Raw genomic sequence first — 144,179 nt, 5'->3', positions numbered from 1 at the left:
ATGACTGATTCTTGTTGATGTGTGACAGAAAACCACCAACAAAACAAGTGGAGGTGATGGAATTCCAGTTGTACTATTTCAAATCCTAAAAGATGATGCTGTGAAAGTGTTGCACTCAATATGCCAGCAAATTTGGAAAACTCAGCAGTGGCCACAGGACTGGAAAAGGTCAGTTTGCATTCCAATCCCAAAGAAAGGCAATGCCAAAGAATGCTCAAACTACCTCACACTTGCACTCATCTCACATGCTAGCAAAGAAATGCTTAAAATTCTCCAAGCCAGGCTTCAACATTACATGAACCGTGAACTTCCAGATGTTCAAGCTGGATTTAGAAAAGGCAGAGGAACCAGAGCTCAAATTGCCAACATCCATTGGATCATCAAAAAAGCAACAGAATACCAGAAAAACATCTACTTCAGCTTTGTTGACTATGCCAAACCCTTTGACTGTGTGGATCACAACAAACTGTGGAAAATTCTTGAAGTGATGGGAATACCAGACCTCCTGACCTCCTCCAGAGAAATCTGTATGCAGGTCAAGAAGCAACAGTTAGAACCAGACATGGAACAACAGACTGGTTCCAAATTGGGAAAAGAGTACGTCAAAGCTGTATATTGTCACTCTGCTTATTTAACTTATATGCAGAGTACATCATGCGAAATGCCAGGCTGGGTGAAGCACAAGCTGGAATCAAGATGGCCGGGAGAAATATCAATAACCTCAGCTATGCAGATAACACCACCATTATGACAGAAAGCAAAGAAGAACTAAAGAGTCTCTTGATGAAAGTGAAAGAGGAGAGTAAAAAAGCTGGCTTAAAACCCAACATTCAAAAAAGAAAGATCATGGCATCCAGTCCCATGATTTCATGGCAAATAGATGGGCAAACAATGGAAATTGTGAGATACTTTATTTTCTCTCGCTCCAAAATCACCGCAAATGGTGACTGCAGCCATGAAATTAAAAGATGCTTGCTCCTTGGAAGAAAAACTATGACCAACCTACACAACATATTAAAAAACAGAGACATTATTTTGCCAACAAAGTTCTGTCTAGTCAAAGCTATTTTTCCAGTAGTCATGTATGGATGTGAGAGTTGGACTATAAAGAAAGCTGAGCCTGAAGAACTGATCCTTTTGCACTGTGTTGTTGGAGAAAACTCTTGAGAGTCCCTTGGACTGCAAGGAGATCAAACCAGTCAATCCCAAAGGAAATCAGTCCTGAATATTCATTGGAAGGACTGATGCTGAAGCTGAAGTTCCAATAATTTGGCCACCTGATGGGAAGAAGTGACTCATTGGAAAAGACCCTGATGGTGGGCATGATTGAAGGCAGGAGGAGAAGGAGACAACAGAGGATGAGATGGTTGGATGGCATCACTGACTCAATGGACATGAGTTTGAGCAAGCTCCAGGAGTTGGTGATGGACAGGGAAGCCTGGCGTGCTGCAGTCCATGGGGTCACAAAGAGTCAGACACGCCTGAGTGACTGAACTTAACTTAGTTGTCCAACTTAGTGTTCAACTCTTTTCAACCCCATGGACAGTAGCCTGCCACGCTTCTCTGTCCATTGGATGTTCTGGGCAAGAATACAGGAGTGGATTGCCATTTCCTTCTCCAAGAATCCCTGTTTTATATGAAAAGAAAATCCCTCCAGGCTTTAGGGCTTAATTCAGGGTAACTGTAAAACTAGACAGTTGACTATAGTATAGCTCAAATATTATTAGCACCGTTACCAAGTCCAAACTCACTCTGCTCACCACATGACAAGCCAATGAATCCGAGAGACAAGGTGTTAAGGCAAGGAATATGACTTTATTCAGAGAGCAAGCTGACAGAGAAGATAGCAAACACCTCAAAATGACCATCTTGTCAGGACCTGGATATCAGGGTTTTTTTTGTGGATCAGAGAAGGGGCAGGGGGTGGGGGGTGGAGGTGAGAAAAAAAAGTAAAAAGACCATTTAATTCTTGCAATTATCTCCTAGAATGACAAGCCTCAGGCAGGGGGATGTGTTAGAATCTTTTCCTTATAGACAGTCACAGGTGGGCAGGGTCACATTGTGGGCTAAACAAAGGCACTTTAGTTTCAGGGTCAGGCAGAGGGGGCAGGGTTATGTATGGTTATATACATAACCATATGTATATATAATCATACATATGGTATGAGGCAGGCCATTATGTATGGTTATAATAACAAAAGGCAAAATAAAAGTTAAAGTCACAGCAGGGAATCAACTTTAACCCTTCCTGGTTACCATTCCCCACTGTCAACATCCATCCCATAAACTTGTGGGGGTGATGACAATTCTGCTTGTCAAATGGATCTTTCTGGGAGTGTCTGCCATAGGTGCCAGTATTTCAAACGTTAAGATTTGTCTTCTTTTAGTTCCTCTTTGAAAAGTGTCCACTTTACACCTGTAGACTTAGAAATATTTAACTTCAAACCCAAGAGGCAGCTTATCAACTTAAGAAATTTAGTGTTTTTCTACTTATGGGAAGATGCAGGAGTCAGGGCTCATTAAAATGACTTCTTTGGTATGTACTTCAGCTGTCTGAGACCTATAATCCTGTATTTTCAGCGTTTCCTCGGGATTCACTATTAGGAGAATAATGAACAGCAGAACAGCAGAGCTGTTCTCCTGGGTTCCCTTACCCTACTGCTCTCTCCCGGGCTCCCTTTCCCAATAAAATCTCTTGCTTTGTCAGCACATGCGTCTCCTCGGACAATTCATTTCCGAGTGTTAGACAAGAGCCCAGTTTCGGACCCTGGAAGGGGTCCCCCTTCCTGCAACAACTACAGTCTGATTCCCCTTCCTTGGGGCTCACTGGCTCATGTTGAAGTGCTGTAATTGCTGATTCGTTTCTCAGGGCTCCCCTCTTGGTTATGGATTTGACCAATATGTTGGACCAAAATGTTTGGGAGACATTTCATGACCAACTTTTGTCCCATGGTACTGGGAGGTTCATCCCAGACAAGGCAAACATTCTTGATATGTCACTCCAGCTGTTAAGTTTTGGACAAATCCCTATCAATAATTAAAATTCTCTGGATTCTGTCTAACTATTAATATAATCCAGGAGACATTTTCCCTCGTTGCTTCTTCCCATACCAGAATCACACTATTACGATCATTTTCTTAAAACGTTTAGCCACAGAAGTTTTGTTGGAGGCTTGATTTACACATTGGTTACTACAAGAGATAACAATCTTATAAATTAGACAGAATATAAGCAGTGCAGTCAGTAACACTGACAATGACATAGTGCAGCAGGGAGACACAAAGCATGATTTGAAGACAAAGAATAAACATAATCTATGATTGATATAATGGTTTTCATCTAGTCACAATAATTGGGAGTCCAGAGGAGGCAGAACTGCTTGCATGAGCTATTTGCAGTTTCACTGTACTGGTTGTGTGTTTTAGACATGCATGGCTTAATCTTTCAGATAAGCATATGTTACTGGCAAGATCAACCAGGTAGAGAGAAAAAGATAAATATTTTAATTTTGCTTACAAAGGGTACAATTTACCAAGTTATATTGTCATAATTAATTTAAGAAGGTTTTCATTACATTTGGAAAACACAGGTTTAAACCAGTAATCCTTTTATACAGAAACCATAAAAATTACAACCATATTTTTTTTGGTTAACAGCTTTATGAAGTCATCAGATTTCTCATTAGAATTCTTCAATTTCTTACTCAGTTCTGCATGTGGTCTGAAAGTCAGAAACTTTCATTTATCCCAAAGTCCTTTTTATAAATCTTGAAAAGGAGACATTTTTGCAATATTAGAGTGAAACTGTAACTGTCTACAAAAGACTTAAAATTGACAATGATTACAATGCAATTGACAAAGCCATCCTGTTACTGCCGTGACATACAACACTTTCAGAAAATAACTGGAATTATGAGGGATGGTATTCTACCAGGAGTAGAATTCTCTAATCTTAATCATCTTAACTCCAGATTATTAAGGACTCCATATAATCTCTAGATTATCTGTACCATTTATCACATAATATAACTTAAAATTGGTTACTCATTTCACAACACCTCCCTTACAGTTTCATATACCAAGTGAACCTAATTAGCTTAGTATCTCCCTTTGGGGTGACTCAGGGGACTTCTAAAACACCCCAAAGTTAGCTAGAAGTCAAAGGAACTTTATTATAATTTGATTTGGGAAGCTTTGTCAAAGGAACACCAAAAAACATTTTAAAATACAACAGGACCATAGATTCCTGTGAAACTTCCCCAAAGTGACAATAAGAGACTTCAAAGGTAAATACAGAATACTTAAAAGGTAAATAAACTTAAAATCTGTTATCAAAGTCAGTTTAGCAGCTTCAGAAAACTTGTCTTTTACCAGAGAGAAAAGCCAAATTTACCAGCTTAAAGCTTCATTTACTCAATTAAACTTGTTTTAAACTTAGTCAATCCTGACTGATCATATACCAAACCCATTTGGGAGTCCATTTTCCATAAACCTTTCATTACTTAATTTATATTAACTTTTAAATTGTAGAATATCTGGAGAGGTCCTAAAACATATATTTCATAGTAAACAAAGGTTTACTCAAAAACTCCTCTAATCTCATTTGTACTTTCTTTTCTCAAATGTTTCTTTACATTGAGTTACTTTCCTTACTGACAAATTTGCTTATTTAGCTTGTATTAAACCTAGGCATATTAAACTTAAGGCATGGACATGAGAGTTGGACCATAAAGAAGGCTGAGCATCAAAGAATTGATGCTTTTGAACTGTGGTGCTGGAGAAAACTCTTGAGAGTCCCTTGGACTGCAAGGAGATCAAACCAGGCAATCCTAAAGGAAATCAACCCTTAATATTCATTGGAAGGACTGATGCTGAAGCTGAAGCTCCAATACTTTGGCCACCTGATGTTCTAAGAGTTGACTCATTGAAAAAGACCCTGATGCTGGGAAAGATTGAAGACAGGAGGAGAAGGGGACAACAGAGGATGAGATGGTTGGATGGCATCACTGAGACAATGGACATGAGTTTGAGCAAGCTCCGGGAGATGGTGAAGGACAGGGAAGCCTGGTGTGCTGCAGTCCATGGGGTCACAAATAGTCAGACACAACTGAGTGACTGAACAACAACAAAACCTAGGCACAATGAAAGTATTGTACTTAAAATTATATTTAAAGTTGATAACTCAAGACATGCCTATCAGATCAGTTAACTTAAACATTAATACCAGGTACTAATTTAATATTGAATATTTCCCATTTCACATGAACCTGAAATTTATTTACCTTAATTTCTCTTGTATTTAGAATTGTTTGATTTATAAGCGCTAAATTTTGTTTAAGCCAACTAAATAGAGCTCCTTTACAGATCAACTTTGGCAATGGCATCAAAAGATAAAGACATGTACAGACATACACACAGTGAGGACTCAGTTCTTTCAAGATTTCAGTCCTGAATCAGGTACAGCAATATAAAACCCATCAGTTTACAAAAGAGGTTGGATTAAAAATTGGGTTTCTCACAAATGGAACAAATCAAGCTCTCTCGACTAGACAGCTAAATATTTGTAGAAAAAGCATTCATGATGTCTATTTGTTTTGGATAAGACAATTTTTATTTTTCCCATTTTAAAATTTGCATTACAAAAGGTAGCAGAGATAGACCAGATCAGATTTTTGTATCTCAAAGATATAAGCAAGTTCTTCCTAGAATGACTTTGTTTTCCTCCTTTCTCCCCCAAAGAACTGGGTGACCACCCCAATGAAACCTAAGGAGTGACACACCCATCCACCCCTGTTGGAAAGCTTCACCCCTTCTTCTTTAGCCTAGGGGAGAAGGCCTCCTGCTAGGAAGGTAGCAGCCAGGAGGAACCTTACAGAAAGTACTTCTCATTTTAGATGGAGCAGTAAGTACAAGAGGTCTGTCTGTTACCAAAAAAGTAAACAAACCAAACAGAACCACGCTAGCAGGAAGTCACCAGAAAAAGAAGTAAATGGCTCAGAGATGCCCAGAAATCCAAAAACCAAATGGCAAGATTGTCTCAAACGGGACTCTGAATCCCATCTAAGCCTGTGACGTTTCTCCAGGTGGTTGCAGTTTTCCTTCCTTGGGAGAGATTCCCAAACTGAAGCTAAAGTTCTCCACGGTCAAAGTTATCCAGGGCTCCTATAGAGGAAATTATAATTGGATGTCCAAAGTTCAAGGGAGCCCCCAAGGCCTATTCTTTATCAGAGTGTTCCTCTACTTTGCAAAGGGTTTCTAAAAGCAAGATTGTAAAACTGTGAGTTATTCAGGGGCCATTGCTCTTCTGATCTTAACATAATTAATATGGGCCTCAAAAAGCTTTCCTTCAGGATAGATGAAATATTTCCCATTTTTATAAGTTTGATAACACCAAAACACAAAAGACATAGGCAAATTTCAAAAAAAAATGGCACAAACAGATTGCATCAATGCACCAGTGAACTGGCCCCCAACTCAGGTAAATAAATTTACCCTACAAAACAAATGAACTCATTCCAACTAGGTACCTCACCCCACAAGAACTAGTTCCCCAGTGACCTGGTTTCCATTCAGGTAGAGTTCAGCAACTCCTCCCGCTCCAACAAGGAGGCTTGTCTAACAAACTGGCTTGTCCCATAAAGGAAAAGCCCAAATTGTGGGGGAAATATGTTCCTGGTGTGCCACCAGAGCAATTTACCCTACATAATCAAGTCTGTCAACTCGCAACACAACAGGACACACAAAGCTACAAATGAACCAGCTGAACCAGCTATTGAATTGGGTAGGCTTACCCTATGAGCAAAATCGAGTTTGTTGACTCGTAGTTTTTTTGGTTCCTTGTATCAACTGCTAAGCACTGGCAAGCCAGTGTCACTTCAGGGAATCTTGAAGGAAAGATCCTTAGCACAAAAATGGTCCCACCAGCTGCTTAGGGTCTTACCGCAGTACTCCTTGGTCTAAGCCCATTACCCGCAAACAGCAAGGCTCCTGGCTGGCTAAGCCAAATTTGTTAGAGTCAAGCTCACTCTGCTTGCCACATGATAAGCCAATGAATCTGAGAGACAAGGTGTTGAGAAAGGAATATGACTTTATTCAGAGAGCCAGCTGACCAAGAAGATGGCAGACTAAAGTCTCAAAATAACCATCTTGTCAGGACCTGGATGTCAGGTTCTTTTATGGATCAGGATGGGGAGACGTGAGGAAACAAAGTAAAAAGGACTTTTAATTCTTGCAAATATCTGGCGAGCCGCAGGCAGCAGGCTGTGTTAGTTTCTTTTCCTTACTGCCATTCACAGGTGGGCAGGGTCCCGTTGTCTCCCTGTGAGCTAAACAAAGACACTTTAGTTTGAGTCAGACAGAGGTGGCAGAGTTCTCCTATGTATGATTATAATAATGAACAAGAAAAACAAGGGTTAAAGTCATAGCATGGATTCAAAATTACCGCTTCCGGGACACAGAAACACTTAAAAAAAAATTTTTTTTTGTTTTACAGCAACCTTATATTTGTGATTTGCGCTGACAGCTGCTGCTGATTCTGTCTAGTTGCAATCACAAAGATTTCTATTTTTTAAAATAATACTTCTACTTAAAGATTATGAGCGGATTTGAATCTTCTTTCATACTTCCAATTCTCAGCCTGATTCTTATTTTTATCTTAAATATTAAAATCGTCATGACCAAAGCTTCCAAGCAACATTTTCCTCCAGTTCCCAGACCTTTACCAATTATTGGAAATCTACACATCCTTAATTTGAAGAGGCCATATCAAACCATGCTGGAGGTACAGAAATAAATAATTTTTCATTTCATGTTTATAATTTCCTCATTTTACCTTTGTGGGTTTACTAGCTTGTATGTATTTAAAACTGCTTCATATAATATATAATGAGGTAATTAGATTCAAAATTAATAGAGCTGCTTTAGTTTTTAGTTTTTTTTAAAATTTGTATATGTAAAAATATTAGTCAATATATTTCTATTATTTAAGGTGACATTTTTATCCTAAAATATTTATGACACAGAACTTCTATCTCAACTATTTCAATCTACATATTTCATATACTCCCTACTATGAAGGAACTGATCTGTGATCATAGAGACTTTTAGTTAATTACTCAAAACAGTATGCACAAAAGATACAACCAAGAGCTTGCATGGCCCCAGAAACTGAGACTTGGGATTTAGTTTTGAGCTTGCATTAATTAGCTGTGAGAATTTATGTAAGAAGTTGGTCTCTGTTTCCTCATGTTTAAAATTACAGGGCTAGATCAAATGCTTGAACAATTTTCTCCAATTTTCACTTCACAGATTTTATAGTTCTTGACTGTGGGGTAAGATGGAAGGAAAGAAAGAAGGAGGGAGGAAGGGAGGAAATTTATAGTTGGTGTTTGTCTGTCAATTTCAATTTTTAAGTTCTAAAGGGCAGATAATCAAAATTGAATTCTGCTATATTCTATAACTTCCTAGCTTGAAAATCCTCACACAACATATATTGAAGATAAGAACAGTACTTTACCTCAATGGGCAACTTAATAAAAATACCAGTTTGTATTTTAGTTTTTATTTTACAGTGACTGCAAGGATTCCACTCATTTTGTACAATCACTCTAGGAGGAAAATAGGGAGTTATTTTTATCTCAGTTTTACGTATGTGTAACTCAAAACAAAGGTCCTTCTAGTCAAGGCTATGGTTTTTCCAGTAGTCATGTATGGATGTGAGTTGGACTATAAAGATTGAGCACCAAAGAATTGATGCTTTTGCACTGTGGTGTTGGAGAACTCTTGAGAGTCCCTTGGACTGCAAGGAGATCTAACCAGTCCATCCTAAAGGAGGTCAGTCCTGAATGTTCATTGGAAGAATTGATGCTGAAGCTGAAACTCCAATACTTTGGCCACCTGATGCAAAGAACTAAGTCATTTGAAAAGATCCTGATGCTGGGAAAGATTGAAGGTGAGAGGAGAAGGGGATGACAGAGGATGAGGTGGTTGGATGGCATCAGCGACTCAAAGGACATGAGTTTGAGTAAATTCCGGAAGTTGGTGATGGACAGGGAGACCTGGCATGCTGCAGTCCATGGGGTCGCAAAGAGTCAGACATGACTGAGTGACTAAACTGAACTGAACTGAACTCAAAACAATTGACTTTATTTACTAACTAAAGAACTAGGACTTGAGTTTTTTAATCTTATAAAATGACTTTATGGCTTTTTCTCCTACATTCAAAGGTCACATAACACAAAGGTTAATTCCTCAGAACAATTTCTTTCAACAAATTCCTTCATCTAACTCCATATACCCCAATCACAGTTGTTTGCTCAACATCCCTGTCTTTGCTTACGTATTACCCAGCCTAATCTCTGTACTACTTAGTCTTCCATTTTTTTCTCACTCCCACCGCTGTACTATTGCTCTGTGCTCATTTCACCTATGAAATGTCTTCTCCCCACCTCTCCCTCTGCTGTCTACCATTTTTCTTCCTTAAAATTTACCTAAGTTTTGTTCTTTGCTGGAAACATGCCATATCCTCTTTTTTTCTTTTAACTGCTGGAAAATTGTTTTACAATGCTGAGTTGGTTTCTGCCATACAACTATGCTCATCCGTCATCATTATGTATATATCCCTTCCCTACTGAGCCTCCCTCCTCTCCCTGCATCCCACCCATCTAGATCATTAGAGCACCAGGCTGGGCTCCCCATATCCTCTTATCCTCTTAATACACAGTGGTCCTTACCTGAAGGACTCTGTCCTCACAGTCTCAAATTTTCATATTTATTTGAATTTTCACTTCCTTATAAGATTTATCTTAATTTACATTATCTTCCTAAATTGTAGCGCCCTCCTGCAATTCCTGTCACAATCCTAAAGTTGTTTTCTAAAATCAAGTATCTTAAAGAACATTAGCAGTCTCCATCTCATTTCCTACTTGAACCTTAGTCCAGTTAGGACGACAGGTTCTGTCCCAGCAAGTACAAACATATTGTTTGCTGAACTTTGTCCCTTACTAGCTGTGTGACTTCTTGGCCACAATACCTTGCCTATACAGCAAGGATGATGATAAGATCTACTTCTCAGGTTGGTAATATGCATAGAAGTAAATAATGGTGCTGGGAATAAAGTTAAAGAGGAAACAAATATTGGTTCTTACTATTTTTCATTATCAAAGAAAATGGAATTTTTTGAGTAAGAAGTGTTATGTGGAAAACAAAGAATTAATTTGGTTTTCTGTGGTCATAGCATCCCACAAAAGACAGGGCATGAGTATGGTTGTCAGGTAAGTCAGGTCAGTGTGGTAGTCAGGAAATGTTTTGCCTCTCTAGAACCCTGGATGGGCATTTTCTGAGACCCAACAAAATATACCAGGGAGCAGGACTTTCCTGGTGGTCCAGCGGCTAAGTCTTCATGCTCCTAAAGAAGGGGTCCAGGTTGGATCTCAGGTCAGGGAACTAGAGCCTACACGCCCCAATGAAAAGTTTGAATGCTACAAGGAAAGATTCCTCATGCCAAAATGAATATCAAAGATCTCGTGTGCTACATTTAAGACCTTGTGCAGCCAAATAAATTTTAAATATAAAATAATTTTAAAAATAATTTAAACTACCAATTTATATATATTAGGGAGAAGCTATACATCAATTTCACAATATTAGGGCACTGTTACTATGAAAGCTCAAACAAAATGGAGCATAAGGATGGTCCATAGAAGATTGATAATACTGTAAATAAGGCTGAAGCAGGTATAAGTAACCACAGGAGTATCTTTATAAACTAGCACTGTAGTCTGGTTTAATAAGGTCATAAAACTGGTTAGTGTGTTGAAGTTAAATTACCAAATATTGAGAACCAGTTCACTTGTTACTATAGCACAATGCTTTAGTTGCTTTTCTTTTTCTTAAACATCTAAGCTCTCCCAGAAATATGGCTCCATTTATAGCATCCAAATAGGGCCAAGGAAGGTGGCGGTTCTCTGGATATGAAACGGTGAAAGATGTGCTGGTTAATCACACTGATCAATTTGGGGAACGGTTTCATGTGCCTATATCTGAAAGACTTTTTGAAGGAAAAGGTATTAAACTCTAAACTTAAAATATATCCTTGTGGTTAAAACTATTAAGTCAGTTTCCCTGTATTCTCTTGCATAATTTCTTTCATGATGCAATTTTTCCTTCATCAGCATATATACATTACACAAATAGGATTTACTCCAAAGAAAATTTATAATTTATGGTTTTATTCTTATTATATATAATAACTAATTTTAGTAAATGAGTTAATTAGTAGCTAGCTACTTGCTGAAAAATACGATACCAGGGAAATGCAATGATAGAGAACAGAAACCACCCACTTAAAGAGGTCACAATCTAATGACCGCATAGACTCATTAAACAATACACTTGCTGCTGCTGTTACTGCTGCTAATTCGCTTCAGTCATGTCCGACTCTGTGTGACCCCATAGACGGCAGCCCATCAGGCTCTTCTGTCCCTGGGATTCTCCAGGCGAGAACACTGGAGTGGGTTGCCATTTCCTTCTCCAATGCATGAAAGTGAAAAGTGAAAGTGAAAGTGAAGTCGTGTCCGACTCTTACCGACCCCATGAACTGGAGCCTACCAGGCTCCTCCGTCCATGGGATTTTCCAGGCAAAAGTACTGGAGTGGGGTGCCAACACTTAGTGTTGTAAATATACTGAAACGTATTTTTACCTGGATAAAGTTGTTGCATCTTGTTCATGTGAATCTTTCTTAAATGCCTTGATAAAATCCAGATATTCTACTTTTATGGAATTTCATTTATCTAATGACCTTCTTGCTTCCCTGGTGGCTCAGTGGTAAGGAATCCACCTGCCAATGCAGGAGATGCAGATTCCATCCCTGGGTCAGGAAATTCCCTTGGAGAAGAAAATGGCAACCGACTCTAGTATTCTTGCCTGGAAAATCTCATGGACAGACAGGCCTGGCGGGCTACAGTCCATAGGGTCACAAGAGTCAGACATGACTTATCAACTAAACAAGAATAACTCAGTTATTAGATGAGCTGTTTAAGACTAACACTTTAACTTGTTAACACTAACTTAATAACTCTTTAAAAATGGAAATGATGTTACTTTGACCATTATTTTTAATAAACAAATACTGGCTCCGAGTAAATACCACTGAGCCATTTTAATGCAATGATCTTTTTAAAAAGTATTTCCCACATTCTTGTCCTTAAAACACTAATTCCATGAGATGTTAGATATTCTCTGTGAAGAGGCAGCAGCAGGGAATTTGAGAAATCCTACGTGTTAGAGATTGAATCCTCTTCGGACGCATGGGTTTGTCTTTATTAGCAAATTAAAGCTTCTGAGAAAAACACCAAAGCCTGTTTAATTTTATTTAATGACATTTTCCCTCACTTATAAGCCTTTGGGACATTTCTTATGCTTGGAATTGTCATGAATGTCTCATAAAATCAGCATTGGGAAGCATTCGAGATTCTTAGTCTGTAGATTCCAGGATTCACCTTCTCTTTTTCCTTCTAGAAATTTGGAACAGCTTCCTGTCTCTTGCTTCTGGCATCTCTGCTCTTTTCTACAATACCTCAAATAGTGTTGGCTGACTTCATGGTTATATATAAAATTGCTTTGATTTTTATCAATATTAAAGCTAGTAAAGCCACACAAGCGCTCAGGAGAGTTAAAATAGGGTTCCTGAGAAATCACAGAGGGAGCCTGGCCCTGCCAACACCTTGTTTTGGGCTTCTGGCTTCTAGAACTGTGAGAGAACATATTGCTGTTGTTTTAAGTCAAAAAAGAGCTAGTATTCTTTTTCCTCAAACAAATCATTTATTCTAAGAATCAAGCAGAGTTTTTGTTTTTTTTTTAAGTGACCTAACTGGTCATAGAAAACATTATTCAAAGAGGAAAATGACTACTTTTCACCAGTCTAGTAGTCCAAAACTATTGAAATGGGTCTACGCATTCTTATACCAATTTTGACTAAGCAAAAGAAAACTTCAATATTTTTGTTACCATTGAACCATTTTAGAGTGTTTATTTCTTCATCTTAAATATATTTAGGACTTTTGGACTAGTATTTAAAAGAAGTTCAATTACTCGTGGTGCTAAATTAATGTTATTCATATTTTCACCCTGATAAAGCTATACCTTGCTCATGTGGCTCTTTGCTAAATGTCTTATTAAATCCAGATACCTTCCAGTATTAGAGTATTAAAGCACCACAGAAGTCCCTCTATCTTTTAGAGAATAGCAGTAACCTCACGGCCATTCTGTATTCTAAAATGTGAACACTTAAATATACAGGTGAGATAGTTTAAAGAGTCATATTTGATGAGTTTTATGTAGTACAGTATCCATAGACAGATTAACATTTTATTAATATAAGAACTGAATGTGAACAGAATCGAACCTTCACCCAAGGTCTTTCAAAGGAAGGCATACCCTGACATGAGGTAGCAAAGCAACTCTGCAAATATTTATCTTTTTCTTTTAGATTTTGTATTGAGAATAGCAAAGTTGGTTCTACCCCATTGCTAACACATAGGGTGACTTACGGAGACGGCAATGGCACCCCACTCCAGTACTCTTGCCTGGAGAATCCCATGGATGGAAGAGCCTGGTAGGCTGCAGTCCATGGGGTCACTGGGAGTCGGACACTACTGAGCGACTTCACTTTCACTTTTCACTTTCATGCCTTGGAGAAGGAAACGGCAACCCACTCCAGTATTCTTCCCTGGAGAATCCCAGGGACAGAGGAGCCTGGTGGGCTGCCGTCTATAGGGTCGCACAGAGTTGGACACGACTGAAGCAACTTAGCAGTAGCAGGGTGACTTAAGTCTATGCTAATTTCCTAATTTTGGCTATCAGTCAAACTCAGCAATTCCTTCCATATCTCTTAAGCTTCCCTAGAAAAAGAAGAAAAATGCATACAGAAGAAGGTCTGGGGCTGGGATCTGAGCCAAAGGAATAATGCCACCATCCCACAAACTCCACCAAGTAAAGATGCGGTCAACCTTAGCAACCCTCTCTTTCTTTAATTTTCTAAAAGTTATCATATGCTCCAACTCTTGTAAGAAATTTCTCTCGTATGTTTATTATTTCCTTTTGACATGCACAAATTCACATGCCTGTTTAGTCGATAAATATTGACTGCACATCTACTATATGCCACAACATGTGTCTCTAGAAACTACGAATAGGTGCTATATACAGATTAGGTATGCATAGCAGTAATGTGGAAGCTTGCTTACAATCTTTGGTTGTTACTTTTTGTTTGGGTAGTCAGTCTTCTGTCTACTCGTCTGTATGTTTCCCCAGCAAGAGAGACTTTGTTTTTTATTGTTCACCAATCTCTTAATCTGGAGAAGGAGATGGCAGCCCATTCCAGTGTTTTTGCCTGGAGAATTCTAGGGATGGGGGAGCCTGGTGGGCTGCCGTCTATGGGGTCACACAGAGCTGGACACGACTGAAGTGACTTAGCAGTAGCAGCACAGATTAGGTATGTATAGCAGTAATGTGGAAGCTTGCTTACAACCTTTGGTTGTGACTTTTTCTTTGGGTAGTCTTCTGTCTACCCATCTCTATGTTTCCCCAGCAACAGAGACTTTGTTTTTTATTGTTCACCAATCTCTTAATCTGAGAAGGAGATGGCAACCCATTCCAGTGTTCTCTCCTGGAGAATCCCAGGGACGGGGGAGCCTGGTGGGCTGCCATCTATGGGGTTGCACAGAGTCAGACATGACTGAAGTGACTTAGCAGTAGCAGCGATCTCTTAATCACATCTAGCATGATGCAAGCATAGCGTACATACTCAATAACTGCTTATAGAATTATCTGTTGGAGAAATAGAATTTAAAAAAAAAATCTCCAAATCCAGAAATCCTTCTCTCCACATAGGTAATAGAGAAAGAAAACAATTTTATTACTGAACTGCATTAAACCAGAAAGTGGTGTGCATCACATAATCTGCTAAGAAATTGCAAAAACAGAAAGATATCTCATCATTTTATATAACCAAGCAGATACAACCTGTTAAAAAAATGTTATTTAGATAAAAGAGAATTAGTGTTCAAGTAAGAGGATTTGACAGCACTGTTAAAAGGATTAGTCCTCAAGTAAGAGGATTTGACAGTCATTGTTAAAAGATAAACTGAGGCATATTACCATTTGTCACTACTAAAAGATAAACTGAAGCATACTAAACATTTTGAGTTTATTTAAGCAAAAATCAACTTGAATCTGCCAGCATCCATTCTAGAAGCAAGGAAGGAACATCGAGAAGCTGTACAAAGTGAAAGACTTTTATAGTCAGAAGGGAGAAGGAACAAGGAAATTATACTGGGCAAAAAAATAGGGTTATTTTAAAGTTATTTTCCTTTAGGGGATAGTAGGGGTCTATCAGGCAGATGACCTAACTAGCGTGATCAGGTAGTTCCTGATTAACTGGTTTTATGGTTCCACTTACGGGACAACTAAACTATAATTAACTCACCATTTGGTGACTTGAGGCTTAGCATAACTGACTCCATTTTTGGCCTGTTGTCTTGCTCTTAGCAACACGCAGAGTTCATCTTAGATTCACTGGGTAATTGGGGTGACCATCTGTATTAGCTGGCTTTATACACAGGAAAAATAAATTTCTCATATCTTTTTCACAGGAGGTAGTTTTGCAACTTAGAGTCTTGCCAGTCACCAAAGTGAGTTTCCTCTCCTTTCAGAGATACTGATGTTTATGTTCCAAAGAAATGGCTCCCAGGTCACTGAGAAAGACATTCTAGGTCATAAAGCTGACCAAAAGACCTATGTAGTTTTCAAAACGCTGAATATACAATTTAAAGAGAGGAGGAAGTACTTACAAAGTTTCCTACAGTAAATACTCCAAGAGAAAGAGAAACTTCTGCCCTTACTTTCAATAGAGAGAATTTAATTCTTTTTAGTTTTTATTTATCCTTGGAAATTAGATTTTAAAAGCTTTGAGGAAATAAGAACGTTTTCCTTATTACAAGGAATTTTCTTCTCTCATAGTGACACTTCGAAAATTATAAGATTCACCTTGACCACTTCACGGAACTTTGGAATGGGCAAGAAGGCCCTAGAAGACACCATTATAGGGGAAAGCCAGCATCTTATAAGGAACTTTGAGACTGACAAAGGTGTGTAGGATAAAAAAAAAATCTTATTTTTTATGAGAAAGAAGTCAACGAAAGGTATACTTTTAATTATTTATTTTGACACTATTTCAGACTTGTAAAAAAAATTCCAAGAATATACAAATAATTAACAATATCTTTCTAGTCTTCTCCAAAATTCCCTAATGCCGTCCTGTTACCTTTGTTATTTTTTTCTCTCCCTCTTTTTTGAATTGTTTGAGATATTCTGCAGAAATTCTGTCCCTTTATTCTTAAATATATTCATGTATTTTCTCAAAATAAGCAGACATTCCCATCTATTTCCAAAGTCCCATTTTTCAAAATCATAAAATTAACATTAACATGGAATCATTAATTAATCTGAAGAATTTATTCAAATTTCATCACTCATGTTCTCAACAAATCCTGGCTCACACATGGCATTCAGTCATTATGTCTTCTGCCTTCTTTAATCCGGAACAGTCTCTCAATTACAGGTATGTTTCTGATCCCTTTAAACAATGTAGAGATAATTCCAGGTTACTTTTATCAGTATGAGGGGATAAATAATCCAAAAACTCATTTTCATGTCAAGCGTTTTGTCATTTCCTTAAGAAACTGAGCTCATTCCTAATTAAAAATGAGTCCATTTGAATATTATCATCACTGATGCCAAAACGAATACGGAGAGAAGTTATCAAAGGTAGATGACCGTGAGATGAATGCAGAGGAGAATCAGAAGCCTTGGGGACCCACATGCTAAATTAGCAGTCCCTGTCCATTTAGCAGAGGCTCTTGGGAGTTTGGAGAAAGTACATTCAGAAAAACCACTATTCCTTCTCTAGTGCTAGGCTCCTAACAGACATTAATTTCTCAAGGCTATGTATACACAGCAGCCCATAAGCCCTTCTGTTTGTATATGAAGAAGAAAACATATTCTCTATAAGAATTTCCCCTTCGGCTTTACATTTAAGGTAGGTGCTAATGTTAAAAGTGAATCTTAGCCACTAGAATGCGCTTCACTTGAAAATAAATACACATCTGCTGGTACATGTTTAATACTCTGAACAGTTTTCAGTGATATTGACAAAAATAGAACCCAGTAGCAGAAGAGGCTAAAACAAGGAATTGCTCGGGATGAAGTTCTTTAAAATACGATCATTTCAACCATCTAGATATCCTATTTTAAACTTTTAAAATTGAATGCAGCCTAGAAGGTTGAAATATTTCCCCAGAAAATATGCATTAAAACTCCTACACACATGTGTTCACCCACACTGAAATGCCCCTCACCTGGCCCATTCTAACTTGTTTGAGTCAAAGCAGCTTTCCTTTGACATACATTTTTAGTTTCCCTTGTGGCAATCTTTTAACCAAATTCTGGGTATTTTTCAAGGTCCAGTGTAGTCTCACCTCTCCTTGTAGGGCAAGATCACCAATAATCCCTTTTCTCTATGAAATCCTTCCTTTGACAGTCTATCCCAATCAGTCTGGAATTGGTTTAATATCCTGTGCATACAGTTTTCTCCTACCACCCAAAAGTAGACCGTTCCTACTAAGTCTTTCATAAGCTAGAATGGCCTAAAATGAAGAAGCAAATACCTTGAGATTCATCTTAATAAGGGATGCAAAGAACATATCGAGACAAAGCACAGATGCTCACAGACACAGTTCAAAGCTATGGCAGCTTGATGCTGAGTGTAGTTCTTCAGGAAGACGCTTGGTGGCGTCACTCAGTCCATGTTCCAGCTGCCTTTTCAAGGGTTTGCTGCAAAAAACAAAATCAACAAAACAACAGAAACCCCACTTAAGGATTTTTGCTTTTTTTTTTTTTTTTGTAAAAGCAAAAATCAGCTTCGGATTTCTTTTGGTTTACAAAACAAATAATGTAGATCTTTTGTGAAAGTGAAGTGGCCTAAAGCAAACTTTTGAGAATCGGCCGCCTGTATTCCCAATCTGATTAATAAATTCTCTTGCAGGAAAGCCCTTTGAGGTCAAAACACTAACGAACGCTTCTGTGGCTAACATCAACGTGTCTGTGTTGCTTGGGAAAGGGTTTGACTACCAAAATACCCCATTCCTAAGACTCTTAACCTTGATAGATCAAAGTGTGAAACTTATTGTTAGTCCTCCAACTGCAGTACCTGTATCCTTCTTATTCACTTTTACTTCCTCTAAGGTGCCCCTGACTGTTTAAGAGACCATGAAAAAGTACTTATTAGAGAATCACCATTTCAAAAATATACCTTTTCTGAAACATTGAGTATTAACCTGCTTGGTTAAGAGATCTGATCAGTCTCCCATCACAGATTACTGCATCAAGTATCCTATGATGTAGGGATTGTGAATTACACCAATAAACAGTTTATTATATGGCTTTAGTAGATTCTTACCATCTTGACCATCTTCAATCTGTCCTACTAGTTATGCATGGAATGTGGATAAGCCATGAATGAGCAAGGAGCACTCAGTGGAATCCACTCAGGAAAGTGAACTTTAACAGAAGAGGACTGTCAGTTATCACAAAAATTATAAAGCACTAAATAAAACCTTAATATTTATTCTGAGCCATGTCAATGCACAATAGTTCTGCAATCCAATTTTTCACATTTACAGATTCAGTTGCTATCTTATAGAACATATGAAAAAAGAGCCTTGTCCATTAGTTCTCCTTTTTAATAATACCATGGACAATCGACCATATTATTTCACTTTGAAATTTAGACTCAACATAAAAATGCAGATTTGCTCTGAACACAAGTGCTAGAGAACACTGGGTTGGACAACAATGAGGACTAATTTTAACTTTGATCTTTTATCTCTGGTTTTATTAAGTCACTTGCAGGGGTTAGGAACCCCTTTGTGAACCTGACCAAACATATAAAGCGTGTCTCTCAGAAAATGAATACACTGATAAATATTAAATTTAACAAACAGTGAACTTTTTAAGGGTCAGGGAATATTGGACTTAAGTGATATTTCTCTGAGACTTGTGGACAGTCATCCTGGTGCAAATTTTAAAAAGAATTATTCTGATCCTTCAACGGAACGATAGTCATAAATTTGTTGTTGTTCAGTCACTAAGTCGTGTCCGACTCTTTGTGACCCCATGGACTGCACCACCCCTGGCTTCCTTGTCATTCTCTATCCCAGAGCTTGCTCAAACTTGTATCTGTTGAGTCTGTGATGCTACTATCTACCTTATCCTCTGTTGTCCCTTTCTCTTCCTGCCCTCAGTCTTTCCCAGCAACAGGCTCTTTTCCAATGAGTCAGCTCTTAGAATGTTTGGTGGCCAAAGTATTAGAGTTTCCGCTTCAGCATCAGTCTTTCCAATGAATATTGAGGACTGATTTCCTTTTAGGATTGACTGGTTTGATCTCCTTGTAGTCCAAGAGACTCTCAAGAGTCTCCTCCAGCACCACAATTTGAAAGCATCAATTCTTTAGTACTCAGCCTTTTTCATGGTCCAATTCTCACATCTGTACATGACTACCGGAAAAGGCATAGCTTTGACTAGACTGACCTTAGTATACCACATTGAACCAGAATAGTTTGACTTGGAATCACCTGGGATTTTGCAAGCAAAACACTTAGATTTATAACTCTGACCATAAAGCCAATATTGCTTTTATATCTAAACTCTAAGTACATACATCTATGACCAGAAGTGTAACATGCAAAATACTTTGGGTACACAGAATTTATTGTAAGTCATATCAATATTTATTATATGTTAAGTGAATTCTGATAAACGAAATCCTGTTGTCTAGTCCAATCTGCCACTGTTAATTGAGATAAAATCTAAGTCTATAGGAGATGCTATTTCTATAATGCTTGTAGAAATAATGGTGTCATTCCCATTATCCCAAGCATTACATATGTATATTTAATTTACTTTGTTGTTTTTTATTCTCTGAGCTTTTCAATATGTTTCCTGTTTTGAGGTTCCTCCTAAAAACTTATAAGAATATACTCAGGAATAAAGATGAATTATTTTCCTTTATAAGGATGACTTTCCTCCATCACCATCATAAACTTGACAAAAATGATCCAAGAAGCTTAACTGATGCTTTTTTGGTCAGACAGCAGGAGGTAATGGCATTTTCTTCAGGGGTCACTTTAGCATATTATTTATTATTTGATTTAGTTAACAGCATCTTCAGGAAAAATACTTCTTTCAGAGAAGAAAGATAACTGGACTCAATAATAATAGATTTGTACACTACAAAAAACATTACTTATTACATTTTGCATTCTCACATATTTTCCACTTCTTTTCATATCACTCTCTGAAGAAAACAAGATATATGTGGAAGACCTCAGATATGTTATCATGTGGAATTAATATTCTCTTTTCTTTGCAATCTTGAAAAATATGTTTCAATTGACAAACTCGAGAGATCATTTAATCTTGTTTTAAAGAAACAGTGCCAGTAATATTCTAATCACTCAGTTAAAAACTTATTCCCAATCTTCCTAAATGAGAAACAGACTTTCCCAGTTTTTAGAATTACTTATTTTTTATTAGTATCTGGGATGTGCTTTATCCTAAAATTCTGCACCACGGTCTCAAAAAATTTCCATTCAATTAAGGGAAGAATGCAAGGTTTTATTCTTTAAATTCGCGAGGTTGTGATGATTATCCAGATAAAATTATTTCATCATTAATTATTCCTTTTCCTCTTTCAGGAGAGACACATCTACTGATTATTTCAATGATGATACTTTGGTGGTACTTGTTAATAATCTGTTTGCAGCAGGTACAGAGAGCATGGTTTCCACTCTGTGCTGGGGGATTCTGTTCATGTCACGATATCCTGAGATCCAGAGTAAGTCTCCTAAGATTCAGGGCATTGTCTGAAGGAGAGGAAGCAGAAATCTGTTGGATTGGACAATGCAGAATTCTAGAACCATCCTGGATACCTTTAATTTGTACCCTTGAGGAGAGTTTGTACCTTTAGTCTCCTTGTGATAAAAGAAAGCAGATTTGCTCTCTAAACATCCTGAGATGATCTGACGGGTCCCCAGAGGAGTCTAGGAATAGAGGACTGGGGGTGGAAGCAATGTGGGGTAAAGATGAGTCAGAACTCAAGAGTACTTGGGTTTGACTTTCATATTTAAAGAAAGTGGAGAGACTGTTCCAACAACCTCTCCCACCACGGACCCTAACCATTCTCTTTTATCCAGAAAAGGTCCATGATGAGATTGCCAAAGTCATGGGGTCCACCCAGCCTTGAATGGCACACTGAACTCAAATGCCGTACACAGATGCTGTCATTCTCGAAGTGCAGAGATTTGCTGATATCCTGCCCACAGGCTTACCCCGAGCAACCACCACAAATACTATATTTAAAAAGAACTATATTCCAAAGGTAAGGGTTTAAGAAGGGGGATGAGGGGAGAGGGAAAGAACATCAGAATGCTGCTCAAAATCACAGAAGTGCTGAGATGAGCTGTCAGGCAATCTCTGCCCTCCCTCTGGTCCCTCCATCCTTCCTTCTTCTTCCCTCCCTCCCGGTCTCCCCTCACCCCAGCCATTCAACCAGAGGTAACGGAATGTCTACATACACAGTAGGTGATATTTGCTCAGTGTGACTTTATAAAGTATGATTAATTTTTATGTCATAGCTGAGAAAGTTGGGGTGGCTTATTTTTGAGGATTTGTTTTGATGGGCTTATTAAATTTAGTATGTCTGCTGTCACAGTCTCTGGAGATAAAAGATCAAGCCTTTTGGCACCCCCAAACCCACCAGAAAGGCTCACAGTCACCAAATGAGGACTTTTAAACTCCCACCACATGAATTTATCAAAAGTTAAATAACATGCTGTTATCACACCACAGATACATCGTTAAGTCAGAATTTGTTCCTAGTTCTGAATCCAAGGTTTGTGTTTTTCAGCAGGTACCAGATGAAAATTTGTTAGAGTATATGAATACCCTGCTGCTGCTGCTGCTGCTGCTGCTAAGTTGCTTCAGTCGTGTCCGACTCTGTGCGACCCCATAGACAGCCTCCTACAAGGCTCCTCTGTCCCTGGGATTCTCCAGGCAAGAACACTGGAGTGGGTTGCCATTTCCTTCTCCAATGCATGAAAGTGAAAAGTGAAAGTGAAGTTGCTCAGTCGTGTCCGACTCTTAGCGACCCCATGGACTGCAACCTACCTCAATCTCAAATGCCATCTCCCCCTTCTCTACTTCCTGTTCCTTCTAGAATACACTGCTTCTCTAAAATTGCCAACTGAGTCATCGTATGTCTCTAAGAGCCACCTTTTTAGGAAGGAATTTCATCTTTGTCATTAATAACACTTTTATCTCTAGGGCACTGAGGTCATCTTTTTGTTGACCTCTGTACTTTGAGATCAAACACAGTGGGAAAACCCAGCCACCTTTAACCCTGAGCATTTCCTTGACTCTATCGAGAAGTTTATCAAGAAGAAAGCTTTCATATCCTTTTCAGTAGGTAAGGCATCTTACTTTAGAAAGGTGATTCAAAAAATCTGGAGATATTTGGCCCTGGCTCAAGGTCAGGGGCTAAGGTTCTGTAATTTGCCACGTGGCACTAAACTTCAGAAATATGGAAAAGTTCTCCCCCAGCTTTCAGTTGGCTGTAGGACATTGGGCATTGGAATGACATTTTCTTATGGAATCCTAGAAGATTCCTTGTGGCTAAGGCTAGCGCAGAGCCTTGGGAATTTGAAGAGAAAGTTGAGCAGGGCAACCACAGGTAAATCCATTTCATCTATAAAAAGCCTTACTTTAATTGTGCAAATATCAGTGTTTCTTTTAGAATTTCTTCTTTCTTTTTTTGCAGTATAGTTGATTTACAATGTTGTGTTAGTTTTAAGTGTACAGAACTATGATTCAGTTAAATATATACATATATCTATTCTTTTTCAGATACTTTTCCCTTATATGTTAAGCTGAAACTCCAGTACTTTGGCCACCTCATGTGAAGAGTTGACTCATTGGAAGAGACTCTGATGCTGGGAGGGATTTGGGGGAGGAGGAGAAGGGGACGACAGAGGATGAGATGGCTGGATGGCATCACTGACTCGATGGACGTGAGTCTGAGTGAACTCCGGGAGTTGGTGATGGACAGGGAGGCCTGGTGTGCTGCGATTCATGGGGTCGCAAAGAGTCGGACACGACTGAGCGACTGATCTGATCTGATAGGTTATTACAACATTTGAGTATAGTTTGTTGTGCTATAGTGCTATACGAACTTATTCCAGTTTTTAAACATCTTGACATTTCCCCCAATAATCCATATTTTAAAAATAGTACTAGCCAAATACTCTTCTTCAAGTGCCTTAGCATGATCTAGTTTCTAGTCATACATGCAGTCTCAGGTCTGAGACTTGTGACCTCATGCTTGGCGTTCTAGTCAGAGTCCTGTTTCTTCCCACCCTCCAATGCATCACCACACCTGACTCATCTTCCCTGTGTGCCTGGCTCACTTCTCTCCATGTGTACCAGAACTTAGATACAAAGATGTCATACGAAGGTGAGACTTCCTTTAGCTCACTTTCCTATGGGTTCTCATCACATACGTGGTTTTACCTGTTATAACCTGTTTCACATTAAAACCTTAAAATTGTCTCCCTCAGGGGAGCTCTATTAATTTTCTATTTCCAATGCTTCAACTAGCAGACAGAGCCTATAAAACTCACAAGAGGTTGACTGACTCACACATTCTGAAGGAGAAGAAATCACACATGGATGGTTTCCCTCTTTGTCCACACCATTTTTTCAGATTTTTGATCTGTCTTATAACCCTTCACTACCATCCACCTCTCTAGGTCCCCTCTCTAGTGTGCTGGGGAGTCACTGGCCAAGATGGAGCTTTTGCTTTTCTTCATGAGTCTCCTGCAGAAGTTCACCTTCCAGCCACCCCCTGTGGTCTCCCATCTGGACTTGGACCCAACCCGGGATACTGGTGTCGTCATCCAACCAATGCCTCATAAGATATGTGCTCTGCCCCGAGCCAGGGTCTGCATGCCAGCTGCTGTCCCAGTTCTCTGTTATTTTGCGGTCCTTTGCACTGACTGCACTGTTCTGCACCTTGACAGCTGTGTACTCTGCCGAGTCCTTCACTGCTTCAGCAGGCAGTCACATCATCCCAGAGGCCTCTGGTGTTAAGTCAGATTGGGTTCCTCTGTTAATCTCTGCAGCAAAAACCTCCTTACTGCCATTCTCCAAGACAGTACACATCAACACAACATTTGACAAATAGAACCTACTAGTGCCATAAGGTTTTGCCCTTTAGTCCGAGAAACTGTCCTTTTCCTCCAAGGCATATGAGACATCTATGTATTACTAGCTCTAATTGCTTGGGGCAGGGCAGGGGGTGCAGTTTTAATTGGTTGGTGCAGGGGAGGGGGGTGCTGTATAATGCTTTGTCTAGAATGCTCATGAATATCTTTAAAACTGCAGTGAAGAAAATTTAACTCTTAAGCGAGGGTCCCATTAAACATAAGATATTGGCTTCATTCATTGGTTCAGTCAATATAGGATGACTAATAACAGATCATTGCTTGTGAGTATGACCAATTTGCTGAGGTCAGAAAATGAGGCTCCTGCTTCTGACATAACTGGAACTTGAAGACCACCCCTCTTCTCTATGTTCAGTGCTCTGAGTCCCAGTAAAGTCATACCCAAGGGACCTATGAGCAGAATAAAGAAATCATTGTCAGTTCCCGTGAGACACAAAGCGTCTTTAGCCTTTACAAATCAAATGGATGTCCCTAATATCAATATAAATGACTCTCCCCTGCTCTTATCTGATTCCTATCAAAGCCAAAATTGCACTGGAAAGGGTTAAACAGTAAAAGAAGGTTTTATTTAAGGCTATTGCAATAGGAGAGAGAGGCCAGAATTTAGTCTGAGCTCAATTCAACTGAAACAAGGGAGGGAAAGGTTTTTAAGTGCTAACGTGAGCTAGTAGATTCAAGGGATTAGATCTGATAAACAGAGTGCCTGAAGAACTATGGATGGAGGTCCATAACATTGTACAGGAGGCAGTGATCAAAATCATCCCCAAGAAAAAGGAGTGCAAAAAGGCAAATGGTTGTCTGAGAAGGCCTTACAGGTAGCTGAGAAAAGAAGAGAAGCAAAAGGCAAATGAGAAAAGGAAAGATATATCCATCTGAATACAGAGTTCCAAAGAATAGCAAGGAGAGATAACAAAGCCTTCCTAAGTGATCAATGCAAAGAAATAGAGGAAAACAATAGAATGGGAAAGACTAGAGACTTCTTCAAGAAAATTAGAGATAGCAAGGGAATATTTCATGCAAAGATGGGCACAATAAAGGACAAAAACAGTATGGACCTAACAGAAGCAGAAGATATTAAGAAGAGGTAGCAAAAATACACAGAATTATACAAAAAAAGATCTTAATGACCCAGATAACCACAATCATGTGATCACTCACCTAAAGCCAAACATCCTGGAGTGCAAAGTCAAGTGAGCCTTAGAAGGCATCACTATGAACAAAGCTAGTTGAGGTGATAGTATTCCAGCTGAGCTATTTCAAATCCTAAAAGATGATGCTGCTAAAGTGTTGCACTCAATATGCCAGCAAATTTGGAAAAATCTCAGTAGTGGCCATGGGACTGGAAAAGGTCAGTTTGCATTCCAATCCCCAAAAAAGGCAATGCCAAAGAATGTTCAAGCTACTGCACAATTGCACTCATCTCACAAACTGGCCAAGTAATGCTCAAAATTCTCCAAGCTAGGTTTCAACAGTATTTGAACCGTGAACTTCCAGATGTTCAAACTGGATTCAGAAAAGGCAGAGGAACTAGAAATCAAATTGCCAACATCCGTTGGATCTTCAAAAAAGCAAGAAAATTCCAGAAAAACATCTACTTCTACTTCATTGACTATGCTAAAGCCTTTGACTGTGTGAATCACAACAAACCGTGGAAAATTCTTCAAAAGATGGGAATACCAGACCACCTTACCTGCCTCCTGAGAAACCTGTATGCAAATCAAGAACCTACAGTTAGAACTGGACATAGAACAACAGACTGGTTGCAAATTGGAAAAGGAGTATGTCAAAGCTGTATATTGTCGCCCTGCTTATTTAACTTATATGCAGAGTTATGCAAAATGCTGGGCTGGATGAAGCACAAGCTGGAATCAAGACTGCCGGGAGAAATATCAATAACTTCGGATATGGAGATGACACCACCCTTATGGCAGAAAGCGAAGAGGAACTAAAGAACCTCCTGAAAGTTAAAAGGGAGAGTGTAAATGCTGGCTTAAAATTCAACATTCAAAAAATTAAGACCATGGTATCTAGTCCCATCACTTCATGGCAAATAGATGGGGAAACAATGGAAACAGTCACAGACTTTATTTTCTTGGGCTCCAAAATCACCACAGATGGTGACTGCAGCCATGAAATTAAAAGACGCTTGCCCCTTGGAAGAAAAGCTATGACCAACCTAGACAGCATATTAAAAAGCAGAGACATTACTTTGTTGACAAAGGTTCATCTAGTCAAAGCTATGGTTTTTCCAATAGAGTTGGGCCATAAAGAAGGCTAACCACTAAAGAATTGATGCTTTTGAACTGTGGTGTTGGAGAAAACTCTTGAGAGTCCCTTGGACTTGCAAGATCAAACCAATTAATCCTAAAGGAAATCAGTCCTGAATATTCATTGGAAGGACTGATGCTGAAGCTGAAACTCCAATACTTTGGCCACCTGATGCGAAGAGCTGACTCATTGGAAAAGATCCTGATGCTGGGAAAGATTGAAGGCAGGGGGAGAAGGGGACGACAGAAGATGAGATGGTTGGATGGCATCACCAACTCAATGAGCGTGAGTTTGAGCAAGATCCAAGAGTTGGTGATGGACAGGGAAGCCCAACATGCTGCAATCCATGGGGTCTCAAAGAGTCAGATACAACTAAGGGACTGAACTAAACTGTGAGCTAGTAGAAAAGTCCTGGAGTGCGGAGTGTGGTCAATGTGTCCTGCACACTGAATTATTCTTTCATTTGCAAATATTATTCTCTGATTCTAGATCTGTGTTTGCTCATTTTTACCAACAGAAGTTAGGCTCCTACTCACCCTCAGAGCCTGGGAGATAGGGACACTAAGTTCCTTAGAGGTTATATTTCCACGGGATGTCTCCAATGTCCTTGAGACATCCCTGTATTGTAAAACTGGCAAGAGATTTTGAAAAATATTTACATTTTAAAGGGGCTGAGAAATAATTCATAATTAAAAGTGTTCTCAAGTAAATTCTCTAAGGAAAAGGGAGGTTAAGGTCTAGAGTCAGAAACTAGCCTGCTTAAGGTTAATCAAGGAGAGAAAAGTACTAAGGCCTTGGTCACCCCCAATCCAGCATTCTCCACAAACCCTTTTTAGAATGAGTCAGATGGGGGACTTTCCTGGTGGTTCAGTGGTTAAGAATCCACCTGCCTATGCAGGGGACACGGGTTTGATCCCTGGTCTGGGAAGATCCCAGGTGCTGTACAGCAACTAAGCCCTTGTACCACAACTACTGAGCCGTATCCTAGACCCTGTGTTCCAACACGAGAGAAGTCGCCACAGTGAGGGGCCCACGCACTGCAACTGGACAGCAGCCTCCACTCACCACAACTGGAGAAAGCAGCAAAGACCCAGAGCAGCCAAAAATAAATAATAATTTAAAAAGAAAGGATGAGTCAGACTGGGGAATACTCAGGTACCTTGGCTTCCCAGTGGAACTAAATGATTAAAAAAAAAAAAAAAATGGGGCTTGCTAATTTTAATTTGTTTAAGCATATTCAAGAGACAGCTGCATTTTCTGACTTGCCCATAATACATAATTGGTGTTCAATAATATATAGTTAATTCTAAATCTAAAGTCAAAATTAATTCATGGACTGCTTTCTTTTACAGAGATCAACAGAAATAGCTTTGATTCAAAATCAGGAATTTGAGTTCTAATTCCAATCCTTTCAGTTCCCCATTTTTATGACTTTATGACTACATATTGGCAGAGGGATATTTAGTGAATGTGACACCAGAAGCAGATGATTTTTAACATTAATATGAAAAATGATATTCAATAGTAATCATACAGTAAACAATTTTGATCCTTTGGTGAGTCTGATATAATTATTATATATGAAGAACTGTCAAGCAGCTAATACACTTTAATACAACTGTCTAGTTTTTATATTTAGTAGAAATGTCTACAAAAAAACCCAGAAACTACTAAATTATACCACTCATGGAATGTTTTCCTGATTCATTCTTTAAAAAATCAATAAATAATTTCATGTTAATTACCCAAATCCAATAAAACCATTCATGGGTGAACTAAATTTGCACTTATTGAACAAAAAATATTACATTTCACTGTTTCCTTATCTAAAGTTTTATACATAAGTCACAGATAATATCAGAACTGAAGTAACTCGAGTTCTCTTTCTTAGTCACAACTCCTGTGTTACAAACTTATACTGACTCTACTGTTGAAATAAAGGAATATATAGGGGTTGGAGACACAAAGTGCATTCCAAGTGAGTAAGATTCTGAAGTCTTAGGGACTTACTGTCTAAATGAATGCATGTAGCTTATTCTGTGTGTGTGTGTGAGAGAGAGAGGATGTGTGTGTATATGTATACATGTGGTTGAGAGAGAGAGGGAGAAAGAGATTGATCGGGGCACAACACTGAGAGTTCTTATATTATCTTCCACACAGAAAAAAACAGTAAAGGAAAATAAAGATATGCTCATTGGAGGCATACGTCTAAATTGTTCAACTTTAAACAGTAATCACAGGAATTTTTTTACAATTTAGATTAACAATAGGTTTCTTCAGAGACAAGTATTTTATTACTAAGCCTATAGTGATAATAAAAAAGCTGATAGGCTTTTAGTCAGCGTTGTCATTATTTTTAGATCTCTGAAGATGATGTACTGCTTACTTTTCACTCCTGGGATAAACCCCGCTCATTGCCTGAAGATAACTCTGTCACTGAATACAGGTCACAGAACCTCCTTTCTTCTACTCTTACATTTTAAGATTACTTTACTTGTTAAGTTTGTACATTTTCCCATCCAGTTGGGATGTTGGGATGGAAAGATTGTAAAGCCTGAGCCTATATAACCTCTGGAATCTTAGTCAATGTTGAGGCTGGCTTGGGAAGTCCATAGGCTGGCAGATGGCTTCTTTCTGAAATGCGGACATCAGTGGTCAGGGAATCTTTACACAGGGTGTCTGTGTTCACAAGTCTTCCCTTAAAGTCCTTTGGTTTAAAAATCCTCTGGTGCCCTATATACCTCCTTGTCTCCCTCCCAAGTAAGCTGAATTCAGGGTATTCATTTGTACCTACTTTTTCATGGACCCAGCAGGCTTTCAAAATAAACTCAAAGTCACAAGATTTTTTAGAAGTGAGACATATGCCTAAGGATTATCTAACAGGCACGCAAATCAGCTTTAACATTCAGGGTTCTGAGCTTGGGGCAGATTTGTCCAACAAATCAGCCTTAGGATTAGGCTTGTGCACTTAATAGCCTCAGTGATCGATCAATGGATTTGCCCTCTGCCTACACGGACGCTGTGCAGTTCTTATTTTACTCTCTTAAGGTGGCACTAATCCGTTATACAGCATTTTGGGTGTCAACAGTCAGGGCTGAACTATGCCAGAGTATAGTTCACTCCATAAAGAAACTCCTCACGATGCTGCATTCTAAGAATTATAATGTGATTTTCTCCAAAAAAAGAATTCTGTGACTGGACCTTCCAGAATTCTGAAACTGGGTCTTCTAGTTTCTGTCTTCAAGATGAGTGATGAACACTATAAATGGACAATAGTCAGATCACATGTGATAATAAAAAAAAAATAAGACAGAAAAATAGTCTTAGTAAACACCACTGGTTTGAGAAACTGACCTCAAGTCCTCCGAAACAAAAAGTGAGTTTTTAAGCACTGAGGTTAGTTGGTCTCTGAAATTTTGAAGCTGGCTCCTGACTCCCTTGCAGAAACTAGGACTTGGGGCCCTCATCTTTCTAGATTATATTTCAAAGGAATTGCTTCTGGTCCTTGAGACAGACAGTCCTGCTCCTGGGTTGTAAAACTGGCAAGAGGTTAGGAGATTTATATCTCAAAGGGGCAGAGAAAGAAATTTACAATTGCAAGTTTTCTCAAGTAATGCTGAAATGGCTGCAAGATCCTATGGTCTTCCCGCCGACATCCTCCACTTGCCTTTTGTCTGTGGAAAAACTTTAACCAAAGAACGAGTTTAATCAGAGAACTGGGAAAACACAGGAGCAAAGAAAAGCAGGACAAAACAATAATAGTTTAGCTATTAATACTAAGCAAAGTTAAGGACCTTTAGTTGCTTTTTGAGGGTTATAGATAATATTCTGAGCCATATCCTGTGAGCAGTGTTGCAGATACTGAAATCCCCACCAGGCAGAAGCTAACTACATGATGACTAGACTGTAGCCATGACTTAAGCTGCCACAGTTCCAAGTACTGGCCTCAAGGAAACAAAATGACTCTGGAACTGAAGATTAACTGTACTTAATCACGATGACACGAGTCAGACCACCGATGACCAATTTCAAGATGACTGTCAGAGCTGATGGTGCTGTTTCTACACGTAGCCACCACCCTCTGTCTATAAAAGCTCTAGCCCGCTGGAGTTGTCAGTGGGCCAGCATCTAAAATAAGGCAATCTGTCCTTTCCACAAACCTTGCTTTGGAATTGGCATTTGAGTGGCCAGCAGCCTGATCCCACTTTCAGTTAAAATGATCTAAGGAAAAGGCGCTCAGAAGCTATAGTCAGGAAAAAACCTGAAGTTTAGCTTGAGCTGAGAATAAAATTAACATCATCTTGGTCACTATAAAAGTTTCCCTCTACCATGCCTGCCTTCCCTCCCCTGTCCAGTACAGGTGATATTAGCTGACTCCCTTTCTATGACCAAGCTCTGAATGAACAGCCTCTGTTGTATTTTTTAAGGCTGCAGCCTCCTGAAAGTACTCATTGGATCTTAGAAATCTAAGTTTGAATTTAAATTAATTCCCTGCTTTGAAACTAACCAAGTCTTATGTTTTGTTAACTATTAGCTACATTGTGCCTAATAACTGATTATAATTCCCTACTCTTTCCAAAGTAAACTGGATTGTTTCTTTCCTTATCTTCATCTACAGAAACAAAGTTATAAAGGTTCACCCTCCCTAATTAAAGAGCAAAGTACTGACCACAGTTATAAGAATGTCAGGGTGTTCAAGAGTCACAGCCTTTGTTTTCTTATCTGAATCAGTTGATTCAAATTCAGGCTCCACCTTCTCCCCACCCCCTCCCAATCCATTGCTAGTGGCTGGCAAGTCCTGACTCAGCCTGTTAAGTGTTGTAATTGGGCTTTCTTTAAAGACTTCCTGCCCCACTTCCCTTAGGGAGATTTTTAAGTATTGTTTCACATTATTAGACAATAAAAGAATCACATTTCTGAAATAGTTTGACCTTCAATAACCAATCAGTCTTTCATTAGGAAAACTTTAGAATAATAAGGCTTAAAAAAAAAAAAGACAAAACTTTTTAGAGATCTCTTTGCCAATTCACACAGCAATACATATTTCACTCTTTTGTAATCTCTAAATGTTTTCATAATTCTACAGTGTTATTTCCACAACATTGTTAACAATTACTGAGGAATATATAAAAAATAATTTTTTTTTCAGTTTTTGTAAGTGACAAAGTAGGATACAGTAGTAAATATAGCATATATGTCAATACCTGTCAAGCTTTAATGTGAATCACCCAGGGATCTTGACAAAATGAGAAATCTGATTCAACAGACTTAAGAGTTGGGCCTAGAATTCTGGATTTCTTAAAAACCCGTCCTTCAGGATGTCCAAGTTGCTGGTTCACAGACCATACCTTGAATAGGATCCTAGTATGCATTTGTTTTGGAGAAGGAAATGGCAACCCACTCCAGTGTTCTTGCCTGGAGAATCCCAGGGATGGGGGAGCCTGGTGGGCTACTGTCTATGGGGTCGCACAGAGTCGGACACAACTGAATCGACTTAGCAGCAGCAGCAGCATGCATTTGTTTGGAGAAGGCACTGGCAACTCACTCCAGTACTCTTGCCTGGAAAATCCCATGGACGGAAGAGTCTGGTAGGCTGCAGTCCATGGGGTTGCTAAGAGTCACACATGACTGAGCGACTTCATTTTCCCTTTTCCCTTTCGTGCATTGGAGAAGGAAATGGCAACCCACTCCAGTGTTCTTGCCTGGAGAATCCCAGGGACGGGGGAGCCTAGTGGGCTGCCGTCTGTGGGGTTGCACATTGTTGGACATGACTGAAGCGACTTAGCAGCAGCAGCAGCATGCATTTGTTAATATGAAGACAATACTCAGATTTTATATAGTTTATGCTCAGAAAAATTGTATATTTATATGCACATATATACATACATTAAAAAACCAAATACATAAAACCAGACTGGAAACATACCAAATATTAAAAGAGATCTGGGGTCGTGGGTGAGTTTTTGTTTAATTTCATGTTTCTTTTTCCTCACAAACTAACATTTCCTTAAATTTTTTTGCAATGAAAGTAACTTTTTCTGTTGACGGAGAGCTTTTTCTCTTTATCCTTTCTCTTTTTTTTTTTTTTTTTTAAGCAAAAAGGCACATCAAGTGCTAGTGATGACCAACAAGAATAAGATCAGCAAGTGGAATGTAATGACTCTCAAAGTTGACGGAGACTGTGGACAAAGGTTAAAACAGGCTGACACTTGCTTGATCCATGGCAGTTACGTGGCTGTCATATGTCTTTGGCCACTTGAGTGGTCAGCTGGCTTCTGAAGTCGTTGCTGTGATTCATCCACATAAGACAGCTGTAGATGACCCATTTTTGGTGAGGTGGAAGTAAGACCAAAGATCCAAGACCCAGTCATTCTCAGAGACTTGGCTTTAAGTCAAGTTGGCATTGAGGATGCCCAAGCTTCTGTCTGGCTTCACTCCCAGGACACTGTTAACTGGGAGATTCCTCAGCTTCTGTCCACGACAGGGTTCTGCTCAGGGATCAGGAACACCTGTGAAGCAAACCCAACAGGACTTCAACTTATGACTTTCTACATCAGAGAGACAGCTTTTAAAAGAAAATCTATAAGCATATTGTAGGCAGTTGGCAGGGAGGTTGATAAGTGCCTTAAAAATAATTTTGACTTAAAGGAAAGGAAATTAACCTAAACATGTGGATTAAAAGAATTTGGCTGACTAGAATAAATACATTTTTGAAAGAAAGGAGATGAAATGAAAATTCTCTTATTCTGCTTTTCCGAGATGACAAGGGTGCCAGATTTCAAATCCCAGAGGGCAGATAGACTAACCTGACAGGTTCTAAAGAAAGTATTGCAAGCTCGTAGCTGCCACAGAATCAAGCAGTCTGTGAATCCTCTTCAAATGCTGTGAAGCGCAGCGCAACTTAGGCCTCTTAGACTTAGGATCAATCTTATGACAAGCTGGGGAGAAGGGGGGCTATTACTAAGGAATTTAAGGAATGTATTTACTGATCTATTAAACGTTGGGAAAAGCTAGAAATAAACCTCTTCTTCCAAGAATGCAGAAAAAAGTCCATAAAAACCACTCATTTAGGATCTATGTGTTTTTTTGTGTTGTGTGCCTTCTGACGCTTTTTATTAAACAAAAGCCTAAAGTGAACTAAACAATAAGAAAAACAATAATAATCGTTAACCTTGAGCATTTACTATATGCCAAGCACTGTTCAAAATATTTTTCATCTAACTTAATCCTAGGAAAAAATCCTGTAAGGTTGATACTATTTATTATTCTTATTTAACAATTAAGGACCCAGAGGCACAGAGAGGAAAAGCACTTGCCCCAATGCTCACGGTTAGTTAGAGGTGGAGTGATTTCGAACCCAAGTAGTTCAGCTCCTGAGTTTGCTCCATAGAGAAGGCAAGGGAAAGATACTACTGTTTTGGGTCAACTTTAAAGAGGCTTTTCGAGAATTCCCTGGAGATCCAATGGTTAGGACTCAGCATTTTCACTGCTGAGGGCACAGGTTTGATCCCAGATTGGAGAACTAAGATCCTGCATGTCATGCAGACAAAAAAACAAAAAAGCAACTTTTCTTGTCTAGATTCAAAGCTCAACCATGTGGGGCACAAGTTGACTCTCAACAACTTGTTAAGTCAGATCTGAAATTTGCCTGCTAAGTTAAACCTCACATTGGAGCCAGGCAGGGTTGTTAGGTAAAAAGATAATTCATTTCATGGAGTCTGTATTACTTTTTTGACCTACCAAGCAATTTTGAGCACAGATGAGCTCTCAAGATACTTAATTCCACTCAAGTGAGGGTCACACTGGCCTGAGAACTGCTAGTAGTGAGTCTCCGGGCTACAGGCCTGGCCAGACTCAGGAACACCAAGGTGATCTTAGTATTTCTCATAAACATGAGTCAGAAAACCCAGGCTGCCCTCACTCATCTCTGACTCCCTAGAACTAAGTCCTAAAGGCCATCCCCAAACTTTTACAAGAGAGATGACCAGATCATATTATCTACTTAATAAGCATATGCAGTAACTAGCTGTGTGACCACCTGACCTCCAGGTCTAGGTTGGCTCATCTGTGAAACAGGGACGTATCTTACCTGTCTTGTCTGGCAAAAGGTGGATCAGACCACATCTGAGGGTCTGTCAAGCTCTAAATTGAAAATAAGGGGCAAAAGAGGAGGCTGGGAGGGGGCCATGTTCAATAGTTTACTCCTCAAGAGTCAGAGTCCCCATTTGTTTCATTAATTCCTGCAGTAACCAGATACTCCTTCAGTTCATCAGATCATCTCTAGAGGGGGTGCTTTGCTCCTCACACACCTTCAAACCAGGCCCCACTACTAGAGTTAATAAAGATGGTGTTTAACAAAAAATTTAAAAAATAATAATAATAAAAATGACTTGTTTCAATAGCATCAAAAGAAATTTTTTTCCCCAACAGCATCAAGAGAGATGTATTTTTGATTCGGTCTCGACTACAAATCTTAATAAGAAACTCTGAGTAAGATATGGTCATTTTTATGGCAAATTATACATTTCTATCTACCTTTATCTGCAGTATTCCAAACATTAAAATAACTAAATTTTTCATATTAATGGCATTTTTACTGAACTAAATTAGATACTTTGGGGTTAAAAGTGAAGTGAAGTGAAATCGCTCAATCGTGTCCGACTCTTTGTGACCCCATGGGCTGTAGCCTACCAGGCTTCTCTGTCCATGGGCTGTAGCCTACCAGGCTTCTCTGTCCATGGGATTTTCCAGGCAATAGTACTGGAGTGGATTGCCATTTCCTTTCCTTCTCCAGCGGATCTTCCCGACCCAGGAATCAAACCCCGGTCTCCCACATTGTAGACAGACGCTTTACGGTCTGAGCCACCAGGGAAGTTTGGGATTAAGTCTTTTTAAATGGCATTTCACTTTCAAAGTTCTGCCTTCCGTTTTCCCCCCTTCTTTTCCTAGCGCCTCTTTTCTTCTCAACACTTGTGTTAGTCGCTCAGTCGTGTTTGACTCTTTGCGACCCTATGGATTGCAGCCCGCCAGGCTCCTCTGTCCTGGGATTCTCCAGGCAAGAATACTAGAGTGGGTTGCCATTTCCTTCTCCAAGAGATCGTCCCGACCCAGGATCGACCTCTGGTCTCCTGCATAGAGGAAGCCCTAACACTTAAATGTGAAAGAAAGAAAACAAGTAGAAAGATGTGCACATCAGCAGAGTAACAAAAAGAGATTTTGTTTACTAACTGCTTTTCCATTTTATTTTCCCATTTCTTTTTACTTTCTATTTCAGTTTTAAAACAAACCTCTCTCCCCAGATATTCCCACCTCCACCCCTTGGCAGAGAGCCAACCTCAAACTTCCCTTCTGTTTTCAGGTCTCACAGAGAAAGGGGGCGGAGGCAGAAAAGTGACCAATGGAAAGGAATTGCAAAATAAGAATTAACAATAGATTTTCTTATTTTAAAATTCCCGCGTTCTACAAATTTGAAAATATATCTCTTTCCCTCTTCTAAGGTCCGCAGACCGCACAGTAAGGAGGTATTTGTTGCTTACAGTTCAGTCTTCACTGGGTGCCCTGTGCCTTCCTGGAGAGCACCGCCAGACTCTTAAAAGGTTCTTGCTGTTTTGTTAATCACAGGATGGAGTTTCCGGAAGCGCATTTTCTTGATAAGCGCTGCTTCACCGTCCCCGAACATTCCTCGGGCTCCTCTAGCCCACTGAATCTTGTCCGGGCATCAGGTTCGTGAAACGATCCTCTCTGCGTGGACACGGGTGCTTCTCTTTGTGCCGAGAGCGCGGGGTTCTCCAGGGATCCTGACGCCCCGCAACGCGTCTCACTCCCTGTTGGTGCGGAAAGTAACCGCGGTCATGGAGCGCTCCTCTGTCAGCGTGGTCATGCTACCCTTCGCCCATGCGACCTCCAGGACTTCTTGTGTCACCTCATAATCCAAGACCCGCACGAGCAGGGGTTTGGGAACTCGAGAGGGAGCGTCTACACGGCTGCCAGAAATTCGAATTTTCCGTGGAAAGAGAGGAGAAGAGCAGTTGGGTTCCCGGTCTTGTCCTTGCGCTTTGAAAAGGTCCTCCTCATCGGCCACCTCTTCCGGCGCGGCGTCCCCCTTAGTCCCCAACCACCTCTCCGGGTGCAAAAGAAAGAGCACTTTATCTCGGACCCAGGAATCACAGTCCGCATTCTCCCCCACCTCGCGGTCCTCGTGGGCACCGCCCTGCCTGCGGCTCGATTCCGCCGCCGAGAGATTCCGGGCACCTGGGGCCGAGGGAGCCCAGCGCCCCGCCTCGAGCGCAAACTGCTGGCAGCGTTGCTCGCTGCGGGGCGAGTCTGCGAGATCTGGAGCCCCGCGGGGACCCGGGGCCCCCATTCCAGTATGAGGGCCATTCATCCGGTGGTTCTTCCACGGAATTTTGCAGCGAACGCCAGGCCGAGCTCCAGAAAGCGCGGGACAGATGGCCGTGGGCGTGGTCTCGCGCGCCCCGCCTCCCGGGACTCGGACTGGCCACGCCCGCTACGGTATTGCGCACGCTCTCCGTCACTCCGGACCTTTAAAGGCGAAAAGTCTCCCCTCCCAAACACCCCCAGCCCAATCCCGCCCCTTCCACACCCGACACAGCCTCCCCTCCCCCACCTCGGATCGCTCTTCGTCTTCTTAGCCCTGCAGCTGTGGTCTCATTTCCGAGTCTCTCCCCTCTTTCTTCTCTGCTCTATACTAATTTCCAGCCCATCTCCGTTTGTCTCCAGATACGGTAGACACTTGGACTGCACACACACCCCTACTTCCTCCTCGAAATGCCAAGCACAAAGTATGCCTTCTTTCCAAGGACTCTCCTTGGAGTGAAGGAACAAGGAAGTAAAAACAAAAAGCCACTAATTTAATCAAGGTCTTCTGATAAAAGTTTCCTTGACTCCGAACCCACCCCACCAGGTTGCCAAGCTTATCGAACGTAGCTAGAAATGTGGAACCCTTTGAGAAATGGCTTTTGGCCATATTCACAGTGCTCACACTGGTCTTTCGTTTTGGTTATGATCTGGCTTGTTCCAGGAAGGAGCATTAGTGCCTTTGATCAAATGGAAATAAATAAAACCAAACCGCTAAAAGAATTTCAGGATTTAAAATTTTGTGTTCATTTTTAAAGCTTCACATTTCACTACTCCCCTACCTCCTCCTCCCCGCCCCCGGCCGCGCAACACACACATTCTTCTCTTTAACCCCCCAAATTAAAATACATGTATATGAATCTCTGGGTAGACTTTCAGAATCTAATTATTAACAGGCTCTCTGAATTGGAATGCTGGAGAAGACAGTCGCTTGGACAACAAGGAGATCAAACCAGACAATCCTAATGGAAATCGAGCCTGAACATTCATTAGAAGGACTGATGTTGAAGTGCCAATACTTGCCACCTGACGTGAAGAGTGGACTCACAGGAAAAGACCCTGATGCTAGGAAAGATTGAAGGCAGGAGGAGGGGGCGGCAGAGAATGAGATGGTTAGATAGCATCACTGATTCAATGGACATGAATCTGAGCAAACTCTGAGAGACAGTGAAGGACAGGGGAACCTGGCTTGGTGAAGTCCATGGGGTCGCAAAGAGTCTGACATGACAGCCACTGAACAACCACAACAAGATCCTCTGACAGCTTAACTTTGCTAAAGGCTAATGGTGGAGAGCTAGCTAACAGGAAAAAAAAAAAAAACTTAGTTTCTGATTTCCAGTTCTAACTTTGTTTCCAAGTCCTTGCTTTATTAGAAAGTGCTAACTGTTTTCCTGTCTGCTTTAGGTAAATGACTGCAATGGTGGAAATTCCTACCTGTATTTGAAGGACCAAGTAGTATGGTGAAAGAGATATTTTGGAAAGAGAGGACCTTCTGAGATCTGCCAAGTCATTAAAAAAAAAAAATGTACAAGGAGTAAGAAAACCTGAATCATACCTGGCTGATTTGATGCCTGACCTGGGGCCAGTTACTGCTAAATTACAGTTAACTGAAGTTTTTGAGTGTTTTAGACACTCTATATATTTAAACTCATTTATTCTTCACAACGAACTAAGGAAGTCGCACTATTCCCATAGTTTCCTTGAGAACTTTGAAGCACAAAGAGGTTAAAAATCAAGCACCAATAAACAGTAGAGTCAGGATTCTCACAAGTTTAAAGGCTTGATCCCATTTTATTAATAAATTATTTTCCTGTTTTAAACCTGTGACTTCATGTTCTTTTCATTCCGTTCATTTGCTTAACCAGTAATCACTGAGCTTATACTAAATGTCAGCCACTGTTTTAGGTGATGGGGACATGGAGGAAACAACTGCTTGCCCTCTTGGAGTTTTATTCTTTACATGAGTTACATACATTGAATCCTCTGTCCAAAAATAGGAGATATTTATTAAGTTAACTTTAATGTACGTGAAAATCAACTGCAGGTTAATGCCTTCCCTACTCTCAAGGATTCTATTTGGGGAAGGACTTAGAATGTGGATTCTTACCAAGACCCTCAGCAAGCCTCATGCTAGTGGTTCATGAACAACAGTATGAGCTACTGCTGCTACTGCTAAGTCGATTCAGTCGTGTCCGACTCTGTGCGACCCCATAGACGGCGGCCCACCAGGCTCCCCCGTCCCTGGGATTCTCCAGGCAAGAACACTGGAGTGGGTTGCCATTTCCTTCTGCAATGCATGAAAGTGAAAAGTGAAAGTGAAGTTGCTCAGTCGTGTCTGACTCTTCGTGACCCTATGATCTTCAGCCTACCAGGCTCCTCCGTCCATGGGATTTTCCAGGCAAGAGTACTGGAGTGGGGTGCCATTGCCTTCTCCAACATTATGAGAAACCTTACCAAAGATAATACTCTAGACCAGAGAGAAACTCTAGGACTTTTTTTTAATTTTCTGCTTTCAAGTGGCAATAAGAACACTGTGTTTTCCTTCCTTGCAGGAATATTGGGAGAATTCGAAGAAGGTATCTGTATTCTGAGGGAAGTATAATGTAAACCACAAGATTTATAGATGTTAAGTTTTCTTGCGGATGGGGATTGGATGAGGGATTACAGTGGGGATGGGTAACAGGGAAAATCTATTTGCTGAGGAGTGAAGCTGACTCACCCATCACATAATACCTGAATTTCTAGATGTCAAGAAGTTGTGTATTAATGCATAAAAGAATATTAAGAGGAAATGTCAAATAAATTAAACCTCAGTGAGAGAATGTCTAAAAAGAATATAAAACAAAGAAATAGGCTGCTTGCCTTCAGGAGAGTGGTGTCTGCTGGGCTTTAGTATCTTAAAGTACATAAAAGCCTGATAAGGGGTGCTGACAAACTAAACCCATTTACTTCCCTTATGAATGTCCACCAGATGCAAAGAGCCAACTCATTCGAAAAGCCCCTGGTACTGGGAAAGATTGAGGGCCAGGAGAGAAGAGGGCGACATAGGATGAGATGGTCAGATGGCATCATTGACACTATGAACATGAGTTTGAGCAAACTCGTGGAGATAGTGAAAGACTGGGAAGCCTGACATGCCACAGTCCAAGGGGTCATAAAGAGTCAGACATGACTTAGCGACCAAACAACAACGAACTCTAAGGAAAATAGACTTTGTCCTAAAGATATTAGGAGCTGACAGATTCGTTGGGAAAGTGAGAATACTAGACTTTAAAATGGGTAGAGATCAAAATTGTTGCTGGGGGAATAGGGAGTTGATACAATAGGAAAAGATTTCTTTGCTGGATTGTATGAACTTTCCCCTATGGCACTTCCTGAGGAGTCAACTTCTAACCCTAACCCTAACCCTAATTTTGCCCCTATGGTACTTACTGAGGAGTCAACTTCCCGCTCAGAAATATCCACCTGACTGAGTTTATGCAACCTGCCTATCCAATGACAATATGGGACCATAAAAGAAAAGATGCAAAGAAGCCCTTGGCTTCTGTAATGGAAAAGCAAACAACTGGATTTACCACGCAACAAAACTGTACCATAGAGATAGGTCAGCATTCCAGAAAAGAAGACAGGGTGTTGTTAAGAAGTTTATAAAAATTTTGCTAATTATAACTATAATTATCTATTATAAGTATATATTTTTATGTAATTATAACTACATAACATAAATTATAACTATAATTTATAACTAACTGCTATAAACAGAATTTGGATATGGGAATGACAGATAGGGAGGGTATTCTGAATAAAACATTATGAGCAATGGTGCGATGGTGAATATGGAGGCAAATGTAGAGAATAGTTTTGTCTTTGACATTTCTCTTCTCTCAAGTCTAAAATACTTTCCATGATTTCATCCATTCCCATGGCTTCAGTTGCAACCTGTACTCTGATGATTTGCTCGTTTAAATCTCTATTATAGACCATGATGCTTATTTCCAGACTTGAAGTAGTACATTGTATTATTGTCTCAAATTATTTACTTCCTCATCTTGAAAGAGAGTCATACCAGCCAGCTTCTGTAGCATGTGACTTGCAATACTCCTTATGGGAATAGACTCCTCCACCCCACCAATGTTGATGTTACTTTGGCCATGTGACTTGCTTCAGCTTAAACAGTTGTGTCATTGGAGGCATCTGAGCAGAAAGGAAGAGTCACTGTAAGATTGACCCATGGCATTTCCCCATCATAGCTGCCATCTTGGCTGTGATCTGGGAATGAACAAAGTACACGGCACAGATCTAGGTAGTCTCAAACAGAACTGCAGCAGCTGATACATATTCTAAGCAAGAAACAAACTTTTGTTATAGCAAACCAATAAAATTTGGGAGTTGTTTCTTATCACAGCTTAACCTAGTGAAAAATTATTCTGTTCTATTTTTTATTTGACACTTCTTTTCATTGTCACTTGACAACTAAAATATTGCTTGCCATGTCAGTAAACAAAGGATATTGCAAACCATCATATTAGAGCCACCTGGATAGTAAGCCCTAAGGGAATTCAGGATAGATACAGAGGAGCTGCCCATTTCCAAGCTCATCTAGCAGTCAGCAGCTACAGCCGCATCAGACTGTGCACCTGAGAAAATTCAGGATGAGAAAATACAGGATACTGGCCCTAGATAGCTGAGGAGCATATCAAAGGAATGACTGAAGTGAGCCCAGACTCTTACATCTTCCCAAACATAGAAAAGCACTAAATTCCTTAATTTGAGACATTCAGTTTTCTTTTATTAACAGTAATTTTTGATGTTTCAACTACCTGATTATGTTGCAAAAAACTCCTGTATGTCCTGGCTTCCCCCTTCCTCTTTAGGGCAGTCTTTCAATGTATTTGAGATGTTATCTCCCAGACTTGAAGTTCTAAGAACGTCCACTGAATAAAACATGACTCTCATCTTTTAGGTTCTGTGTTTTTTTTTCTTTTTTTTTTTTTTTCAGCCAACTCACTCTAAACCCCAAATGTCTAAACTTGAGCTCATCATTTATTCTTTTAAATCAGTCCCCTCTTTCAAGTGTTCCTTATCTCAAGGGTTAGCATAACTGACAATTCTAATCTTTCCTTTCCCTAAGAGGCTACACCCACTGTACATGTCTAATATTTAACCAAGTCTTGTTATGTGTGTGTGTGTGTCTGTCCCTCCATCTCCAATCCTCACAGCCTCAAAAATAAAGTCAGACTCTTAGACATGACATAAAATATTTTCATAATCCTACTCCAGCCTGTCACTGTTTACGGTTGTATGAATAAATAAAAGAAGAAACAAGCCACCTATATGAACACAGAGTGAGATTTGAGACCAGGGTGAGGTTATCGTGTATAAATAAAACCCAGTCTGATTATGAATGGACCTTGAAAACCACGAGCCTTTTAGAAGAGATTCTAACCATATTTCCTTTGACAACTAATATTCTCATGACTCGGACAACTCAGACTATGCAAAGAAAACCTACACTGGACTGTCAGGAGACTTCGATGGGCCATGTTATCTTGAGCAAGTCTCCCAATGTCACCAAGCCCATGTTCTCATCTGCAAGATGTTAATTACACCTGTCCTGTGTGCTTCTCAGTGTTGTGGTGGAGAACAGATGAGACCATTCTTCTAGGAGCACTTGGAAAACTATGACACTTGCAAAATATTTTAAATTTATTTTTAAAAAGTAATTATTGACTTTTTGAGAACTGGGAACCCAAGGCATGCTTTTGTTTTCATTTGTTTGTTTATTTGTCTGTTTTGCTATTTTTGATCACTCTGTGTGACTTACAGGATCTCATTTCCCTGACCAGGGGTTGAACCCAGCCCCTTGGCAATGAAAGTGTTGAATACTAATCACTGAGCCACCAGGGAACTCTTCAAACTGTTTTTTAATGAAGTCCTAAAGGAAAGATGCAAAAGTCTAGAGCCAGAGAATAAGTACCAGACTTATAATTTTAGAATAAAGGAGCTAATGTTACTAGCTGTAAACTGAAGGGAAAAAGAGGAAGAGGGGGAACATGGCAATTTTGGGGATATCAAGCAGCTTTGCCCAGAGGTCTGAAATAAAATAGAAACTGAAGGCAATTAAAAAAAAAAAAGCAATCTTTGTTTTTTTTTTTTTATTTTGTATTACCAAAAATTGTGTTCCCAGGAGAAAAGAGACTTAGTTTACCTAACATGTGGCCCTGAGACTAATTTGCTATATATGCATGATGTGTTTTGAATGAAACATTTAAACACATTGTCTTTTCACTCCGTAGAGAGGAGAAAGAAAGTGAAAGTCTCTAGGTTGTGTCCAGTTTTTTGCGACCCTGTAGACTATACAGTCCATGGAATTCTCTAGGCCAGGATACTGGAAGTGGGTAGCTGTTCCCTTCTCCCGGGGATCTTCTCAACCCAGGGATCGAACCCAGATCTCTTACATTGCAGGCGGATTCTTTACCAGCTGAGTTGTCAGGGAAGCCCAATAGAGAGGTGGTGACCCTTAAAAGACGTCTGCTTGGCACTTTGAAAAGACAAAGAATGCTAGGTGTACCAGTTAGCTGCAGGAGATGATGCATGTAGCACTCTCAGTAGTAGCTGTTTAAAGGGGATTTTTAAACTATAATTCATTGTCAGCTGTCTACATTATCCAAAGTTTTAAAGTATATTTATCATCGTCTTCTCCTGTCAAAGATTAGGATTTAAGACCAGGCTCTATTATTGAGTGTGAATAAGCAACTTATTAAACAGGAAATTGTGTTATTAGTAATTGAATTGGCATTTTATGATGATATTAAAGAACCAGTGTTCTATATCCTACATTCATCTTGAGCGTAAACAAAATTTGACCTGTTCAACAGTGCATGCATGCTCAGTTGCTAAGCTGTGTCTGACTCTTTGCGATCCCAGGGACTGTAGCCCACCAGGCTCCTCCATCCATGGGATTCTACAGGCAAGAATATTGGAGTAGGTTGCCATTTCCTCCTCCAGGGGATTTTCCCAGCCCCAAGGATCTCTTGTGTCTCTGGCACTGGTAGGTGGATTCTTTACTACCAAGCCACCTATGGCAGCCTGTAGTATTATTCCAGAGATAATTCAATTTTGACTCAATATAAGTGAATCAATATTTATGAAATATTTAAAATAAAATAATTACTTAGATTAGTAAAATAAAGGTGATGATTTAATGTATCCAATCATGATTCATTTATAGTCGAACATTTTTAATGGGGCAATTGTTATTTTATTAACCAATGTGCAAGTAATCAGGTAAGGGATATAACAGTTGTAAAAATCCTCAGTCATATTTTACACCTGGAGAGATTTCATTCCCCAAATATCTATCTGTTATAATGCGCTACGTTATATCAAGAATGGATAGAAAACACTGAGTCTCTCGTTAACCAAGTCTGAAACGAGTTGACCTGGAATGTCCAGGAACTCAAAGAAACTGTTAGTAATAATCCCTCATTATCTCTTATTCATACTTCATAATTCACCCCTCCAGGGCAAGGCTTGGGTAGAATGGTATAGTAAGTTGAGTTGATCAACTCAACTCAATTTTTCACTCAATATGGGTGAATTAATGAGTTTCTTTTCTCTACTACCCCTTCTTTCTCACCTCTTTTATTAAGGCCAATCATGTCATTTTCAATGCCATAAATTCATTAAGAAAAGCATAGGATTTAGCCCTCCTTCAGTTTAAAACTTCTGATATGTACCCTTTCCTGCTTTCTTCTGACTACGCTTTGTGTCTCTTTTACCTCTCCTCTGCCCTTTCTCCTCCTATTGTTTTTTTTTTTTTGTCTTTTAAGCAGTTCCTTCCTTCCTTTCTATTGTGATACAGTGCAGAATTTGGGAGAGACTGATGGAGCTAAACTCCCTGTATATAATTCCTATCCCTGCCATCTACTAGCTGCATAAATTAGTCTTGAGGATATCATTTTTTCTGGCCCAAGGTATTCTTTCTTTTTCTCCTTCCCTTTTTCCTGTTCTTCAGCCTTTTTCTCTAAGAGCTCTAGTCTCCCTGAAAGATATTTACAAAGATCTGACAATCAGGGATTATCATTGAGTATGGTCACTTGTTGCCCTTTCAGTCAACACAATTAAAAGATTGTATCTTTAATCTCAGTTTTATGGGGGTTTCCCTGGTGACTCAGATGGTAAAGAATCTGCCTACAATACAGGAAACCCGGGGTTCAATCCCTGCTTTGGGAAGATCTCCTGGAGAAGGGAATGACAACTTACTCCAGTATTCTTGTCTGGAGAATTCCAGGGACAGAGGAACCTGGTAAGCTGCAGTGCATGAGGTTGAAAAGAGTCAGACATGACTGTGCAACTAACACACACACGTACCCAGTTTCACACATTGTTCAAAAGTCAAAACAATATGAATGGGATATATTCCGGAAGTCTTACTCCCATCCTTAACTCCACTACTTGTGTTCAGTCACGTAGCACTGTTTGACTCTGCAATGCCTTCCTCCACCGTTTACAAGTCATTTAAAAATTAGTTTCTGATTTAATTTTCCTGTATTTTTGTTAGCAAAAGTAAGAAAAATTAGCAGAGATCACACTGATTTTCTCATTCTTTCTTATAGACTTTTGTACACGTAGTTTTCTTTTTCCATTTAAAAACATATCATGGAAAGTACCTCAGGTTATATCACAGAGCACTTCCTCATGATTACAAACACTTCATTGTGTAGATGTCTCATAATTCATTCAAATTGACTTTGAAGGATGGAAATTTAGGTTGTCTCTAAAAGCTTGATATTACAAAGAATAATATGGGAGTGAATAACCCAGTGCAAACACTGGCTTTAGATTTCTGGAGGAATCCTCAGTCTAATTTTCTGGAAGTTGAATTGTAGAAATGCACATGTGTTTTATTAGACGTTACTGAATTCCCCTCAGTGGAGTTACAGCTTTCCTACCCCTACTGTCCGGAGAAGGCAATGGCACCCCACTCCAGTACTCTTGCCTGGAAAATCCTATGGATGGAGGAGCCTGGTAGGCTGCAGTCCATGGGGTCGTGAAGAGTCAGACACAACTGAGTGACTTTACTTTCACTTCTCACTTTCATGCATTGGAGAAGGAAATGGCAACCCACTCCAATGTTCTTGCCTGGAGAATCCCAGGGACAGGAGAGCCTGGTGGGCTGTGGTCTATGGGGTCGCACAGAGTCAGACACGACTGAAGCGACTTAGCAGCAGCAGCAGCACCCCTACTATCAGTTTATGAATATGCCTATTTTTTATAACTTCAAATCTGTGTTCTCAATATTTTTTTTATTTTTGCCAATCTGATAGGTAGGAAAAGATATCACATGATAGTTTAATTGCATTTTTCATTTATGTGAAGTTAAGCATCTTTTTCGTATAGTCAAGGCTATGGTTTTTCCAGTAATAGTGTATGGATATGAGAGCTGGACCATAAAGAAAGCTGAGCACTGATGAATTGATGCTTTTGAACTGTGATGCTGGACAAGACTCTTGAGAGTCCCTTGGACAGCAAGGAGATCAAACCAGTTAATCCTAAAGGAAATCAAGCCTGAATATTCATTGGAAGGACTGGTGCTAAAGCTTAAGCTCCAATCCTTTGGCTGCCTGATGCGAAGAGCCAATTCACTGGAAAAGACCCTATTGCTGGGAAAGATTGGGGGCATGAAGAGAAGGGAGCGACAGAGGATGAGAGGGTTGGATGGTAACATCGACTCAATGGCCATGAGTTAAAGCAAATTCTGGGAGATAGTGAAGGACAGGGAAGCCTGGTGTGCTGCACTTCATGGAGTCACAAAGAGTCGGACATGACTGAGCAACTGAACAAAAAAGCATTAGGACCGTTTTGTTTTTCTGTGAATTAATCATGCCTTTTGCTCATTTATCTATTGGGTTTGAGTACTTTTTCCTCTCACTGTTAAGGGCTCTTTATATTTTACTGAAAATAATTTTCTATTTGTAATATAAATTGCAAATAGTTTCTCCTAGTTTGTAATTTGTATTTTGACATTAGATTTGGTCTTTTGCCATTGAGGAATCACACACACGCACACATACATATGTATTTTATTTATCCAACTTAACAGTTTTATTACTTCTGAATTTGGAAAGATTTTTCTTTTATCTGGATGATAAAGGAACCAACCAATGTTTTCTTCTAGTATTTGTATGACTTATTTATTTATTTATTTGTATCTTGGATCAGTTTGGAATTTACTCTTGTATAGATATGAAGAATGAGTACAACTTTATTTTACTTTTTTTTCAGATTGCTATCTGCCAGGAGCTGGCATATTGCATATTGAGTGCATATTGCATATTGCATATTGAGTGCAGCACTTTCCACAGCATCATCTTTCAGGATCTGGAATAGCTCAACTGGAATTCTATCACTGCCGGGAGCCAGCGTGAGGAACTCCGCCCATGACAAAGGTCATGAGGAAGGAGGCTCGGCATACGCAAAGGCGGGATCGAGCCTCAGGAGTCCCCCATCTACCCCCAAAACCAGAGTCTGCCTACTTTCTGCTTTGTGCTTTCACCTACACCTCTGACTTTACGGGGGGCTGTCCCCCACTACCTCTCTGAAAAAAGAGTTAGCTTACAGCTCCAGTTAATAATTCCTGGGTGTGACAGTGTTTCAACCTACAAACTCCTTTGGAAATCCTCTAGCCTGCCTGAATAGGTTTTTCTGGCCATATGTGATTGTTCAGAGCCTCCCAACTGTGAGAGGCAGGAGATGTTCTAAACTGACTAAACACAGATTCTTTTGAGTAGTTAAAAAATTGATTAGAAATTGTATTGGTGAAGGGATTTTCACTTGTTGGGCCAATGTTTGCTGCTAAGTCTCCATATCCCTTACCTGCTGTGTCCCTGGCAGTGTATTGATTAATATAATTGGTGTAAGTAGTAGCTTTAATGTTTGTAACCTGGGACCCTTGAGTTAATTCTTTTTCTTGTTATAGCCCACCACACCTTTGCTCTGTAGGAATGCAACTTTATCTAATGCTTTTGGAGGGTGGCTCCTGACCAATCACCTTTAGAGAAAAATAAGTTTTCTGAAGAAAGGGTCTTAAAATGTTAACAGGCCTCCGGGCCAGAAGATGATGCAAATCCCCTAAGCTTTTGCATATGATAAGTTTGCAGGAAGAAAGCCTGGCTTGCTGCATGACTCTACCTCTTCCCCCATTATCCTCTATGCATAACTTAAGGTATAAAAACTACTTTGGAAAATAAAGTGCAGGCCTTGTTCACCGAAACTTGGTTTCCCCATGTCGTTCTTTCTCTTACCTTCTGGCTGAATTATTCAGCCTCTTTTCTCCACTGAATTTTCCTACTGAGCTATCCTTATTTCAGCCGCTTTTCTCCACTAAATTTCCTCACTGAGCTATCCTCATTCTATTACTCTTTATATCCTTAATTAACGTTTAATTAAGCAATTGTTTCCTGATCCTCGCCTATGCCGTCTCTCCTTCGAATACCCTGGATCAGCCGGGGCTGGTCCCCGGCAGCTATCCATTTGCCTCAGATCAGATCAGTTGCTCAGTCATGTCCGACTCTTTGCGACCCCATGAATCACAGCATGCCAGGCCTCCCTGTCCATCACCAACTCCCGGAGTTCACTCAGACTCACGTCCATCGAGTCGGTGATGCCATCCAGCCATCTCATCCTCTGTCGTCCCCTTCTCCTCCTGCCCCCAATCCCTCCCAGCATCAGAGTCTTTTCCAATGAGTCAACTCTTCGCATGAGGTGGCCAAAGTACTGGAGTTTCAGCTTTAGCATCATTCCTTCCAAAGAAATCCCAGGGCTGATCTCCTTCAGAATGGACTGGTTGGATCTCCTTGCAGTCCAAGGGACTCTCAAGAGTCTTCTCCAACACCACAGTTCAAAAGCATCAATTCTTCGGCGCTCAGCCTTCTTCACAGTCCAATTCTCACATCCATACATGACCACAGGAAAAACCATAGCCTTGACTAGACAAACCTTTGTTGGCAAAATAATGTCTCTGCTTTTGAATATGCTATCTAGGTTGGTCATAACTTTCCTTCCAAGGAGTAAGCGTCTTTTAATTTCATGGCTGCAGTCACCATCTGTAGTGATTTTGGAGCCCAAAAAATAAAGTCTGACACTGTTTCCACTGTTTCCCTGTCTATTTCCCATGAAGTGATGGGACCGGATGCCATGATCTTAGTTTTCTGAATGTTGAGCTTTAAGCCAACTTTTTCACTCTCCACTTTCACTTTCATCAAGAGGCTTTTTAGTTCCTCTTCAATTTCTGCCATTTGCCTCACTGACACTTATTTAAAATTCCATCTTTATCTGAGTGACTTGAGATGTCACTTTGATCTTATTTTAAGCTTTCTTATGTACTTGTTAATTTCTGAGCATTCCCCTTCCCACCCCAACTCATTGTTGTGCATAATCATGTACCATTACTACACTTTACATGAGTTTTATAGTATGTTTTAATATTAGTGGGGTTAATCTCCCCTTTTAACCTATTTTTTCAAAATTCGTATTGTTATTTTTCAAAAGCAGAGACATTACTTTGCCAACAAAGGTCTGTCTAGTCAAGGCTATGGTTTTTCCTGTGGTCATGTATGGATGTGAGAGTTGGACTGTGAAGAAGGCTGAGCGCTGAAGAATTGATGCTTTTGAACTGTGGTGTTGGAGAAGACTCTTGAGAGTCCCTTGGACTGCAAGGAGATCCAACCAGTCCATTCTGAAGGAGGTCAGCCCTGGGATTTCTTTGGAAGGAATGATGCTAAAGCTGAAACTCCAGTACGTTGGCCACCTCATGCGAAGAGTTGACTCATTGGAAAAGACTCTGATGCTGGGAGGGATTGGAGGCAGGAGGAGAAGGGGACGACAGAGGGTGAGATGGCTAGATGGCATCACTGACTCGATGGACATGAGTCTCAGTGAACTCCGGGAGTTGGTGATGGACAGGGAGGCCTGGCGTGCTGTGATTCATGGGGTCGCAAAGAGTCAGACACGACTGAGCGACTGATCTGATTGTTATTTTTGTATATTTATTTTCCATGTTCCTAGTCCCAGGAATCTGCTGAAAGGAAATAGTCCAAAATGTAAAAAATTTCTAAAGAAATAGAAACGAGTGCTAGCTCTTTGAGAAATAATCTAGAGCTAAAATCTGACACCTAGTGTTCAGTGCAGTAACTGCATGGTACTAACTAACGTCTGACAGTCCTATTGCAATTAACGCCTTATAACAGTTTTCAATGGCACCCCACTCCAGAATTCTTGCCTGGAAAATCCCATGGACGGAGGAGCCTGGTAGGCTGCAGTCCATGAGGTCACTAGGAGTCGGACACGATTGAGCGACTTCACTTTGACTTTTCACTTTCATGCATTGGAGAAGGAAATGGCATCCCACTGCAGTGTTCTTGCCTGGAGAATCCCAGGGATGGGGCAGCCTGGTGGGCTGCCGTCTATGGGGTCGCACAGAGTTGGACATGACTGAAGCGACTTAGCGGCGGCAGCAGCAGCAACAGTTTTCAATTGAGTACTGTATACTCAAGCAGCCTTGTAAATGCATAGATCTGTTAGAGGGAGAGAAAGCTCCACATCAATTAGTAAGAAGGGTAAGTCAATGTTAGCTATTCTTGTTTGTAACTTTTAAAATCACAAGAGCCTGAATAAGGGGGAGTGAGCAAAAGTTCACTCAAGAAGTAAACAAACTTGGAACAGGGTTGGGAACATACATGCCACCAGCACTGCTGAGGCTGGAGGGGCTAAAGGAAAAAAGGAGAGGCTGGGAGTGGCTTCCGTCTCCTTTTCCTCTCATTGCCAGGTACAGTAAGGTCAGAAAAAGCAAAGTGCTGTTAGCAATTGGGTTTTATAGTTGGAGCCAATATTTCTGCCAGAGATTGAAAAACATGGGTGATTAGAAACCTGAGGAAAGGGTACTAGGCTGTTGATGCTAGTTAGACTGTATTTTTTTTTTTTTTTAGGGCTTCCCTGGCAGCTCTGTCCAAAAGAACCCTGCACTGCAGGGTACCTGGGCTCATTCCCTGGGTTGGGAAGATCCCCTGGGGAAGGGAATGGCTACCCATTGCAGTATTCTTGCCTGGAGAACACCATGGTCAGAGGAGCCTGGCAGGCTGCAGTCCATGGGGGCATGAAGAGTTGGACAAGACTAAGCACAGCACAGCACAAAATAATTCCAATGCTAACATCCCAGCTAGAAGGGAGAAATCATCTTTGAAGGTGGTGCGGTGTGATTCCATCAGTTGTGTTTTACTTTCAGTTTTAATTTTTCCCCGCTCCTAGTGAGACCAAACAAAACATGTGGGAGTTTGTAGGAGAGAAAAGCTTACTGCAGGGCCGTGCAAGGTGGTTCATACCTTAAAAAGGTCCCAACTCCCTGAAGTGTTTCAGCAAAACACTTTGAAAAGCAAGGTGAAGTGGGGTGGGTTGCAGGGTCAGCTCGTGCACAATTCTTTGATTGGCTGATGGTGAGGGAACAGGGTGGTGTCACATGGGTTAACATCAATCCTTAGGCTCTAGGAGGCCTGGAGCTGTGTACTCACAGTTGTCTGTAGTTAACATCTTCCATTTGGTAAGGGAGGGGAGTGGTTTCATATCTGCAAAACAACTCAGGAAATGTACAGCAAGTACTATTATCAAGGTACTTCAGAAAGGAGCTAAAGTAGAGGATGTGGGGAAAGGCCTGTTGCCCTCCCCGCAAAGGCCCCATGGGGTCCTGCTCAGTTACATTAGAGTTTAATGCAGTAAGGGAAAACTAGGTATTATCACAGACAACTGAAAGACAGGTAATTTATAGTTCTTTCATGTTTTTGTCAAAATTTAAATCACCAAACAAAAATTTGTGACAGAATTGCAAAGTGAGTAGAAACAAAGCTTGTGTTGTTGGATGAGATTCTGTTCTAGAGGATGTGTAAATGTCTTCTGAACTGCCCTGTCTTATCCTGCTCCCAAAGTTTGAGCAGACTGAATTCACCCGTTCCTCCTCTGTATTTCTTCTCAGTGGGTCTGATGCAGAGAGAACTCTTATCCTCACTCAATGCAAAGACAATTGCAAAACCCAGTCAGCACCCTGAGCAGACAAGCACACATCTCACGGTAGCTGAGGATGTTGTCTCTACTGAGTCCCCAGAGAGTTCCAAGCTGCTCAAGAGGCCAATAATAATTGAAAGTCCAGGCCTCATGGGACTTCCCTGGTGGTCCAATGGTTAAGACTCCATGCTTCCAAAGCAGGGGGCACAGGTTCAATCCCTGGTTGGGAAACCCGATCTCACATGCTGCTACTAAAACCTGTCATGGCCACACACACAAAAAAAGTACAGGCTTCAGAATCTGACAAACCAGGCTCTGATCATGACTTAAAATCTCCATGAATCTTAACGAGTCATTAAACCCCGGAGCCAGACTCCCCATAATAAAATAAACACACACATATATTTATTACACATAAGCATATATAAAATTTGGCACAATTATCAGCATGCAGTTAAGTGTTAAGTAAACAGTAGGCACATTATCATTAGGAAGAAATAAGGCACAAGGCTGTATTAATGAGACCGTATACCAGGTGGGAGTAACCCTCTATTCATTAGTGCTATAGATACTGCATGTCCCTGGGGCGAAAATTAGACCACATTCTCCTGAGAGACTTATGGACTCCAGTTCCTTAGAACTCGTCCCTCCAGCCCCAAGGATAAGTCTCTAGGTAACCATTGGCTCAGGATGACCTAAGCATATATTCACTCCCAAGGAATCGTTTTCATTATAACTGAAGCTCTCCTTCAGCCAGTTTATTTTTCTCAGAAAAGTGAAAGTGAAGTCATCCAGTCATGTCTGACTCTTTGTGACCCCGTGGACGGTAGCCTACCAGGCTCCTCTGTCCATGGGATTTTCCAGGCAAGAGTACTTGACTGGGCTGCCATTTCCTTCTCCATTATGTTTCTCAGAATAAACACCTAAAATTTAGATTTCCTCTTATCTTTGTAGTTGAGATTTGTGTGACCTCTGCACAATAAGAAACCATATAAGCCATATATTTTCTATATGGCTAAGTCAACTTTATCCAGACTAGACAAATCCAACCATTGTTTGTGTCAGCTTTTATTGCAGATAGAAGAACACAGCCTGTGATGTTTATCTCTTCCTTTACTGTCCTTGAAAGATACACAGACAGAAGCAATTGGAACCCAAATTAAAAAAAAAAATACTGACAAGAATAAAAGATGAAGGAGATGTTGATTTTATTATTTAATCATTTAAATTTCTTTTACATTTCCTAAAAAGATACATGGTCTAGTGAAAAGCTTGAAATCAACATAACACCATCCTGGCTCAACCTCTAGCACCGGTTATATAATCTTGAAGAAGTCATTTGTTTTCTTTTGTCCACAAATATTCATATGTAATGAGAATAAACTAAAGTTTATTATCTTACCACGATTCTCTGAGTATTACGTATGCATACAGAAGTAAGAAAGAAGTGAAAATATATGTGTATGTATGTTTATATTTGCATACCAAATGCACACCTACATAAACAGGCCTCTTAGTTTTTCATGAGAAAGCTGATAATGAACAAGGGGACTGGAATAGGTGATAGGCAGTGTCCAGTCTTATGCTGATAGCATCTGCTTCTAGCTTTTAAAATGCTTGTGTGTTTATTCCTCCATCCAAGGCAACTGAGAAATGAAAACTTGCTGGAAGTACAAATTTTCAGGCTCGACCTCAAATCCATCCTCAAACTTAACTGAATCAGGGGCTGTGGGGAGAGACTCAGCTAGCTTTGTTGCAACCTGCCCTCCAGGTGATTCTGAAGTGCACTAAAATGAGAGAACCACTACATTTAAACATTCCCAGGGAAGAACTATAGGCTAGAGGAGAGACAGGAATTAAAGGGGGGAGGGGGGAAGGCAGGATAGTCTACAGAGATCCTGAGCCACGGGTGGTAGGAAGAGATTTGGGGAGACAGAGCAGTGGCAGGCACAGGAGAGGGTTATTTATGGTTGTAGGACGCTGGTGTGGTTGTAGAAAAGCGGGCATAAGCCCAAGGGAAATAATAATGCAGTATCCAGGTACTCCCATGTTAGTCATTTGTTCTCATGCAGTCATTTCTGCTCCTGTGCTAAGACTGATGGCTTTAGAACCTTCTTCCTGCGGTGGATCCTAAAGGAAGATAGTTATCCTGTTTCTAGTCACAGCTGTCTCTGACCTGTATCATCACTACCGTAGAAATTTGAGACAGGGAGAGTTAGGGCTTCCCAGCCTAAGCCTGTTTGTCTTCTGGCCTTTTTCAACAATTTAAAGTCCCCCTGATTCTAGTTTTAATTTTTCCCTCATTGGCAGCTAAGGAGTGTGTGTATATTCAGAAAAAGGAAGAGAACTCCTGGAGTTCCAATGGGCTAGGGGTGAACTTGCCCAGAGAAAGCTGGAGGGGTGAGAATCAGCCTATGGAACCGACAAGGCAAGAAGTCACTGTGGATGCTCTTTGCGAGGTTAATGGATGTAGTGTTGTCATCCAGGATGTTGCCTTGACAGGGGAATCCCTGGCTTTGCAACTTTCTGGCCAACATGAGGATCACCAGCCGATTATAACCTTTCCTGCGATGCTCAGGCATGGTGTAGCCATGGCACATGGTGGCAAACTGGTCTGTCATAGACCAAGACATGGGGTTCCCCTTATCATCACGGACACACACACTGGGGAAGCAGGAGATGAGGTTGGCGATGTACCGGCGACACTGTTCATTGCCGCCCCGAGACCAAGTCTGGTTGAGTAAGTCAACATCAGCAATGCTCAGGTAGGTTAGTTGTACGGAAGAATTCATTCTTGAAGAAAATGACATGGGAAGAAATATGAACTTGGGATCATATGATGACAAACAAGTATTTCTTTTTTATTCACTTCAAACCTTGGGGGATCCTAAGTTCTCCCACCAGGGATCAAACCTGGCCCCAGCAGTGAAAGCACCCCATCCCAACCACCGGACCTCCAGGGAATTCCCCAACTACTTCTCTTTTTACATTGATTCAAACTGAGAAAGCATCCTGGAGATAGTGCCTAGCAAATACTAGAATATTTTCAATAAATAAGAATCCATAACTTACCACTTACAAACATCTTTTAGGATTTCATTTCTAACAGGATGAAACACTCATTATATTGAGTCTAAGTCTTTCCTTCAAATTTTATGCCCACTTGTTATTGTCTTCAGAATAGATGAAGGCAAGGATTTCATTTTTCTGGAAAACAAACCTCAGACTTGTTCTTATTAAGTCCTGAGTCTGCTGACACCCTCTCTGAGGCCTTGAACAAGTCCAGATACTTGAGCCTCTAATCTTTTTCTTGATAATAATAAATGTTTTAGGATAGGACTCCTACATTTATGCAACCATGTCCACAAAACAAATATAAAGTGCATAATGTTCTAGGCATTTGTAGGTGCTTAAGAAATGCTAGCTCTTTCAGACCTTTCCCTAAACATTCTGGAAAAAGATTTCAAAATCCATGGGCATTAAGATTAAAAAAAAAAAAGGACAGAAATTATTGCAGTTTCTAAGAACTGAGACAGGTTACTTAGTTGCAAGTCTCTGGGGGCTGGTTGTGTTTTGAATTTTCTTTCATGCTTGAAGTTATCAATATCCAAAGATCATCCCCAGTTAAGAGGCTACTGATGTCTTTCTCACTACGTCCTTTTTTAAAATATTTGTTTGACTGCACCAGGTCTTAGTTTCAGCATGTTGGATCTTTCAGTTGCAGCAGGTGAGATCTAGTTCCTGAGCAGGGATTGAACCTGGGCACCCTGAACTGGGAGCATGAAGTCTTAGCCACTGGACCACCAGGGAGGTCCTGTACCATGTCCCTCTTTATGAAGTAAAAGTTTGTGTTTTCTTTTATTAGTGGTCATGCAATGTTAGCTCATATTTCAGGTATTCTGTGAGACCTGGAGCTGGGCCATTCGCCTAACCACTAAGCAGAGGGAAAGAATATAAATAAATGCAAGCAATAACTGGCTTAACAGGATTTTTTCATTTAATTCTCGAAAATAAACTTTCAAACAAAGTCAAGGAAGCTTCGGGTAGTGATGTCACTATAAATAAAAACACTAAACCGTGTGTTTCAGGAGGGACATTCGAGACAATGACCTGTGAAGGGTGGGTATCCAAAATAAAGTGTACAAATTTGGATAACGATTTAGGTTTTAAAGACAAATTGTCTAACTTCCTACGCAGAAAGGAACAATTCAAGTAAAAATTTGATTTAAAAAAGTCTGACGGGGGATTGAAGAAAATTTTAAATAACATCTCAGGGATACGACAGCAAACAGACTTGCTGTTGAGTAGCTCAGTCGTGAGCGGCTCTTTGCAACCCCATGGACTGCAGCATATCAGGCCTCCCTGTCCTTTACTATCTCCTGGAATTTGCTCAAACTCATGTCTATTGAATTGGACAGACTGTGGGAAACTCTAAAGGACAAATAGCGTGATTTTTTTTTTTTCAACCAAAAATAACATAAGAAATAAAAAAAGATGAAAGGGGTACCTGTCTGTCAAAAGAAACTTAAGAGAGATGTTAACCAGTTGCATATAATAACCAGGTGCTTATTCAAAACAAATAAGGTGCTCAAAGTTTTGATTATTGGAGAAATGTGACTACTAACAGGTCATTTTATATTTAGGAAATAATGTTCACAAAATTTTAAGGAAAGAGCTAACAAAGCAGGCTCGAGGCCACTGTTTTTAGAGAACCTGCTTGCCAGGTTGGCCTTTGGCTAAGTGTCTGGTAATTTGGATTTCTGGGGGAGTCCTGCCATTCTCAGAATTGGTAAGAGTGGTTAGCTTGGCCTCTTTGTACAAGCGTTGTAATTTATGCTGAACACCTGTTTTCCTCCTGGGAGTCTAGGAAATTGGTGCGTGCTTGGCAGAGGGTACCTCCAGTAAAAAAATCTTATGTGTTGTCACAACTCATTGCTGGGAATCAAACGCATACTGCGTGACTCTGCTCAGGGAGGCCTCCGGGAAGCTTGTGCCTGGTTTCCTCTGGACTTTGCCAAGGCACCTTTTTCCCCTGTGCTGATTTTGCTTTGTATCTTTTCATTATAATAAGTCATAGCCACGACTAAATATGTTGAGTCCTGTGAGTCCTCTTAGCCAATCACTGAACTTGTGGGTGGTCTGGGGGACCCCTGACACAGAGGTGATGTTACTATAGCACTTAAAAAAAAAAAATTCTTGGGAATTCCCTGAGTGAATTCAGTGTGTTCACTTTTGGGGCCAGGGTTCGATGCCTGATGGAGGAGCTATTAATAAGATCCCACAAGCCATACTATGCTATGCTTAGTTGCTCAGTCATGTCTGATTCTTTGTGACCACATGGACTGTAGACCACCAGGCTCCTCTGTCCATGGGGATTCTCCAGGCAAGAATACTGGAGTGGGTTGCCGTGCACTCCTCCAGGGGATCTCCCAACCCAGGGATCGAACCCAGGTCTCCCACATTGCAGGTGGATTCTTTACCATCTGAACCACCAGGGATTAATAAGATCCCACAAGCCATGAGGCCTGGCCAATAATAATAATAATAATTCTTTTGGAGGTATAATATTTAAGTATAATGGAATAATATATAAGATATTTCCTTTAGAATAAATCAGGGGGTGGGAAGGATAGAGGTCTGGATAAAAGATTCCTAATAAATCTTGTACTTTTTGTACATTTTAAAAATACACATGTATATTTAATGAGCACAAGCTTGGTTATATTTTTTAAATTCAATTAATAGGAAATGTATTGTTGAAAAGGTTACAGTTGGAATTGAACAAAGGACAAACAAAACTGAGAACTGCATTATTTTGTGATTGAAAGAGGCAGGGGTTTAAGATTTTTTTTTAAGTATTTTGGTTTTGGAGGTTAATTACACTAGTTTCTCAACTCTTGTGTTTGAAAATTTTCATGACTGAAAAAGTAATAAAATTCAGTTGCTTTATGTGACTTAAAGTGTCCCTTCTTTTCTAGGTTTAGTCTTGTTTTGCTCAATAATTACTTCAACATACACCACAGAAGTGGAGAAAGTAACATTCACTGAAGTGCTTACTTTCCAGGTATCAAGTTTCATTTGCGTACAAGAAACATACAAAGAGGATATTATACACCAGTTTTTAGGAAGAATTGATTGAGGCTCAGAAAGGTAACCTGGAGAAGAAACCGGCAACTCTCTCCACTATTCTTGCCTGGAGAATCCCATGGACAGAGGAGGCTGGCAGGCTAGAGTCCACGGGGTTGCAAAGAGTCAGACACACTGAGCGACTAACACACACACACACACACACACAGAGAAAGGTAAGGCAAAAGGGAAAGTAACTAGAGCATGACAGATCAGGGACCACAAGGTAAAAGAATGCAGATATAAACTAACACATGTTCTGAAGGGCTGGATCCTGGAATTAGACTTCTTTTGATTGTTTCTGGCTCTATAGTTTGCTCCTGTGTGTTATTTCAATTCTGGTCAAAAAGGGAATAATAATGGTACTGCTTTATAGGGTTGTGGAAAGGATTCAAGAGGCAATGTATTTAAAACTTGAAAACATTTAGTGCCTGGAATAGAAGACACGTAAGTCAGTTAAACACCTTCATCCCTGAAACAACAAAAAACAATTATAACCACCTTGGGTGCAGACAGCAGAAGTTATTTAGAATTATTTGAAGGAGGAGGATGCCCAAGAAATGACTTTTTTGTGTATTCTGTGAAAAAACTGTCCATAGTTAATTACTATGGAGAGAGACACAGATTTGATTTTGCAGGAAATTATGAGCAGTCAAGCACAGCAAAAAGGAAAAGAGTAAACACATACACACATTTAGATTCAGTCACCTAAATCCAATATTCCTTAATGGTATTAAGTACTCCAGGTATTGCAGTTTGTACTGCCATAGCATAAGTTCTCCCCCAGAAGAAGATGGGTTTACATACAAGAAACTGGTGTCTGCAGTTGAAATCGGAGGTAAGCAAGCGGCCTTGAAGGAAGCTAGCTTTACATCCACCTGCTTTGAGTCAGCAACAGCTTTGGAAACATCATATAATTCACTCTGCAGCCCTGTATGTGGAAACACACAATGAAAAAAAAAATGTGGACACTTTATCTGAAAATGACAAAAGGAAATTTGTTTTAGTATATCTATACTTGGTATCATCAATACCACCAGCTTCCGACCTTGTATTATCCTAACCACTTTGTATTCATACATATGTTATCAGAGCTACTCCTTTGTCTGATTTTCAAGTCTTGTATGAGATTTTCAAATTTCCATATTGATCATGATCTTCCATGGGAATTTCTGATGGGACTATCCCTTAAGAATTTGTAATGCTTTATGGGAACTTTTTATTTTCCTGACTTCTCAGATTGATCTTAAGCCCCTGAGGGTAAAGGGATGCTCTGGAAGTGTGAAAGAGCTTCAATTTATTTGGCAGGGCAATCTTACTTTAAAGACTGTCTTTCAGTCTCCTGCCTAAACACCCATCACAGCAACGTCAATATATAAACTTAGACTGGTGAGGTTTATTCTGAACTTAACTTACCCAGCACTTACTCATTTGTGGTAGCTATATTGTATTCTCTATAAACCTTTATTCAGTACTTGTTGTAAGTAAAGTACTGTGCTGGGCATAGCTTCAGATCAGGACACAAGAATGGCATGGTCTCTGTTCTGATAGTAATTACAGCATGACAAGGGGCTTGTTTACTTAGAACTGACTGTCTGCTTCTCCAAATCCTAATCTGCTCTGTCCTTTCCATTCTGGCTGCTGATTGCTTGAATGCTCTGGAAATTGACTTTCCCACTTCCTTTCATATCTAATTGCTTGTTTCCTTCTCCTAGGAAATCACTTCCTCTTGAAGAAAACATGAATGGCAGGTCCTGGTGAACATAGACTGCGCTCTGAGCCTCGGCTTCTCCATCAGGGAGTTAAGTCTAAGAAAAGATAAGCAAGTCTTAAGATAATGCTATTAAAATCATAGATGCTGTAGCTAGCACTCCATATTAAAACACTGAATTACATCTAAGTGGTAGTGAGCCGTGCTGACTCGAGGTGTGGATGGTAGTTCCAACAGAATTTTTTTCTTCTAAGTTAGACTGAGTCAATTCTTTCTAAAGGTCATCCTAACATTGAAACAAAACCTTTTAGACTTTTCAGATGTAACAGGTAACAAAAACTGCATAAAAGGGACAGTTTAATTAGAAATAATTACATACATTTTGACTGCTTCTAAAGCCACAGAATAGAATTTGATGAGCTCCCTTCTATGTATCACTCTCCCAATCTTTTAATCACAATTCCTTCTCTCTCTTCCAAAAATAATCATTATAATAATTTTTAAGATAACCATTTTCTTGTTTTCTTTACAGTTTTATTATCTAAGCCTGCATCCTTAAACACTGTAGTTTGATTTTGCCTACTTTTTGTCTTGTGAGTCTTTTCATAAACAGACCTTCTTTCAATTCCCGCTAAACTCCTCTCTCCCTACTTTAAAAACTTCTTTTGTTGGAGAATCCTGATGGTTAGGGCCCTCTAATCACCAAACTACAGGATTTGTTGTTTAGATTTTGCCGCTCATCTCTCCATAGTGCTGTGGATCATGTCCTTCTATCTGTTGAGAGGGTATCATTTTTAACAAATGATTTTCTCCTTTCTCCTTGAGAAAGGAATCTCCACTTCTCGTTCTGCTATTGAGCACTCCACCTCCTTAGAAGGGGAAGGGTTGCTAACTGAATAAGCCAGAACTTGGGACAGTTTTTTGGTTCATAGTTACCAGTGAGCAGGCCTTTGAAACTTTCAGGCTGGTGCTCATATATATAGACAAGCTCTCTCGTCCATGCAACTAGCAGTGAGCAGCAAGCAGGGCCTGTCTGGGCAATTATGCATGTTTTTGTTTCCTGTATATGGCAAACACAAGGAGTTTGGCTCCTCTGAGTCCATTAGAGGATTAACCCTGATTTAACATTGTTATGGATGGTTCTTAGATTAAAAATGACAAAGGCATTCCTATGCAGGGTGTGTTCTTGCTCTAAACACCCAGTACTGAAGCAGCTTCACTGCCTAAATCCTGATGTATCCACCAACCCAACTAGTAGTTTTGACCTAGCCTGCACTTAAGAAGTAGGTAAAAGGCTATTTATATGTAGCTGATACGCTTTTAGGGAGGCTCATGATTTAGAGATGTTATAGAAATGGCACCTTTTTAGGTTCTCTGAATAACAATAGTAAAGACCCTGATGACCTCTTAGAAGTTATTCAGTGTCCTAAAGAGATTACAGTTCTTACCACAGAAACCTACAGTTGAGACCACATCAGAAGTCAAGAGCCGGTATTGCTCTACACGGTGAAAGTGAAATCGCTCAGTTGTGTCCAACTCTTTGAGACCGCATGGACTGTAGCCTACCAGGCTCCTCTGTCCATGGGATTTTCCAGGCAATAGTACTGGAGTGGATTGCCAACCCAGGGATTGAACCCAGGTCTCCTGGTAAATGAGGGGTTTTACCATTCCAGCTATACTAGGTGCTATAATTCACATCTCTCCCCACCAAACCCTCAGGAAAGATGACTATCAATTAAAATGAGTGTAACTCACAACTAATAGCTCAGCCTTCTAAAAAAAAGTATTGGCAATCAGAGGGATGATAAATTCAGGGGATTTGAGGATATTAAGCAATAATACCAAAATCCATCCAGTTACTGCCATGACTTTTCACATCAAGGGGGAGATATACTCATATCCATATTAAAGTAATCCTGGTGAGATTTTTCTGAATTAATTAGATAAGCAAGTGGTTGAATTATGCCTCACTTCTAACCAGCATAACAGGGGTAAATCTGTAAATGTGTGAGAGAGTTTAGAACTGCCTCTATAAACTCTTTTTGAGCATTTGCCAGGGGATTTTATATATATATACACAACATTCCAAGTTTTTAGATTATGAATTTACATAAATCATTATAGGTGGACAGAAACTTTTCTTGTAGAGGGCTTCAGCTACTTCTGGCTGATAAAAATTACCAGAATTTATATATCTAAATGGGGGTTCCTACCTTCTTGTCAAATGATCAAGGAACTCATTTCACTGGAAGAGCTACGCACAGTAACTTCATTGCCTATATCAACTCCCAATCACTATAAAAAGTTGAGAGAGCAAGTGATACATTGAAGCCAAAGCTATCCATCCAAATAATCAAAAGTCTTAATCTGTTTCAGTCTTGGCCTAAAGTTCTTCCAGAAGCGTTGATGGCTATGCAGTTATCTCCTTGGAGCCCACATATACTCTTTCCTTATAAAATCATTTCAGTTTATCCTGTGCAGACCAGTTGATTATCTTTTTCAAGAATCATTTGCTGTAGAAAGAAGAAAGGCTTACCTATTGGCTTAGACTTAAATTAGATTTACTTTAAAAGATTATGACAGGAAAGGGTTAGAAGTAATAGGAGAAATATTCTGTGATATTCACTGATACCATTTTTTGAAAGAAAAAAAAAAATCGCTTAAAAACAGCCTAATCCAAACCTCAGTAAAAATAATTTAAAAAAAGTATTGCTATAAGACTGTAATACATAAGCTGTTAATATATAAAATGTATGTAAGTGTATTTGTACATATGTGTGCTTATATGTGTGGAAAGTGTGTCATATTTATATATCTGAGAGATATGACAAAAAGAAGAAAAAAAAAAAACGCCTGTCTAGTGTCTTATACTTGACTCACCCTGTATTTGAAAGACTTGGTCCCAGTTGATAACACCATGTTCTTCCAACAGCTGTCGGTAAGCATTGACATCTTTGTAGAACACAGCATAGGCATTAGTATAATGGTCCAAGTTGTCTGTCTCAGCCTAGGACAGAAGACATGATCACAAACACATAAAGCACACCACCTTTGATCACGTGAGCCTCTCCTTTGTCTCAGAGGCAGAATGGGGAGGATGCTGTCTTTTTCAATCTTCTTTCATATTTATCCATATGACCAAAGTCAATGATCATAAGGAATCATCAACCCAGTGAGAAAGCTAGTGTGTAAGTGTATCTGCTTCATGCTTCTAGGGATTATCAAACACTAGAGAAATCATCCTAGTGAACACATTTATACTGGAGGTTTCCATACGTCTGATACTCCAAAGCCAGTCAAATTAGAAGCTAATGGTGAGCTTGTTAAGCTATGGCGGTTACGATTTCCCCTTTACTTCATCTTTCATTTCAGTTGGTATCAATTCTTTTTGCCTTTTAAAACTGTACCTCTTTCTGCCGCCGTGTGATGATGGCTTTGAAGTCAGGCCATGAATCCAACACCACTTCCTTTTGAAAGGGATTCCCACGATTTATGTTCATGACTGCTCCATAAACCTGAGGCAGAGAACCCAGAGGAAAAGCTAGTCGTATTATTAACCATTTCAGATGCTTATTGCTCTTTTCATTTCTTGTACTACTGCAAAGTTATGGCCATGAGGGGAAATTATAAATATACACACATATATTCATAACCCACACACATATAGACTTCTCCCTTGTTATTTCATCAGTGCACATGGAAACTGTTAAAATGTCTATGACAGTCTATGAAAATGTTCCCAAAACTTAGTGTTTTTTTTAGCACAATGGTGAGAGGTACCAAATCAAAAGGCTTACCAGACAGGGACTTGGAACATAGGTCAGTAATACTTAATGAATCAGTGTCTGATATCTAGATTTAGAGTTCATATGCCTTTTAAAAGTTCTATGGATAATTTTGATGTGCAGCTGCTTTTGAAGTTTACTACACTATCTTAAAATCATATGTGAAGTACAACTACTCTTTTAACCCTGAATTACAATTAAATATCACTTGAGACTGAGATACTATCCCCCAGAGAAAAGCCAAAAAGCATACCCTGCATTTTAGATTTGATAGAGCAGGTCTGTATAAGCATTCCCTGAGAGTTGTAACTATGTCTTATTCACTGTTATATCCATGGAGTCTGACAGAGCTGACCAAATTCTTATTGACTAAACAATACTGAATTATCGTTAGAATTCTGTTCTGTGATTTTTCACATTTTTTTTCCACTAAGAATCAAAGATATCTGTCCCACAAAGCAACTTTAATATGTTATCTCTGTGCTTCTAGAGAAGACAAAGTTGTAGTGGTAAGGACAATAGCTAAGCTATAGGCCAGTGTTCACAGCAGCGTTTTTGTAATACTGTAGACAGAAACTGGAAACAATATCCAGCAACAGTGGAATAAATAAATAAATTGTGGCATATTCCTACCATGGATTACAAAAGAGCAACATGGTATCGAGCTTGTCCAGCCAAAGAAGCTAAGTTCAAAGAGATACTTACTGTGTGATCCCATTTATGTTACATTCAAAGACAGGCAGAATTAAATGATGACTTTAGAAATTGATAGTGGTTACTGTGGGAGAGCAGGGAAAGATATTGACGGGAAAAGAGTATGGAGTGGGGGAAGAATGGCGTTTGATGTACTGTTCTTTCTTGAATGGAGTAGAAGTTACATAGATATTCACTCTGAGAAAATTCACCGAGCTGTATCATTATGTTTTGTGCACTTTCTAGTGTTATGTGGGTGTGTGCCAAGTTGCTTCAGTCCTATCTGACTCTTTGTGACCCTATGGACATAGCTCTCCAGGCTCCTCTGTCCATGGGATTCTCCAGGAGTGAAGAAATCCTCCAGGGGATCTTCCCAACCCAGTGTCTCTTATGTCTCCTGCGTTGGCTGGCAGTTTCTTTACCACTAGCATCACTTGGCAAACTCCTGCTAGTGTTATACTTCAATGAAAAAGTTAAATAGTAAGGGCTTTGGAGCCTACATTTTACCTCCTTTATCACCATCTTAATTCAAATCACTCACCTCATCTCAATGCCTAGAAGATGATCCAACTCTCTTCTGTCTTACCCAAACTGAGACCTCACTCAAATTTTCGCATAGACTATATCTTTCCAAATGTAGTCTAATACTAATGAGCAACATGGATCACACTTAGTGAAAATCCACAAACTAAAGTAACCTGGAAGGGTCATGCTTGTTCTCTTCAAGATTAAATTCTGGAATTGATGATCTTACGTGTACAGAGTAATACACTTATTAAAATGGTTTCACATGAGGAAAGCATAATCTGTATTCAAGAATGTAACTTAAACATGATTGAAATGTTCACAAGTTTAGAAGAAAAAAGAGACCTCTTTACAACATTCAGATTCTGAAAAAATAACTAGTTTGTAAAAGATCAGAACCAACTGAAAGCTTTGGCATTGGTTGAAACCACAGGGGGAAGGAGAGGGTGGGATAAATTGAGAAACTAGCATTGACATATATATGTTATCATGTGTAAAACAGATAATTAAAGGGAAGCTGCAATATAACACAGGGAGCCCAGATTGGTGCTCTGTGACAACCTAGAGGTGTGGGATGGGATGGGGGAGGAAGACTTTACAGAGAGGGCCGCTAAAGAATCAGTCTATATAATATAGAATCAGTCTATATTATGACTGGTTCGTGTTGTTGTATGGCAGACACCAGCACAACATTGTAAAGCAATTGTCCTCCAAAAAGAAAACAAACAAATCCTTTCAATAATTTATTCATCCAAAGAGTGAGTGTTCAGAGGGGATGCAAAGTGGCTAGGAGGGAGTAAAAATGCTAGAGGAATGAGCAGGTAGAGCGTGTGAAGGAAATCTGAAAGGTTATTTAAACACTTAAGCCTAAAGACTTCCCTGGTGGCTCAGACAGTAAAGTGTCTGCCTACAATGTGGGAGACCTGGGTTCGATCCCTGGGTCGGGAAGATCCTCTAGAGAAGGAAATGGCAACCCACTCCAGTACTCTTGCCTGGAAAATCCTGTGGACAGAGGAGCCTGGTAGCCTACAATCCACAGGGTCGCAGAGTCAGACACAACTGAGTGACTAAACTAAATTTTAAGCCTAAAGTGAGATTATAAAATACGCAGCTATAAATTCCAGTGGATGGAGGAAGAGGAAACAACTGAGACTATCTTTTCTTTATCTTTTTTATTCACTAAAGGACTTAGTGTTTACTTAAAGGGTATTTTGAAACTATGGTCAAAGAACAAAGCCAGGCATTATATAACAAAGAAATCATTAAAGGAGGATAAAGAGATTTAGGGATAAAAAGACTCAGGGTAGGAGAAATAAGAAATCAGGAGCAAAGAGCTCAGCAGCTATGAAAGAGGAGATTTCTCAGAAAGGCATCTATCTGTGCCTATATGGTTCATTTCCTTAATTCTTACTTCAGATGGTGCTGTGAGAGGCAAGCATTTCCAAAAAAACACTCAATTTGAAACGTGATAATCTGGATTTAAATCTGAATTCTAGCACCTGGAAATGGGGAAGTTATTTAGTAATATTATCTATAAAATTTTAATATAAATATATGCCTATTCAGAGGTTTTAATATTACAGAGGAATTAATTTTAGAGGGGGATTGATTAGGTGTTTTTGAAGCTCAAATGAGATAATGTGAAAGATATTTAAAAAAAATTATTCAGGCCAAGTCAACTAATCTGAATTTACAAGTCCCTTCTGCCATTTAATAAAATTTAGAACTGAAATTTATTTCATGAATAGTCCAGTCCAGCACAGCATGAATTTTCCTAGAAGGTATCTAGCAAGACTGTCAAAAATATAACTAACTGCATTGTATCCCCAATCCATTGAATCAGTCTCTAGAAGGAGAGGATTGGGAAACTATGTTTACCCAGTACTCCCAGGGTCTTACCATTAGGAAAATTTGGGAAACAGCTATAAGTCTGATGTTATTTCACAGATTAATAAAATGAAGATAGAACTACTCAATGTTTCATACCTTGAGTGATTCAGGAAAGTGACTCTTCAGCATTTTTTCCAGGAGCAGTAATTTGGTAGAACAGTTAAGAACCTGCATCTTCTCTGGAGAGTGGAGAGCTAGTAATTCCACACCTATTTAAAAACATGAAAGGATGTATTTAATTTTTGTCTGTTAATATTTAAATCTACCCAGAAAGATCCTTGAAGCTTTTTGTTTGTCTTTTTGGTTCGTTTGTTTGTTTGTTTAAACTGGGCTTCATTCACTTTTTCTCATATAAAATGATGTGGTGGCTACAACTGGAGCCCGGGTCTTCTGCAGAGAAAGTCTAGTGTGGGTCTTAAGATGGTCGGTGAATTCCTAATATGAAGACTTGGTGAATACCATCTCTTTCAGGAGTGAGCTAGCTGTAGGTCTTGGAAATGGCATCAAAAGTTATTTAGTGGTTAGGACTCCCTGCTTTCACTGCCAAGGACATGGGTTCAATCTTTGGTCAGGTAAATATGACTCAGCAAGTGCATCCAAAAAAAAAAAAGGGAAATTTGCCCATGGAGGCAGTACAGCCCCTGGCAGAGGTACAGAAAGTCACCAGTTCAAGCTATTGTCAGTAACTTCTTAGATACAGGGGCTGGGATGATGTTAGTGCCATTGGAGACAGGGATGTGGCGCTCCAGGACAAAGCCAGAGCAGCCAGTCACCTTGCAAGGGTTGGGTATGGGGCTTGTCAGTCTCCCCAGTAGCCTCACTGCATAGGGATAAGGGTGTAATTCTTTTTTTTTTTTTTAATTAGAGTGTAATTGGTTTACAATGTTGTGTTAGCTTCTGCCATATAATGAAGTGAATCAGCTGTATGTATACATTATCCCCTCCCTCTTGGACCTCCCTCCCACCCCCTCAATCGCACCCATTTGGGTCGTCACACAGCACCAAGCTGAGCTCCCTCTGCCCTACCTCAGGTTCCCAGTAGTTATCTATTTACATATGGTAGTGTATATATGTTGGGCTTCCCTGGTAGCTCAGCTGGTAAAGAATCCGCCTGCAACTGCAGGAGACCCCAGTTCTCTTCTTAGGTCAGGAAGATCCCCTGGAGAAGGGATAGGCTACCCATCCCAGTATTTTTGGGCTTCCCTGGTGGCTCAGATGGTAAAGCATTTGCCTGCAATGTGGGAGATCTGGGTTCAATTCCTGGGTTGGGAAGATCCTCTGAGGGAGGGCATGGCAACCCACTCCAGTATTCTTGCCTAAAGAATCCCCAGAGACAGAGGAGCCTGGCGGCCTACAGTCCATGGGGTCACAAAGAGTCAGACACCACTGAGCAACTAAGCACAGCACAGTGTATATATGTCAATCCTAATCTTCCAAATCATCTCATCCTTCCCTTCCCCGCACTGTGTCCCCATGTCTTTTTTCTACCTTTGGGTCACTAGTCCTGCCCTGCAAACAGGCTCATCTGTACCATTGTTCCTTTTTAAGATTAATTCTGAATGCCAACTTCCCCTGAAGAGGGAAGAAAGAGAGAGAGAAGGAGGCCCTGGAATGTGTCAATCAGAACCACTGGAAATGGGAAGTTCACAAAACTGGATTCTGGGGAGATGTGAGTGTCTACACTGGGTTAAGCCCTCCATTACACATGTTCACTGTACTCTGAATTCTTCCTTCAGGACATGCCAGCAGTTGTAACTTTACATTTATTTGTTTTCTTTGGTATAAGCCTGTCTTAAGTAGCCTGTGAGCTGCATGAAGAAAGGCCCATGTCTGCTCTGTGCTCCACTGTATCCCCAGCACCTACCACAGGGCCTGGCATACAGTAAGGGTCACTGAAAGTAGTTGTTGAATGCATGGTATGAAGCTCAGAGGAAAGTCTTAGGTTAAGTAGGGAAACTTCTTTTCACAATGTGGGGCAAAGACAAGAGAAAAACTTGAGTGGGTCAGGTGGTTAAGAGGAGAGAAATACCTAGCTTAAAGGTGAATCAGATGTGAGCAAAGGCTGAGGCTCATTTTAGTCCGATAAGATTAAGAGATGTAAAGGGCCTAAACGTAATGTATGCAACTCCATGCATTCTTATATAATTGCATTTTGTAGATTTTGAGGGCTCTGTCCCATGGCTTTTTGTTTCCAAGAAATTTCCCCCCCCCCATATTTACAGTCAGGTCTTGACTGAATTAGAGAAAAAAATTTTTTTTAATTTTAATTTTTAAAATTTAAAAATAGTGTGATAGAGCTTATCCAACTTATTCTTGTTCCCTACCCTGAGCAGCCAGGCACTTGGATGCAAAGATAAATAAACGTTGAGAACCTGGGCTTCTGCTGGATTATGTCTTTACATTTTCCAGACAGAGAAAGCTACTTGACTTCTCTATGTGGCATCTCTGTGTGGCTATGAGATACTCAGAATGTATGAGTGTGGATTTATTTAAAATCCATTGTCATAAAACTCTGTCATATAGTTTATGTGAGTCTGAACTTCTAAGAAGCATGTTTCTTATAGTCCAGCCCCCTGGGATCCAGTCCACTGAGTGGTATGTCTGAAGTGTTTGCATTCCCAGCAAGAGTCTGAAGAGATATGAAGGATTAGACTTCCCTGGTGGCTCAGACGGTAAAGCATCTGCCTGCAATGCGGGAGACCTGGGTTTGATCCCTGGGTTGGGAAGATCCCCTGGAGAAGGAAATGAGAATCCACTCCAGTACTATTGCCTGGAAAATCGCATGGACAGAGGAGCCTGGTAGGCTGCAGTCCATGGGGTCTCAAAGAGTCGGATACGACTGAGCCAATTCATTTCACTTCACTTCACTTCAATGCAGTCAGCAAATCAGGCTTCTGGGCCTTAATACTCGTAGTCTGAGCCAATATTAGAAACTGAAAAGAGGAAGTTTTCAGAGTTGAGGTTGAACAGAGCAAGAAGTATAGCCACTATCTCATCCTTGTATCTGCTTGACTTTTCATTCACTCACCTCATCTCTAAATGCAATCTTAAGTTCTTAGTAAATCCTTAGGTTAAACACATTCACTATTTCTAATTCAGTGTCTTTTGAGAGAAAATGAAATGATTTTAAAAGGAAGTTGATCATATTTCTCTCACTAGGTTTGATGTTCAGAGATCTTTTTGTATACAAATATGTAGTAAGGTCGCTAGTGCAAAGAAGAGGAATTCTAAATATTTGTAGCTGATTTGTTTATTAATTGCTTGGTTTGTTTCCCAAAGGATTCAAAACCACTTATACACACAGGAAAAACACATAAAAAATTAAAGTAAAATAAAAATTCAGGCTACCGGAAACACAAAGATACAAAAGAAGTATGGAGTTACGAGTGAAGTAGGCAGGCAAGGCATATAGAGTACAGTCTTGCATGTAGGGTTGATCCTCTTTATTCATGGGTTTCATATTTGTGAATTCACCTACCTGTTAAAATTTATTTGTAACTTCAAATCCGTACTGACAGTGATCCTTAAGTCATTTGTGGACATGGACAGGGCAGTGAAAAATTGGAGTCTCCCAATGCAGCTGTGAAGAGACACCCCACGCCCAAGGTAAGAGAAACCTAAGTAAGATGGTAGGTGTTGCAAAAGGGCATCAGAGGGCAAACACACTGAAACCATACTCACAGAAAACTAGTCAGTCTAATCACACTAGGACCACAGTCTTGTCTAACTCAATGAAACTAAGCCATGCTCGTGGGGCAACACAAGATGGGCGGGTCATGGTGGAGAGATCTGACAGAATGTGGTCCACTGGAGAAGGGAATGGCAAACCACTTCAGTATTCTTGCCTTGAGAACCCCATGAACAGTATGAAAAGGCAAAATGATAGGATACTGAAAGAGAAACTCCCCAGGTCAGTAGGTGCCCAATATACTTTCATTGGAAAAGACTCTGATGCTGGGAGGGATTGGGGGCAGGAGAAGGGGATGACAGAGGATGAGATGGCTGGATGGCATCACTGACTCGATGGACGTGAGTCTGAGTGAACTCCGGGAGTTGGTGATGGACAGGGAGGCCTGGCGTGCTGTGATTCATGGGGTTGCAAGGAGTCGACACGACTAAGTGACTGATCTGATCTGATCTGATCTGAATGCCCACATTTTCAATCAGTTGGAGCTGAAGAAGCTGACTTCTTGCTCAAGCTCTCCTACTGCAAACAAGTCCTTTATACGTCTAGTTAGTGTCGTTTTTTTTTTTTTTCCCCAGTTAGTCTTAGTTGGGATTTAGTTCCCGCACCAGGGATGGAAACTGCAACCCCCTGCATTGGAAGCGTGGAATCTTAACCATTGGACCACCAGGGAAGTCCCAGTGCCGAGTTCTTTTGCAGTTTTTGCTTTTTGTTGGCTATTTCATTGTTTAGAGTGGCCCCCAGGCATAGTGCTTAAGTGCTGTTTAGTGTTCCTAAGTGCAAAAAGGCTGTCATGTGCCTTCCTAAAGAAAACACATATTGGATAAGTTTCTTTTAGGTATGGGTTATAATGCTCTTGATTGTAAGTTCAGTGATAATCAACAAGATACATTAAGTAATGTGTCTTTAAATGAATATACACATATAACAAGGTTATGTATTGATCTGCCGATAAAAACCTTGTGACCAGAGGCTTGCACGAAAATAATCTTGAATTTTCCTTAGGAGTAATGGTTCAAAAATAATTAAGACAGGTGACTTTTTGAACCTTACCACGAACAATGAAAATCAACTATACTTGCAGGTATGGGTCCATATCATACTCTAAGCTTTCTAGCAGCTAACACAAAGAGAAATCAACATGATTAGTTACATGATTCAGACTGCCCATAAAATCATCCTTATACTTTTTACCAGAGCATTTGCTCAAATTTCACTTATTCATTTCTAAATTAAGTCCAGTTCTCTAACTTCTATATAATCAAAACCTACCTTGATCTGGCTTCAGTTTATCTTTCTAGGCTAAGCAGCTCTTTTGATTCACAAATTTCGCAGGGTCACAGATTGGTGACATTAAAATCAGAGAGACAGTTCTCCCATAGGTTCACACAAAGAGGATACTGTAATTAATATACAACACTAGACAATATCCTTTAGTGAAAACAGTGATAAATTTCATAAGGATCTTCCTTTTGTTAAAGATGAAGATAAATTTTAAGGCTCACAAAAAAGAAAACAGAAATTCTCAGAGAATAAGAATGAAAAATAGTCTCATAACATATTTTTTTAACATTTGGAATCCCATTAGAAAGTCATAATGACAACTATTAACTCTGAAAAGTATAAGATCAGAATGTTATATCCTCATGACTCAATTATAAATTCCCTATAATAAGCAAATGTTCTTTAAACAATTATTTTATTGAAGTATAGTTGATTTATAATGTGCTAAATTCTGCTGTACAGCAAAGTGATTCGTTATACATATATGTACAGTATTTTTCACTATAGTTTATCACAGGATGTTCAATATAGTTCCCTGTGCTATATACAGCAGGATTTTTATATGTTCTATATACGATAGCTTGCATCTACTAATCCCCAACTCCCAATCCATCCCTCCCACCGCCACCTCTTGGCAATCACAAGTCTGTTCTCTATGTTTGTGAGTTTGTTTCTGAATAAACACCTGTTCTTGAATAGGAAAGTAAAGGTTTGTACCTCCTGTAGCCAAAATTTTATCACTAGCAGAGTCACTGTCTCAAGGAAAATAATTATACTCACATAAGTTTTAGGAATTGAGGTTTCTTAAGGCATTTGGGTGCCCATCAGGACACAGCAAGCAGCTAAAATATGTTATTAGTATTAATCAGACAAGGAAGGTATGGCACGCTCCTAGAATTCATTCTTATCAATAAATAAAACATAAGGTCTCTGTTTTTATGATGTAATATGCCATTTATGGGCTTCCCTGGTGGCTCAGATGGTAAAGAATCTGCCTGCAATGCGGGAGACGGGGTTTGATCCCTGGGTTGGGAAGATCCAGAGAAGGGAATGGCAACCCACTCTAGTATTCTTACCTGGAGAATCCTATGGACAGAGGATCCTGGGATGCTACAGTCCGTGGGGTCACAAAGAGTCGGACACGACTGAGCGGCTAGCGCAGCACACACCATTTATAATACAATAGTGATGTTTGTTTGTTAAGGAGGAAATAAAGAACTTTTTACAGTACTTGTAATCCAATATACTGATTATTTTTCAGATGATAGGTTTTCTGTTTAGGCTTGTCTGTTTCTCTAGTGTGCCCATGTCAAAATGCAAATACTTTTATATTTTGTAGGGCTTTTTTTCCTCCATAGCAAAACTTAAGAGAGCAAAGACACAAAAGCACCCCCAAACCCCAAAACAACAGCAAGAAATTATCTTTTCCTGTAAACTTAAATATAGTTTGGTCTTCCTATACAATGTTGAATTTCATCTCTCCTCTTTCTATGTCTCCCATTTCTGCTTGTAGTTATAACCAGTGACTTGATACTTGTTGTTTTAATGAATAAATGCTTACCTAATGTTGAGAGTTCAGTCTGCAACTGAAGTCTTAAACTGTGTGGCAGTGCAGTGTCTCCTTCTCCGTCCAAGGCTGGTTAATTCTTCAACCCTACCTTCCCTAATTAGTTCTACGCGGAAAGAGGAGGGCAAGAGGAAGACAGGGTATCCACAACAGGAGGAAGGGAGGAGTTTATGACGTCAGGTGAAAAAAATCACCACGAGTGTTTTCATTCCTCCTCTTTCTACCACATTTAGTTTTATGGTGTGAAAGGCACTGAATACTCATCTTGATTGAGAGATGGATGTTTTCTAGACACAAAACCTATCTTTCTGACATATCGGATACAATGGAAAAGAATAAAAAGGAATGGGACCCAGACAAATAGGATACAATAGGAAGACAGTACTGACTTTATATATTTTTATCTATTCTGAAGAAAATTATTTTGCAGCTCTCAACTTCCAAGTCTGAAAGAGCGTGATCTCTAAGGAGGCCCCTCATGGAACAGAGTGTTTTTTGAGAATTTTAATTCCTTTGCCTTGGTCTTTCAAATGAAAATTCATTCAGAATTTACTTGGCTCCATTGGCTGCAATTTCAAGCACCATGGGCATCTCAGCACACAATACCTGAGCCTTAGGATAATAAACAGTACGAATGTCTCAGCGGTTTAGAGAGAGAACGTCAATGTGGTCGCTTGGGAGGATACTGTTTACCATGTTTAAGTCTGACAAGGTCAAGATCAAACCTAGAGACGTTAGGGCATTCTTATTTGAAGATGTTGGTTAAAGTAATACAATGGGTAGTTGGTAGTTGAAAGTGACGGGAGGAAATTGTTTTAGAGGACAATTCCTGGATGTCAAAGTAAGAGCATTTTTGATCCTACTATACTGATAACTTTAAAAAACAATGTTACCCAGGGCAACCTATACCCAGGCATGGTCCTAAGGGACCTATATAAATCTAATCTTTCCTGTACATTATTCGAGGAAAATGGATTTTAAAAAATGAACAGAAGCTGTTATAGAACAGAAACTAATTTAGGTATGAAGTATAGTATCAGAAAAAACCTTAAAAAGTCAGGGGCCGACTTATTTATGGACTTGGAGCGACATACACCTGTCTTCCCAGGTTTAGAGTACATGTTCCAGAACAGAAACTTCTATTCTTTTTACAAAGTTCTTTGCTCTCTATTAAACATCTGAACTAACTAGAATAGTAGCTTTTTGCCATAGGAAAAATAGCTAAAAAGGAAAAATATATCTTTTCTAGGAAAACTGCATTGGATGAAGATAATTAAACTTGAAATAGGTTCATCAAGTTAACCTAAACTTTTTTTTTTTCACTTTATTTCTGTACAGTCATTAAGCAAGTAGAACATTAAAGACAAATTTTAATGCAGGTTATCTGAAGCAGAAGCTAAGTGATGCAATCAGAAACAAGAATGGGTAGAACAAGACAAAAAAAATCAAAATGAAACATTGATCATAAAATCCCACAAAATGTGAGAATTTGGGTAAATACATATATGTGTGTGTGTATATATATATATATATATATATATATTTGGGTTAAAGAAAATTTTTTTCAAATACATTTAATTCTACAGTGGAATGATAGGTTACCAAATATCCATTGCCAAGTGAAATAATTTTTTTTAGATTAATTGGAGGATTATTACTTTACAATATTGTAATGGTTCTTGCCATACATTGACATGAATCAGTCATGGGTACACATGTGTCCCCCCATCCTGAAACCCCGACCCACCCTAACCTAAACTTTTGACTCTTGAAATTAAAAGGAAAAAAGAAAAAAAGGGGGGAAAAGTTTTCTAATGTAAATTTAAGATTTTCTTCAAGAAATCCAACTGAACAAATTCATAATACATATTATCAAATATTTGTACATTGCTATATTAGGATTCACTCACTAGCTTCAGAACTACCTTATATTTGTAGCTTATCAGCAAATTCCTAAGAAGTCAAAATTATATGTATTTTTTCACGTTCTAGCTCTATCACTTACTATTTGAGTGATCTCAGTTACTTAGCTTCCTTTGCCTCAGATTATGCAGGATGTGAATAATGCTGATTACTATGGGGTTTGATCCCCATCAGATCAGATTAGATCAGATCAGTCGCTCAGTCGTGTCCGACTCTTTGCGACCCCATGAATCGCAGCACGCCAGGCCTCACTGTCCATCACCAACTCCCGGAGTTCACTCAGACTCACATCCATCGAGTCAGTGATGCCATCCAGCCATCTCATCCTCTGTTGTCCCCTTCTCCTCTTGCCCCCAATCCCTCCCAGCATCAGAGTCTTTTCCAATGAGTCAACTCTTTGCATGAGGTGGCCAAAGTATTGGAGTTTCAGCTTTAGCATCATTCCTTCCAAAGAAATCCCAGGGCTGATCTCCTTCAGAATAGACTGGTTGGATCTCCTTGCAGTCCAAGGGACTCTCAAGAGTCTTCTCCAACACCACAGTTCAAAAGCATCAATTCTTTGGCGCTCAGCCTTCTTCACAATCCAACTCTCACATCCATACATGACCACAGGGAAAACCATAGCCTTGACTAGACGGACCTTTGTTGGCAAAGTAATGTCTCTGCTTTTGAATATGCCATCTAGGTTGGTCATAACTTTCCTTCCAAGGAGTTAGTGTCTTTTAATTTCATGGCTGCAGTCACCATCTGCAGTGATTTTGGAGCCCAGAAAAATAAAGTCTGACACTGTTTCCACTGTTTCCCCATCTATTTCCCATGAAGTGATGGGACCAGATGCCATGATCTTTGTTTTCTGAATGTTGAGCTTTAAGCCAACTTTTTCACTCTCCACTTTCACTTTCATCAAGAGGCTTTTGAGTTCCTCTTCACTTTCTGCCATAAGGGTGGTGTCATCTGCATATCTGAGGTTATTGATATTCCTCCTGGCAATCTTGATTCCAGCTTGAGTTTCTTCCAGTCCAGCGTTTCTCATGATGTACTCTGCATATAAGTTAAATAAACAGGGTGACAATATTGGTATAAATACATGTATACATGTAATGGCATGTAGCACAGATCAATAAATATCAGCCACTTTATCACTGTTATTTTTGTTATATAGCTTTCATTCCATTTGAAAATCTACCTTAATTTTAAGGAACTCCTTAGGGGTGGAAATGATTAAAACTGATTTTAAGGCACATTTGTTTCTATTAGTTAATAAAAAGTTCATTAAAAAAAAATAATAGTTTTATTGTTTATTTTTTGGCCTCGCCATGCAGCTTGTGGTAGCTTAAACCCCTGAGACGTGGGATGGAATCTGGGCCCTTGGCTGTGAAAGCACCAAGTCTTAACCACTGGACTACCAAGGAATTCCCACTTTGTTGTATTTGGAAAACGTCCCTCCTTTATGTTCCTCTTTGTCCAGTTTTAACAAATATGATCAGTGTTTGGATATGGTTTCTACAAGCAGCAGCCACTTTAATGAAAGTGGTGTGGTGGTGAATGGCAAGAAATACATTCAAGGACAGCAACTTTTTGATGTTTTAATTTTTATTAGGGTATAGTTGCTTTGCAATGTTCTGTTAGTTTTTCCTGTATGATAAACTGAATCAATCAGCTATATGTATACATATATCCCCTCTCTTCTGCATTTCCTTCCCATTTTGGTCACCACAGAGCACACCCCAAAGTTCACTGCATTACTATTTACAATAGCCAGAACATGGAAGCAACCTGAACATCCATCATAGAAGAATGGGAGAGAAGATGTCATACGTATATACAATGGAATATCACTCAGCCCCGAAAAGGAACGAAATTGGGTCATTTGTAAAGATGTGGATGGACCCAGAGACTGTCCTACAGAGTGAAGTTACTCAGAAAGAAAGGGCAGAAACTCTTAACAAGAAAACTAGTTAGCAGAGAAAAATCTATCAGTCACTTTAGAAAGAATAAAGTGCACATGGGAACTGTGAATTTCTCTGTTTTTGCTTTCCTTCTTTCTTCCTTAAAGCTGAATATTTCTTGACAGTGAATGAAATCTGAGAGGATTTAGGAGACTTCTGTTTGGAAACCACGCCAATCTGAATGACTCAAGTATTAATTTTGACAGGTGCACCTGCATTTATTTTCAGCAAACAATGCCAAGATATTCTATCCAACCAAATAAAAGAAAGCAAATACTTTAGGTCACTGAGCAGGTGTCTCATATTTAGGCAAAACCTGTTTGTTAAACATATGCCCAACTGAAAGTTGTAAGAATGGATGAATTAATATAAAATAATGACTTTAAATGACTGACAGTAAACTGTGTTTCTGTTAACGTATCTGTACAGGTTGCACTCCCCCTGGCCCCCACCAAATGACATCATTTGCCCTCCTTCCTTCAGCAGCAATACTGGGTACCCATTTTCCTATATGTTTGGAAACCTTCCTTTTCAGTCTTTTTCAATCTTTTCCAACCCAATAGTTGAAAAGTTTTGTCTTCATTTGCATTTACATGATTTTTAAGGTTGAAAAATCTTCCAAGTATTGATACTTATTGACTACTTATTTCCTTTGAGAATTGCCCATTTTCCTATTGGTATTTAACCTGTTACTGGATTTTAGAGCTTTATGACTAAAAATACTATGTTTTATATATGTTGCAGATATTTTTCAGTCTGTGTTGTCCCTTTGGCTTATTTTTTAAAAAATTTTATCTTAAAAAGTTCAGTCTTATGTAGTGATCTACTGATTTTTTTTCCTTTATGGTTTTATCTTTGTTTATATGTATAATACAGCTGCTGCTAAGCTGCTAAGTCACTTCAGTCATGTCCGACTCTGTGCGACCCCATAGACAGCAGCCCACCAGGCTCCCCCGTCCCTGGGATTCTCCAGGCAAGAGTACTGGAGTGGGTTGCCATTTCCTTCTCCAATGCAGGAAAGTGAAAAGTAAAAGTGAAGTCGCTCAGTCGTGTCCGACTCTTAGTGAACCCATGGACTGCAGCCTACCAGGCTCCTCCACCCATGGGATTTTCCAGGCAAGAATACTGGAGTGGGGTGCCATTGTCTTCTCCGTGCATAATACAGGCATACCTCATAGATTCTGCAAGCCCAGTTCCAGATCACTACAATAAAGCAATCTCACCACAAAGTCACACCAATTTACTTTACAGCGAATATAAAAGTTCCATTTGCAGTATACTATAAGTCTATTAACTGTACAACAGTATTATATCTTAAAAAACAATGTAGACACCTTAATTTAAAAATAACGGTGTTCGGAAAATGGCATCAATATTGCTCGATACAGGATGGCTACAAACGTTTGTAAAAAATGCAGTATCTGCAAAATGCAATAAAATACTATAAGAGGAGTATGCCTATAGGGGTTTAGACACACTAACATCAGTTATTCATTCATAAATCCTTTTTAGTTTCTATTTTTTTCATTTAATTTTATTTACTTTGAATCTATCCTGTCATAAAGTAGGAATATTTACCACCACCACCCCTCCACCCCCTGGGCTTTCCAGGTGGTGCTAGTGGTAAAGAATCCCCGACCCCCCTGTCAATGCAGGAGACGTAAAGAGACATGGGTTCGATCCCTGGGTTGAGAAGATCCCCTGAAGGAGGACAAGGCAACCACTCCGGTATTCTTGCCTGAAGAATCCTTTGACAGAGGAGTCTGATGGGCTACAGTCCATATGTTGCACAGTCAGACACAACTAAAGTGACTTAGTACGTATGCACCCATGCTCCAGCTCTCTCCCCAGTGGAGTTAGCTAGTTTCTTCAAGATCATTTACTGAATATTTTCTCTACATTTTATTTGATATGCTATCTTTATCACAGGCTATATTTTTATACCATATATCCTTTGTTCCAAAATATTTATCTTTTAGAATTTAAAGTTTCTGCCATTGGTACTCATCAGTCACTGACGAGAACGTGTATCATAGTTGGCATGGCCTTTGTATGTGAAAATTTAGACAGATAAGAATATTTCAAGAGGATGACCATCTGCATTACTGGGACCTTGTGTAGCTGAATTTCAATTTTACTTGGGTCTGTTACTAACTCTTAAATTCTTCACAAGAGTACACACCAAAATTCAGCCTTTGAAGAAAATACTGTATATTTTGCCTACCTGCCAGAAGATATTGTAGATATCTCAAAATTAGATCATGTACTTTTTTAAGCTATGCATGCATGCACGCAAAGTAGCTTCAGTCATGTCTGGCCCTGTGCAACCCCATAGATCGCAGCCCACCATGCTCCTCTGTCCCTGGGATTCTCCAGGGAAGAATACTGGAGTGGGTTGCCATTTCCTTCTCCAATGCATGCATGCATGCTAAGCCGCCTCAGTCATGTCCAACCCTGTGCGACACCATAGACGGCAGCCCACCAGGTTCCTCTGTCCACAGGATTCTCTAGCCAAGAATACTGGAGTGAGTTGCCATTTCCTTCTCCATTTCTAAGCTATAAGAGGGTAATCTAGTCAAGGCTATGGTTTTTCCTGTGGTCATGTATGGATGTGAGAGTTGGACTGTGAAGAAGGCTGAGCGTCGAAGAATTGATGCTTTTGAACTGTGGTGATGGAGAAGACTCTTGAGAGTCCCTTGGACTGCAATGAGATCCAACCAGTCCATTCTGAAGGAGATCAGCCCTGGGATTTCTTTGGAAGGAATGATGCTAAAGCTGAAACTCCAGTACTTTGGCCACCTCATGCGAAGAGTTGACTCATTGGAAAAGACTCTGATGCTGGGAGGGATTGGGGGCAGAAGGAGAAGGGGATGACAGAGGATGAGATGGCTCGATGGCATCACGGACTCAATGGACATGATTTTGGGTGAACTCTGGGAGTTGGTGATGGACAGGGAGGCCTGGCGTGCTGTGATTCATGGGGTCGCAAAGAGTCGGACACGACTGAGTGACTGAACTGAACTGAACTGACTGATGACCAGTTTATGTGTGATAAAGAACTACCCCTTAGCAACAATGGTGAACTGAAATTCTTGTTGACTTTCAATCACCGCTTAAACAGACATTCTGACAGAACAGTAGACTTAGTAACTCCTTCATCCCACCAAAAACTATTATAAACATCACGACTAATGACAAAAATCAGTGAGTTGGGGCTCTCCTAGCATTCTAAGAAACACAAGATTATTTCCCAGGTTTTTGAAATTTTAAGACATTTTGTAAAATCTTTTTCTTTTGGTTGCTTTTCCTAGCACGTAGTAGACGGTCCAAAGCATATACAACCATGTTCTCTTTAAATGCTGCACTACAGGTTTCCTTTCTCGAAGACCTTCCTTCCCTTAAAATCTATTAATGTCCTTCCTGACCATTATTTCCTAAGAGGATATCGCTTCTGACCCTTTTGCTGAGCTGTCCAAGGTTCCCAATGACTACAGGGAGCACTAAATCCAACTTGTTTAACCCAAGCTGTCTTCCTGGTCGTCTCAGCCTGGAGTGATTATTGCACCTTCTAAATTAACTGACTAAACATCCTAGGTTAGACAGAAAGGTAATTAAATGAGTTATTTTATTCTACAAATACTTAAAAGCAACCCAGACGATATCTTGTGATTGGTTAAAAATGATTTTTAATGTATTTAAGTGATAATTTCTTCACATGTATATGCTTATTATCATGAGGAAAGGTTTAGAAAGAAGGGATTTTTTTTTGCTGTTGTTTGTTTTGGCATTTATTTTAAGGGAGTAAATGAGCTTGGGTTTCTTTTTAACAATTTTGTGAAGTAAAGGTATGCTCTGATGAGAGTAGAAAATAAGTTTTCAGCATCTATTCACTAACCTAAACAAAGAAACAAAACTTTCATGCTGCCTTTAAAGTTAAACACACCTGGCAAGTGATAATGATGCCACAAAAATTCTAGAGTGTTGTGTAAAAGAGCAAAGGCATTTGGGGATGTTGCGAGTTCCACATGACCAGACAGAAAATGCAAGTCATCAGTTAAAGAACAATAAGGATAGCAAATGCTTATGTTTTTATGTGCTAGGCACTATAAACAATTTATATATATTATATCATAGTATCATACTTGCTTTGCATAAAACAATAAACAAGCTCTATCCAACCATTATAAACCATCAGATTGTGGCTATTCTCACTTTATGGTTATGGGCACATAACTGGAGATACAGTAACATAAATGTGAGTTCCTAGACTGGTGAACTAATAAAAACAGTCTTTAAGGCCTACATTAGATGCTAACGGTAGATCTATAGAGGTTAATTTTAAAGTGCGTATCTGAAGAAGCCTCAGCCTCTGCAATATCACATAGATTAATATTTTTACAAGTTCATAAACATTAAATTAATATGGGACAATCTACAAAAAAACAAAAACAAAAACAGCTCTTTAAGAGGCATCCAGTCTTTTATAGACTTCTTCAATGAAGGTGAACATGTGCTTCATCTGGGATGAATTATGGAGAACTTCCAAGTCCTTCAGAAGACTGTTCTGATTTGGAATTAGCGCCAGAATTTCTCTCTGTGGGCATGATAGAATAATTCATTTTTTAAATTTTATTTTTTTATTGATATGTAACTGACATGAACATTATATTAGCTTCAGGCATACAACATAATGATTTGATATTTGTATACACTGCAAAATGATCACCACAGTTAAGTCTAGTTAACATCTATCACCAAACATGTTACAAATTTTTTTTTCCTTGTGATGAGAACTTTCAGATCTACTTTCTTAGCAACTTCCAAATATACAATACAGTATTAACTCTAGTCACCAGCTTATACATTACCTCCCCATTACTTATTTATAAGTAACTGGAAGTGTGTACCTTTTGACTTTACCCATGTAATTAGTTTTTAACCTTTCACTATGAAAAATGTTATATGTATTGATATGTTATTTAGAGAGAATGATATAATAATAATCTTATATAATCACTCAACTGCAATCATCAACTAATTGCCATTCTTCTTTTAAATCTATATTATTCTGTTTCCTCTCTGCCTATTCCCATTCCTCTCACCCTACGTAGATTTTAGATAGGAAAATTTTTGTTACTTTTTGAGAAAACATACAGACTTTCTACCAGGGTAAACAGTGACACTACAGTATCTATTGGGGTCCTTTGAAAAAAGATAAGTTATCAGTGTGCGGCCTACTACAAATAGGACATAGTATACTATTTTAGGAAAGGTTACATGCAATTATTAGAAGCATAAACAAAGCAACTGTCAGAATTTACTTCCAGAAATCTACCCTACAGCCATGACTATACAAACGTGTAATAATGCATATACAAAGGTGTACATAGCATTACCTGTACTAGAAAAATTATTTATTTCCAAAATCTCCACAAATTATATTATGGCACATCTATATAATGGGATGTTATACAGCAACTAACAAGCATGAGATGTTCAAACTATACCATCATATGAGAAACATAATTTTCCCTTACAGTGTATATCATAGATTTCATTTGTTTAAAAGAAGTAGCATATAATGTTTTTACATATATGAAATTTATAACTGGTGATGCAATTAATATGGTAAACTGTAAGTACTTACCTGAAGGATGGGTGCTCTGAGACTCTTTTGAGAAAGTTCAGGAAGAGAGAGTACCCCATTATCTATTTGAAACATCTAAAGTAGAAAAATAAAGCTATAGATTATTTTGTAAAGCTAGACTGTTTCAAAAAGTTGATTTCTCTTATTACACTCAAAAGCTGTCTGGGTAAAATCTAATAATGAAAAATTATATCCATATTCTAGTAGTAACTTTTTTTTTTTTTTTTGGAACAATTACCTGTTTTATCTTCTTTTCTTCTTCTTCTACCTCACTTGTCAGAACATGAACTTTGTTCTTTAGGCTGTGAATATCCCCAGTCATTGATTCTATGGTCGCTACCATTTTATCTGTTTCTTCCTGCATCAGAAAGAGAAAGCTAATCTTTTAAATTAAATATACTATTAAGTGAAACCCAAACATTTTTAAAAACATCTTACATATTGAAACACTTTTGGAAGAAACTGGTAATTTTCATTTTTCTTTCAAAAAAGTCTCCCTAGAGATTGATTTACCAATGGAACAAAGATGTACATGAACCTTTCCTCAAAAACTTACTAAAGCTGCTGGTATCAGAGATCCTGGAAGACCTATGTGAATTTAGCAGAACCCAAGGATTCACAGCAGCAGGTATAGCAGCATTCCTTAAGCAGTATGTAATAGCAGAGAAACTCTAATTTAGGAACATCCGAGTGCTATTTTCATTTGCCAAAAGAAGAAGTGCTGAACATTAGGGCAAAGATAATAACAGAAAATGAGTGGCAGTTTCTCACATAGAAAGAACATAAAACGTACTGAGGAAAGCAAAAGAGAAAATAAGTGAATGAAATAAATACGGGAATACCAGGGGTGTACTGACTGCAGGCCACATATAGAGTTAGCCAGCTTCTGGGTTTCTAAATGGTATTAAATACTGCATTGCTTTCAAATCTAGTCCTAGCAACAGCAAAGCACAGCGCAGCCTCTGCGGATCAGGGAACAAGAAGCCACACAGAAGCCACACGAAAGTAATGAAGTAGTAACTCTGAAATCCTGATGAGCAATATGGTTGGTATTTACATTTAACATCATTTTCCAAATACTGAAAGCAGAGTTGTTACTGTCAATTATAGTAATCTTCCTTAACAAATATATTATGGCTTCTAGAAACCATTAGAAAGGGTACCTGCAGAGGTCTGCAACTGCTCATGGGCTGTTTTTGATTGGTTCAAGAGCTATGAATGATTTTTACATTTCTAAAGGATGTTAAAAAAAACAAAAAAGATCGTGCAATGAAAACCAATGTGACTTATAAAGAGCAAGATGTTTATCATCTGACCCTTCAGAAAGGTGCTGATTTCTGAGTACCCAAAACCCGAGGTCTGTGAGCTCAATTTACTAGGCCAAACAAGGTCACAGGATCTGATACAAAACATGGAGAACAATGTATTATATAACTGAAATCTGTATTATATAATTGAAAGTAGAACTTAAATGTCCTTACAAAAAAAAAAAAAAACAGTGAGGTGACAGATGCATTAATTAATAAGACGGGGGAAATCCTTTCACAATGTATATATATATTAAATCACCATGATGTATACTTTAGATATCTTACCATTTTGCTACTTATATCTCAAACAAAGCTGAAATTAAAAAAAAAAAGCCATATTATGCTGCCCAACTGTTCATTAAGTGGGGGAGCTAGTGACAGTACTGAAATATACTCTTGCAAAGTAACACTGTAATGAAAGTTAAATATAATCTCACACTATGAAGAAAGTGAGAAAACCACTAAAAAATACCACTCTATAAATTTACAGTAGTCATGTATGGATGTGAAAGTGGGCAATAAAGAAGGCAGAGCTTTTGAACTGTGGTGTTGGAGAAGACTCTTGAGAGTCCCTTGGAAAGCAAGGAGATCAAACGAAATAAACCCTGAATACTCTTTGGAAGGACTGATGCTGAAACTGAAGCTCCAGTATTTGGCTGCCTGACGCAAACAGCTGACTCACTGGAAAAGACTGTGGTGCTGGGAAAGACTGAAGGTAGAAGGAGAGGAATGAGATGGTTGATGGTATCACCGGGCAAATTCCGGGAGATGGTGAGGGACAGGGAAGCCTGGCATGCTACAGTCCCTGAGGTCTCTAAGAGTCAGACATGACTTGGCGACTGAACAACAACAACGTAAATTTACAATATATATAAATTTACAAAATATATTAAGTTTACAATATATTTACAGTATATAAATTACAAATTTATAAATCTGTAATTTATAGATCTACAAGTAGATCTGCTGCTTAAAAATAAACCCTTCCATTTTTATTCTCAATCACATGGAAAAGCTGGAATGACCTATTTGTGAATGCTGACTCATTGGGGATGCAACCCCTGTTTAAACTACCACCACCTTGTAACAGATTAACAGACTTATTACTTTACAAAGTTGAACTGCTGACAAAGACCAGATCTACAATCTACTTCAAAACAGCAAAGGGATATATGGTCCAATCTGTTTTAGTTTTAATAATTATTTAATAAGCCCCTTAAGATTGCTTTTCTTAATTGCTAAAGTATCCACTAATTAAAAGCCTGTTGTTTATCCTAACAGCAAATATTATCTCTCACTACCTTCCACAGGATAAAGATAAAAAATCACATGCCCTAAAGTTGGACTAATAGGACTGCATCACAGCTGTGAGCAGTTTGTCTAAGGTTCAGCTAAAAGTGCCAATATTTCTCTTTTTCACATTTATAAAACATGAAATATAGTGCAAGCCTCTTTAAGTCATTAATGGCTATAACTGTAAAGTGCTTAGAACAGTGACTAGAAGAACATAGAAGGCTCTTCTTACATGTTATCTATAATGATTACAAAAATAATGATGATGATTGTGTTCTTCTTGTCAATAAATAGCACTGAAGGACAGAAAAACTCATGTTTTGAAATTCTATAGCATTTAGTGATGAATTCCTATAACTTGCTAATCAAAAGTAAGACAGTTCACTATATTTAAAGTCTGATAAAAAAAATAAGGCTGCTACTTAATTACAAATATATTAGACATAGTCTTAACTTTAGAGGACCAAAATTGAAAGGTTTTGCTTTGATTAAAAAAAAAAAAGTTAATAAAAAACCTTGTCCAAGATGTAGTACTAGTTACTAGAAGAATTACATAATTTTTAAAACTTTAAATTAAATCTCTTCCCCTTTCCCCTAATAATGAATTCCCTTTTCAAACTTCATACCTGCAATGATGCCAGACCTTCCTCATTAGCTCTGTGCTGTGCCCTTTCCATTTTCAGTAGACTTGACACACGAGATAAATCTTGCGGCTTTTTGGGAGGGACTTTCAGGGTTTCACACAGTTGCAGCAATCTTTGGGACAGAATAAAAACATAACTGCTTATTTTTGAGTACCATTAGTATTGTTTCTGATTTAAAATACTGTAGTCCCCTTTTTCTTTCCCTCATATTTCTAAAGGCTGAAATATTCTTTTATTAACAGCAGCTAATCTTAGCAGTAAGCCCCCCCCACCCTACCAAAAGCCCTGACAAATCCTCATTAAGTCTTTTGATTGATTAACATTTACCACAAATCATGGGGTACCTAGGTTGCTTTATAAAAGGAAAAGTTTCTATTTTACACATTTAACAATTGATTATTTATACACAGTTTAAAATATACTAAAAATTTCCTTGTATCTTCTGAATATGTTTCCTGGACTATTACAGTACATAAGTCTATCATTTAATGTGAATTTCTGGTAAGAGATGAAACATTATTCTGTTAGTCTTAACTATGACTCTGAACTTTAAATCTCAGTTGTTTCACAGAATGTGACCAATAAAAGAGAATGCCTGTATTAGTTACTCTAGTGATTTTTTCCTAACTAAAAAAAAATCCCCTTCAAATCTTATGACTAACCTCACTTCCAGCAGACTGCAATACAGCTTTCCCAGGTTTGATTCTTGAGTTCCATGAGGAAGAAATCAAGAAGCAAAATCTAAATTTGGTTCCTTCTGTCTAGTAACAGTGTATCTGGATCCTAAAAAAAATCCTACTACTTGAGATTTGCAGGCAATTAGAAGAATAGTGGAACCCAAGATTTGTCTTCCAGGTATCTTACTCAAAATATTAATTTTTATAAAGAAAAAAGTAGGTTGTTTAAACTCTATCAATCATACTTTTCACTAAACTGTCAGGATAAACTTCAGCTATTCCCCAAATCATCATTAGCCCATAAGAACAAAACCTGTCTGAATGTTTGGTTTAAGTAAAATAAAGATTCCCTTTATAAACAGTTTTTTTCTAAAACTTTATCAAACCTGTTTTGCATAAAGGTCATTCACCATTCCAAATGTTCTAAATTTGTAGGTTATTCTACAAAATCTTATTAAACTAAAAATATAACCAGTGTTTATCATGTTACAATATACCTATCATAATACTATGTCAACAACATCTAAGCACCATTTACAACATTGTATATCTATAAGTCAGAATTCCCCAAAATATGTTCCTTTAGAAAGTGTAGTGGCTAATTTTTATTGACTAGCAACTCTATTGTTTCATGACAAGGAAAAGCATATATGATTCAATCTATATCAATCATAACAGCTCTTGTCACAAAATCAGTACGAGAAGCAAATCACCCAAGCCAATCAGAATCCATCACCCAGAATATTCTAACTGAAGCTAAGAGGCTAAGAGCTTTCTTTTGCCTCTTTCTAAACAGGAAGATATCTATATATACAGTTCTAATCTACTGAGGACAACTTGTCTAAAAGAATGAAGACAACATGCAGACAGAAGCAGAGACGAGACTAATTACAAAATAAAGAGTTCCTGTGGTAAACACTAACTTGGAAGATGCTAGGTTGGGAAGATCTCTGGAGAAGGAAATGGCAACCCACTCCAGAATTCCATGCAGCAGCAGCTTAGGGTAGAATACATATTCCCAAACCATTCATCTTCTTAAAATGACAACAACAAAAGAATGAAAACCCCAAATAAAAAACTTTTATATTCCATAAATATCTGTTTTGGTAACACAAGAACAGACTGGATTTTAACCAATTATGTTTCAACTGTTTTTTTAATTGTGTGACTATATTACCTTTTCTTTAGGAAATTCAGATGATATTGAATTTGTTTATTTTCTCTAATACTGTTACTCAGAATTGATCTAGAAAAGAAAAAATAGGGATTGAATAAATATTGGGATTGAATAAATATTAGTTTGAAAATTACTAATATAATCTGTTTACTTTTTCTAATTTCTTTCAAGTGCCCCTTCTTACTAACCAGGCAGAAGCAATCACTTTATTTTATGTCAAGGGCATTTAAAGCAGAGGAATAATCTAAGTGAACTAAGATGGACTGGAACGGGTGAATTTAACTCATGACCATTATATCTACTACCGTGAGCAGGAATCCCTTAGAAGAAATGGAGTAGCCATCATAGTCAACAAAAGAGTCCAAAATGTAGTACTTGGATGCAATCTCAAAAATGACAAAATGATCTCTTCGTTTCCAAGCAAACCATTCAATATCATGGTAATCCAAGTCTATGCCCCGACCGGTAACGCTGAAGAAGCTGAAGCTGAACGGTTCTATGAAGACCTACAAGACCTTCTAGACCTAACATCCCCAAAAAACGTCCTTTTCATTATAGGGGACTGGAATGCAAAAGTAGGAAGTCAAGATACACCTGGAGTAATAGGCATATCTGGCCTGGGAGTACAGAATGAAGCAGGGCAAAGGCTAATAGAGTTTTGCCAGGAGAATGCACTGGTCGTAACAAACACCCTCTTCCAACAACACAAGAGAAGACACTACACATAGACATTACCAGATGGGCAACACCGAAATCAGATTGATTACATTCTTTGTAGCCAAAGATGGAGAAGCTCTATATAGTCAGCAAAAACAAGACCGGGAGCTGACCGTGGCTTGGATCATTGCCAAATTCAGAGTTAAATTGAAGAAAGTAGGGAAAACCACTAGACCATTCAGGTATGGTCTAAATCAAATCTCTTATGATTATATAGTAGAAGTGAGAAATAGATTTAAGGGACTAGATCTGATAGAGTGCCTGATGAACTATGGACAGAGGTTTGTGACATTGTACAGGAGACAGTGATCAAGACCATCCCCAAGAAAAAGAAATGCAAAAAAGCAAAATGGCTGTCTCAGGAGGCCTACGAATAGCTGTGAAAAGAAGGGAAGTGAAAAGCAAAGGAGAAAAGGAAAGATATACCCATTTGAATGCAGAGTTCCAAAGAATAGCAAGGAGAAATAAGAAAGCTTTCCTCAAGTGATCAAAGCAAAGAAATAGAGGAAAATAATAGAATGGGAAAGACTAGAGATCTCTTCAACAAAATTAGAGATACCAAGGGAACATTTCATGCAAAGATGGGCTCGATAAAGACAGAAATGGTATGGACCTAACAGAAGCAGAAGATATTAAGAAGAAGTATCAAGAATACACAGAAGAACTATACAAAAAAGATCTTCACAACCAAGATAATCACGATGGTGTGATCACTCACCCAGAGCCAGACATCCTGGAATGAGAAGTCAAGTGGGCCTTAGGAAGCATCATTACAAACAAAGCTAGTGGAGGTGATGGAATTCCAGTTGAGCTATTTCAAATCCTGAAAGATGATGCTGTGAAAGTGCTGCACTCAATATGCCAGCAAATTTGGAAAACTCAGCAGTGGCCACAGGACTGGAAAAGGTCAGTTTTCATTCCAATCCCAAAGAAAGGCAATGCCAAAGAATGCTCAAACTACCTCACACTTGCACTCATCTCACATGCTATTAAAGTAATGCTTCAAATTCTCCAAGCTAGGCTTCAGCAATATGTGAACCGTGAACTTCAGATGTTCAAGCTGTTTTTAGACAAGGCCAAGGAACCAGAGATCAAATTGCCAACATCCCCTGGATCATGGAAAAAGCAAGAGAGTTCCAGAAAAACATCTATTTCTGCTTTATTGACTATGCCAAAGCCTTTGACTGTGTGGATCACAATAAACTGTGGAAACTTCTGAAAGAGATGGGAATACCAGACCACCTGATCTGCCTCTTGAGAAATCTGTATGCAGGTCAGGAAGCAACAGTTACAACTGGACATGGAACAACAGACTGGTTCCAAATAGGAAAAGGAGTACATCAAGGCTGTATATTGTCACCCTGCTTATTTAACTTATATGTAGAGTAAATCATCAGAAACACTGGGCTGGAGGAAGCACAAGCTATAATTAAGATTGCCAGGAGAAATATCAATAACCTAAGATATGCAGATAATACCACCCTTATGGCAAAAAGTGAAAAAGAACTAAAGAGCCTCTTGAGGAAAATGAAAGAGGAGAGTGAAAAAGTTGGCTCAAAGCTCAACATTCAGAAAACTAGATCATGGCATCCAGTCCCATCACTTCATGGCAAATAGTTGGGAGACAGTGGAAAAAGTGGCTGACTTTATTTTTCTGGGCTTCAAAATCACTGCAGATGGTGACTGCAGCCATGAAATTAAAGGATGCTTACTCCTTGGAAGGAAAGTTATGACCAACCTAGATAGCATATTGAAAAGTAGAGACATTGCTTTGCCTACAAAGGTCCATCTAGTCAAGGCTACGGTTTTTCCAGTGATCGTGTATGGATGTGAGAATTGGACTATAAAGAAAGCTAAGCGCCGAAGAATCGATGCTTTTGAACTGTGGTGTTGGAGAAGACTCTTGAGAGTCCCTTGGATTGCAAGGAGATCCAACTAGTCCATCCTAAAGGAGATCAGTCCTGGGTGTTCATTGGAAGGGCTGATGTTGAAGCTGAAACTCCAATACTTTGCCCACCTGATATGAAGAGCTGACTCATTTGAAAAAACCGTGATGCTGGGAAGGATTGAGGGCAGGAGGAGAAGGGGATGACAGAAAATGAGATGGCTGGATGGCATCACCAACTCGATGGACATGGGTTTGGGTGAACTCTGGGAGCTGGTGATGGACAGGGAGGCCTGGTGTGCTACAGTTCATGGGGTTGCAAAGAGTCATACACGACTGAGCAACTGAACTGAATTGAATAATCTAAGTTCTTTTTATCACATTATATCATTGTAACTAATTTATATGCCTCTTCTCATGGATTTCAGTGCCTTGATGCCCGAGTCTTATCTCTGTATTCCTGCTAGCACTGCTTCCATATAAAGTTCAATTTGAGCAAACTTCTTCCTGAAGTATCCCTCTTGACAGAAAAAAGTTTTAAGTTTACAGACAGCAGATTAGGCCATGTAGATTTCATTTTTATTTCAGCGATAAAATTCCAAGTTTCTGACATTAATAAAGGCTTTTTTTAACTGAAGGCTAAGGCCATCAAAAGACATTAAAAAAACCTTCTCGTGAAAGAGAAAAACACCATATCACCATAAAGTAGACAACAATATTTAAAAGGATACTGTTTGTAGGAAACATAAGTAGAAATGAAAACAGTGAAATGGAAAATATTTCATACTCACATTACTACAGATTCCATCATAGTTTGCAAATGCTCTCTGCTACTCTTCGAAAGAGGCTGCCAGGTTTGTCTCTTGTTGGATGCTATCTTTACCTGTTTTAGAGTAGTATGCTTTGTTTGTCTTGTCACTGGTCAAAGAAGAGACTGTGGTTAATCTAGAAATGTGTATATTTTTATTTATAAAGTTATTCAAGGACAAGTTTATCTAAAAAGAGCCAATGGAATTGTGAGAACCACAATACTATAAAGCTGTATTAGCTGTTTAATTTCTTTTTTTACTGCATAGTCATAAAATGCCAGGTGTTGAATATGTTGTTATTGTGTTAACTTAAATACTATTAGCTGATACTGCAGACAGAAACGCCAAGACAATTTTAAATGAAGAACCAAGCTGCAATTATTAGGATTCAGCATAAAAGTCTGGTTCTCAGAAATGACCTGAATTAAAGGACTTATTCGGAGAAGGCAATGGCACCCCACTCCAGTACTCTTGCCTGGAGAATCCCATGGATGGAGGAGCCTGGTAGGCGGCAGTCCATGGGGTCGCAGAGTCGGACACAACTGAGCGACTTCACTTTCACTTTTCCCTTTCATGCATTGGAGAAGGAAATGGCAACCCACTCCAGTGTTCTTGCCTGGAGAATCCCAGGGACGGGGAAGCCTGGTGGGCTGCTGTCTATGGGTCGCACAGAGTCAGACACGACTAAAGTGACTTAGCAGCAGTAGCAGCAAAGGACTTATTGAGAAGACTAGGAAAACGCTTTTTGTCATATGTTGGATGGCAACTGGAACAAAGGAAATTAACCAAACCAAGAACAGATACTGAGTGTCTGGTAGGTTACTGACATTGTTCTGCTTGTAATAAATAAACAAAAGAGATACACTATTGGCTTACATGAAAATTCACTTTGGAGAGAAGGGAGATTAAATAATTACAGTTACAGGTATGCAAAGCATTACAAAAGAAAAAACACTGTTCATTATGTAAGTACAAAACCAGAGGACCTAACCTGTTCCTGGGTGAGGAGGTAGAAAATTCTTCCATGATGAAGTGATATTTAAGTAAAGATGTTCACTCCAAACTAATTTACCCTAGACAAACTTAGCTCCAATCTAATCTAAACAGTGGTAGCAGAACAGGGTATTTGTCTCAAAGAGAAATCAGTAGGTGTGTCTCTATATCACAAATCAGAGTAAGTCAGACTGTTGTATACTTTGAATTTCTCTAGTTCCTTTCAATTTAGAAACCCACACAGTATTTTGCTAGTGGTGGTAAGTAAAATTTTAGCTGACCTAGGTATGTGACTAAACAGCACTACGTATTCTTGCAAAAATGAGAATGCTACCATTTATTACTATGTTTCGCTTATGCAGAATTCATAAGCAAGATGCTGAGAACTTTTTCATAAATAGGTATAGCTTGAGAAAGATATGGTGAAACAAAACATAGAAAAGAAATACCTTCAGAAGAGAGATGTTTTGGATGATTTTTATTTTTTTTCACTGTGTTTCTAACCTAGAGAGAAAAACACACAAACATGCACGCACAATTAAGCACTAGATAAAAAGATACTGCTTTTGCAATAGATTTGTCATGCATGTTGGAGGGAATTCATACACCTTCTGGAAAGATGAAAAAAAGTATATTGCTATTTCTACAGCAAAAGGTGTGCATTTATCACAAGTGGAGGATATACTAAAGCAACTTCTGAACAATGGTGATAATGTATAACAGAATTTCATATGGTGCTAAAGAATGTTTTAAAGAAATCATTACTTATTTTGCCTGGGAAATAGTGTTAAATACGTTTCCTGCAAAACAGAAAAATATAGGCATTACCTAATACAGAGAAAAAAATGCTGATTATTTCTTTTATAAGAGAGGGACAAAATTATGGCAGGAAGAAGCTAATTCCTCTCCGACTAATTTTTCTCTATGTTAATAAAAATCTCTTCCACCTACTGACAGATTCTCTTGTCTTTTAATATATGAATGCCATATTCACTTTATTACACTTTATTACCAGTATTCCCATTTGAACACCTTAGCGATGTCCCATAGCATCTTCCCCAAAGAATTTTCTGATTAATATTTTAGAAAAGAAGTAAAAAATCTTTATCTGCAAGTTTTTATAAATCATGTTGCAGCAGCTCCCACATAACCATATATATGGAATATAAATTACTATAATTTGTAGTAAAGCTGACCTTTAGTCTTCACATTCTCCTTTATACAGAACAGATGATATTTTTACCAGAGTCCTGAATGATAAACTCTTTGAATAAGTCCTGAATGATTACCTTTTTCCCTGGTAATTCTGCTTCTTCATCATCAGTTTTTCTTTTTGGATTTCTTTTTAACTGTTGAGACTTTTTCTTGGAATTATTTGCTTTGCTAGACATCTTGATTTAAACAGAACAAATGTAACAGTTTTTCAAATCTGTAAAGATGAAAAGGACACAGAAAAATGCTTAAGACTTGTTTTATTACAAATATTTTGTTAAAAGGACTACCTATAAATGTTCCAAGTTTGCCTTTAAAAAATCAGAATGAAAGTTTTGGGATAGTATCGTGTGTTTTTAAAGCATTTAAACATATTTTAAAATAAATAATGCTGGTTCTCATTAAAGATGTCTAATTCAATTTCATTAAAAAATTTCTGCCATTTGTATGGCCTTAAAAAGTCATATAAAACCACTTTCACATTTCTTTATACTCCCCCATACAATAATGTTATCTCCATGCTGAAATCCAAGAAAAGGGAAATATAAAGTGCTGAATTGTTTTTTTCTGGTCACAGATTATGTCAACTCAGAGTAACATTTAGGTCTTACTTTAGGCTTAACGGATTCATCATTCTACGTGACTCAGCACACACACAGACAGATTTATGCCAAAGATGGGAGGAGGTAACTTGTAGGATTATACCATGAGTCTACACTGTAGAAATTCATGTGGTAAATTCCCTCTTAAGGATTTAGGCTATAATTCTTGCTAGGTTGCAAGAATTATAACAAAGATTCTTCACACCAAACTCATCTCTGCTAAAAGAAACAGAAGAATAAAATACTCATTTCTGCATTAGACCATAAGGAGTAGACAGTTTAGAGTTAGGTACAGTATGTGGACATGCACACACATCCCCCCCCAAATATGTGCGGTATGTACATTACACACACACACACAATTAGATATATAAATAAATCAGTCACAATTTCTTTTCTAAAAATTCAAAGTTAATTACATTAACACAGTTATATATGCAGATTTAGAGACAGACAAAGAAGGTACTCTGAATAAATCTATTCCCTCAAATTTTAAAAGGAAAAGTTCAAGCTTTCCCCCCACCCTCAAAATGGTGGGAAAGAATCAACTGAAAGATCATGAACTATACTTAGGGACTACATATCAAATCAGTTACAAAATACAGTTCTTCAGTTGCTCAGTCGTGTCTGACTCTTTGCGACCCCATGGACTGCAGAACGCCAGGCTTCCCTGTCCTTCACCATCTCCCGGAGCTTGCTGAAACTCATGTCCATTGAGTTGGTAATGCCATCCAAGCGTCTAGTCCTCTGCTGTGCCCTTCTCCTTCTACCTTCAATCTTTCCCAGTATCAGGTCTTATACAATGAGTCAGCTCTTTGCATCAAGTGATCAAAGTATCAGAGCTTCAGACTCAGCATCAGTCTCTCCAATGAATATTCAGGATTGATTTCCTTTAGGATTGACTGGTTTGATCTCCCTGCAGTCCAAGGGACTCTCAAGAGTCTTCTACAACACCACAGTTCAAAAGCATCAACACTTCAGTGCTCAGCCTTCTTTATGGTCCAACTCTCACATTCACAAAACACAGTGGAAGCTAAAATACACTTTACTCTGCTCTTGAACAATGTGGTACCTTATACTATACCAGTCTCCTCTGCTTCATTCTTGAAATGTCTAATTCTCTTAACTGAACACTCATGCCCTTTACTTCCCCTACTTGGAAACCAATCCATATTTGCTCCAGGACCTCTCCTGGAAGGGCTGCCATGTACAGGAGTTCAGGCTGTTCACTAGAGAAAAGCATCCAGGTGAAGGAACCATTGAGGGCAAAGATTTACTCCTCATTCCATTCCATTCAGGAGACTAAAAATGGTACAAATTCCTTCTCACTCCTGTTATTGAGAGGTGTAGTCTATGTCTCCTTGTCTTAAATCTCATAGACCCTGCAGTAGTTTAAGTGGTAGAATATGGTGGAAATGATTCTGTACCAGTTTCCCGGCCAAACATGAACAGATTAGTAGCTGCCACTACCCCTTGCTTGGAATATTTGCTCTTGAAACCCAGCTAACATCCTATGAGGAAGGTCAACAGAGAGAGGAACTGAGGACCTAGCCAAAAGCCCCAGCTAAATTTCCAACCAATAGCTAGCATCAACTTGCCAGCCTCGTGCATGTACCTGAGCTAACAGGCTGCAGCTGACTGCATGGAAAAGTAAAAAATCAACCCTACTAGCTGTTTCCAATTCTAAATTCAGTAAGAAAATAAGTGATTTCTTTTTAAATTAAAAAATAAAAACCCTTAAATAATACCCACCTCATAATACCCAAACTCTTTACCATGACATTTGCAGTCCTCAACAACCTAGCCTTGCCAAGCTTTCCATACTTCTCTCCCACGACTCCTCAAATGAATCTCCCTCTCCAGCTAGACTTGATTTTCTGAACACACTGTGAATAATGCACTAGTTCTACCTGAGCTCCACTCTCGTGTCTGTGCCCACCCTCCTCTCAGACTGTGGGCCATCTGCTTCTGAAAACCTTCCTAACCACTTTCCCTCATTGCTCTCTAAAAGTCTGTAGGCTCTTATGGTCTCTCTCATTTGGCACTTATTTATAGTTTGGTTTTGTTAATCATTTTTCTTGATATTCTTTATTCAGTAACATGTAATTCAGTGCTACAGTCCTTTTAAGTACAGAAATTAAAAATGTTCATTTAGAAACTTTTATAGCAACTTGACAACAATTTTAAGAATGTTCGGTCTGGTCAAAAAATAACTGGCTTTATTTTTTTAAAGTTTAATTTTTCTGGTAATTCATTTAAAGAGAGACTTTTTAAGATAAGTTTTAGAGAAACTAAGCAGAATTTGAATATAAAATTTGAATATATCCACCCCACCTTCCCTACTATCAAATCCCTTACCAGAGCGGTGCATTTACTACAATCCATGAACCAACAATGATACATATCACCCCAAATTTATGGCTTACACTGGGGTTCTTCCTTGTATGTTTCATGGATTTGACTAGTAATTTTTTTTTATTGTATTTTACAAAAGTAGCAGTTGTGGTGACGGATTAAAAATTAAAGCAACAATAACAAAAAAATTGGTCATTTACCACAGACCATCTGGAAAGCTCTATTTTCATTGATACATACTTGAAGCAATAAGCCATATAGCAAAGAAACTAAAGAGGTTCCTGATGAGGATAAAAGAGGAGAGTGAAAAAGCTGGTTTGAAACTCAACATACAAAAAACTAAGATCATGGCTTCCAGTCCCATCACTTTATGGCAAACAGAGGGAAAAAAATGGAAGCAGTGACAGATTTTATTTTTTTGGGCTTCAAAATCACTGAGGATGATGTCTCCAGCCACGACATTAAAAGATGCTTGCTCCTTGGAAGAAAAGCTATGATAAACAGCCTATTAAAAAGCAGAGACATCACTTTGCTGACAAAGGTCCGTTCAGTCAAGCTATGGTTTTTCTGGTAGTCACATATGGATGTGAGAGTTGGACCATAAAAAAGGTCGAGCTCTTTAGAATTGATGCTTTTGAACTGCGGTGTTGGAGAAGACTTTTGAGAGTCCCTTGAACTGCAAGGAGGTCAAACCAGTCAATGCTAAAGAAAATCAACCCTAATATTCATTGGAAGGACTGATGCTGAAGCTAAAGCTCCAGTACTTTGGCCAACTGATGTCAAGAGCTGATTCACTGGAAAAGACCCTGATGCTGGGCAAGACTGAAGGCAAAAGAAGAAGGGGGAGGCAGAGGATGAGACGGCTGGATAGCATCACTGACTCAACAGACACAAATTTGAGCAAACTCCAGGAGACAGTGAAGGACAGGGGAGCCTGGTGTGCTGCAGTCCACGGGGCATCAAAGAATTGGATGGTCACGACTTAGTGACCTAATAACAACCACAAGTGGTAGTAGGCAGAGATAGATATGAAAACAGTTTCCGTGTATAGTCAATTATACACAGTGCAACAAATGTTAGACGAGTGCATATCTCAAACTGGTGTGTGCATGGGGGGATATACGGTACTCAGAGAAAAAAAATAGTATATGAATTACACTTTGAAATATTTAGCCAGAAGAAAGGGAAGTAAAGTAGCTGAGAGGAAAAAAGGCCCATTGGCAGGTCAAAAGAAGTCAGTCTGTTCAGGGAAAATTCAGAGAGGCTTTGACATGTGCAGAGGCAACGGGCAGAAGAAAGACTCGAACTGTAGTTTGCGGCCAGACTACGTACTGCAGTAAAGAATGTATTCTTTACCCTGTAGGAAACAGGGAAGCATTCTAGGTTGTCTTGTTTTTCTTTGTCAGCTTGCTGAAACTCGTGGAAACCACCAACCTAATTCTCTAAGGTACAATAGGTGAACACGACATCTGCCAAAACTTGAAAATACGCAGTGTTTACTTTTTGCAACTGATGCCTCGGGGTAGCGACGCTGCCAACCGCAGTTTCCTTAAGGCGCAAAGGCACTCATCACTAACGCTGCACTTCGCTCCACGACTGACTGCGGGCAAGAGTAAGGAAGCAGGACGAAGATGAGGATGATTCGGGGAAGGGAGGGTGGAAACATGCGTGGCTTCACTCCCTGTTTGCGAATCAAACAGTACTTTGTTTATCCCTGGCTGCGAAAGGCAAACCTGTTCGGATCTCCCCCTCTCCTTTTGAAACACCTGAAACTCCTCAAACACAACCCGCCAAGTTGTTGGCCGCAAAACTTATCTCCCAAACTGGAGCCACCGGCGAGCGAAGCGCTTTGACTACTCACCAAAAACTGATCCTTGAATCCTTTCAGGAGCTGTGCTCAGAGCATTTCGCGCCCAAACCATCCAAAGCTGCGGAAGCCCGGAAGTGAGCACATAGAAACCGGAAACGCCTGGGGGGAGTGGCGGGCATCTGTCCACGCCCCCAACGTCATCAGGAGCGCGCCCACGAGAGCGTGACGGGATTGGTTGGAAAGAGGGCGGTCGGCCGACGCCCCCATCCCATCCCATCCCATCCCGTTGGCCTTTGCACTTGCTTGGTCCTGGGCCCTGCTTTGGGGACTTTTGATTTGCAGAGCTCGGGGTGCCTAGGTCCAGCCGTCTTCTTCCAAGGCTTCGGTCTGAGACAGGCCGACCCGTGAGTAAGACCGTGCACCTTGAGGCACGTCTGCCTTTCAGATCCCTCCATTTTTCAGGCTCCTCCCCACCCTTAGTTGTCCCCGGAGAAAGTTGTCCTTTCTCTCTTCCCAACTCCCAACTTCCTCCTTCTTTACTGCTGAGAAGGGATCCCACGCTGCTCTACCCTCTTCTTAGGTTTAGATGCTCCACTGTCCTCTCTCTTTCAGTGAGGTCCGTGAAAGTTCGGAGGTACTGCAGAAAAGAAGGTGCTTTTAATGTCCCAGAGGCCATATTGCCGTCTTCCCTGGTTACCCAGGAACCCCGGAGTTCCTCTGGGCAGAGAGCGATTATAGGGTTCTAGAGGGATATGCTCTCTCCACAGCTGCCTCCTTCGAGGCCGCGGTGGTTGTGAGGGTTTTTTTTTTTTTGTGAGAGGTGGCGGAATTGGAAGTTTCTTTCAGTGTACAGATGTAGGTGATGGGGAGAAGTGGAAAGACAGATCTAAACGTACACGAAAGTGTAAATTGCTAACTTGTTCTCGTTTTCATCTGGAAAGAGAGCAATCTTTTATACGCACCAAACTCTGAGTAATATATTTGTGTGTGTTAAATTTTAAATCACTTGTTGATTTTTCTCCCAGTATTTTATGTTTAAAGACTTATTTATGCTGATACTAAATTTAATTTGCATGCTCTGTGTTGTCCTCTCTCACCTAAGTTGGCCGAACATTGGAGGCGGCTAGCTGTTAAAGTAGAATCCCGTGTAAACAAATTTGAAAGGGATTTGATTCAGAACTGTATGTAGGTGTTTTACCCGTATTTTTTTGAGGGTGTGGCAGATGTTGCTTCATCATTAGGGCAAATGTTGCTTCACTGTTGCTCTTTCACACATTTTAATCACTTGTAACTTATTATATTTGCTTTGCATATTATTTCTTTGGTTGCTTAAAGTGTCTGTTGATGGATCTTTTGAGAAAATTTCAGAAATCCTGTTTCCATCAGCCAAAGTTGTGTTCTTATCTAAAAATGATGTCTATTTCCAGTCTTTACCAATTTGCCATGCGATTTTCAGGAACTCACCTACATAGGGCTGTTTCCTATCATTTATCCAGGTTTAGGAAAGCCCTACCTGCATTTTGTAAAGCTCTACCTGCAACAGTGTAAAGAGCAATATTGCATAGAAACCTGGAATGTTAGGTCCATGAATCAAGGTAAATTCATCTCTGTTCAGTTCAGCCACTCAGTCGTGTCCGACTCCTTGTGACCCCATGAATTGCAGCATGCCAGGCCTCCCTGTCCATCACCAACTCCCGGAGTTTACTCAAACTCGTGTCCATCAAGTCGGTGATGCCATCCAGCCATCTCATCCTCCGTTGTCCCCTTCTCCTTCCGCCTTCAATCTTTCCTAGCATCAAGGTCTTTTCCAATGAGTCAACTCTTCGCATGAGGTGGCCAAAGTATTGGAGTTTCAGCTTTAGCATTAGTCCTTCCAATGAACACCCAGGACTGATTTCCTTTAGGATGGACTGGTTGTAAATTGGAAGTGGTCAAAAAGGAGATGGCAAGAGTGAACATCAACATTTTAGGAATCAGTGAACTAAAATGGACTGGAATGGGTGAATTTAACTCAGATGACCACTGTATCTACTACTGTGGGCAAGAATCCCTTAGAAGAAATGGAGTAGCCATCATCGTCAACAAAACAGTCTGAAATTCAGTACTTGGATGCAATCTCAAAAACGACAGAATGATCTGTTATTTGTTTCCAAGGCAAACCATTCAGTATCACAGTGATCCAAGTCTATGCTCCAACCAATAAGCTGAAGAAGGTGAAGCTGAACGGTTCTATGAAGACCTATAAGACCTTCTAGAACTAACACCCCAAAAAGATGTCCTTTTCATTATAGGGAACTGGAATGCAAAAGTAGGAAGTCAAGAAATACCTGGAGTAACGGGCAAATTTGGCCCTGGAGTACAGAATGAAGCAGGGCAAAGGCTAACAGAGTTTTGCCAAGAGAACGCACTGGTCATAGCAAACACCCTCTTCCAACAATATAAGGGATGACTCTACACATGGACATCACCAGATGGTCAACACTGAAATTAGGTTGATTATATTCTTTGCAGCCAAAGATGGAGAAGCTCTATACAGTCAGCAAAAACAAGACCGGGAGCTGACTGTAGCTCAAATCATGAACTCCTTATTGCCAAATTCAGAGTTAAATTGAAGAAAGTAGGGAAAACCATTAGACCATTCAGGTATGACCTAAATCAAATCCCTTACAGTGGAAGTGACAAATAGATTCAAGGGATTAGATCTGATAGACAAAGAGTTGCCTGAAGGACTATGGCCGGAGGTTCGGAGGTTTGTGACATTGTGCAGGAGACAGTGATCAAGACCATCTCCCCAAAAAAGAAATGCAAAAATGCAAAATGGTTGTCTGAGGAGGGCTTACAAACAGCTATGAAAAGAAGAGAAGCTAAAGGCAAAGGAGAAAAGGAAAGATATACTCATTTGAATGCAGAGTTCCAAAGAATAGCAAGGAGAGATAAGAAAGCCTTCCTCAAGTGATCAATGCAAAGAAATAGAGGAAAACAACAGAATGGGAAAGACTAGAGATCTCTTCAAGAAAATTAGAGATACCAAAGAAACATTTCATGCAAAGGTGGGCACAATAAAGGACAGAAATGGTAGGGACCTAACAGAAACAGAAGATATTAAGAAGAGGTGGCAAGAATACACAGAACTACACAAAACAGATCTTCTTGACCCAGATAACCACAATGGTGTGATCACTCACTTAGAGCCAGACATCCAGGAATGTGAAGTCAAGTGGGCCTTAGAAAGCATCACTACGAACAAAGCTAGTGGAGGTGATGGAATTCCAGTTGAGCTATTCCAATCCTGAAAGATGATGCTGTGAAAGTGCTGCACTCAATATGCCAGCAAATTTGGAAAACTCAGCAGTGGCCACAGGACTGGAAAAGGTCAGTTTTCATTCCAATCCCAAAGAAAGGCAATGCCAAAGAATGCTCAAAATACTGCACAATTGCACTCATCTCACATGCATGCAAAGTAATGCTCAAAATTCTCCAAGCCAGGCTTTAGTATGTGAACTGTGAACTTCCATATATTCAAGCTGGATTGAGAAAAGGCAGAGGAGCCAGGTATCAAATTGCCAACATCCACTGGATCATCGAAAAAGCAAGAGAGTTCCAGAAAAACATCTGCCTCTGCTTTATTGACTATGCCAAAGCCTTTAACTGTGTGGATCACAACAAACGGCGGACAATTCTTCAAGAGATGGGAATACCAGACCACCTGACCTGCCTCCTGAGTAATCTATATGCAGGTCAGGAAGTAACAGTTAGAACTGGACATAGGACAACAGACTGGTTCCAAATCAGGAAAGGAGTATGTCGATGCTGTATATTGTCACCCTGCTTATTTAACTTATATGCAGAATACATCATGAGAAACACTGGGCTGGAAGAAGTACAAGCTGGAATCAAGATTGCTGGGAGAAATATCAATAACCACAGATATGCAGATGATATCACCCTTAAGGCAGAAAGTGAAGAAGAACTAAAGAGCCTCTTGATGAAAGTGGAAGAGGAGAGTGAAAAAGTTGGCTTAAAGCTCAACATTCAGAAAACTAAGATCATGGCATTCAGTCCCATCACTTCATGACAAATAGATGGGGCAACAGTGGAAACAGTGACAGACTATTTTTTTGGGCTCCAAAATCACTGCAGATGGTGACTTCAGCCATGAAATTTAGAGACGCTTACTCCTTGGAAGAAAAGTTATGACCAACCTAGACAGCTTTTAAAAAGCAAGACATTACTTTGCCAACAAAGGTCTGTCTAGTCAAAGCAATGGTTTTTCCAGTAGTCACGTATGGATGTGAGAGTTGGACTATAAAGAAAGCTGAGCATCGAAGAATTGATGCTTTTGAACTGTGGTGTTGGAGAAGACTCTTGAGAGTCCCTTGGACAACAAGGAGATCCAACCAGTCCATCCTAAGGGAAATCAGTCCTGAATATTCATTGGAAGGACTGATGCTGAATCTGAAATTTCAATACTTTGGCCACCTGTCGCGAAGAACTGACTCATTTGAAGAGACCCTGATGCTGGGAAAGATTGAAGGCCAGAGGAGAAGGAGACGACAGAGGATGAGATTGGATGGCATCACTGACTCAATGGACATGAGTTTGAGTAAACTCTGGGAGTTGGTGATGGACAGGGAGTCCTGGAGTGCTGTAGTCCATGGGGTCGCAAAGAGTTGGACACGACTAAGCGACTGAACTGAACCTGCACTTGGCATGAAATGATTGTGATATTATCTTCTGCAACGTACTCTCAGGCAGTTGTCAGATTACTTTTTTAAAAATGTATTTTTTATTGAAGTATAGTTGAATTACAATGTTATGTTAATTACTGTGTACTCTGCATGTGTGCTCAGTCATATCCTACTATTTGGGATGCCATGGACTGTTGCCCACTAGGCTCCTCTGTCCATGGGATTTCCCAGACAAGAATACTCGAGTGGGTTCCATTTCCTTCTCCAGGGATCAAACCCACATTTCTGTGTCTCCCGCATTGGCAGGCAGATTTTTTACCACTAGAGTTACCCTGAGTGTTAATTACTGCTGTACAGTGAAGCCTCTCAGTTATACATACATGTACATTTTTTCATGTTCTTTTCATTATGGTTTATCACAGAATATTGAATATAGTCCCACATGCTATACAGTAGGAGCTTGTTTTTTATCCATTTTATTAGATTACTTTTTATAACATTACTACCCTAGTAGTTCAGTTATAAATTATTTCTTCTCATCGGCCTTTTAAGCTAGTACCTGTAGTTTATGGCTCAGAAGAAGATGGAGGTCTAGGATCCCATGAGTTTAATAGAATAAAAGGCATACTAGTTTAAAAAAATAGGAATTGTTTTTGTTGTATTTGCAATTTTTACCTAGGACACATCTTTTAATGCTTCTTGAGCCTATCTCCTTTTTAAAGACACTGTGCATAACATTTTAAATTTTAACTTATGTATAGTATGTTATGTATAATATACTTATAGGTAAATGCACGTATCATATTTGTAAAATTTGATGAATTTCCACAAACTGAACACATCTATGTAATAGGAATTCAGATCAAGACCATCACCCTAGAGCTCCTTTCTTTCTTCCTGTCTTAACTAGTCACCACACATAACCACTCTTCTGACATCAGATTAGTTTTGCCCAATTCCTAAACGTATTTTTACAGCTACATAAAATTCTATAATTTTTAAATACTGAATTTATTTATTTCTTCATTGATAATGTTTCTTAGTTTTCCTAACTATAAGTAAAACCACTAGGGAATGTGTATTTTGTCTAATAATTTTCCCAGGAGTAATGATCCTCAGTGGAATGGCATGATCATTCAAAGATTGTGCATGTTACCAATTTGCTTTTTTACATAGTTTATCTCAGTTAATACTCCCACCAATTGGATTGTTGGGTATTCTTATTTTTGTTTAAAATTCACTAAATTGATAGATGAAAAATGGTATGGAAAATAGAATTTTGAACTCACTTTACTTGTTTTATGTATTGTAGGGAATCATGAATATATTAATAAAAATTTCCACTCAAAATCCTTTTAAATATTAGGCTCTACATGTTGAGACTGTATGACTCTGATAAGCATTAAATAATTCAGAAATTTCAGTACTGCTTTTCTGTATGGAATTTTGATAAGCTACTTTATTTCTGTATTTCTTTGGACTTTAATTTCTACGTCTGTAAAATGATGAAATTGGACTTAGTTATGTAGTATAAGACTCTGGGTAATTATCAGGAATATATAGCTCTGATATTAGATCAGTTTATGGAATAGAAGAGAATATATATATATATATATATATATATGAAATTTTATATACATATATTTTGTATGAAACAAAACATAGAAATATATCTTATATGAACATAAAAAGCAGTGTTCTAATCTATTGAAGTGTGGGAGATGGTAGATTTATAAAGAGGGAAACAGAGCTCTGTGGTATGGAATACTGAAGAGGCCATTTAATCCAGCTTGTAGTTTCAGGGACAGGCTGTGAATGTATTAGTTAAATACTTTGCTTTCCAGGATTAAATACTAGCTCTTCTGTGCCTGAGTTTCCTCATCTGTAAAATGGGGATAATATTAGTATAAATTCCTATTTCTTGGTGGTGTTTTGAGGATTAAAATTGCTGCTCTACATAAAGTCCTTAAACAGTACCTGTCACATAGAAAGCCCTGCATACCAGAGGTTATGCCTTAGCCAAAGTAGTGCATTCTAGGTCAATGGAAGAGCAGGGGCAAGTCACGGAACTTTGACACATGCAGGGCACTGTAGGTAATCCAGAAATTCTAGAAAACAAAATGTGTAGAGGTCAAAGAAGTGAAGTGAAGTCACTCAGTTGTGTCTGACTCTTTGTGACCCCATGGACTGTAGCCCACCAGGCTCCTCCATCCATGGAATTTTCTAGGCAAGAGTACTGGAGTGGGTCAAAGGCAGAGGTAATTCTGAAAGATAAGCAGGGATCAGGGCATAGGGGGCTTAAATGTCTGTTTTATTCACCCCTTTTTTCTCCAGCATCCAGTATAATGTCTGTCATAATATAGATGTTAAATAAAAACCTTCTGAGTGAAAAATTAATTAGGAGGCTATGCTGCATCCTCTACATGATGGAAAATCTTTGGAAAATGTTCAGAGAAGTGTGACATGATCATCTCTGCATTGGTGTCAGTGTGCAGAATGGATGAGAGGGGCCTAAGACTGGTCAACACAACCACCTGAGAGGCTCTTGAGGAAGAGGACTAGACTAGAACAATGATAGTAGTTGTGGACACGAGGGACCAAAGTTATAAAATATTACGTGTAGGGAACAGAAAAGGAGAAGAGATGAAATCATACTCATATACTCTTTTTTCTCTTTTTCTTTCTCACCAGTAAGCTCCTGTTTTGCCAGTCTTGCAAATACATATGCACTGTGCTTCTTTTTCTAGGTCAGTTCTTGTTCTTGTTTGGCGTGTTCCATGTTCCATCATGTTGAGGGCTAAGACTCGGCTTTTTTTGCTTTCACCTAATCACCTGAGGCAGCTGAAAGTGTCATCAGGCTCCAGGCTTATCTGGCAACGACTTCTGCATCAGCAACAGCCCCTTCATCCAGAATGGGCTGCCCTGGCTAAAAAGCAGTTGAAAGGCAAAAACCCAGAAGAACTAATATGGCACACCCCAGAGGGGATCTCCATAAAGCCCTTATATTCCAGCCGGGATACCAAGGACTTCCCTGAAGAACTTCCAGGCATGAAGCCGTTCACACGCGGACCGTATCCCACCATGTACACTTTCAGGCCCTGGACCATCCGCCAGTATGCTGGTTTCAGTACTGTGGAAGAGAGCAACAAGTTCTATAAGGACAATATCAAGGGTGAGATTTTAATTTGAGACATAGTATTTATGGTCAAACATAACACTTCCTCATCTTGGCTTTTTGAAGGGAGGCTAGTTAATCTCTATAGAGCTAATAATCACTTTATAATCTAGAGGTCAAGGCTATACTCTCAAAGAAAAAATGTTTTTCAATTTACATGGTCAAAAAAATAGATAACCCGGAATAAAGTGCTCAATTCTTGAAAGAAAACAATACCTAAATGCACGTTGTATAAAAGGAATTAGGTGAAGTTATATGAAGAAAATTCTGAGACATTGGCTTTGCCTTTGAAAAGCTTTTAATTAAAACTGTCAGGATAGGAATGGGAGGGGAAAATGGTTTATGAGATGACCAAAGAAAGGAATAAACAAATAATGTGGTACAGATTTTAGTTTTTTGAGTGGTTTTTATAATTCTATTTCCCATTAAGTTTCAACGGCCAAGAAAAGAGCAAAAATAAATGAACATACAAGTACTAAATAATGTTAACTGTATATAAACAGCCATATCTTCCCATGAATCTTAAAAATATTTCTATCACAAATTGTTAAGATAAAAAAATCCTCAGATGGACATGAGATCAATCTGTTTTATTCCTTCTATTCTTTATTATAGTGAAGTCTGGAATTCACTTTGTGTGTTTTTTAGTACATGGGAAACAACAGACTCTTAGGAACTAAAGTCTCTTTATGTAAGTTTGTTTTGAGCATAAAGGTTGTTTATTATCAAAGTAGACTGTGATGAGATGAGTCAGGACTTTTAGTAGTGTTAAAATCAGTTTACTTTGATGCCGGACTGTTTAATCCTACCTTATTTTTCTTTATATATTTAGCTGGTCAACAAGGATTATCAGTTGCCTTTGATCTTGCAACACATCGTGGCTATGATTCAGACAACCCTCGAGTTCGTGGTGATGTTGGAATGGCTGGAGTTGCTATTGACACTGTGGAAGACACCAAAATTCTTTTTGATGGAATTCCTTTAGAAAAAATGTCAGTTTCCATGACCATGAATGGAGCAGTTATTCCAGTTCTTGCAACTTTTATAGTAACTGGAGAAGAGCAAGGCGTACCTAAAGAGAAACTTACTGGTACAATCCAAAATGATATACTAAAGGAATTTATGGTCAGAAATACTTATATTTTTCCTCCAGAACCATCCATGAAAATTATTGCTGACATCTTCCAATATACAGCAAAGGTATCCTTTGTTATTATAGGTTTTACTATAGTTCTTAGAATGTAGGAATTTTTATAAAATGCCATAACCTAATTTGAATTTGGTAATTGAGTCTGAGTAGTAGTTATACTATAGTCAGGATGTGGGATTTGTGTTTGTATGTATATTGTTAGTTTTTATTTTTTAGTCTTTAATGTACTAGTTTTATGGTCTGTCATTACCTATAGGAGTCTGAACAGTAGGCCTTTATTGTAGTTTCTTTATTGTTAAAATTTTTATTCTCTGATAATTGTTAGAATCAGGGAGGGCTCATTATTTACACTTCTTTATTTCTCTCCAGATTTCAGAATCAATTGTGAATAGACACTGGTGTCAGATAGATGAGAATCAAAATAGCAACTTTGTTTCTGCAAGAAAACGGGATTAGAAGATATCACTTGTATCTGCAACCACAATAAGACCCCTAATATTTCACCCCTGAAGTAGGTTCATTTTCCCCAGAGTGGTAGGAAAAGAAGGTTCTTATAGTATTTCTATATTAGCAGCAATCCTTCCACAGGGAAACATAAAGCTTCATTTCCTCTAAGTAATTCATTTATACTTTCCCCCGTCATTCACACTTTACTTTTTGGTGACAGTGCTCTTTTCTTATCTACTTTAAAATTAGACCATTATTTCACAGTAAAGGGCAAATTATTATGTCATCAAATGTTTTTTATTTAAATCTCTTTACTTCTTATAATTGCCATTCTCTCAGTACCCTTGCTAGTATTGCCTACTCTCATTTGATATTTAGCCTTTACACTTTTCCATTTTGTTTTTTTTTTTCATAGATTCCATCTGCCCATGTGAATTGTTTAGAATTATACATGCCTATCACCTTTTTCAATTTCACAGACATGCATAAGAGGATTTAGTTGAGCAGTATATGACAAACACACACACAAATAGTAGTACCTTTAAGTAAATGAAGATACTAAGAGAAGTTCTCTTTCATCTAAGAGAAGTTGGAAGGTAGGCTGTCAAGGTCTTGGTTATATGGAAGCTCCACAGCCATAAGGATTCCTGTATCCTTTCATTTGGCTTTCTCCTCTATTTTTAGTGTGCCAACTCATGATTAAGGAAGTAGGGAGGTGGACTTTGTTTGGGGAGAGGGACTCCACCCCTCTGGTTAAAGGTGAACTTCCAGAAGGAAAAAAACCAAACTTCTATTTACATCTCAGTGGACACACAGAGAGGAGATTGGAAATGTAGAACACATTGGCACTCTGACTGCATGGTTCATATACAAGAGGAAAGTGGAGAATGGTTCTTGGGGTAGATAGTAGCAATCTGCTATCATGGACTTGGACTTTTAACCTTGTGAAAGATTCTAATGTCACCTGCAAGTTCAAGATTGCTTTATATAATTCTTCATGTAAGTGATAAATGTGCTAGTTTCAGATATTGATGAAATATGTTATATTGAAGTACTTTGTAAACTTTTATGTTATTCCTTTAAAAAAATTTACTTGTGGCAAGACACATATAACATAAAATTTACCATCTGAGTCATTTCCAAATAAACCATTCAGTGGCTTTAACTCCATTCACTTTGTTGTGTAACCATCACCATCATCTATCTCCAGGATTGTTTTCATCTTGCAAAAGTGAATCTCTGTGTCTGTTAAATACTTTCCATTCTGCCCTCCCTTCGGCCCCTGGCAAATACCATTCTACTTTCTGTTTGTACTTATAAGTGGAATCATAGAGTATTTATCTTTTTGTGTCTGGCTTATTTCACTTAGCATACTGTCCTTCAGGTTCATCTACATTGTAGCTTGTGTCAGAATTTGCTTCCTTTTTAAGACTGAATAATATTCCAGTATTCTAATATTTCTGTTATTCTTAAAGAAATTCTATTAAACTGCTGTCAGTAGGGAAGCACCTGTTGGTTTCCTTGCTGCTTTCTTTGTAACTCTAAATATACTCAAGTAGTCTGTCAAGGCCATGTAATTCAGTCCCCTTATTACTTTGTGATGAACGTTTTTTCAAGAGCTGTTGGTTATAAAAAGTATTTGCAAGTATAAAATACAGATAATCCATACCATACCAACAACTAACTTTTTTTGAATACTTTATATATAGGCATAATACTAAGTGGTTTTGGTGAGTCATTTCTTTTAATCCTACAACTCCATGAGAAAGGTAGAATTATGATATCTGTTTTATACTTTAGGAAGGCACAGGATAACAAGGTTGAGAAACTAGCTTACAGTCCCCTGGCTAGTTAAGTGATAAGACTAGAATTTGAGTACTCTGACTTGAGTTCATATTCTGAACCCACTGTAATGAGTGTCTGTGATTTAGTATTATTTATTTTTGATTAATTCTTGGAAGGATAATAGTTTTTTTTTTTTTTTTGGTTCTGCAGGTCCTGTGTGATATGTACCCTATCTAACATGACATTTTAGGGGAATAGTGGATTAGTGATTGTGATAGAAGGAACCTGTCTGAGATATCCTAAGCATTAAATGTCATAGTAAATCAAACTGAAATCTTTGAATTTTAAGTCATGCGTTTTTCCTGTTTAGTTTTCACATACAGTACTAGCACTGAATCGTTTTCTTTTTTCCCCCCCACTGTGTACTTATTCATGTTCGGATAATTAATAACTAGTTAACAATAATTAAATTTATACATCTTCAGCACATATGCCCAAAGACTTGAAGTCTTAGGACCTCATATGAGGTCAGAGGCATCAATTTCTAATTAAAGATGTTATCATTCAGTTCTTGAGCCAAAGGTTACATTCCTAATCTCAGCCAACTAATTCAATGTTTAACTTTTGGTGCTGATCAATGGTTGATGATTCCTTTTCACTAGGAAATAAAACAGGTACATGTAGTCCTTTGTGGTTCATTGGATGAGCCATTTAAATTGAAAAATGAATGTAACTAAACATTAAATATTTTCAGTTAATATTATATCTGAATTGAACATCATTTTCAAGTAGTATTGTCTCATACAAAATAAATTTAATAGAACCTTTTTTATATTTTTATTTAAAGTTGTGTTTTTTATTATTTTATATAGCACATGCCAAAATTTAATTCAATTTCAATTAGTGGATACCATATGCAGGAAGCAGGGGCTGATGCCATTCTGGAACTGGCCTATACTATAGCAGATGGTTTGGAGTACTGCAGAACTGGACTCCAAGCTGGCTTGACCATTGATGAATTTGCACCAAGGTGAGTAAATTAAACTCAAATATTACCTCAACGTTAAAAAGTTTATAGGACTATTTTATGAGTGTATAGCAAAATATATTGATAAAATGAATTTGTGTGTATAAATATACCAGATTCTTTTAGGGAATAAGCCAGTAGTCTTTATAATTATTAATAAAATGCAGAGTTAAGCTTGACCATGCTGCTGCTGCTGCTAAGTCGCTTCAGTCGTGTCCGACTCTGTGTGACCCCATAGACAGCAGCCCACCAGCCTTCCCCGTCCCTGGGATTCTCCAGGCAAGAGTACTGGAGCGGGGTGCCATTGCCTTCTCCAGTACATGAAAGTGAAAAGTGAAAGTGAAGTCGCTCAGTCGTGTCCTACTCTTCGAGACCCCATGGACTGCAGCCTACCAGGCTCCTCCGTCCATGGGATTTTCTAGGCAAAAGTACTGGAGTGGGGTGCCATACTTCTTTGTAAATTAGAGGAATTTTGTTCTCTGCTATTCTGAAAATAATTAACTGACACATTTTGAAAAATAATTTAAAAATGTAAATATAATTTTCAAGATAGATTTATCTTTTTTCTTTTAAAAGACAAGTCTTCTATTATAGGTTTAAGGTTATTGAAGTATATATGCTTTGATTTTAATTCAAATTAAGTTATTTGAAATTAAAATCTGAGCTTTTGTGTATGTCTGTGTGATGCATTTAGTTTTATTTTCCATTTTATAATCAGATTTTGGACTTAACATTACTATTTTAGGTTGTCTTTCTTCTGGGGAATTGGAATGAACTTTTATATGGAAATAGCAAAAATGAGAGCTGGGAGAAGACTCTGGGCTCACTTAATAGAGAAAATGTTTCAGCCTAAAAACTCTAAATCTCTTCTCCTAAGAGCACATTGTCAGACGTCAGGATGGTCACTTACTGAGCAAGTATGTATGAATTTTAAGAAGTCATTTATTTTCTTCTAAGCAACTTGGCCTAGGCAAGAAATGCATTTAAGAACTTTTCTGCTAATATTTGAAAATCACAATTGTTCTGAAGTGAAAGTGAAGTCGCTCAGTTGTGTCCAACTCTTAGCAACCCCATGGACTGCAGCCTACCAGGGTCCTCTGTCCATGATTTTCCAGGCAAGAATACTGGAGTGGGGTGCCATTGCCTTCTCCATAAGACCCAGCACAGCTAGCTAAATAAAAAAAGTGCAGTAACTAAAAACTGGTCACAATTTGTTAAGTGTCTGACTAAAGTTGAGAAGGTGACACCTCCCTGTGCAGACATCATGCTGCTGCTGCTGCTAAGTCGTTTCAGTCGTGTCCAACTCTGTGCGACCCCATAGACGGCAGCCCACCAGGCTCCCCCGTCCCTGGGATTCTCCAGGCAAGAACACTGGAGTAGGTTGCCATTTCCTTCTCCAATGCATGAAAGTGAAAGTGAAGTCACTCAGTAGTGTCCAACTCTTCATCACCCCATGGACTGCAGCCTACCAGGCTCCTCCGTTCATGGGATTTTCCAGGCAAGAGTGCTGGAGTGGTGTGCCATTGCCTTCTCTGAGTTTTTCTGAAGCATAATGCATATTTAATGTTTTATACAAATTATAATAAAATTTGCTCCCTCTAGTGGTTAACAATATAAAATCATTTAAATCTTAGCTTGTATGGCTGTGTGTTTTACTTTTTTAACAGTAAAAAATAAGTGATGATGAGGAAGAAGTACAGTTATAATTTAATATCATCTTAAGTAATTTTAATGATTAAAATTCTTAACACAAAACTTCCTCATTAAAGTTGGTGTTATACATACTTTTTATGTATGTGTTATATGTTTAAGTAAGCATCCATGCAAATAAACCACTTAAAAACTATTGTCACTTGGATAATCTATTTTCATTTCACTTAATTAAAAAATTATATAGTGGTGATCTTTTTAACATGCATTTTCTTAATATATTGAATTATTTTGATATATCAAAAATAAGTTATAACTTTAAAGTTACATTGCTTTTATACATTTAAAAGCAAATAAAAACTAGAAGTATCCATATTACATATGACTTCAGGTACTTATAAATGGAAAAATACAGATTTCAGTTTTGGAAGGAATTTCAGTAATCTTTTTTGCTTAATCCCCTCATTTTTACAGCTAAGTAAACTAAAGTTCTGGAGAAGGCAATGGCAACCCACTCCAGTCCTCTTGCCTGGAAAATCCCATGGGCGGAGGAGCCTGGTAGGCTGCAGTCCATGGGGTCGTGAAGAGTCGGACACGACTGAGTGACTTCCCTTTCACTTTTCACTTTCATGCGTTGGAGAAGGAAATGGCAACCCACTCCAGTGTTCTTGCCTGGAGAATCCCAGGGACGGGGGAGCCTGGTGGGCTGCTGTCTATGGGGTCGCACAGAGTCGGACACGACTGAAGAGACTTAGCAGCAGCAGCAGCAAACTAAAGTTCAGAAAGGTCTAGTGACTTGCCAAGATCACAGTTAGGAACAGAATAAACTAGAAGTCATATTTCCTGTCTCATAGTCCATTCTTTATCTGTTTTATTAATAAATCATCACCAGTTTTGGCCACCTCATTAGAGTAGATACTTAAGGTAATTAGGAAATAGTGAATTATGAGATGAAGGATATTAATAATCTAAGTAGACAATGTATTGCATTCATGATGCTCATATAGAAGATTATTTAGGCGATAAAAAATAAGCACAACAAATATTTAGTATTTCAAATGATTATAAGAGGCAATGTTTTATTGCTTAAGCACAGACTAGGCACCTGGGCTCTTAATTCTAAGTCTAGTTTGTTTCCTAATTTGTTTATTTGATAGTCTGAAGACTAAGGCAGATTTTGGCAAAGAAAGTATGCATCAGGCACTCCTAATCGTATCATCATTTACAGCTGCAGTATATATCAATTGGCTTGTTTTGCTTTTTACTAAATGTTTTAGGATCCTTACAATAACATCATTCGTACCACAATAGAAGCAATGGCAGCAGTGTTCGGAGGTACTCAGTCTTTGCACACAAATTCTTTTGATGAAGCCCTGGGTTTGCCAACTGTGAAAAGTGCTCGAATTGCCAGGAACACACAAATCATTATTCAAGAAGAATCTGGGATTCCCAAAGTGGCTGATCCTTGGGGAGGTTCATATATGATGGAATCTCTCACAAATGATATTTATGATGCTGCCTTGAAGGTGAGTTTCTCCTCTTTGAAACTTTGCTGTCAAGATTTACAGATTTATGAAGATTTATAGATTTTTGATTTATAAATGAGATCATTTATAGATTTGTATCAGAATTTATAAAGTGAGAGAAAAGGGGAATTTTAGATTTGACTTTATTTAAAACTGAAATTTAATTTAAAAATATATTTTTATTTATATTATTCAAAGAGTTAAAAAAACAACTGAGGTTAAAAGGCTATAATAAAATAAGCAGTCCTTCGTCCTCCACTTGCTTGTTTTCATGCTTCCTTGAGTGAGCTACATTTTTTGTTTGTTTCTGTCTCCATATTTTAAAATTACACGTGTGTACTGTTTGTCCTGACTCAGTCCGTTTTAGACCTTATCTATTGCTTTGCTAGTGTGGTGGTGTGGTATTTTAGCTGGATCTTGCCCCTTCTTTCCCATCATACCATAATACTCATGTATTATAATTATATCTCAGTGTAAAACCTTCCTGAAGCCCCCTAAATTCTTATTCAATTTAGACTGGTTTCTCTCTGGACCATTACTATCCTTGGACTTCCCTTTGTCATTACTCTGGGAATTCTTTTCACCTCTGCTATGTTGAATCTGTATCCTGAGTCCTGTCTCTTTGTTGATTATCCCTTGTTGTTCTGAAGCACATCTTATGAGAACCTCCTAAAAATGGTGCATGGGAAATGAATTATTTGAAACTTTGGACGCTTGAAAATGTCTTTATTCTACTTTCATATTTGATAGTCTGGGTTTGGAATTTTTCATTTGAGAGTTTGTAAGCAAATATGTAAGTTTTCACCTACTTTTTATTCCAGCTTCCAGTATTTCTGCTCAGAAATCTGATGTCATTCTCACCCAGGCTCTTTCTTTCTGAAAGCTTTAGGATCTCTTCTTTATTTTTGTATTGATATATCTTTGGTATGTGTATTTTTCCCTACATTGTCCTTGACCTTTGGTGGACATTTTTTCACCTGGCCGCTTCATGTTTTCATGGCTCTGGGAAATTGTCATATATTATTTCTTTGGTAATTTCTTTCCTGTCATTTTTCTGTGGTTTCTCTTTTTTAGAACTTTAGAGATCATGTTCTGACATTCTTATAATGCATCTTTGAGGGGTTTTTTCCTGTTTTTTTTTTTTTGAAGAGTCCTCAGCTTTATCTTTCTACTTACATACTTTAAAATTCACGTATGTTTTTAATTTCTAAGAGGTCACTTTTATATCCTGCTTTTTCTGCTTGCATGTCATACTATTTGTTTCATTAATACAGAATCTCTTCTTCCTTTTCTGAGGATAATTATATCTTTTGGAGTCTTCTCATATATCCTGTGTTGTCACTGTTTCCTCAGTGCACCGTTTTGTTTGAGTTTTATTCAGAATGCAGGGTTTTGTTTCATACACATCTTATCCTTGCCTCTTCCGATACTTGAGGTTTCATAGTCCAGTGCTTCTCTAGTCTAGTAAGTTTTGGTTTTCCTGACAGAAAGGGAAAAGGTAGTTACAAACTCTCAAGTAGTTTCCATCTTTTTAGCTTCCTAAAAGATTCTTGGCTTCTGTTGAATCTAGTATAGGTTTCTCTTTCTTAAATTCGACAGGGGAAAGCCAGTTTGACCTTGCTCCTTTCTGAAAAGTCATATCCCATTCCACCATCCATCTTCCACTATCTCATGTATATATGAGGCTGTGATTGAAGGTGTAGATGTTTCTTGATGTCAGTAAAGATAGAGTTGTATCATTACTCTATTCCTCAAATCAAAAATAAAATGGCATTTTGAAATTGTTTTTTAGAGTCTTTATTTATGTAACTAAGGAGATTTTATTTATATAACTAAAATTAAAGACCACACAATTAGTGTTATCTTTAGTTGGCTTCTAAAACAAGTGAGAGGTGTTGTGTTTTCCAAAATGGACTTGTTAGTTCTTTGTTGTCTTTTTTGTTTTGTTGTTTTCTTGATTTTGTTTTTGTTTTTGTTTTTAAAATTAATTAATTTATTTTAATTGAAGGCTAATTACAATATTGTGGTGGTTTTTGCCATACATTGACATGAATCAGCCACTGGTGTACATGTGTCCCCATCCTAAACCCCCTCCCATCTCCTTCCCCATCCCATCTCTCTGGGTTGTCCCAGTGCACCAGCTTTGAGTACCCTGTTTCACGCATCAAACTTGGACTGGTCATCTATTTCACGTATGGTAATATACATGTTTCAATGTTATTCTCTCAAATCATCCCACCCTCTCCTTCTCCCAAAAGGTCCAAAAGTCTGTTCTTTATATCTGTGTCTCTTTTGCTGTCTCACGTATAGGGTTATTGTTACCATCTTTCTAAATATCATATATATATATATGCTAATACTGTATTGGTGTTTTTCTTTCTGACTTACTTCACTCTGTATAATAGGCTCCAGTTTCATCCACCTCATTAGAAATGATTCAAATGCATTCTTTTTTAATAGCTGAGTAATATTCCATTTTGTATATGTACCACAGATTTCTTAACCATTTGTCTGCCGATGGACATCTAGGTTGCTTCTGTGTCCTGCTGCTGCTGCTGCTGCTGATGCTAAGTTGCTTCAGACGTGTCCGGCTTCCATGTCCTAGCTATTGTAAACATTGCTGCGATGAACATTGGGGTATATGTGTCTCTTTCAATTCTGGTTTCCTCAGTGTGTATGCCCAGCAGTAGGATGGCTGGGTTGTATGGCAGTTCTGTTTCCAGTTTTTTAAGGAATCTCCACACTGTTCTCCATAGTGGCTGTACTAGTTTGCATTCTCACCAACAGTGTAAGAGGGTTCCCCTTTCTCCAACCCTCTCCAGTGTTTATTGTTTGTAGACTTTGATAGCAGCCATTGCTGACTGGCATGAGATGGTACCTCATTGTGGTTTTGATTTGCATTTCTCTGATAAGGAATGATGTTGAGCATCTTTTCATGTGTTTGTTAGCCATCTATATGTCTTCTTTGGACAAATATCTGTTTAGTTCTTTGGCCCATTTTTTGATTGGGTCATTTATTTTTCTGGTATTGAGCTGCATGAGCTGCTTTTGCGATTAGTTCTTGTAAGTTGCTTCATTTGCTATTATTTTCTCCCATTCTGAAGGCTGTCTTTTCACCTTGCTTATAGTTTCCTTCATTATGCAAAAGCTTTTAAGTTTAATTAGGTCTCATTTGTTTATTTTTGCATTTATTTCCATTACTTTGGGAGGTGGGTCATAGAGGATCTTCCTGTGATTTATGTCAGAGAGTGTTTTGCCTATGTTTTCTTCTAGGAGTTTTATAGTTTCTGGTCTTACATTTATGTCTTTAAGTTAATTTTTGTGTTAATTAACTTAACATTTTGAGTTAATTTTTGTGTATGGTGTTAGAAAGTGTTCTAGTTTCATTCTTTTACAGGTGGTTGACCAGTTTTCCCAGCACCACTTGTTAAAGAGATTATCTTTTCTCCATTGTATGTTTTTGCCTCCTTTGTCAAAGATAAGGTGTCCATAGGTGCGTGGATTTATTTCTGGGCTTTCTATTTTGTTCCATTGGTCTATATTTCTGTCTTTGTGCCAGTACCATACTATCTTGATGACTGTGGCTTTGTAGTAGAGCCTGAAGTCAGGCAGGTTGATTCCTCCAGTTCCATTCTTCATTCTCAAAATTGCTTTGGCTATTTGAGATTTTTTTTGTATTTCCATACAAATTGTGAAATTATTGGTTCTAGTTCTGTGAAAAATACCATTGGTAGCTTGATAGGGATTGCACTGAATCGATAGATTGCTTTGGGTAGTATGCTCGTTTTCATTATGTTGATTCTTCTGATCCATGAACATGGTATATTTCTCCATCTATTTGTGTCATCTTTGATTTCTTTCATCAGTGTTTTGTAGTTTTTTATATATAGGTCTTTTGTTTCTTTAGGTAGGTTTATTCCTAAGTATTTTATTCTTTTTATTGCAATGGTGAATGGGATTGTTTCCTTAATTTCTCTTTCTGTTTTCTCATTGTTAGTGTATAGGAGTGCAAGGGATTTCTGTGTATTAATTTCATATCCTGCAACTTTACTATATTCATTGATTATCTCTAGTAATTTTCTGGTGGTGTCTTTAGGATTTTCTATGTAGAGGATCATGTCATCTGCAAACAGAGTTTTACTTCTTTTTTTTCCATCTGGATTCCTTTTATTTCTTTTTCTTCTCTGATTGCTATAGCTAGGACTTCCAAAACTGTGTTGAATAGTAGTGAAAGTGGGCACCCTTGTCTTGTTCCTGACTTTAGGGGAAATGCTTTCAGTTTTTCACCATTGTGGATAATATTTGCTGTGGGTTTATCATATATGGCTTTTATTATGTTGAGGTATGTTCCTTCTATGCCTGCTTTCTGAAGAGTTTTTTTTATCATAAATGGGTATTGAATTTTGTCAAAGGCTTTCTCTGCATATATTGAGATAATCATATGGTTTTTATCTTTCAATTTGTTAATGTGGTGTATCACATTGATTGATTTGCAAATATTGAAGAAACCTTGCATCCCTGGGATAAAGCCCACTTGGTCATGATGTATGATCTTTTTAATATGTTGTTGGATTCTATTTGCTAGAATTTTGCTGAGGATTTTTGCATCTATCTTCATCAGTGATATTGGCCTATAGTTTTCTTTTTTTGTGGCATCTTTTCTGATTTTGGTATTAGGGTGATGGTGGCCTCATAGAATGAGTTTGGGAGTTCATCTTTCTCTGCAATTTTCTGGAAGAGTTTAAGTAGGATAGGTGTTAGCTTTTCTTTAAATTTTTGGTAGAATTCACCTGTGAAGCCATCTGGTCCTGGGCTTTTGTTTGTTGGAAGATTTTTGATTAGTTTCAATTTCCATATTTGTGATGGGTCTGTTAAGATTTTCTGTTTCTTCCTGGTTCAGTTTTGGAAGGTTTTACTTTTCTAAGAATTCGTCCATTTCTTCCAAGTTGTCCATTTTATTGGCATATAGTTGTGATAGTAGTCACTTAGGATCCTTTGTATTTCTGTGTTGTCTGTTGTGATTTCTCCATTTTCGTTTCTAATTTTGTTGATTTGATTCTTCTCCCTTTGTTTCTTGATGAATCTGGCTAATGGTTTGTTTATTTTATTTATCTTTTCAAAGAACCAGCTTTTAGTTTTGTTGATTTTTGCTAAAGCCTCCTTTGTTTCTTTTTCATTTATTTCTGCTCTAATTTTTATGATTCCTTTCCTTCTACTAACCCTGGGGTTCTTCATTTCTTCTTTTTCTATTTGCTTTAGGTGTAAAGTTAGGTTATTTATTTGATTTTTCTTTTGTTTCTTGAAGTAAGCTTGTATTGCCATAAACCTTCCCCTTAGCATTGCTTTTACTGAATCCCATAGGTTTTGGGTTGCCGTGTTTTCATTTTTGTTTGTTTCTATGCATATTTTGATTTCCTTTTTTATTTTTTCCGTGATTTATTGGTTATTCAGAAGCATGTTGTTTAGCCTCCATATGTTTGTATTTTTAATAGTTTTTTTTTTTTTTCCTGTAGTTGACATCTAATCTTACCACATTGTGATCAGAAAAGATGCTTGAAATGATTTCAGTTTTTTTTGAATTTACCAAGGCTAGATTTATAGGCCAGGATGTGGTCTATACTGGAGAATGTTTTGTGTGTACTTGAGAAAAAGGTGAAATTTATTGTTTTGGGGTGAAATGTCCTATAGATATCAATTAGGTCTAACTGGCCCATTATATCATTTAAAGTTTATGTTTCCTTGCTAATTTTATGTTTGGTTGATCTATCCTTCAGTGTGAGTGGGATATAGTCTCCCATTATTATTGTGTTACTGTTAATTTCCCCTTTCATACTTGTTAACATTTGCCTTACATATTGAGGTACTCCTATGTTGGATGCATATATATTTATAATTGTTGTATCTTCTTGGATTGATCCTTTGATCATTATGTAGTGTCCTTCTTTTCATGGCCTTTATTTCAAAGTCTGTTTTATCTGATATGAGTATTGCTACTCCTGCTTTCTTTTGGTCTCCATTTGCATTAAATATCTTTTTCCAGCCCTTCACTTTCAGTCTGTATGTGTCCCTTGGTTTCAGGTGGGTCTCTTGTAGACAGCATATGTAGGGGTCTTGGTTTTGTATCCATTCAGCCAGTCTTTGTCTTTTGGTTGGGGCATTCAACCCATTTACATTCAAGGTAATTATTGATAAGTAGATCCCATTGCCATTTACTTTGTTATTTTGGGTTCAAGTTTATAAACCTTTTCTGTGTTTTCTGTCTAGAGAAGGTCCTTTAGCATTTGTTGAAGAATTGGTTTGGTGGTGCTGCATTCTCTCAGCTTTTGCTTGTCTGTAAAGCTTTTGATTTCTCCTTTATATTTGAATGGGATCATTGCTGGGTATAGTAATCTGGGTTGTAGATTTTTCTCTTTCATTACTTTAAATATGTCCTGCCATTCCTTTATGGCCTGAAGAGTTTCTATTGAGAGATCAGCTATTATCCTTATGGGGATCCCCTTGTGTGTTATTGTGCTTTTTTCCTTTGCTGCTTTTAATATTTGCTCTTTCTGTTTGATCTTTGTTAGTTTGATTAATGTGTGTCTTGGGGTGTTTCACCTTGGGTTTATCCTGTTTGGGACTCTGTGGGTTTCTTGGACTTAGGTGGCTATTTCCTTCACCATTTTAGGGACATTTTCAACTATTATCTCCTCAAGTATTTTCTCATGCCCTTTCTTTTTGTCTATTTCTTCTGGGACTCCTGTGATTCGAATACTGGGGCATTTAACATTGTCCCAGAGGTCTCTGAGGTTGTTCTCACTTCTTTTAATTCTTCTTTTCTTTTTCCCTCTCTCCTTCATTTATTTCCAACATTGTATCTTCCACCTCACTTATCCTATCTTCTGCCTCAGTTATTCTACTGTTGGTTCCCGCCAGACTGCTTTTGATCTCAGTTATTGCATTATTCCTTATCAATCGACTCTTCTTTATTTCTTCTAGGTCCTTGTTAAACATTTCTTGCATCTTCTCAATCCTTGTCTCTAGTCTGTTTATCTGTAACTCCATTTTGTTTTCAAGACTTTGCATCATCTTTACTATCATTATTCTGAATTATTTTTCAGGTAGACTCCCTGTCTCCTCTTTGGTTTGGTTTGGTGGGCATTTGTCATGTTCCTTTACCTGCTGAATATTTCTCTGCCTTTTCATTTTGTTTAGATTGCTGTGTTTGTGGTGCCCTTTCTGTAGGCTGGAAGTGTGTGGTTCCTTTTTATTGTGGAGCCTGCTCCCTGTGGGTGGGGTTGGACTAGTGGCTTGTCAAGGTTTCCTGGTTAGGGGAGCTTGTGTCTGTGTTCTGGTGGGTGGAGCTGGATCTCTTCTCTCTGAAGTGCAATGAAGTGTCCAGTAGTGAGTTTTGGAGTGTCTATGGGTTTGGTGTGACTTTGGGCAGCCTGTATATTAATGCTCAGGGCTATGTTCCTGCATTGCTGGAGAATTAGTGTGGTATGTCTTGCTCTGGAATTGTTGGCTCTTGGGTGGAGTTTGGTTTCAGTGTAGGTATGGAGGCTTTTGGGTGAGTTCTTGTCTATTAGTATTCCCTGGAGTCAGAAGTTCTCTGATGTTGTCGGTTTTGGATTTAAGCCTCCTGCCTCTGGCTTTCAGTCTTATTCTTACAGTAGCCTCAAGATGTCTCTATCCATACAGCACATGATAAAACATCCTAGATGATAAAACATCTTCGTTGATGGTGAAACAATTCTCCACAGTGAGGGACACACAGAGAGATTCACAGAGCTACGTGGAGAAGAGAGGAGGGAGGAGGGAGATAGAGGTGACCAGGAGGAGAAAGGGGGAGTCAAAAGGGGAGAGAGCAAGCTAGCCAATAATCAGTTCCCTAAGTGTTCTCCACAGTCTGGAGCACCTGGAGAGATTCACAGAGTTACATAGAGAAGAGAAGAGGGAGGAGGGAGATAGAGGTGATCTGGAGGAGAAAGGGGGAGTCAAAAGGGGAGAGAGCAATCTAGCCAGTAAGCAGTTCCCTAAGTGTTCTCCACAGCCCAGAACACCCAGAGAGATTCATGGAGTTAAGTAGAGAAGAGAAGGGGAATGGAGGAGATAGAGGTGACCTGGGGGAGAAAAGGTAGAGTTAAAAGGGGAGAGAGCAATCAAGCCAGTAATCACACCCCTAAGTGAAAATGGGTACTGAAGATTAGATTCTTTTTTTTTTTTTTTTTTGAAGATTAGATTCTTAAAGGTACAAAACTGATAACAAATACCAAAAAGCAAAGATTAAAACTCTAGAGTAGAGGTTAGATTCTCAAAAATACATATTAAAAATACAAAACCAATCATTATAAAATATATATATATATGAAATTTGCTTTAAAAATAGGGTCTTTTTATTTTTTTGCAAGGTAATTGTAGGTTATAAAAATGAAAATTAGAGGAGTAATTAATAACTTAATTAAAAAATTAAAAAGTGATCACAGTAAAAATATATCTAGGAATTTCTTTGGAGCTGTTGAGAGCAGTGTGGGGTCATTTCAGTTTCAGATAGTTCCTTGTTCCAGCTTGTACTTGTTCTCAAGTTCTATAGGCTGCCTCCAATGCTTAGTAAATGTTAACGACAGGGTTTTAATCTGTTTCACCTGTCACTTCAGAGAGGTTCCCTCTTGTTTATTTTGGCTTCCTCTGTTTGCAAGTTTCTTCAGTGTCCAAATTCCATCCTGACACAAGGGTGCAAAGGTGGTCACTTGTTTAGGCTCACTTGTTCAGTTGTGTTATGGGGAGGCAGGGTACTGCAAACAGACATTGCTGGCATGTGTGGGGAGTGCTTGCTGTGGATGGACCACACTGGGTTTGCTCCAGCTCAAGGCAGTGTGTGCTTCCCAGGGCTAAGCTGCTCAGGTTCTGGGGTACTCTGCAAGTGCACAGACTTAGTTAGGCATGCGTTTTGTGCCCTTCCCAGGTCTGAGCAGATCAGGCGACCAGGTTCTTGGTGAGTGCACTGTCCCAGGTGGGCTGTGCGTTTTAATCATCTCCCTGGTCTTGGCTGCTTGGTTTCCTGGGTGCGCCACGAGAGCATTATCTCAGGTGTGCTGGGTGTCTCCCTGGGGAGCTGATCTCAGGCTGTGACCCTCCTGGCCGATGTCAACTGTTCCAGGATCCGAGGAAGATGTGGTTAGCAGCTGGGAGCCTGCTCACAGTTTGGTGGAGAATGCCGGTCTCTGGGGCCGAGATTGCAGCAGCCCCTTGCCTTTTGGTTCAGGCTGTCACAGGCCTGCCTCTCTGCCTCCGGCAAGGGATAGGGGCCTGTATGCAGCCGACTAGCTATCCTTTGGTATTCGCTCAATCCTTTGCTGTGTGAACGGGCCAGTCTGCAGGTTAGAGCCTTTCGCAGTAAAGTTCTCTTTTTTTTTCCTCTCTGGCTATCCCACAGTTTGGGTTGCTATCTCATGTTAGCTCCCTCAGATTGTCCTCAGGGCATTCATGTCCTGTCCTTAACCTAAGCACCAATTATGCAGCCCATGCCTCCCTGTCCAGCCCCCACTTGCTGGTGGCAGATGCAAGTGTCTGAGCTACTTCTCCACTGGCAGTTGCGGTTAGGCGTGTATTCTGTGGGCTTTTTTTTTCTTCTCCCTGTTATGTTGCCCTCTGAGATTCCAAAACTCCCCACAGACCCACCTGTGAGAGAGTTTCTTACTGTTTGGAAATTTCTCCTTCACGCCACCTCCCCAGGACGGGTCTCTGTCCCTAACTCTTGTCTCACTTTTTGTCCTTTATATTTTATCCTGCCTCCTTTCGAAGAAAACGGGCTGCCTTTCTGGGTGCCTGGTGTCCTCTGCCAGCATTCAGAAGTTGTTTTGTGGAAGTTGCTCAGCATTCAAATGATCTTTTGATGAATTTGTGGGGGAGCAAGTGGCCTCCCCGTCCTCCGCCATCTTAGGTCCTCTCTCCCCTTCTGTTGTTTTTTTAAATGATTTTAAACATAGAATGTCCTTTTTAATTGATGTAATTTGCATATTTACATTGTGTTAGTTTAAAGTGTACAGTGTAAGGATTTAATATATGTATATATTGTTAAAAAATTATCTGAATAAGTTTGGTTAACATCCATTACTACACATAGTTACAGATAGGTTTGCTTGTAATGAGAACTTTTTAAGGTTTACCCTCTTCTGAAGTGAAGTCGCTCAGTCATGTCTGACTCTTTGCGACCCCATGGATGGAGTAGCCTGCACCAGGCTACTCCATCCATGCGGTTTTCTAGGCAAGAGTACTAGAGTGAGTTGCCATTTCCTTCTCCAGGGAATCTTCCCGGCCCAGAGATTAAACCCAGGTCTCCCAGATTGTAGACAGACTCTTTACCGTCTGAGCCACCTATCACACAATATTGTTAGCTCTACAGAATTTCTAATCAATGCTCTTATTACTTCTTTTCTCAAGAAACATTAAATTTACCACTAAAATAATTTATAATTTTATTAACTTTAGTATTTACATAGCATAACATGTTTGTACTATTTATTAAAATATTTTCATATTTTCTTCTAATTTTATTAATGTATTTTTCTTATTAGCTCATTAATGAAATTGAGGAGATGGGTGGAATGGCCAAAGCTGTAGCAGAGGGAATACCTAAGCTTCGAATTGAAGAATGTGCTGCCCGAAGACAAGCTAGAATAGATTCTGGTAAGACAAAATAGAAAAGGTTTTACGTGAAATGAAGTATTTAAAAAGAAATATTAATTTCTATTTGAAGATAGCACATATAGTTAATAGAACAAAAGTTATGGATAAGTGAAACTTGGATAAAATGTTTCTCATGAATCTATATGTATCTAGCTCTGTGTTGTATTTTTGCATGCCTGGATACACATGGGAAAACATGTATAAAGTATATTTGGAGGCATTATAAAGCAGAGTTTGTAATTCTAGTTTATCATTGATAAATTTTAAAGGCTTTTTTGTTGTTGTTTAAAAGTGGTTGGCTGTAAGGGAATTAAACTACTAGAAAAGCTCTTGCACATTTATCTTCTAGCTTATAAATCTTAGATGGTAGCTGCTGCTACTGTCTTAATTTTGTAGTGTTAGAAGAGAGTTTATCAGAAGCTCTGGGAAAGTTTGAGAGAATAATAAAAGCCCTCCCTTTCAGATGTTTTGATATATACTTGTCTTTTCCCCTTCTACCCCTATTCCATATTGGTATTTGCTCATCTTTATTGATGTCTATTAGGAGTTAAGAATACTACTTAAAAATATCAAACTTATAAGAAAAGTATGTGGTGATCAGAGCATTACTGTTAGACAATTATTTGTGAATAGAATATACATATTATTTTCCTCTGGGAAATTGACAGGTTCTGAAGTAATTGTTGGAGTAAATAAGTACCAGTTGGAAAAAGAAGAATCTGTGGATGTTTTGGCAATTGATAATACTTCAGTGCGTAATAAGCAGATTGAAAAACTTAAGAAGGTAATAACAGGTATCATATTTGAGTGTTTTTTTTGGTATGCTGGGCACTGTCCAAGCCCTCATGTGTCCTGCTCTATTGTTACAACAACCATGTGAGGTATGTATTATTTCCCAACATTTTAGAGAGAAAGAAACTAAAGATAAGGGAGATTGAGAAACTTGCTCAGGATAAATAATTAAGCAAGACTCAAATCTAAGTCTGTTGATATTAAACATTCACCTTTTTAATCATAATGTCTGCCTCTGTGAAACTTGTATGTTCTTATTAGAAACTGCTCCATAATAATAATAAATCAATAATTTATTGATTTGAGCTCAAAGTTGAAAACAAGATTGAATTCAGAGTCCATGTTTGAACCCAGGTCTTCTCACTGTAATTTATTTTTGTGTTCCTGATACTACTATGAAATAATTATTTGCTTTCATTTTTTTTTAAATTCAAATATATTTGAATAGTGTTTCAGTAAGATATAATTTAGAATGAAAGATGTTTATTTTGATTGAAACTAGAGTACTGGTATAATTTTTTATTTCCAGTTTCTTACTGAGAGGAACCAAAGTATACAAAGTACTAAAATAGATAAAACATATTAATTCTTATTGTTGTAACTATATATTTCTATTATATGGAGCTACTTTGTCTCATAATCTCTGGCTTTAGTAATTACTGCTATTTCTAAGGTGGGAAAGTTGAAGTTCCTTAATGATTTTCTCTGTTTACTATCCTTGTGATTAAGATAGGACTTTCCCCCCCTTAGTTTAAGTATTCTTTTAAGAATCTAATAGACTTTGTCCAGTTAGAGTATATGCACAACATTCATCTTCCATTTGTTTTTTCTATTAGAGTTAATGGCAGATGTTTAATGATATTATTTCTTTTTATACCCTCATTCAGGAGTTTATTGTTCCTCTCCCACATTTTTGCCTTTTTTTAAAAAGAGTTTTATTTAGGATGTAGCATTATATTTCTAGTGACCACAAAAGTCTCAATATTTATTATATTTGGAAAACTCCTTGTTTCCTCTCTTTTACTTAAACTTTCTTAAACTTACAGCTTGAGGGCACACAGTTACCATAAATGATAATATAACTTATTTTTAGGTAAGAGAGAAATTCAGTAATGATAATGGATGTGGTTTGTTCTTTGCCTTTAATATGAATTTCCTAATCCCCCTCTGCTTATAAATATGTTAAAATTTTAGTGGCATCTTCAGATCAGATCAGATCAGTCGCTCAGTCGTGTCCAGCTCTTTGCGACCCCATGAATCGCAGCACGCCAGGCCTCCCTGTCCATCACCAACTCCCAGAGTTCACTCAGACTCACGTCCATCGAGTCAGTGATGCCATCCAGCCATCTCATCCTCTGTCGTCCCCTTCTCCTCCTGCCCCCAATCCCTCCCAGCATCCGAGTCTTTTCCAGTGAGTCAACTCTTCGCATGAGGTGGCCAAAGTACTGGAGTTTCAGCTTTAGCATCATTCCTTCCAAAGAAATCCCAGGGCTGATCTCCTTCAGAATGGACTGGTTGGATCTCCTTGCAGTCCAAGGGACTCTCAAGAGTCTTCTCCAACACCACAGTTCAAAAGCATCAATTCTTCGGTGCTCAGCCTTCTTCACAGTCCAACTCTCATATCCATACATGACCACAGGAAAAACCATAGCCTTGACTAGGCGGACCTTTGTTGGCAAAGTAATGTCTCTGCTTTCGAATATGCCATCTAGGTTGGGCATAACTTTCCTTCCAAGGAGTAAGCGTCTTTTAATTTCATGGCTGCAGTCACCATCTGTAGTGATTTTGGAGCCCAGAAAAATAAAGTCTGACACTGTTTCCACTGTTTCCCCATCTATTTCCCATGAAGTGGTGGGACCGGATGCCATGATCTTCGTTTTCTGAATGTTGAGCCTTAAGCCAACTTTTTCACTCTCCACTTTCACTTTCATCAAGAGGCTTTTGAGTTCCTCTTCACTTTCTGCCATAAGGGTGGTGTCATCTGCATATCTGAGGTTATTGATATTTCTCCTGGCAATCTTGATTCCCGCTTGTGTTTCTTCCAGTCCAGCGTCTCTCATGATGTACTCTGCATATAAGTGAAATAAACAGGGTGACAATATACAGCCTTGACGAACTCCTTTTCCTATTTGGAACCAGTCTGTTGTTCCATGTCCAGTTCTAACTGTTGCTTCCTGACCTGCATACTTAAGCAGCATCATATTTTAGACTCATACAGATGTGAAAACTTTTAAAAAGTTGAATTTTAGGTAACTTTGTTTAGGCATGTGGTTGGGTCCAGAGCTAATAAAGTATTATATAACTAAGATATTTCTAAGTTTGATCTCTTAAGTACTTGGGAGGGTCAGCACTATTGTTTATTATTGCCCTGCTTGTTTCTGAATTATCAGTGTTAGACAGAATTTGGCATTACTTTAGGAAGTTCTTAAACGTTGAAGGAGTGAATAAATGAAATGAATACCAAATGTAGGATATATGTTATCTCTTTCTCTTTTTTTTCTTTTGCTTTTAAAGTTAGGATTTTGGAACAGTTTCCATATGAAACGTGTGTGTATATATATGTGTATGTGTGTGTGTGTGTGTGTGTGTGTGTATATAATCTGATCTCTATTTTATTTTATAATCACACAAACTGTCCCTTTCCTTACCTGTTTCTGTAAGGTCAAATCCAGTAGGGATCAGGCTTTGGCTGAACGGTGTCTGGATGCTCTGACTGCATGTGCTGCCAGTGGAGATGGGAATATTCTCGCTCTTGCTGTAGATGCAACTCGAGCAAGGTAAAGGATATATAAGTTGGAAGTTTTCCAAATACTAAAAGTTGACCAGTTTAGTTTTTCAGAATCAGTCTTAAATAAGAGATTGATTCTATAAACCATGTGAACCTCAAAGAAAATAATTGGAAACCAAAATAAAATTAATTCTTCTTTTTTTTTTTTTTTTAAATATCTGTGCTTTAAAAACATTCATCCATTTTGCATGGAGTATATTAATAGCTGTATTTCCCTGTGGCTCAGGACATTTGAAGCTCTTGTAATATCACTGATTTACAGGTTCAAATTTGATGTTCTCTCAAGTATAGGAAGACATTATTATGCTCACAGTAAGCAAACCTGCCCTTTGTCAAAGGTGGACAGTATCTCTTTCTTTCTGAGCTATGTACTATGTAGACATCTTTGCCTTATAGAACATGCAGAAAAGCAAGTGACCCGCAAAATCTTTTCTCCCAATATATGATAAAGTCACTAAAGAAATTGGTTTTGCTTTTATTGTTTATTGCTTAATATAATTAATATAATGAACTTTTAAGTTGTTTCAGCTGCTTAAGGGATAGAATGAATAGTATGTTACTTTTTTGTTTGTTTTTCAGTTTTAATTTCTTAAAAGAAATAAGAAGACTTCTCTGCTTAAAATCCTTCAATGTTCTCCCATTTCTTTTAAATTAAAACCTAATCTTACTATGACTTGTAAGACGGCTGAATGTAACTCTTGCCTACTTCTCTGACCTTGTCTTATCCTGCTTCCTTTATTAGTGTCCCCAATTACCTTCTTTCTATTTTTAGCCCATAAAATATATTTTCCTACTTCTCAGAGTCATTCATTTGGCATTTCCTTTTTCAAACACTTTTCCCTCTTATGTTCCCTTGAGTTTCTCTTTCTCATCATTTAGATCTTAGTTCAAAAGCTGTATCTTCATGTCTTCAACTGCTTTAAAACAGCTTTCCCAAGCACCTCATTCTATTTTTCCTATTTTAATGTCTTCATAGTACTTATTACCATATGAAATTAATTTATTTGTTTGTTAGTGTACTGTGTGTATATTCTGACTGGATGATATGCTCTGCAAGGGTCAGTCAGTTAGTCAGTCAGTCAGTCATTTCAGTTGCTCAGTCGTGTTCAACTCTCTGCGACCCCATGAATCGCAGCACGCCAGGCCTCCCTGTCCATCACCAACTCCCGGAGTTCACTCAGACTCACGTCCATTGAGTCAGTGATGCCGTCCAGTGTTTTTTTTTTTTTTTTTTTGGTTGTATTTATCACTATATCCTAGCACTTACCAGTGCTTGCCCCATATTAGGTACTCAGTACATGTTGAATGAATTAATAAACAAAAATGGAATATGCTATTAATAAAAGATTTACTTTTTGTCAAAAAAATCTCACTGGGAATATTGCTCTTTGCCTATTTATATTGCTAAGCAGTGAATTGCTCAGTAATCTTTAGATACTTGTCTATTAGTAGTTTTTAGGTCATTTGGTCATTTTTCAGTTGACAAATGTTGAAAGAGATCACATTGTATAAAGGCATCCAGAGTATTTTTTTTTAATAAGTATTCTGAGGAAAGATGCAGTCATGAATGCGGTAAAGAGCATTCAGATTTAGGTTTTTGACAGCCTATTTTTGACAGAGGTAATAAAATATGTCTAAGTATATTGAATATTAAGATAAATATTATATCCCAAATAGTGATGTTATCAGAACCTCCATTTAATATTTTAGATGTACAGTTGGAGAAATCACATATGCCATGAAAAAGGTATTTGGTGAACATAAAGCTAATGACCGTATGGTGAGTGGAGCCTATCGCCAGGAATTTGGAGAAAGTAAAGAGATAGCATTTGCTATCAAAAGGTAATGTGTGAGATTTCTTAAACCAGAATGTCATCTTTTCTGTTAACACAATCCTCATGTATCTACTGTGGGCTTAATTTTCTCACATACAACTGGAAATTATTGGTATTTGACTTATACTTTGCTCCTTAATCTGTAGCTTTACTATAATAATATTTTGAACTTTGACCATAGTCCCCTTTAAGAGTTTCTCATTTAAAGCAAATGTTTGTTTAATGTTGATATTGCTTCACATCCTCCAGGGACTTAGATTTCAATCTCCTTAAGATGGTACACTTTTATATTTGCTTAAATTTTATTTATATTGTTTAATCACTCAAATAATTATAAAATCTTTACTTTTCCTATTTGAAAGTAAATATTTGGTTGCCATCTATGAATAAGTTAAAATCAGTCATTACTGAACTGATAGTAAGTAACATGGTCCAACATGAGTTGGAAATATGAATTAATATAAATTGATCATGTTTCTGTAGTGTGAGTAGTACCTTCCTGATGATTGGTTTTCTCAACCTCTGTAATAAATTTTCCACAATTATGTCTCTACTCATATATGAGGTAAATATCAGAACAAGCAAGGTGAAAGTCATCAAAATGGCACGTGTTTTTTTCTTTTAACAAAAGTAAATTTGTTTCTTAGTGCTTTTTCATCTGGGGTGTACATTTATTGACTTAAGCAAGAAACTATTTTGATTATACATTATCATAACATATCACATTGAGGCCACTTGGAGGAGTTCACACTTGTGAGTGGTAAGTGAGATATGGACAGTCCAAAACAGCTAGTGAGTCAAGTATATGTATAAATAATTCTGAAGGCGTTTTTTAGTTAATATTTTACTATTTCTGCATATTGTACTCTGGAGACTGTCTTAAGAAGTTGTAAAGTTGTTTTCTCATATTGCTTCACTGTGATGTTCTCAGTGTTACAGGCTTAGAGTCTTTCAAATTTTCTTCTAGGGTGGCAGATGGTAAACATACTCAGGCTTTAATTGAGTTCTTGATGTAAAACAAAGATATTAATAAAATATGAATAAACAGATTAGTTGTTTTTATATAAACTTGAAAGATATGCTGCAAATAAATTATAGTTTTATATCTTACCTTTGGGCAATTATTATATAACTGTTATATTTTATTTTATTTAATTTTTTGGTATCTAATGCCTTTATTCTCATTTTTATTTGCTAGCCCCTTAAATATAACTCTTCTACAACATCATAATCTTGAAGGTCTGTGATGCTATTTCTTTACTGACTTCCTGTCCTAAAGGTTTCTTTCTAGAAGTGATACTCACACCTGCTAACACTAAACTGTCTTTTCTTTTTTTTTTTTTTAGGACTCTTAAGCCTTAAAATATATTTTAAAATGTTCCTTAGGGTTGAGAAGTTCATGGAACGTGAAGGTCGCAGACCTCGTCTTCTTGTGGCAAAAATGGGACAAGATGGACATGACAGAGGAGCCAAAGTTATTGCTACAGGATTTGCTGATCTTGGTTTTGATGTGGATATTGGTCCTCTTTTTCAGGTATTGAAAACTGTTGGGAGGAGTTTCAAGTCCTGTTGTTATATGCTGCAGATAGGCCAACTGGAATGAAGACTACAGAGTATTCATTGAATTTTTACTGGGAAAGAAGTGCACCTTACTCAAGAGACTCAGCCTTTAAGTCTCCCATTAGAGTTTCCCCATTTGGGATTTTAAGATATTACTCAGAAAAGCTAGAAAAAATTTTTACGATAGTTAGCCCAGACTTCTGGGTATGTGTTCTTAAACTGTATTGCTAGATAAATATGTAAATGTGTTTAGAGTCTCACACGTTTAAGGTGAGTTTTGTTAGGAATCTCAACTATATTTAAGATTAAATGAATCGTATACAATGTATTTAGTTTGCTTTCAGTCTTCTAAGTTGAATACTTTTCCATTCTTCTTTCTTACTCACAATTTGCTATCTCTTTGCTTTAGTTTGTTTGCTTATTTTAAATCACAATCAAATATAATGCAAATATTTAGTGGTTAGCTTTCAGGAAATGTTTTTTTCATAAAATAAAATAATTTTTAAAAATTGTTGTCAGCCATTGGAACCTAAAGGAATTTTACAAATAATTGAAAGTTCATTTCCCCATTAAATACCATCTCTAAAAATTTAATTTGTCTTTTAGTACCATCAGCTTTGTTGCCATAATTCTGCATCATTTAAAAAAATAGTTATAGTTATCTGTGGCTAAAGGTACAATCATGTAGTACTCTGATGACTGATTTAATAAAAATAATAGATTTGATGTTTTTAAAATTGCAACATTTGATAATTTCCAGTTTGACTTATATAAACATAAGGCCTGGAACTGAATTATTCAAATGGAGTTTTAATCTAATAAATTTTGGTAGCATGGATGATATGAATAACAAATTATGCTTAAATTAAATGCCTTATCTTTAAGAAATGAATAGCAAGAATATGCACATTTTTAAAAGGTTTTAATTTCATGTTAATATTTTTTGCAGACTCAAGGTTTTACCAATATATGACTTTCCTCAGGATCTTCTTAAGTGTAGTTCTATTCATGAGTATAGAATCATTTGTTTTTGCACTAAAACTACAAGTCTTAAAATCTTGCCAAACTCCAAGAAAATTCACAAATTTTTATAGTATTTTTTCTGCTTATAATTATGCAGTGGTTTCTCAGATGGCCTTATTCTTCCCAATTGTCTTGATTTACATTATATGTATGAGAGACATGTAGATAACTTTTTTTTAATATGAAATGATTTAAATTCATGTACATTGTCAAAGCAATGTCATGAACTCATAACAAAGGAGATATGATCTTTGTTAATTCATAATTGAATGTTTGAAAACATCCTTTATAATTTTATATCCCAGTAGTAAACTAAGATAATAAATAAGAGACATGGCCTCACCTGAACCATCCCTTCTCTTGTTTATGCACTTCCCTGGTTGCTATAGCTCCTTAACTAGTTTCTACAGTTCTCCTGTTATTTTGCTCCATGAAGTAAAAATGAGATTGTCAGTTGCTCAGATGTGTCTGACTCCATGTGTCTTGACCCCATGGATGTGTCTTGACCCCATGGACTGTAGCTTGCCTGGCTCCTCTGTCCATGGAATTCTCCAGGAAGAATACTAGAGTGAGTAGCCATTCCCTTCTCCAGGAGATCTTCCTGACCCAGGGATTGAATGTGCATCTCCTGCATTGCAGGCAGATTCTTTTACTCTCTGAGCCACCAGGGAAGCCCTATTTTGCTCCGTATATTACCGTTAATTTCATATTTCCATGGGAGAACAAGGTCCTGGTGCTTCGTAGTCCACAATCTTCTGTCTTCTCATTCAGTTTTAATCCTAAGGTTCACTTTTTTATGTTGCATTTTAAGTTCAGTCTTTAATTCTTTAGATCCTATCACATGTTACCTCTCTTTAATGTTGGTAATGAAGACAACAGATGTATTTTTTAAAAAATTATGATGACGAGATAATATAGTTTGCCTATATCTCCGCTTTATCTTAAAGATTTTGCAGGGAACTTCATCTTGATATAACTTAACTGGTAAATGGTAGAGCTGGAAGCAGACACAGCACTGGTGTTTATACAACAATGGGATGAGGTGGTATTTGAGAATGGTGAAATATGAAGTTATATTCACATCAAGATTTTTAATGAGCACAATTTTGGAATGTCCACCGAAGTAGTTGTAACACTTTAGAAACACTTTTTGGGATTAATAATGATTTGCGTCTTTACTTTGTAACTGTTCAGACTCCCCGGGAGGTGGCCCAGCAGGCTGTGGATGCAGATGTGCACACTGTGGGTGTGAGCACCCTCGCTGCTGGGCACAAGACCCTAGTTCCTGAGCTCATCAAGGAACTCAACGCCCTTGGACGGCCAGATATTCTTGTCATGTGTGGGGGAGTGATACCACCGCAGGTATTTTCATCTCCTACATTTTCTGGTACTGTACTGGGACTGCTGAGTAACAGTAGTTTGTATGTAATTATTTAATTTACTGTATATTTTCTCTAAAAATGTGTTGCAGAGTTAGAGCCAAATTTGAACCAAATTATTTCCTAGTGCTTCTACTAAGTAAATTCTATAAAAGTGGTCAATGTTGTTTTCTCTTTAGACTGTATTATAATTCAGTATGCATACATGCATGCTAAGTTGCTTCAGTCGTATCCAACTCTTTGTGACCCCATGGACTGTAGTCTGTCCTCTGTCTATGGGATTCTCTAGGCAAGAACACTGGAGTGGTTGCCATTACCTCCTTCAGGGAATCTTCCCGACCCAGGGATCAAACCTTCGTCTCTTAGGTCTACCTGCGTTGGCAGGCGGGTTCTTCACCACTAGCATCACCTGGGAAGCCCTCAGTAAGCATAATTTAATAATATATAATGCTTCTGTGAGAGAGTTGCCTCCCTACAAATTAGTCACCTAGATAGAGATCTGTCTTCTTCATATTCAGTAAGCACCGATGGAAAAGGAACAGGCTGAAAGTAATAACATCTCACAACTGGGAATAGAGAAGAATGGTGAACACACAGTGAGGATATCAGCCCTCCCCAGGGAAGGAGTGAACACCCCTCGTCCTGGCAGTGGAGTCAGTCCCTTAGTTGATCAGTCTGTAGCACTTAGCTTCTGTTGTTTCAGAGTTGCTACCTTGTTCTTTTCCTCCATATCCCCATCCCTGAATGCTGCCCTAACTTAGCACTGTATCAGTTACATGGTCCTATAAAACCCCCTTTTTCATGAAGCTAATTCAATTGGGATATAGTTTTCTGAGAGCCAAAAACACCTAATTCACACATAAATGGAATCAGCCTGTCCTGAAAATTATGGCTGAATAGAGATGTGGATTCTAGAACAAGAATGTGGATCCTCTTAGGAAAAGATAAATGGATGCTAGGTAACAATAATGTTAATTAATTTATTAAGGAGACAGGGAGCTGTCCACATATGACCTTGTGCTGTGAGGGCTTAGTTGCTTAGTCATGTCCCACTCTTTGTGACCCTATGGACTGTAGCCCACCAGACTCCTCTGTCCATGGGGATTCTCCAGGCAAGAATACTGGAGTGAGTTGCCATGTCCTCCTTCCGGGGATCTTCCCAACCCAGGGATCAAACCCAGGTCTCCCACATTGCAGGTAGATTTCTTCACCATCTGAGTCACCAGGGAAGCCTGTGAATACTGGAGTGGGTAGCCTATCCCTTTTCCAGGGGATCTTCCCGACCCAAATATATGACCTTACCAATCAGTTAAAATAGTTAAGATATAACCTGGGTCTATTTCCAATCCAGTTTTTAATGATATCAAATTGTGTTTTTACTGAGAATGGAAAAAATATTGAGTTACAAGAACTATAAATGAGATTGCTCCTAAGTAAATGACTGTACGTACTACAAAGACCCAACCATTATATAGCAGGAATCTGTCAGTGAAGTGTGACCTTGTGCCCATGTTTTCAGTTTTTCTCCTGTTACAATTCAGAATATAAAATAATGAATGTATACACTACTTATGAAATGAGAAAATACATATGTATGAGCTTGTGAGGTTGGTTATAATGTGGGACTGGCAACCCAGCTGTATATTACTTCTTTCTAACAACACAGTACTTAATGTGGTATAGTCAACACAAAAGTGATTTTGTTCCCTGGTGGCTCAGATGGTAAAGGATCTGCCTCCAGTGCAGGAGACCCACCCAGGTTTAGTCCCTGGATGGGGAAGATCCCCTGGAGAAGAGAATGCCTACCCACTCTAGTATTTCTGGAGAAGAGAATGCCTACCCTCTCTAGTATTCTTGAGAATTCCATGGACAGACGAGCCTGGTGGGTACAGTCCATGGGGTCACAGAGTCAGATACGACTGAGTGACTATTTAATTTTTATTAGTCAACACAAAACTATTTTTGTTAGCACCTTTGCCTCTTATTTTGACAAGTATAGTTTATTATTTGAGAATATAAAGGGCTTTAATTCTTTATTACTGTCTGACTATGGAACACTTGATCTGTATTGCAGTTTTAGAGCCCATAATATTAATACCTAAGCTCTTAGGCATGATATTAAAATGTAAGACTCAAAATAATTAGGCAGTACAAAGTAGTGGCATTGAAATACAAATTTATGCCAGCCTGGATGGTAGGGGTTTTGGGGGAGAATGGATATATGTATATGCATGGCTGAGTCCCTTTGCTATTCATCTGAAGCTACCACAACATTCTTAATTGGTTATACCCCAAATACAAAACGTTTTTGATGTTAAAAAAAACAAATTGAGAAGAAATGCAGGCCTGTAATACAAGGGGCTGACACTTTCAAGACGTATATATCATAGAAGTCTCTGGATATTTAAATTACCTAGAACATCTGTGGAGAAGGCAATGGCACCCCACTCCAGTACTCTTGCCTGGAAAATCCCATGGATAGAGGAGCCTGGTAGGCTGCAGTCCATGAGGTCGCTAAGAGTCGGGCACGACTGAGCGACTTCCCTTTCACTTTCCACTTTCATGCATTGGAGAAGGAAATGGCAACTCACTCCATTATTCTTGCCTGGAGAATCCCAGGGACAGAGGAGCCTTAGCGGGCTGCTGTCTATGGGGTCACACAGAGTTGGACACGACTGACGAGACTTAGCAGCAGCAGCAGCAGAACATCTGTAGGTGTTTGCCATGCTTTTTCCTCTTGAGTTTAAAGACGAAGGATCATTTTTTATAATGACACACTTGTGTGTTAATATGGGCATCTTTTTTTAATATAATGATATCAGTTAACACCCATGCATTTTTCTCATTACTTGTTTTCAGTAAATATATAAAATATTGCTATTATTCAGCTGAAAGTCTCTTAGCTTTTAAATTAGAGAGCACTAATGTATGGCTGTTAATCAAAATGATTTAACCATTGCCATTGTGGAGCTTATAGCAATAAGACATGTAAAGTGCCAATGCAGACTTATGGTATTATAAGAATATTACAAGGAAATAATAGAGACAGAAAAGAAGTAGTTAGGGGATAATTGGCATGACCATGTAATCTATCATCTCATGTGATCAATTTTGAGAATGAAAAATGGATACTACTGAAAAGGGTGTTGCAAAAACAAATAATTCAATTAAAAACTGGGCAGAGGATCTGAATAGACATTTTTTCAAAGAAGACAAATGGTCAACAGGTACATGAAAAGATGCTCAGCATTACTAATTATCAAGGATGTGCAAATCAAAACCACAATGAGATATCACCTCATATCTATTAGAATAGCTGTCATAAAAAAGACAAGAAATAACAGGTGTTGTCAAGGATATGTAGAAAAGGGAACTCTTATGCACTGTTGGTGGGAATGTAAATTGGTGCAGCCACTATGGTGAACAGTACAGAGATTTTTCAAAAAGTTAAAAATAGAGCTACATATGATCCAGCAATCCTAATGCTGGATATTTATCTGAAGAAAACAAAAACACTAGCTTGATATATATTCACCCCCTCCCATGTTCATAGCAGCATTATTTACAGTAGCCAAGACATGGAAATAACCTAAATGTCCATCAGTGGATGAATAAGTAAAGAAAATGTGACACATACACATACACAGAAGAATATCATTCAGCCATAAAAGAATTCTTGCCATTTATGACAACGTGGGTGGACCTTGAGGGCTTTATACTAAGTGAAATAAGTCAGACAGAAATACAAATACGGCATGATCTTATATGAAAGAACGGTTGCTAGAGGCAGCAGGTAGAGGGTGGGTGAAACGAGCAAAGGGGGCCAAAATTACAGACTTTCAGTTATAAAATAAATAAGTTCTGGGAATATATGTACAGTGTGGTGACCATGGTTAATAGTACTACTAAGTCACTTCAGTCGTGTCCGACTCTGTGCGACCCCATAGACGGCAGCCCACCAGGCTCCCTGTCCCTGGGATTCTCCAGGCAAGAGCACTGGAGTGGGTTGCCATTTCCTTCTCCAATGCGTGAAAGTGAAAAGTGAAAGTGAAGTCGCTCAGTCGTGTCCGACCCTCAGCCACCCCGTGGACTACAGCCTTCCAGGCTCCTCCGTTCATGGGATTTTCCAGGCAAGAGCACTGGAGTGGGGTGCCACTTCCTTCTTCGGGTTAATAGTACTGTACTGCGTATTTGAAAGTTACTAAGAAAGTAGTATGTAACTAAGTAGTAACTTAGAGACCAAGGACTAAGGACATTGTTGTTGTTGTTTGGTTGCTAGGTAGCGTCCGATTCTTTTGCTACCCCATGACTTTAGACTTCCAGGCTCCTCTGTCCATGAGATTTCTCAGGCAGGAATACTGGAGTGGGTTGCCATTTCCTTCTCCAAGAGATCTTCCCAACCCAGGGATTGAACCCACGTCTCTTGCATTGGCAGAGGGATTCTTTACCACTGAGCCACCAGGGAAACGCTTAAGGACATAGTACTAAGAAACGAAGAGAGTTACTAAGAGCTCACAGTGTTACACGGTTTTCAGTAAATCTTAAAAGTTCTAAACTCATATGTGCACACACAAAATTTTTTTACTTATTTATGGTAATAGACGTTAACTAGATCTACCACGGTGATCATCTTACAGTGTATGCACATACTGAATCATTAGATTGTACACCTGAAACTAATGTCCATTATAGCTAAAAAAAACCCACAAAAAACAACAGAAAAAAAACTCATGGAAAAAAAGTATTGCAATAGAAAGCACAAGCCAGGATGTCCTGGAAATATGATCACCCTAGTGAATGAGGATTGGGGCTTTAAAGCATCTCCTCAACTTGATATTATAGCTACAAATACTCTGATGTTGAAACAGTCTAAAGCCTGGAACAGTACTTGTGCCCTGGGAATCTTTTCACTCAAACTTTGTCTTTAAAACAAACAAACAGCAGCAACAACAACAGAGAATTTTTTTCAAATGAGTTAACATGAGTTTGAACAAACTCCAGGAGATAGTCAAGGATAGGGAAGCCTGACGTGCTGCAGCCCATGGGGTCACGAAGAGTTGGACACAGCTGAGTGACTGAACAACAACAACAATTTTCATTTATAGAAAATCTAATTCCAGCATGAAGCCAAATTCAAAGTACTGCCATTCCCTAACTGCAGACAAAGCACCTTGGAGGAAATAAGTAGCCTTGTAAATCTGAACCTATAATGTGATACTGAATTTAACACAAATAATGGCAAGTGGTAAAAATTTAGGTAAGGTAATATGGTGTAGGGTCCAGAAGTTTTCACCTGGTGGACCATGCAGCTTCCCACCACGAACAAAACACTGAGGTTTTGGAAAATGAGCAGAATGTCTTTTATTCTTTTAATGTCTTGGAGGGTAAGGGTCAGGGTTAGGCAGGCCCAGTCATGGAGGATTTTTCAGCCCCAAATGCCAGTAGTGTATCACATAACAAAGTTTGAGGCACTGAGGATAAAGAAGAAAGGACAGCATTCATTGTCCTTTTGTTTCACTTTCTTGAAATAGAAATATTGTCTCTTCTATTAATAAAATAAATTCTTTCAACAGGATTATGAATTTCTGTTTGAAGTTGGTGTTTCCAATGTATTTGGTCCTGGGACTCGAATTCCAAAGGCTGCCGTTCAAGTGCTTGATGATATTGAAAAGTGTTTGGAAAAGAAGCAACAGTCTATATAACATCCTGTTTTGGGGTTAGCTTTTTTCTGATCTATTCTTTCAGTAATGATCAAAGAGGCCATGTTCTTCAAATTATTCAACACCTAATATGTGCTTTCCTGAAAGCTTTACATGAAAATACCTGACTTATAAGAATGCTGTCATGCTATGTGTATGTGTATAGTTTCATTTTAATTTTAAAAATTAAAATTATCCTTAAAAACTCTGTAATACATGCTGAGTACTTTGTCAGACACTTGAAAGAAAGGTATTATTTTTAACAGTTGTGATATTTCTTTGAAATATTTCTTATAAATCTGCTTACTTTCTATTTTAAGAATTAAACAATACCTGAAGCAATCTGACTAGTCCTATTCTTTCAGTGTAGTTCAGTTTAGTCGCTGAGTCATGTCCGACTCTTTGCGACCCCATGAACCGCAGCACGCCAGGCCTCCCTGTCCATCACCAACTCCCGGAGTCCACCCAGACTCATGTCCATTGAGTCGGTGATGCCATCCAACCATCTCATCCTCTGTCATCCCCTTCTCCTCCCACCTTCAATCTTTCCTAGCATCAGGGTCTTTTCCAAGGAGTCAGCACTTCACATCAGGTGGCCAAAGTATTGGAGTTTCAGCTTCAACATCAGTCCTTCCAGTGAACACCCAGGACTGATCTCCTTTAGGATGGACTGGTTGGATCTCCTTGCACTCCAAGGGACTCGTAAGAGTCTACTCAACACCACAGTTCAAAAGCATCAATTCTTGGGCGCTCAGCTTTCTTTATAGTCCAACTCTCACATGCATACATGACTACTGGAAAAACCGTAGCCTTGACTAGTCATATTCTTTAATTTAGTTTTAACTGACTTAAAAACCAGAATATATAATCCATATGTAAATACAGTAATTATACCTATTCTTGGCAAAAATAGTAGGAATATTTATGATGGGAATATATTGTGATTGTGGCCCTCAGTCAAATTCTACCAGAATTACTTTGATACAGGTATTAAGTCAGACCCAAAGTTGGAATGGGGAGGCAGAAAAGAAATGGCAGAAATTCTTTAGGTGACTTTGCTTTTATCTTAGACATGAACATGTGACCCTGTTATTTCTGGGCTTGGCTTAAGACCCAGGAGAGTGGATCTTCTTGAGTAGTCCCTAAAATGAAAGTTCTTAGGCTCTTAGGATGACTTCCTCCAGAATGATGATATGAGCTAAGAGTGTAGAAGGGCTATTGTGTATGCAATGTCTCAGCTCAAATTAGTAAGATGGGAAAAAAGTGGTGAATTCCTTCTTTCCCTACCTTTTGTTTTTGTTCAGGCCTTTAGCAGATTTCATGGTGCTTACTCACATTGGGGAGGGCAGTCTACTTTGCCAAGTCCACTAACTCAAATGCTAATCTTATCTAGAAACACACTCACAGACACACCTAGAAGTAATGTTTAATCTGGGTACCCCATTGAGTTAACATGTAAAATTAACTATCACAGAGCTCTTTGACACTGCCGAGGGAGATGCACAATTATGCAGCTACTATGGAGGAGGAAATGGCAGATCACTCCAGTATTTTTGCCTGGAGAATCCCATGGACAGAGGAGCCTGTTGGGCTACAGTCCATGGGGTTGCTAAGAGTTAGACACAACTTAGCAACTAACCACCACCATCGAAGATGACAGTGCTCAAAAAAATTAAACAGAATTACCATATCACCCAGCAGTTCTACTTCTGGGTATATATCCAAAAGAATTCAGAGCAGGGACTCAAACAGATACTTGTACATTAATATGTGTGTATTAATGTTCATGGCAGCATTATTTACAGTAGCCAAAAGGTGGAAGCAACCAAGTGACCACTGACAGATGAATGAATAAGCAAAATGTGATAAATACATACAATAGAATACTATTCAACCTTAAAAAGGGAATTCTGACACATAACAGATGAATCTTGAAAACATTATGCTAAATGAAATACTTCAGTCACAAAAGGACAAATATTGAATGATTTCATTTACGTATGCATGCACGCTAAATCACTTCAGTCCTGTCCAAATCTTTGCAACTCTATGGACTATAGCCTGCCAGGCTCCCCTGTCCATGGGATTCTCCAGGCAAGAATACTGGAGTGGGTTGCCATGCCCTCTTTCAAGGGATCTTCCCGACCCAGGGATTGAACCTGTGTCTCTTATATCTCCTGCATTGGCAGGCAGGTTCTTTACCACTAGCGCCACCTGGGAAGCCCAATTTCACTTATATGAGGTATTATACCTAGAAGAGTCAAATACATACAGCCAGAAAGTAGAATGGTACTTGCTAGGGCCTGGAGAGAACAGGGAATGGGGAATTAATGTTTAATGAGTATAGAGGTTCAGTTAGGGAAGATAAAAAAGTTCCAGAGATGAATTGTGATAATTGCACAATATAAATGTATTTAAAGCCACAGAAATATATGCTTAAAAATGGTTAACATGGTAAACTTTATATTGTGTATGTGTGCTGCATGCTAAGTCGCCTCAGTCATGTCCAACTCTGTGACCCTATGGGCTGTAGCCCACCAGGCTCCTCTCTCCCTGGGGTTTTCCAGGCAGGAATACTGGAGTGGGTTGCCATGCCCTCCTCCAGGGGATCTTCCCAGCCCCGGGATCAAACCCACATTGACAGGTGGGATCTTTACCGCTAGTGCTACCTGGGAAGTGCTTATGTGGTATGTTTTTACCACCATTAAAAATATTTAGGATAACCCTGGCATATGGCATCTGTTTTATAAATGTTAGGGTTATTATTTTAAAAGGAATGAATGCTAAGGCATGAAACTGGAAAGATAGGCAGGGGCTGAACTCATACAGCGGCTTGTACAGTTAAGGGTTTCAGACTTTATCCTGAAGATAAAGATAATCATATAAGGATTTTTACCAGGGAAATAATCTGATGAGATTTGAATTTTAGCATAGCAGCTGTGTGAAGGATGCCTTTTAATGGAGGTAAGACTGGAGATAAGAGACTGTTACAATAATATACCAGAGAAATTCTAAGTATCTAAGCTTATCTGCTTAGGTGCTGTTTGGAGATGGGAAAGATGGAGAGGCTATGATCTTATATTGGAATATTGAATTGACAGAATCTGACTTTTATCTAAAAAAAAAAAAGGTAGGCTCTTGATCCTTAGGTATTTGCTGTGTGGAATCTGCTGTTCATCACTCATTTTAGTTGTTCTTTTGTGGGCTCTTTTTTAATGTGCAATGATTTCACAATTGGATACACAGACCTAATGCCAACATTAGGAAAAGGTTGAATTATAGGATTTGTTTTCTAATGATTTTTTGGGTCAATATCAGAGCTTTAGAAGCTTTTCTTTCTTTGGAAGTGTGTCGGGCTTTAGAATGATGTCTAAATTCTTTCCCTGCAATTTAATGGAAATTTGTGTTATATAAATATTATAGTAGTAATATCAAGCGGAGGAGAGGTTTGAAGAGGAAACCTTCAAACTTTCTGATTAAAACCTGCATGGAATCAGGAGAGATAAAGTAACATGAACAAAGGATGAATTCCCCCTCTGATTTCTGTTTCAGGGAGTGGGGAGTTTTGTAATGGAGGTAGGGGGGGAGGGTTGTTAACAGTTCTATATTCACAGACAAGACTATGTTAGATGTAACTACCACCCTCTACTAGTATCTGTACATTCCTATCCACTTTATACTATTAAACAATCCTTTTTAAAAAACAGGTCCTGGTGGCTGGTGGTTTAGTTGGTAAGTCATATCCGACTCTGCGATCCCGTGAACTATTGCCCACTAGACTCCTCTCCATGGGATTTCCCAGGCAAGAATACTGGCATGGTTGCCTTTTCCTTCTCCAGAGAATTTTCCCAACCCAGGGATTGAACCCATGTCTCCAGCGTTGCAGGTGGATTCTTTACTGACTGAGCCACCAGGGAAGCCTATGTTAAGGCGTAAATATGCTAGCATAGACCATGTTTGTTCTACCAGAATTATTTTTATTTTAAATAGGGGAAAAAACTTACCAAAGTGAGGAATACCTAAATAAACTTGTTGCTATTTGATAGATACTCAGTAAAAATGATGAAGATGATGATGATGACAGCAACTAATGTTATTTCTACCAATCAATAAATCCTGACCCATTTTCAACAATTATGGACCATGCTTTAGACCATTTGACAAAGTTTGATTTTTATAACTAGCCTGAAGTTGAGAGATAATATATATACACACATTTGTTACTAAGATATTCTTGTCTAATTTGTGCTTATTATAAAAAATGTTCTCAGCATTCAAAAGTATTTTCAAAGAAGATTATTTTGGTTTTCCTGATTAAATATTATTTTCTGACTCTCGGATCCTCCTTTTTATTTTATTTTATCAACTGTGCCTGTAGGTGTCTCCCTAAGTTCAGGATTATTCTATTTCTCTGAAACAATATTTGAAATGATGCCCATTCTGGCAACCCATAGGTGCTATAAACACTCTCAGAAAATCTCTTTGATTATCTATTTAGATACACCTAATGTCATCCTTGGTGATTGAGATCTGTGATAAAACTAAATGTTGGTGATCGTTTATGAACTGTGCTGCATTTGTGCTAACATGATTAGTTCATTAGTAGAAGCTAGAATATGACCTTGA

At 38.7% G+C, this 144,179-nt stretch overlaps 5 protein-coding genes across 13 annotated transcripts; 2 read left to right on the top strand and 3 right to left on the bottom strand.

Annotated features, from left to right (window-relative positions):
- Positions 1-7,672: 7,672 nt before the first annotated feature.
- Positions 7,673-29,370, top strand: LOC147346930 (cytochrome P450 2K6-like). The gene is given in 11 exon segments (XM_086370556.1): positions 7,673-7,780; positions 10,903-10,955; positions 10,957-11,063; positions 16,000-16,146; positions 18,102-18,262; positions 20,041-20,214; positions 20,545-20,555; positions 20,812-20,951; positions 21,310-21,494; positions 22,439-22,603; positions 23,933-29,370. Coding segments are annotated over 11 exon segments (1,578 nt in total). The 3' UTR covers positions 24,260-29,370.
- Positions 29,371-32,491: 3,121 nt separating this feature from the next.
- C23H6orf141 (chromosome 23 C6orf141 homolog) lies at positions 32,492-37,199 on the bottom strand. The gene is made up of 2 exons (XM_086370741.1): positions 36,198-37,199; positions 32,492-33,170 (listed from the first exon to the last, which is right to left on the bottom strand). The coding sequence occupies exon 1, from the start codon at positions 37,043-37,045 to the stop codon at positions 36,479-36,481; it is 567 nt and encodes a 188-aa protein (XP_086226867.1). The 5' UTR covers positions 37,046-37,199; the 3' UTR covers positions 32,492-33,170; positions 36,198-36,478.
- Positions 37,200-53,283: 16,084 nt separating this feature from the next.
- GLYATL3 (glycine-N-acyltransferase like 3) lies at positions 53,284-73,489 on the bottom strand. 2 transcript variants are annotated; one of them, XM_086370740.1, is made up of 7 exons: positions 73,353-73,489; positions 70,301-70,402; positions 66,919-67,031; positions 63,337-63,444; positions 62,810-62,936; positions 59,026-59,149; positions 53,284-54,885 (listed from the first exon to the last, which is right to left on the bottom strand). In XM_086370740.1, the coding sequence occupies exons 3-7, from the start codon at positions 66,994-66,996 to the stop codon at positions 54,459-54,461; spliced, it is 864 nt and encodes a 287-aa protein (XP_086226866.1). In that variant the 5' UTR covers positions 66,997-67,031; positions 70,301-70,402; positions 73,353-73,489; the 3' UTR covers positions 53,284-54,458. The 2 variants fall into 2 exon arrangements, with proteins under 2 accessions (XP_086226866.1, XP_086226865.1); XM_086370739.1 differs by lacking the exon at positions 70,301-70,402 and having other exon boundaries at positions 73,353-73,479.
- A 7,410-nt stretch (positions 73,490-80,899) lies between these two features.
- On the bottom strand, positions 80,900-98,552 carry CENPQ (centromere protein Q). Of its 3 annotated transcripts, none has more exons than XM_086370736.1 (9): positions 98,413-98,545; positions 93,672-93,811; positions 92,832-92,886; positions 91,372-91,498; positions 87,979-88,047; positions 86,107-86,236; positions 83,116-83,235; positions 82,878-82,952; positions 80,900-81,824 (listed from the first exon to the last, which is right to left on the bottom strand). In XM_086370736.1, the coding sequence occupies exons 2-9, from the start codon at positions 93,771-93,773 to the stop codon at positions 81,693-81,695; spliced, it is 810 nt and encodes a 269-aa protein (XP_086226862.1). In that variant the 5' UTR covers positions 93,774-93,811; positions 98,413-98,545; the 3' UTR covers positions 80,900-81,692. The 3 variants fall into 3 exon arrangements, with proteins under 3 accessions (XP_086226862.1, XP_086226863.1, XP_086226864.1); XM_086370737.1 differs by lacking the exon at positions 98,413-98,545 and adding an exon at positions 95,949-95,968; XM_086370738.1 differs by lacking the exon at positions 92,832-92,886 and having other exon boundaries at positions 98,413-98,552.
- Positions 98,553-98,656: 104 nt separating this feature from the next.
- Positions 98,657-139,895, top strand: MMUT (methylmalonyl-CoA mutase). 6 transcript variants are annotated; one of them, XM_086370733.1, is made up of 13 exons: positions 98,657-98,765; positions 105,797-106,221; positions 107,057-107,424; positions 110,479-110,636; positions 111,379-111,550; positions 113,561-113,809; positions 124,366-124,477; positions 125,146-125,261; positions 127,931-128,046; positions 129,768-129,899; positions 131,279-131,426; positions 133,670-133,837; positions 139,428-139,895. In XM_086370733.1, exons 2-13 carry the CDS (start codon positions 105,837-105,839, stop codon positions 139,554-139,556), a joined length of 2,253 nt encoding a protein of 750 aa, XP_086226859.1. In that variant the 5' UTR covers positions 98,657-98,765; positions 105,797-105,836; the 3' UTR covers positions 139,557-139,895. The 6 variants fall into 6 exon arrangements, 3 of the variants coding, with proteins under 3 accessions (XP_086226859.1, XP_086226861.1, XP_086226860.1); XM_086370735.1 differs by having other exon boundaries at positions 98,657-98,769; XM_086370734.1 differs by having other exon boundaries at positions 98,657-98,789.
- The last annotated feature ends 4,284 nt before the right edge of the window (positions 139,896-144,179 follow it).

This window comes from Bos grunniens, chromosome 23 (genome assembly GCF_055505025.1).
Source record: "Bos grunniens cultivar Pamir isolate PY7600 chromosome 23, Bosgru_T2T1.0, whole genome shotgun sequence".
NCBI lineage: Eukaryota > Metazoa > Chordata > Mammalia > Artiodactyla > Bovidae > Bos > Bos grunniens.
Note: the sequence above shows the minus strand (reverse complement) of the source record. Positions and strands in the feature narration are given on the sequence as shown.

What these genes read in the sequence shown, in the direction of transcription:
- C23H6orf141 (XM_086370741.1), bottom strand. Translation starts at nt 37,045, where the DNA reads ATGAATGGCCCTCATACTGGAATGGGGGCCCCGGGTCCCCGCGGGGCT.
- GLYATL3 (XM_086370740.1), bottom strand. Translation starts at nt 66,996, where the DNA reads ATGCAGGTTCTTAACTGTTCTACCAAATTACTGCTCCTGGAAAAAATG. An exon ending in ACTTTCCTGAATCACTCAAG is followed by an intron (nt 63,445 to 66,918) that starts GTATGAAACATT and finishes TCTCTGCCTCAG; the next exon opens with GTTTATGGAGCAGTCATGAA. An exon ending in ACTGCAGACACCAGTTTCTT is followed by an intron (nt 54,886 to 59,025) that starts GTATGTAAACCC and finishes ATTTTCTTCAAG; the next exon opens with AATGAATTCTTCCGTACAAC.
- CENPQ (XM_086370736.1), bottom strand. Translation starts at nt 93,773, where the DNA reads ATGTCTAGCAAAGCAAATAATTCCAAGAAAAAGTCTCAACAGTTAAAA. An exon ending in AAAACATCTCTCTTCTGAAG is followed by an intron (nt 91,499 to 92,831) that starts GTATTTCTTTTC and finishes TTCTTTGACCAG; the next exon opens with TGACAAGACAAACAAAGCAT. An exon ending in CTGAATTTCCTAAAGAAAAG is followed by an intron (nt 86,237 to 87,978) that starts GTAATATAGTCA and finishes TCTGTCCCAAAG; the next exon opens with ATTGCTGCAACTGTGTGAAA.
- MMUT (XM_086370733.1), top strand. Translation starts at nt 105,837, where the DNA reads ATGTTGAGGGCTAAGACTCGGCTTTTTTTGCTTTCACCTAATCACCTG. An exon ending in ATTGATGAATTTGCACCAAG is followed by an intron (nt 110,637 to 111,378) that starts GTGAGTAAATTA and finishes TTACTATTTTAG; the next exon opens with GTTGTCTTTCTTCTGGGGAA. An exon ending in AGATTGAAAAACTTAAGAAG is followed by an intron (nt 125,262 to 127,930) that starts GTAATAACAGGT and finishes TGTTTCTGTAAG; the next exon opens with GTCAAATCCAGTAGGGATCA.